Source organism: Pinus tabuliformis, chromosome 4_2 (genome assembly GCF_031772625.1).
Source record: "Pinus tabuliformis cultivar Carrire ecotype Pingquan chromosome 4_2, CPIR1, whole genome shotgun sequence".
Taxonomy (NCBI): Eukaryota; Viridiplantae; Streptophyta; class Pinopsida; order Pinales; family Pinaceae; genus Pinus; species Pinus tabuliformis.
Window position 1 is genome coordinate 606,047,945 of NC_142304.1, and position 144,179 is coordinate 606,192,123.

Below are 144,179 nucleotides of genomic sequence, written 5' to 3' on the forward strand. Positions count from 1 at the left end.
AATGATTTTTATATATTTTGATGCATATATGTCAAAAAAAGCATGTAGAATAATGAATTAGTCATAAAAAACATAAAACCATGGATTAAACCATATAACATCAATAATATAGTAGTTAATATCTTCATCAACCACAAGTCCAAAAGTTACAAGTTTTCATTTATATAGCATGTAAGGGTGCACATAACCAAATAGCATCGAGTGCAATCCATCTTTAAACCGAAAATGCATCAAAAAATAAGGTGTAGATGGTCTCTAGAATCCAAAAAATCATGCTACAAAAAATACCTACATATCATCAAAACCATTGCATATCTTGGGATATTTGTTATTAATATCACCGTCTAAGCATTAGCATAAGATAGAAAAAACATAGCATCTCAAGTCAAGATTTTGTTGGAATGATGGGTACATTTTTAATAGGTTCATGATAAAGGAGTTAGATAACAAACGTCACTAACATATACTTATATTGATCCAGGTGGAAATTGGTGGCCACCTACCAATGCCACTTGGACACCCACCATTGTTTCTTTTAGTTTTTCAGTTTCCTTATTTGTAGCACAATTTACTATTTTTGGCAGTTTTTCAGGTCCTGAAATTCTGGAGTCATTTTGAGGCCCTTCATCCCAAAGTTTTAGTCCTCAGATAGGTATTTCTAATGAGTTATTGTGCGCTTAAAACGAATATTGTATGTCAAAGTTATGACCCCACGAAGTTGATGTACCAATTTACCCAAAACGGGGCCCATAGTTTGGCGTTTCATATCCTAAGGTTAGGGTTTTGGATGTTTAGGGTTTTCCATTGTTTCTCAAAAATAAATAGGCCTTCAAGCCTCATTGTAACATAGTTCAGAGGCATGTAGCCGCCACATCTCTCCTCAGAGATAAGCTACCATCACCCAAGCTAGTTTATTTCCATTTCTTTTTGTAAGCATATTTCAGTATTTTACATTAATGAAATGAAGTATTATTCTGTTGTATCTCTGTATTTATGGTTATCTCTATAATTTGTTGCATTCCTTTTTAAATCTGGATCACTGGTATCGAAGGGGTCTTCTCTTTCTCTGTTTTTCATTGCATGTCCCCAACAAGGTCAGGATATAAGGAGTTAGGCCTTGAACTGGTCAAACCTTTACAAGACCAGCCTCGCAAATCCTGACGGCCTCCCATGGTGACTGAAAAGAATGAGAGAGGGTATGAGGTCCTATCAAAATCTTGCTTGAAGAGGCTCTCGAGTGACAAGGGAACATGATGATGCACAACTTTGCCCAGATCATTCAGCGGCTACCCAGGGGCGACGCATCTACTTCTAGCAGTTACTCTACAAGTGCCACACCCTTTAAGGTACAAGTTAACTTTGACATTCCCATATTTGAGGGTCGGATAGATGCAGACTTTGTAGATAAATGGTTAAATCTGCTAGAAGGGTATTTTTTTGTTCATGATTTTTCTGGCCAAGAAAATATTACTTTCGCTCTTCTGAAAGTCGCCCCCCACGTCAAGGACTAGTGGGAAACCTACTGCGAGTAGAAGGATGAAAGTACGACCTCACTGTTTTCAGCTGCACCCACTTGGAATTCATTCCGGAATGCCATAAAGGAATAGTACTACCCTATTAGAAGCTATGAGGATAAATACATAAAGTGGACCATGCTGCGGCAGGGAAGGGACCAAGACATGTTGGAGTTTACCAATATTTTTCTTACCCTTCGCACAAAGTTGGGTATCAAGGATTCTGAGCTACATTTGGTACTCAAATACTGCAGCTACCTACACAAGTACATCCAGGATGAGATGGAGTTCCTAGACATCTCCTCGCTCGGCATGGTGTACTGATACGCTGTCAAGATCGAGCAAAATGTTTAAACAGAAGAAGCCAGACTTTTGATCTGCAAATCTGAAGCAAGGGAAGGGTGCCCCCAAACCATTGAACAAAGGAAAAATCCAAGTCGGGGTGGCCCAGGACAACCCGCCAAAGCTGCAAGAAATGAACAACACCACAAAGCCAAAGAAGGACACAGGAAAGTGGTGTGAGTTCCATAAGAGCTCCACTCACAACATAAGTGAGTGTTGGGCCAAGTAGTCACTGGTGGCCAAGCTAAAGTCTTCAGAATCAAATGCATGTTCAGACTCTGAGTCAAAACCTGATAAGGGGAATGACAAAGGGAAGAATATTACCAATGTGGTGGCAATGCCACCGTTGCCACCACGAAGATCTAGAAGGAGGAACCCAAAGATCCAGAGGAGGAGGAGCGCCTCTTCCACTCCCAGATGTGGGTAAAGGGCTCCCTGCTATAGTTCATTATGGAAAGTCGGAGCCAAAAGAAACTCATTTCGGTAGAGGTCATGAAACAACTAGGCTTACCAACCACATCACATCCACAATTATACACCATTGGGTGGCTTCACTAAGGACGGGATATTCGCGTGAGCCAGCAATGTCACCTTCCATACAACATCAAGCCCTTCACAAATGAGGTATTGTGTGACGTTGCTCCCCTTGATGTTTGTGATGTATTATTAGGCCAACCATACTTGTCGAAGCAACATGTTGTATATGAGTCAAGGCCTCATGTTGTTATTGTTACTTTGGGAAATAAGTTGTATAGGATATCGAAGGTAGCACCGCCTACCTCCATCTCTTTGGTTACTCCAAAACAATGCAGTAAGCTTATTTCCAAAACCGGGAAATTTGTTTTCCTAATTATACACCCTCAGGGAAAGAGGAAGACGGTGGCCACAGCCTCCAGATAGGGCCCCTCCACACGACAACTATAGATGTACAAGGTCATGGAGGAGTACGAGGACATCTTCACCTCCCCCATAGGGGTTCCTCTTCACTGTCAGGTCAAGCACTCCATCAATCTGACCCCAGGTGTGCCACTGCCCAATGGACCAATCTATTGGCGCTCCGTTCTGGAGAACTATGAAATTAAGAGGTAGATTCATGAGCTGCTACAAAAAGGTCACATCCGACCAAGTTCATCACCCTATGGGAACTGATCGTGTTGGTACAGAAGAAGGATGGGACTTGGAGACTCTGTATTGACTATCCAGCGCTGAACAACATCACTGTCCAAAATAAGTACCCGATCCCACGGATCGATGACCTTCTAGACCAACTGAAGGGGGAAATATTTCAGCAAGATCGATTCGAAGTCAGGATATCACCAGGTACAAATCAAACCCTCTGATGTGTGGAAGACTGCCTGCAAAGCCAAGCAGGGCCTTTTCAAATGGTTGGTTATGCCTTTCAGGTTGACGAATGCTCCTGCAACCTTCATGATGCTAATGCATGACATCTTGTGTCCATTCACCAACTCATTTGTAGTGGTATACTTGGATGACATCCTAATCTTCAACCAACATTGGGAAGAGCACCTCCACCACATCCGACAGGTTCTCCAAACACTGCGGAAACACAAGTTATGTGCCAATTTGGAGAAATGAACTTTTGTCATGACCCAAGTTCAGTATCTGGGACACATTATTGATGAAAACGGGGTGAATATGGATCCAGGCAAGATCCAAGTCATTCAGGATTGGCCATCTCCAACCACTCTGATAGAGCTCTGTAGCTTTCTAGGTTTTACCAACTTCTACCACAGGTTCGTGTTGGGATTTTCTCATATCACTTGGCCCTTGATTCAAATCACCAAGGGAGGAGCGAAAGAAAAATTCTTTTGGTTTGAATCTCAACAAAAGGCATTCACAAAGTTGAAACATCGCCTCTGCTCGGCACCAGTGCTCGTACTACCAGACTTGCAACAACCATTTGAGATCGAGACAGATGCCTCTGACTATGCTATTGGGGTAGTCCTTACTCAACGTGGGCATCCAATGGCATATCATAGTGATAAACTTTCAGACACAGTACGAAAGTATCCCACTTATGACAAAGAGATGTATTCCATTGTGCAGGCATGCCAACAATGGAAGCATTACATTTTGGGGAAGGAAACGGTCATCCACATAGACCACCAGTCCCTACAGTTCATACAGATGCAAGGGAAGTTGCAAAATGATCGCCATCAGAAGTGGTCCACATACCTGCAACAGTTCCATTTGAATGTCAAGTATAAGAAGGGTAGCACCAATAATGTTGCAGATTGCCTCAGTCGACCACCGATCATGGCGTTAACTACCATGCTCAACTCTTGTGGGAACGAGACTTCTGATTGGCCACTTCTCTACAAAAACGGCCCAAAATTCGGCCACACATAACAAACACTCTTGGAGGGTCAGAATGTTCTAGATTTTCGCCTCCAGGATGCCCTGTTATGCCACCTAGGTCACCTTTGTGTTCCTTCTAGTGAGCATGCCAAGATGATTTGGGAAGCACACTACAGTCAGATTGCTGGGAATTTCAGGGTCGAGAAAATGGTGGTAGTATTGTAGAAGTATTTATATTGGTCGAATCTTCGACGGGATGTCTGGAAGTACATCAGATCCTCCACTGCCTGCGTCATTACCAAACCAACCATCAAGAAGCAAGGCATGTATACTTCGTTGCCTACCCCTAGTCAACCTTGGGAATCCATCTCCATGGATTACATGTTGGGACTTCCTTCTACTAAGCATGGAAATGACTGTGTTTTTGTGGTCATGGACAGGTTCTCAAAGATGGCCATTATGGCGCCCTGCAAGAAGAATATCACAGTAGAAACCACTGCTAAACTCTTCTTTTAATAAGTATGGATACACTTTGGGATCCCACAATCTATCATCTCAGATCGAGACATCAGGTTCCTTAGTACATTTTGGTCCAGTATTTGGTTGATGCTGGACACCAAAATCACGAAGTCCATAGCCTTCCATCCCCAAACTGATGGCCAGACAGAGGTTCTCAACAGGACAATCGTACACATTCTACGCATTAAGAACTCAAAGCATCCACGCACATGGGATGAGGGCCTCCCCTATGTTCAACATAGCTATAATCGGGCTCTCCACAGCTCGACTGGCCACAACCCTTTTAAGGTGGGCTTGGGATTCCAGCAACTATGTCCCATTGATGTGGCCATGCCATTTGCAGCTACTCGAGCTGGTTCGGCTCATGTCCAGTCTGAAATAGATAAGGAAAACAAATTCATTGAGAACATCCAACATATCCGCCAACAAGTCCATGAAATTTTGGAGAAATCAAATGCCAAGTACAAGTAGCGACATGATCAACATCGAGTTGCACACAAGTTTCTGGTGGGCAACAAAGTCTGGTTGCATTTGCAAAAGGAACGCCTTACTGAAGCCTATCAGAAACTCATACCACTCCAATATGGTCCTTACACCATTACCAAGGTTGTGGGAGACGATGCATTTGAGCTCAACATTCCCCCATTCCTTGGCGTGCACCCAGTGTTCAATGTGGACCGCTTTCGGCCATACTTTCTACCATTACTAGACACATCCGACATTACAAAACAACTCACACCAACATAGTTAAATCCAGATTGCATGGAACAAGCTGCAACTAATTAAATCATGGACACATAGATCAAGTACACTCGCCAGCAAAAGATCCAACTATATCGAGTTGGCAAAGCAAGCCAACTCCTCCACCAGGGACCAAGTTCAATAGAAGTTTCCTCATCTCATGGAGGAACTCAACACAATGGGGACCATTGCTTCCTAAGGGGGGAGGAATTATCCAGGTGGATATTGTTGGCCACCTGCCAATTCCACTTGAACCCCCACCATTGTTCCTTTCAGTTTTTTAGTTTCCTTAATTGTAACAACAATTTACTATCTTTGGGAAAACTAGGAGCAACATGGGTCCATGGACCACTATTTTTCATCCGACAGTTGTAGTCCTCAGATAGATCTTTCTAACAAGGTATTGTGCGTGTTAAACAGAGATCGTATGCTAAAGTTACAACCCCAGGAAGTTGATGTACCAATTTACCCAAAACGGGGCACATTGTTTTGCATTGCATCTCCTAGTGTTAGGGTTTTGGATGTTTAGGGTTTTCCATTGTTTCTCAACAATAAATAGGCATTTGAGCCTCATTGTATCACAGTTTAGAGGCATGTAGTAGTCACATCTCTCCTTAGAGATAAGCTACCATCGCCCGAGCTAGTTTATTTCCATTTCTGTTTGTAAGCATATTTCAGTATTTTACATTAATGAAATGAAGTATTATTTCTATTGTATCTCTATATTTATGGTTATCTTTGTAATTTGTTGTGTTCCTGTTAAATCCAGATCATATATAGATGGATTGGTGCTCTTGATTAAATACGACTTGCATACTTTAGTACATGACAAAATGCAAAATGCAATGGAAACATTGCAATCCCCCCAATCCTGAAAAAAATGATAAGTTTGTAGGATTTTTGAGTGAGATCTAAAATTTTACTTTCTCCATATGAAATCCAATGAGGTGGGAACCACTCTCAAACATCATGACCCATTTCATTGTAATGTTAAAAATTCAAGTAAAAGGATGAAAATTAAAGATAAAGAAGAATGTCACTTTTACTTTAAGAATTAACATTACCATACTAGGGCCATAAGCTTGATCATTAGGCTGCATTACTAAAAAAATCATGTTTCCTTGAAAAAAAATTATGTTTGGAATGTGTTTGAAAAAAAAATTGTGAAAAGAAACTAGGGAGTGGAATTTTTTTTAAGGAGCACACTCCTGTCACACTTCAGAATCAGACTCAAGTGGGTGGGGCATTCCCTCGGAACCTTGGTTGTGTTAGTGGATCAAAGGTGGAAATGTGTTCTAAGTTCGAAGGTAGAGCCACTTCTAGGTGGTGTTGTGAGAAGACATCCTCTTGAGAGATCTTTCTCGACTAATTTGGATTTGTCTTGTCACTCCTTGCACCTTCCTCAGGCTTGGCTCATTAGAGTATCTCACTCCACCTCTTGAGGCTAGGGTTAAATCCCTAACCTTAATCTCAAAATGTTCATTTCTTTTGAAGCACTTTTGCAATTCTTCACTTTAATTTGAATTTTACTGTTTAAAGTGACAAATTCAAAGTGAATTCTTTCCATTGTTCTTTTTGTGTTACTTGCATTGAGATTTATATTGTAGTAAAAGATTTGTTGAGTAATAAATATTAATTGATTGAATTTCTTTTCCTAATCTACTTGTAAACCCTTCATTCTATTCATTCTTTTTTTTTCTCATTGAGGTTCATATTGTACCAAAAGGTATGTCTACTATTAAATTTTAATTGATCAAATTTCCTTTCTTAATCTGCTTGTAAAAACCCAAGTTATATTAAGTTAAAGCGCTTATTGTTAAGGAAATCTTAAAATACCAATTAACCTAATGCATTTATTTTTCTAATTAAAATGCTAGTTGGTTGTAATATATTGAATTAATACTCCATTTTAACAAATTCTTAAAATCAAAGCCAACTAGTTATTGTGTATCCATTAAGATCTTAATTAGTCTAAATCATTCATCTATTAAATTAAGATTATTGTTTACCTATACATTCATAATAAACTAAATACTATCATTTCCAAATATTAAATTATTAATTATTTAACTATAACTTCATAATCTTGTAATTAATTTCAAATAATTAAAAAAATCAGCGATGCTACTCTTTAAGAATCACTAAAGAATTAATGTTAAAATTAGTTTCTTTAGGCTATATTGAAAATAATAGTATAACAAATTGCTTAAAAATGCTTCTAATCAATAACAATATATGAACATTAACATACTATTTTAAACTATCAAATTACAATATCTATATACTATTTTAAACTATCAAATTACAATATCTATGAACCTTACCACACTGTTTTAAACTATCAAACTACAATATCTATATTTTAACATATTATTTTGGAAATGTTGACTGAGGCTATTGTCACGAGGCTAAAACGGTTATAAACTATCAAATTACAATATCTATATACTATTTTAAACTATCAAATTACAATATCTATGAACCTTACCACACTGTTTTAAACTATCAAACTACAATATCTATATTTTAACATATTATTTTGGAAATGTTGACTGAGGCTATTGTCACGAGGCTAAAACGGTTAAAAGTAGTTACATTCTTGGCAAAAAATAACTTAAAAATGCTTCCAGTCCATAACAATACATGAACCTTAACATACTATTTTAAATTATCAAATTACAATATCTATGAACCTTATCACACTGTTTTAAATTATCAAATTACAATATTTATAGGTTAACATACTATTTTGGAAATGTTCATTGAGGTTAATTGTCACGAAGGTTAAAAGTGGTAAGAATCTTGACAAAAAAAAATAAAAGATTTTGTGTGAGCAATGTTTGAATCATATTTTATCATATTTTTTTTATGGTGGAAATGGATTCAGCACTATCAAAAATTTTTAGGACACCTAAAAACTTGAAAATTAAAAGCTATAACCTAGATTTACAAAAATACTTACCAAATTTTTATCAAAATCTTATTAAAATTTTCATAATTTAAAAAAAAAAACAAATAAAAAATAAATTACGGTGACTAAATTACCATTATAATGGAAAAGTGGCTAGGATTTATAAATCTTTCATGATTCTATATTAATATGAATTTAAAATCGGTACCAAGTTCCCATAATTGTGTAATAACATAAAATTCAGAATATTGAAGATACGTGTATCTCCGCTACTGATACTTTAGAGCCGCTTCAATTCGTAATAGATAGAGTGAATTCCAAAGTTTTAAGGGAACGAGTTACGCAAATATTGCAGGCTTCATTTCGATGAAAGGAAATCGCGAACTCGTCCCCAACTGATGCAAAACCATATTCATTCATTGAGGATCCAGGAAACCACGGCCCCCTCAGGAACTCTCATAAGTTTGTTGAGAATTTTATCAACTCTCTGATTCGGTAAAGCTGCTTACGACAACAAACTCCTCCCTGTAGCCATCGTAAAAATCTAATATTCATTAGATCAATCTCGCCATCGAAAAAATAAAGTATTTTTATAACGGTCTCTCGACACTCTGCAACCAAATCCAGCAACCAAGAGAGCGAATCGTGCTATGGCTCCGCTTCCAGTCCGATTCGCCGTTCACAGAACGGGGAGATTGTAACAGTAGAAAATAAATCAATGTCCCACATCGATCACCCACTTCATTCATAGCTTTTATAATCCTGACTGCAATCTTTCACGAAGCCTAGAGCACCATAGATCTGCGGTTGCCGTGTTGCAAGTTCCCCTGATCAACGGTCCAGATCTTGCTGTTGTGGCACTACCAGGTGTCGCCCGATCGACAGCCCAGATCTACAGGTGTTGTGCTGACAGGTGTCGCAGATATGGGCTCTGTTGATGCCAACTGTCTCCTAGCAACAGCCCAGATGTACGGCTCTGGTGATGCCAACTGTTCCCTAATCAGCGGCCCAGATCTGCAGCTTTTGGTGCTTCCAAGTGTCGCCCGGTCAAAGGCCCAGATCTCCACCTTTGGTGCTTCCAACTGTCAACTATTCAACAGCCTAGATCTGCGGCCCTGGTGCTGCCTAGTGTCACCTAGTTAATAGCCCAGCGCTGCACTTGTGGTGATGCCACGTGTCGCTTTACCAATGGCCCAGCTCTGTGTCTCTAGTGCTGCCAAGTGTCACTTTGTCAATGAAGATCTGTGGTTGCTGTGTTGCCAAGTTCCCCTGATCAACGGTCCAAAGCTTGTTGTTGTGGCGCTACCAGGTGTCGCCTAATTGATAGCCAATATCTGCAGGTGTTGTGCTGCCAGGTGTCGCAGATATGCGGCTTTGTTGATGCCAACTATCTCCTAGCAATAGCCCAGATGTACGGCTCTAGTGATGCCAACTGTTCCCTAATCAGCAGCCCAGATCTGCAGCTTTTGGTGCTTCCAAGTGTCGCCCGGTCAAAGCCCCAGATCTCCACCTTTGGTGCTGCCAACTGTCGACTATTCAACAGCCCAGATTCGTGGCCCTGGTGCTGTCTAGTGTCACCTAGTTAATAGCCTAGCATTGCGCTTGTGGTGATGCCACGTGTCGCTTTACCAATGGCCCAGATCTGCGTCTCTGGTGCTGCCAAGTGTCGCTTTGTCAATGGCCCATATATGCGGTTGTGGTGCTGCCAGGTGTCAATTTGTCAATGGCCCAATTCTGTGGCTTTGGTCCTCGACCAAAATTTGTGGTTGTCGTGTTGCCACGTGTTACTTTGTCAATGGCCCAAATCTGCAGCTCTGGAGCTGCCAAGTGCTACCAGATAATCAGCCCAGCTCTGTGGTTGTGGTGCTGCCATGTGTCAATTTGTCAATGGCCCAAATTTGCGGCTCTGGTGCTGCCAAGTGTTGCCAGATCCTTGGCCCAGATCTGTGGTTGTGGTGCTGCCACGTGTTCAAGATCCTCGGCCGAGATGCACGGCTACGGTGTTGCCACGTGTCACAAGATCCGTTTTGTGGTGTTGCCACATGTCTTCAGATCCACGGCCGAGATGTAGGGATGTGGTGTTGGCACGTGTCACCAGATCCACAGCGGAGATGTAGGGCAGTGGGGCTGCTAGGTGTCGCCATATCCACAACAAAGATGTGGAGCTGTGGTGTTGCCCGATGTCGCCAGATCTACGGTCGAGATGTGCAGTTGTGGCTCTGTTGGGTGTTGTAAGGCCCACGTTTGAGATGTACGGTTCCAATTCTGCCAGGTGTCGCAAGTTCTACTGTCGAAATCTAGGGTTGTGGTGCTGCCAAGTGTCCCCAGATTCACAACCAAGATTTAGGGCTCTGATGCTGCCATGTGTCGCAAGATCCACGACATAGATTTGTCGTTGTGACACTGCGAATTGTTGCCAGATCCATGGCTCAGATGTAGGGCTCAAGTGCTGCCAAGTGTCAAAAGTGTTGCCAGATCCATGGCTCAGATGTAGGGCTCAAGTGCTGCCAAGTGTCAAAAGTGTTGCCAGATCCATGGCTCAGATGTAGGGTTCAAGTGTTGCCAAGTGTCAAAAGATCACTGGCAAGATGTAGGGATCCATTGCTACCAAGTGTCAAAATATCCACAGCCGAGATGTAAGGATCTAGTGCTGCCAAGCGTTTCCAGTTGAACGACCAAGACCTAGTGATATGCTGTTGTCAAGTGATGCAATATAGAGGACCGAGATCTGGGGCTGCGCTACAAGTGTCGGACCAAGTGCCGCTAGATCTGGCCCTGTTGTTCATGTCATCTGTCATTCAAACAAAAAGCAGACAATTACAAGTGTTCTGCAGAATCAATTACAGGGAGTATGAGCAGGTGATCATGTAACAGTGAAGTAAGAACCAAGCAAAGGATACGAACTCATTGTTAATTAATTTTAAATCTCAAAGAAATTAGGCTAGTGGAGTAGGTTAAGAAGTTAACTTATTGTTAATTAATTTGAAACCTCAATTTAGTAATGAATAGTGGATGGCAATAATCCTATTACAACTAATTATTAACAATTTCAAATTTCAATTTGGTAACTAGTAGTGGATGGAAACAATCCTAGTACAACCAACACATAGTTAATCAATTTCAAACTTTAATTTGGGAACTAGTAGTGGATAGCAACAATCCTAATACTTGGGTTTTCTAAATTTTGTAAATGTGACTTAATAAAGTTCTTCTTGTTGAGGTATTTAGTTTATATGGAATGTCACTCATAAGATATTATTGCCCAAATTGATCTACAACTTCTACCATGTAAATATATTTTTAATGTTGTAGCTTCAATTTGTCTCATTTTTATATATATAAAAATGAAAGTTGTTAAGTCATATTGCAAAATTGCAGGGTCCCATTGCAAAAGCCCAAAATGAAACATCCTTCATCAATGTTTTACTTTATCTTCATTACCTAAACCCAATGAGTGTCTCCCTTTCAAAAAAACATTAATATGTGAAATTCCTTTTTTACTTAATAAAAGGCCAAATATTTGTAACACCATGAGATTTCTTAGTGCTTTAGCTACATATAAATATTTTTTTTTTACTTAATAAAAAGAGAAATCTTGTAACACAATGAAATATTCATGCTTTGGTGAAGTTCTTGATATTTACAATAAATATAGTTGAAGCAATATTTGATGAATCAATGTTAATACAAATATAGTTGAGACAAAATCTCATGAATCAATCCCATTTTTTTTTATGTAAATGAAAATTTATTTATATTTTTTTTATTCCATATGTTAATTAATTCATAGTGGAAAGTTCATTTATATTTCTTTTTTTTATTCCATGTGCTAATTAATTCATAGTGATTAAAAAAATCATTTATATTTCTTTTCTATATTCCATAGGTTAATTAATTCATAGTGATCTATTAAAAAAATAAGGAATTTATCAAAATTAATCGAGATTTTAGAAAAAAACGACTTATGATTTATAAAAGTGGGAGACTTCCATAATCTATTCATAAGTTTATTAAAATGCATCATATTTTTAAGAACAACATACTACATTAACTTATTTTATGTATTTAAAATGTTCTCTATCTACTATTAAGAGAGGGCAAAAATTAAAGTAAACTAAATAACTACATGCATATTGCTTTCTAAAATTATCTTTCATATTTCATATTTCTATAAATGGAATATACTTGTCTTATTAAACTTTAATGAAGCAAGCATGTAAACTTGCTTTGTTATTAACCAACCTAAATCCATCCTAATTAGGGAACTACCAAGTACTAAAAGATCAGATTATTTTTCACTCTAAAAAAATTTGCACTCAATGTAATAGATCTTGACTTAAGATAAACTCTACCCTAATTTAATTTCCTTTCAAATTATACTGACAAAATATTAAAAAAAAAACTCAAATTTAAAAATAAGAAAAATCTTTTACAAAATACTTAGAACTGTAATCCTCAAAGAATACACAGATGATTTACAAAAATATTTACAAACAATAATCATTTTCAAATAAAAAAACAATAATAATATATTACACATGCAAAAATCATTTTCAAATAAAAAAGCGACAATAATATATTACACATGTTGCATATATATACAGAATGACAAAAATAATGTCATGCATAGAGATAGACGAACCAAAAAAGTATGAATGATAGATATTTAAGAATCCTCTTCAAGGGTCGGGATTGCACCGAGATCTGCAGCCTTCAGTATGATAGAGCTTCATACAGATATTGCATTTAACTCCGTTGAAACGTTTCAATATATTTAGTTGGACTATTTAATTCTATTATAGTTTTCAGAGAGTTAGATCTAAGACTTTTACGAAGAAAGTTTTTAGTATTAATCATATAGTTAGGATTTGATCAAAGTTTCGAATCAATTAATGTAGTTCATTTTCAGGACAAAGTGAAGATAATCACTTTGTCCTGAAAATAAACCAGATTAATTAATTTGAAAAGTGACCAAATTCCAACTATCTAATTAATCCGAAAAACTTCCTTCTAAATTCTCAGAGTTTTAAGATGTTTTAATGCTAAATGTTTATAATATTGATAATATGGACCATTCAAATTCCAACCAACTGCTGTATGTGCATTGCTGAATTAAATTGCATCCAATAACTGACTGCAGTATATACATTAAAATATATAACACAATATTAAAATATATACATTCTTGAACTGAATTAAATTATTTCCCATGCCTGTGAATATAACATACTATTAAAATATATACATTGTTGAACTGAATTAAATTATTTCCCATGCCTGTCAATATTCAGGGAAGTTGTGTCCAACCACAGACTCCCACTCGACGCCCCGGGCCTGCGGGAGGACGATCGGCCGGTCATCCAGGACGACAGAGAGCTCATTGCGGGCATCGTCCCACTCGGCAACCTTGTTGGCACCCAGGTAAAGCTTGTGGGAATCGAACAGCATACCGACGAACTGCACCCAGGTGAAAGCGCGCTTCAGACCCTCCTTCTTGCTCTTGCCAATGAAATGCCCATTGATATGTAAATTGGTCTCAGAGACAAGGCAGAAATCCCGGTCCTTCTTGCCATGAAAGAACAACATAATGCCGTCCCCGTCAAGGGAGCAGAGCATTTTTCATTGTAAAGGCTCATTGTAGAGGCAGAAAGGGAGGAAATGGTTCGAATGCTTCCAAACAACATCATCTGCAACCTGACTAGCTTCCTCATACATCGCCTCGAATATGACCCTTTCTATTGTATTGACATCCCAAAATGATTAAAGCTATTTAGGAAAGGTAGAATCCTCCTGTAGAATACAGTTGAGAGTCCGATTTGTATTAAACCATGAATCACAATTTAAAAAATTGTCCAATTATACATATTCTAATATGATGTATAAACCGTGTCTAGCAATATGCAGTCTGTACACTTTTCAGAGCCAAGGACATTCCTAACCTTTGCATCAGCGGAAAAACCCTACAGGAACTTCACTGGAACTCAACCTTAAAGACCTGGCAGATGCAGGAGAGCTAATATCAAAAGTGCCAACTTCTACTTTGCTGAAATCTACAACAATACAAGCTGTGATTGTTGAGATATTCTGAACAAGTGACAAACCATCTCCCACTGTACAACGCACTGTCGCGGCATCTGTTGATAATCTTGCACCTATTGCACAAATTTGGAGTTTGGATAATCACCAATATGATATACCTAATGTCTAACCAAGGAGAATACAAAACAATCTTGTTAAATGTCGATGATCGGATAGGTCGCACAAGCCTGTCACCAGCAACAGCAAAACAGTAGATCTGTGTTGGTCCCCTGAGGAGGCATGTTGCTTGCAAAAGTGCCCATAATCTGGCATCTTTTGGAAGCTTATGTGGAAGTTCGTAAAAACTGGCAATAACAATTGGAAACATGAGACTAAAAATAGGAAATGTAACCCCATGAACAACTGCTGCAATGGATCCCAGTATGAACACTAGAGTCTCTGCCTTGTTGAGAGATGCTAGGCGTGAAACAACATTTTTTCCATGTTTTAACTGACCATCCTCAACATCTCCCTGATTTTTGGACGAAAACCAATTCATGAAGCCCTTCTTTGGCTTACTTTTGCCCACTTGAACATTTTCCTGGAGACCAACTCCACCAGGCAACGAAAATGAAAAAGAAACAGAGTTACAACTACCACCAATTCCCAATGATCCACTGCTTATAGATCGTCTAAGAGATGTGTTTCCTGCAAACGTATAAGCTGGGAGAATGGCCCAGATGGGTTCATGATGAGCTGGGAGTGTGAACCTGAAATTAACATTTCTCATATCCATTAATAGCTCTGCATGAGTAATAAGTAACGAAGAAGAGTCACCTCACTAAGCCTGTTGCAAACTATCAAATAATTTTTGTTGTTTGAACAATATTTGTTAATAATGGAATGGAGAAGAATTGTTTTTATAAGCAAGCGGATGTTAGATTGTCGATATCTGTGTTGTTTGTTAATAAAGATTAAAAACTAAAGCATTGCAAAAATTTACCCTTTTCAACAATACAGCCACGCTGGACGACAGCGATCATATCAGCATTTCTGACAGTAGCCAGACGATCTGCAACAATAACTGTTGTTCTATTTATCATAATTCTATCAAGAGCTTCTTGAACCACTCTTTCAGACTCTGCATCCAAGGCACTGGTAGCTTCATCGACGAGGAGAATTCGGGGATCTTTTAAAATAGCCCACGCAATTGCAATCCTTTGCTTTTGAGCTCCAGATAATTGGGTACCATGCTCTCCGAATTGGGTATCAAACCCCTGAAAAGAGCAACCATGACTGTCAGCATACACAAAATGTTGTGCAAAAGAAACACATTTCCACAAGGAGGAACATACCAATCACCAATAATGAAGATCTATTTCTACAAACCTGAGGCATGTTACTAATAAATTTTGCCGCATTAGCAAGCTCTGCAGCAGCCTGTATTTCCTCTGGTGTTGCCCCATCTTTACCATATGCAATATTCTCCTTAATAGTGGTTGCAAAGAGAGCAGGTTCCTGGCTTACAAGTCCAATATTTTGCCTTGTCCATTAAATTGATTGATATTGACACTATCTATAAGCACTTCACCAGCTTCACCAGCTTGTGGATCATAGAATCTATCTATAGGACTTATAATTGTAGACTTCCCACTTCCACTCTCTCCAACTATAGCCGTAGTGATACCTCTATAGCTGCAATGGTACCTCTGGCTATTTCCAGTGAGAACCAGAAAATATGTGAACATCAGGCCGCGCTGGGTAACCCATGTGTACATCTTTAAGCTCAATATCACCCTGAATATCCTCAAGTACCAATCCATTTGTATCATATACATCAATCTCTGGCTTTCTATAAATTGTCTCAAACATTTTGTAAGTTACAGCTTGTCTAGCTCCAAAGGCATTTAACCATCGTGACGCCTCCAGTCAAAACTGCAATGATGACATTAATCACACTCGTGCCAGAATATCCTTCATGAATAATTAACCGTTATCCATATCAAAGAGCCAATGCAAAGGTGGAGAACAAAATAAAATGTAAAGACCCAACGCCCAAACTAGCTGCCAACCATTGATGAGCAGTAGCCTTGTAAGCAATCGTAAGGGACTTTTCATAGTCAGTCACAACATTCTTCTCCCCAGTAAAAGCAGCAACCTGAAATGTAACTAAAATGTGTTATTAATCTGAATAGATTATATACAATAGAACTGGTGCACATATGAAGACACGGTAACCCTCAATTGTCTGCTCCACAACATTGCCCGCTTCTACATATGCTTGCTGGCCTCAGCTTGACATCTTTGATATTATCATAGCCATAGCACTGCCCGCCAGTGCAAGAAGGGGAATCGTACATAGCATTACTAGGGTAAGTTTCCATCCTTTGATGAAGGAGGGAACAAAACCTTGTGGACAACAAAACCTTGTGGACATGAGCTGGATGAATTTCCCAACCTGAACAAACAACGACAAATATAAAAATATGAGAAAGGTTATTATACATTCTTATGAGGAAAATGCAAAATAAAACTATAAACATATGATAAAGGTTATTGTACAATCTTCCATTAGAGTAATATAATTACACTGTTAATTTGCACTTCAATTACAATTTTCACCAGTTACATTGTTAATTTGCACTTCAATTACAATCTTCACCAGCTACATAGTTAATGATCAGCTATACCATTGTGACTTATATCAAGAATATAGAAGACATGTTGATGCTGTGGGAATTTAAGTATCGATTTGCATTTCATTTTGTTATTGGGCATTTACTTGTGGCTGCAGCCATAGTCACTGTTCCGATTAACATATTGATATATTGACATCGGAGCCAGAAAGGACGTGATCTGTATCCATGTGTGTGCAGTATATGAAAGTGCAGCATAGGAGAGTTGTTGTCATAGGTCACCGCTGCTTTATGAGGAATGCCTCCGGAACTTTAAACCTAAGTTCCACTTGAAGGAGGCAAACTAGGTAAGGAAGATGTTGCAGTAAAGATAGGATTCCAATAAGAAAGTTGTAATATTTGCTTGAACTAGAGGCCCAATTCCAATAAAGAAGACCCAACGCGAGGCAAGTTGTAATATTTGAGTGAACAAGAGGATCGACTGTTTGCAACAAAATATTTTATTTTGGACAGAAGCTTAGGAGAACAAAGCCACCATTACAGCCCAGTTATTGCACCACTGAAAATAGAAATTTAAAGTTGGAATGATCACCAATATGATATATCTAATGTAATGTATTCAGAACTATTTGATAATCTTGCACTTATTGCAAGACTGAAAATAGAAATTTGAAGTTAGAATGATCACCAATATGATATATCTAATGTAATGTATACAGAGGAAAATGCAAATTTAGTATTTAATACAAATTTGGTATTTGCCCTTGGAGTGTTTTACTCCTATTACCAAAACAGTAAGAGGTTTGTCCATCCACTGACCTTGAATTTTCACTATTATCAAACCATCCAAATTGGTCCTGCCTCTTGTAACTGCAATTACAAATGTTCTCTGCAAAATTAAAAAAGAAATTACAAGCTTGATAAATATGGACATGGCATGTAATTTGTTAAGGATACCAGAAATTGATAATATGATCATACACACACCAATTTTAATAAGTTGTTGGGGAAATATTTCTTAATCTCCCTCTGATTGTTTTGTTGTCTTTGTGGAGCCTTTTTAATTGCAGACTTTATAATTATATCGTTGTCTTTGTGGAGCCTTTTTAAATGTGAACTTTATATCTCAATAAAGTAATGCACAATCATACTAACACTGCATGCAATTAAGCTAACATCTATAATTCAAATCAATAATACCGTTTATTGGATAACTTCCTAGTACCATTGTTATTGGGTAACTTTCTAGTACCATTGTTAGATGGACTTTTGGATTGAAGAAAAACTGATGAAAACCGCCAAAATGAGCCATAACATCCAAATTTTGACCCTGTAAAGGTTTTAGCTAAAGTTAAAAAATATAAAGAGTGCTTGTTACATTCTTATGCATTCAATAAAAAAGAGGGAAAATATGTTGAGCAAAATGAGCAAATGTTAAAAAGAAAAGTAGGATTAAAAATAAAGGGAATTAGCTAAACTTAAATATTTAAGATGGACTTGTTTTAACTTATTTGGTACCATCTGATTATTTATTCTAACTTCATTATAATTATCAAGTACACAAGTGAATGAGCCATAACATCCAAATTTTGACCTGGTAAGGTTTTAGGTAAAGTCAAAAACACATAAAAAGAGTGCTTGTTACATTGTTATGCATTCAATAAAAGGTAAAAAGTTGTTCAGCAAAAATGAGCAAATCTTAAAAGGAAAGTTGCGTGGATTAAAAATAAACATTTAAGATGGACTTGTCTTAACTTTGTTAGTACCATTTGATTATTGGTTCTAACCTTATTTTAATTATCAAGTACATAAGTGATGGACTTTGTTGGTACCATTTGATTCTTTGTTCTGAATCCATAAAGCTTAGTTACAAGAAAAAAGCAAATTTAAGGACCTATTTGAAATTTGTTGGTGTCATTTGATTATTTGTTTAATTTCATATAATCTAATATGTTAGTGTTGTTGGACACAGATTGTCATTGATGTCAATATGGCAATATTCGAGGAGCACACGGAGCCTAGAGGAGCATAACAGAGGCATGAGGAACAAAGTACAGGAGAAAACAGAGCAAACAGAGGACAGAGACAACCATTGGAGCAACAAAGGAACAAGCAGAGCTATAAGGAAGCATATAGAGCCATTAGAGGAGCAATGGGTGCATTTATATTATCAGGAGCTATCGGGCCACAAAAAGAGGTATATGCATGCAAGCACAGGCGGAGGAGCATATATTATATATATGTGTGCTTTTACACTATCGGGGAGAAAACCATATATATATATATATATATATATATATATATATATATAACGCAAACGGAGACCAAAAACCCATCCATATATATATATATATATATATATATATATATATATATATATATATATATATATATATATGCTCTAACACTATCGGCGGCCAAAACCTATGCATATATGGCATATACACTATCGAAGGCAGAAAGACTGAGTTGTAAGGCAAATACACTATCGGCGCAGAATCCTGGCAAATATATTATCAGAGGAGTAGAGCTATCACATATGCCAAGAGTAAGGTGCATAAGCGAAGCAATATATATATATATATATATATATATATATATATATATATATATATATATATATATATATATATATATATATATATATATATATATATAAACAAAGTGAAAACAATGGAGCAATATATATATCGCAAAGTTCAAAAGGGTTGTCACCCCCGAAACCCTCCGATTGCGATAATATATGCGTGGACCCATGGGACCATTGCAATATGTTGCAATTTAATATCGCGTATGCTACATCAGGATTATGCATCGCAAGTGGTTAAGGCCCTACCACATTAAAACCACCGATTGCAATATACAATTGCAGACCCGATGGTCCTATTATATCACGCCTATTGTAATATCGTGTCTGTCACTATATCGCAAGCCGTAAAGCCTTACCACATGAAAGCACCAATTGTGATAAGGCTGCGGACTCGAAAGGGCATATTAACTATGGTTTAATACCATATCACATCCGGTCCATCAAAGCAGGGAATCGGCCATCGACCATCAGCTATGCAATAGGGCATGACTTATTAAAGACCTTCAGGAATGCACTGATTGCGATTTCACTGTGGATCCGATACAGGAATAGGTGCGGGTGTAATATTTCCTAAAGTCTGCCCTTTAGTCTTTTTGACTGGTTTTCTTCTCATATACTCTATGTAATGAAATATTTGGCTTACGCGGGGTGTTTTAGGCCAAAAGGGTTACGATAGTTGTTACGATGGTTCAGTAGGTTGAACGTCAGTTAAATGGGGTGATTTATGGCGAGTGTGATTGCGATTGGGACACGACATCTCCATTAAACTGAAAAAACCATGTGTATGTCCATAATGATTGAAAAATGAACATTGTTACGGTGTAATGCATTACAATGATTTCTCTAAGTTTTCCTTGGACTTCTCTTATGAAGTTACATGTCCATGGAGTATCAGTGAACTTGAGCAGCTCAAAGGAAGCCACAACCATTGTGGAGGGAATTGAAAGATCAAGTGAGGCAAAGGAATCTACAGTGATGGAGGAGGAAGCGAAAGAGGCAGTGGAAAGTGGAAACGATCAGCCAGAGGTGTATGAAACACATAAAAACAGAAAAACAGGGGGAATTATTGTTGATGAATGCATAATTTGTAAGAGAGGAAGCCGAAGAATAGGCAAGAGGTAGGAGAGACCAAAGAAGCAGGAGAACTGGAGAAAGGCAGAAGCTCAGCAGTGTTGGGTGCAAAAAACTGCAACAAAACAGTTAATACCAGGTTTGGGTTGGAGCCCAAGAGGTTGGAGCCTCTGAACTAAACAGGATTGAAATCCTTGGGAGTTTGCGCTCCTAAGTGCAGAACTATTACAAGATAGAGTTGGTGCTCTAGAGGTTGGAGCCTCACTGAAGTCCAAGTTGGAGCTTGGCAACTAATTGCAACCAGTTATATATATATAGATAGATAGATAAATATTGTATTTATTTCATTGCACTGTTTTTGTGTTAATAAAAACATTAATTCCAACTATCTATTTCTGTGTTTCATATATATATATATATGTGTGTGTGTGTGTGTGTGTGTGTGTGTGTGTGTGTGTGTCTGTGTGTCTGTGTGCTTTTGGTAACAACAAGAACAAAAAAAAAAAAAAAACTGATTCACCCCCCCCCCCCCCCCTCAGTATTTCCAACAATTGGTATCAAAGCAGGCTTCTTCATACTAGCCTAATAGCTTGAAGAAGGATCTGCAACCATGATGAGAAATCACGAAGAATCAGGAAGACCTCCTCTATTCGATGGCACTATCTTTGGTTTCTGGAAAAAAAAGAATGACTACTAATTAATGTCCCTTGGACCTGAAGTCTGGCATTTTTTCAAAATGAATACCAAATGACTACCACTCTTCCAACAGATCAAGGCAAGAGGAAAGCCTACATCGCAAATGCAAAGGCCTTGAACTCCATCACTAGTGGAATCATTGATTCCGAGTTTACGAAAGTCATGCACTGTACCTCTGCCAAAGAAATGTGGGAGAAGCTAGTTGGCTTATACGATGGAGACTGAAAAGTCAAGAAGGCAAAGATTCAAACTCACAGAAGACAATTTGAAAGTCTAAGGATGGAAGATGAAGAAGATATTGAAGCATACCTCCTCCGAGTAGCTGAAATGGTTAACTCCCCTAAAGGATTAGATGAAAAAATTGAAGAAAGTACCATTGTTCAAAAGGTATTAAGATCTCTTCCAGACAGATTTGACTCCAAAATAAGTGCCATAGAAGAAGCAAAGGATCTAGATACCCTCAAGATGGATGAACTCCATGGAATCCTCACTGCCTATGAGATGAGGAAAGGTGGCCCAAGCTCCAAAGATTCAGCATTCAAGGATTCAAAGTCAAAGAAGGGGAAAAAATGGAATAACTGTAGCAATGAGTCTGATGTGGAATCCAAATTGGCTCAATTTGTATGAAAGCTAAAGAAAGGATCTAAGCTTAAAGGAAAGTACCCTCTTATCTATTTTAAGTGTGGAAAAATAGGTCATTATGCAGCAAAATGCCCTCATAAACATGATAGTGATGATGAAGGAAATTCTAAAAGAATGGCACACAAAAGGGAAGGGTTCAATAAGAAGAAATTCCTCTCTAAGCAAGATGAGTCTGATGAGGATGAGTTTATGGTCATCAAAAAGAAATCAGATGAGGAAAGTGACCATGATGAAAGCCAAGAAACATTATTCATGGCATTCACAAATGATGATGACTCGGGGCTGCAAGGAAATGTAGATGAACTATTAATAAGTGCCATTGAAGAAAACGAGAAACTACGAAATAAAATCATTTCTCTCAAAGTGGAAAACGAGGAAACAAGGAGAGAATATCTCTTGGAAGCAAAGCTAAAAGAAAAAGAAGAGACTTGCGAAGAATGTGAGACTGAAATAGTGTCTCTGAGAAAGGAGTTGGAGCAAATTAAAAAGGGCTGTAAAAGCTTTCAAATACTTGAGACTATTCTAAAAAATCAAAAACGTCAACATGACAAGTCTAGAATAGGTTTCAAAGGAGAATCCTCAAGCACTAAGAATAGTGCGAAAAGCTATGCCGATGAACTTTCCTGCAATCCAAAAGAGGAAAAGGTATGTTATCAAAAGTGCATCCCAGATCCAAAGAATGAAGAGAGAATTACTCCAAAGAAGAATGTGGAGTCGAATCATGGATACTGCAACAAATACAAACCTGTACTCAACCAAGGGCCCATCTCAAATCCAAATAATGGTGCACGAGTAATTCCTAGGAAGGAAATCGACTGAAACCGTGGCTGCTTCAACAAGTACAAAACCATCTTTCTTGGACACTGTTTTCATTGTAAAAACTTCGGTCATCAAGCCAAACATTGCATGGCTCGCAGAAGTGAAACACCAAAGCTAAGGACCAAATAATCAATTCATATCCCCCCAAAAGAAAGGGACAAATCAAAACCTTCAATTCATTTGCCCCCTTGACCAAATTTGATATGATTTTCTCATTCTGCTACAATAATGGACACTATGAACAAAATTGCCCACTCAAAGGAAGAAAGACGAGTAGTAAGAATTCCAACATGGATAAATGTGGCCTGGCTCTATATGCTCAAAATAATGGAAATCATTGGTTTGTGGATAGTGGGTGCTCCAGACACATGACAGGAGACAAAAGGAAGTTTGTCTCATTGAGCAAAAAGGAAGGGAATGTGTCCTTTGGAAGTGGATCTGGCAGAATTGTGGGAAAAGGAACTGTTACTCTGATCAATGGAAAAGGAAAAGCTCAAGATGCTCTGCTAGTAGACAGGCTCAAACACAATCTCCTGAGTGTCAGCCAAATCTGTGATCAAGGACATAAGGTTGTCTTCAACACCAAAGACTGTGAAATAAGGAACTCTTCCTCAGGGGAACTTGTGGCGAAAGGGGTTAGAACACCAGAAAAAATTTACATTCTGAACAAGATTCAAGAGAATAAATGCTACCTGAGTTAGATAGATGAAAGTTGGCTGTGGCATAAGCGACTTGGACATACAAGCTTCGAAAATCTGATCAATATCAACAATATTAGAGTTGTACGAGACATCCCAAGACTGTTCAAACCAAATCAAGGAGTATGTGGTCCATGTCAACATGGAAAGAAAACCAAAACCAGCCAAAAGACAAAGGATCTCTCTACATCAAGGCCCTTGGAGATCATCCATGCTGATTTGTGTGGACCAACTAGAAATCAGGCACTCCAAGGAGAAAGGTGCTTTGTGTTATTTGTTGATGACTATACTAGAATGATGTGGATTTATTTTATAAAGTATAAATCTAAAACTTTTGGGTGTTTTAAGAATCTAAAAGCCCGTGTAGAAAATGAAAAATATTCAAAAATCAAGTGCCTTAGAACAGACAGAGGGGGAGAATTCACATCGAACGAGTTTAGTGAGTTATGTAATATTCATGGAATTAAAAGGGAATTCTCTGCTACTAGAACACCTCAGCAAAATGGGGTGGTTAAAAGAAGAAATCGAAGATTCCAAGAAATGGCAAGAACAATGTTATTAGTAGCAGACTCACAACCAAAATTTTGGAGAGAAGCAGTAGGGACAGTGGTCTATACATTGAATCGAACTCAATTAAGACCAAACTATGAAAAAACTCCTTATGAGTTATGGAAAGGAAAACCTGCTTCAGTGAAGTACTTCAAGATCTTTGGAAGCAAGTGCTTCATAAAAATCAAGGATGGCTCACCAAGAAAGTTTGATTCTCGGGTTGATGAAGGGATATTTCTTAGATACTCTACACGGAGTAAGGCTTACAAGTGCTACAATTTTCGACTAAAGAAAATAGTGGAAAGAATTGATGTAAAGGTTGATGAAGACCTTCCAGAAAAAGAAATTGAAAAACATGAAGATGATCTTCTCATTGAAGAAGAACCTAAAGAAGAAGAACCTGAAGAAGAAGAAATAGATGAGGAAGAAGAAGAAGAGGAGAAAGAACCACCTCATACCCCTTCAAAGATGAAGTTTATCCAGAAATATCATCCAGAAGAGCAAATTATTGGCAACAGAGATGAAGGGATGCAAACCCAAAGAAGGGTGACCATTACACCAAAGAGAAACATTATTGCTCTGCTATCTATGATAGAACTAGAAACATTTGTAGAAGCAAGTAAGGATCCTCATTGGGTAAAAGCCATGGAAGAAGAAATGTCCCAAATTGAGAAGAACAAGACATGGGAGCTGGTACCTCATCCAAAGGACAAAAACATAATAGGAACCAAATGGGTGTTCAAAAATAAAATGAATGAGGAAGGACAGGTTATCAGAAACAAGGCAAGGCTTGTCTGCAAAGGCTATTCACAAATTGAAGGAATTGACTTTGAAGAGACATTTGCACTAGTAGCTCGTATGGAAGCTATCAGGATGTTCTTGGCATTTGCTTGCTCAAAATGATTCAAAATCTATCAAATGGATGTGAAATCAGCATTTCTAAATGGGGAACTCAAGGAAGAAGTCCACATGGAGAAACCAGAAGGGTTTGATCTAACAGAAGGAACGAACTTAGTCTTTAAGTTGAAAAAGGCTTTATATGGGTTGAAACAAGATCCTGGAGCTTGGTATGCAAGATTGGATCACTATCTACAACAACAAGGCTTCAAAAAGGGAGTGGCTGGAAGTAATCTATACATAAAGACAAATGAAGGTAAGTTACTAGTTAGTCCTGTTTATGTCGATGATATGATTTTTTCCAGCAATAATGATGAAATGAGCCATGAATTTTCTCAAAACATCTCAAAAGAGTTTGAGATGTCAATGATAGGAGAGCTGTCTCACTTCCTTGGACTTCAAGTATCTTAAACCAAAGCAGGATTGTGTATATCTCAAACCAAATATCTAAAAGGCATGCTCAAAAGATATGGAATGGAGGACTGTCCACCCATGAGCACACCTATGACCACAAACTGCAAATTGAGCAAAGATGATGACTCCCCTCCAGTACATGCAACTCATTACAGGTCAATAATTGGAGCCCTTCTATACTTAACAGCTACAAGACCAAACATAATGCAGGGAGTAGGAATGGTGGGAAGATTTCAATTGGCTCCCAAACAATCCCATTTATTAGTTGTAAAAGGAATTCTCAGATATCTAAAAGGAACTCCTGATTTCGGTCTTTAGTCCCCAAGGAGCTCAACACTAACTGTAACTGCATACACTGATGTTGATTGGGCTGGAAGTATAGATGATCGGAAAAGTACTAGTGGAAATGTGTTCTTCCTAGGAGACTATTTAGTATCTTGGCTCAACAAAAAATAGTCATCCATATCATTATCCACAGCCGAAGATGAGTATATTGTTGCAGCAGACTATTGTACTCAGGTACTATGGATGAAGGAAGCTCTAAAAGATGTCAACATATGTATAGATCAACCGATTACCATCTATTGTGACAACACAAGTGCTATCAGTCTCAGTAAAAATCTAGTGATGAACTCAAGGACCAAAGACATACTAATCAAGTATCATTTCCTCCATGAGCAAGTAGCTAAACAAAACATCATCCTGGAATATATCAGTACTAAGGAGCAGATAGCTGATATTTTCACAAAACCTCTTCTTCGAGAAGCATTCGAACATCTGCGTCAAAATATGGGGGTTATCTCTTTATCATCACTCAAGTTCAGTCATCAAGATGCAGCAGGACAGGGGGAGTAGTTTGACAGGGGAAGTCCGTATGCATTCCTTTGCCATTGATGACAAAGGGAGAGAGCAGAAGAATATTGCCATCAATAACAAAGGGGGAGATTATTGGACACAGATTTTCATTGATGTCAATATGGCAATATTTGAGGAGCAGACAAATCCAAGAGGAGCAAAACAGAGGCATGAGGAACAAAGTACAGGAGCAAATAGAGCAAACAGAGGACGCCGAAAGCCATCGGAGCAACAGAGGAACAAGCAGAGTTATAAGGAAGCAGATAGAGACATTAGAGGAGCAATGGGTGCATTTATATTATCAGGAGCTATCGGGCCACAAAAAGCGGTATATGCGTGCAAACACAGGCAGAGGAGCATATATTATATATATGTGTGCTTTTACACTATTGGAGGAGAAAACCATATATATATGCATTTAACGCAAATGGAGGCCAAAAACCCATATATATATGCTCTAACACTATCGACGGCCAAAAACTATGCATATATGGCATATACACTATCGGAGGAAGGAAGACTTAGGTATATGGCGTTTACACTATCGGAGGCAGAAAGACTGAGTTATAAGGAAAATACACTATCGGTGTGGAATCCCAGCAAATATATTATCGGAGGAGTAGAGCTATCGCATATGCCAAGAGTAAGGTGCATAAGCGGAGCAATATATATAGAAAACAGCAGAGCAATATCATATATATATATATATATATATATCGCAAAGTTCAAAAGGGTTGTCGACCCTGAAACCCTCTGATTGCGGTGATATATGAGCGGACCCATGGGACCATTGCAATACGTTGCAATTTAATATCACGTCCGCTGTGTCGGGATTATGCATCGCAAGTGGTTAAGGCCCTGCCACATTAAAACCGCCGATTGCGATATACAATTGCGGACCCAATGGTCCTATTATATCACACCTATTGTAATATCGCGTCCATCGTTATATCGCAAGCCGTAAAGGCTTGCCACATGAAAGCACCGATTGCGATAAGGCTACGGACCCAACTAGCATATTAACTATGGTTTAATACCATATCGCATCCGGTCCATCAGAGCAGGGGAATCGGCCATTGGTCATCGGCTATGCAATAAGGCATGAGTTATTAAAGACCTTCAGGAACGTGTCGATTACGATTTCATTGCAGATCCAATACAGGAATAGGTGCGGGTGTAATATTTCCTGAAGTTCACCATTTAGTCTTTTTGACCGGTTTTTTCTCATACACTTTGTGTAATGAAATATTTGGCTTACGCGGGGTGTTTTAGACCGAAATATTTACGATAGCTATTCTGATGGTTCAGAAGGTTGAACGTTAGTTAAATGGGGTGATTTATGGTGAGTGTGATTGCGATTGGGACACGACATCTCCGTTAAACTGAAAAAACCATGTGTATGTCCATAATGATTGAAAAATGAACGATGTTACGGTGTAATGCGTTACAATGATTTCTCTAAGTTTTCCTTAGACTTCTCTTATGAAGTTATGTGTCATGGAGTATCAGTGAACTCGAACAACTCAGAGGAAGCCACAGTGATTGCAGAGGGAAGCCAAAAGATCAAGTGAGGCAGAGGAATCTACAGTGATGGAGGAGGAAGCCAAAGAGGTAGTGGAAAGTGGAAACGATCAGTCAGAGGTGCATGAAACACATAAAAACAGAAAAAAAATGGGAAGTATTGTTGATGAATGCATAATCTATAAGAGAGGAAGCCAAAGAAGAGGCAAGAGGCAGCAGAGACCAGAGAAGCAGGAGAACTAGAGAAAGGCAAAAGCTCAGCAGTGTTGGGTGCAAAAAACTGTAGCAAAACAGTTGATACCAAGTTTGGGTTGGAGCCCAAGAGGTTGGAGCCTCTAAACTAAACAGGATTGAAATCCTTTGGAGTTGGTGCTCCTAAGTGCAGAACTATTGCAAGATAGAGTTGGTGCTCTCGAGGTTGGAGCCTCACTGAAGTCCAAGTTGGAGCTTGGCAACTAATTGCAACCAGTTTTATATGTGTGTGTGTGTGTGTGTGTGCTTTTGGTAACAACAAACAACAAAAGAAATACTGATTCACCCCCCAATATTTCCAACAGGTGTCATGAATTATTTTTCTTTTGCAAATGATTTTTCATTAAAGTGCATAAACTTTGTTATCTCTTGTAACAAGGACTAGGATTATATGACTAGTATTGATTTCTTTTACTGAAAGAAACTCCTGAACCACAAGGATAAAGAAATCAACCTATTATGCACCTTTTTATCTCTTGGAACAAGGAGTACGATTCCATGACTAGCATTGATTTCATTTACTGAAAGAAACTCCTGAACCACAAGGATAAAGCAAGCAACCTATTAATTCGGAGGCATGAATTTAAAATTCTCTTTAGATAAAATCCATTTATTTGGGAAAAAATGGATTAGCTTAAATGAAAAATTTGTAGTGTGTTTTGTTGGGCAAAGAATTATGACAAAAAGCGAAAAGAGTTTAAAATGACCAAAAAGGATAGTATCAAAAATAGAACCACAATCTCATTTTCAAAATGGTGTATAATTTTCTTAGCCTTTCCGTGTGTTTGTTTTTGCTTTAACTCTACAAGTTTTCCAACATGGAGAAGAAGGAGGAGAGAGAATCTGGAATCCATATCCTTATACTTACCCAACTTCTCAGCTGAGAATTCTCCCTCAAATTCTTTTTCAAAGTGACCTACATGATGTTCTAATTTAGTATCTTGGAAGAAGAGAATCCCTTCTTTCACACTAATCAACAAGAAGCCCATTAACAATGATCTAAAGAAGGGGATACTTAAATCTTAGAAACTATTCTACCCATTTCTTGATTAAAGATATCATGACATCCACAAAACATGTCTGATAGAAAGTGTGATTTGAATGGAAACATGTAAATAAAAAAAAAGATAGGGGGCACCTACAATGGCATTCATTAGATCATTGTCCTATTGCTTCTCCATCATTGTCGTCCACTAGCTACATTTCTGAGCACGTTACTAAGTTCCTCCTTTCTCAAATGGCTCTTGAGAATCCACTAGCTACATCATTGAGCACATTACTAAGTTCCTCCTTTCTCAAATGGCTCTTGAGAATCCACTAGATGCATTTCTGAGCACGTTATTAAGTTCCTCCTTTCTCAAATGGCTCTTGAGAAACTTTTCATTCAAAGAGTTCCTGCTCATTATAATTATCAAGTACATAAGTGAATGATCCATAACATCCAAATTTTGACACTATAAGGTTTTAGCTAAAGTCAAAAAACGCATACAAAGAGTGCTTGACACATTGTTATACATTCAATAAAAGATAAAAATGGTTGAGTGGAATGAACAAATCTTAAAAAGAAAGTTGCCAGACTTTAAAAATAAACGGAATTAGCTAAACCTAAACATTTAAGATGGACTTGTTTTCAATTTGTTGGTACCATCTCATTATTTTACCTAACTTTATTATAATTATCACTTAGGAAACAAGTACATACATGATGGACTTGTTTTAACTTTGTTGGTACTGTTATCACCCCAAGAAACTCACCTAGGTTGTATATCAGTGATGCTCGGGAACATTACAAACTCAACAAAATGTTGGAAAAATGGTGGATGAATGAAGAAAATGCTGCATATTCAAGCCAGATAACCACTCCTACTATGCTTAACCCCAGACATGGGTGAACACCCCCAGACTACAAGGCTTTTAACCACCAATTACTCATAGTTTTAGAGACAATGTGATGATGGAGAACACTGATCACACCAGCAGATGCACAGGACCCTGTGATGGCCAGCTGCAACTAGTTTAAAGGTCTGTAAAGCTGTTTTCTAATACACAGAGAGGATGACAGCTCTCTGGCATTAAAACAACAGAAACCTACAAACAAATTCACTGATTCATGCTAAATCCTAACACAAAGGTGGGATGACAACCCCTCTAATGCTAAAATTAACATCACATGAAATAATACAAAACAAGCACAACCTGGAACAAAGAAAAAGAAGTGGAAAGTGAGCAATCAACAGCAAAAGAAGCTTGTATTAGCTGGAAATGAAGACCAGAAGCTGCAGGTCTCATAATAGTTATAATCTCCAAAAGTTGAAATTTACACCAGAATTACATTCATCCAACACTCATCAACCTATTACATTTGTCTTCTAGATATATATAGAGGTTGGTTTACAAAATATCTCTACTACTAAGTGTGGAGGAGTTAATAAATGATCACCAACCACATTTACATTTAGAAATGGGCTCTGATACAGTTTGTTGATTTTAATGGACAAAATCGGCCTCTTCTGATATTCTGAAGTCCTTCTCTAGTAGCTGGAATGAATTATGGATCAATTTCCATGCCTGATAAATGCTTTTCACTGCTCGAGGTCATCCTATTTGTCCTTCGTCCATGCACTTCTTTAAATGCAGGTAGTTAGAGCTTTATTGTGCAGGGTTCTAAATTGCGGTCTCCTTCCTCCTTCGGAAACACAAAACAAGTTAATGGAGAAACTACAAAATGGCGGAGGCATGGGCGAAAGGAGCAAGATCAATCGTCAGATCGCGTGGATGGACAGCAGTGAATGCATCGCAAGGCCTATCGGGAGAACCAGGTGAACGAAACACGAGCCATTGGATCGCATAAACCAACGGTTGAGATTGCGCAGGAGAAGCTATTGGGAGGTACGAGGATGGGTGATCATGGGTCGTCGGATTGCAAGGATGAACGGCAGAGACTAAATACTAGAGGCTATCGGGAGGTAAACGATCGGAAGAATGAGGACCGTCGAATCAGGATGCACCAGATCCGACGGTGATCGCTATCGGAAAGCGCGCACAGGTTAACGACCTGGGAATCGTACTAGAGGTAGCGCAAATGGAGACACGTGGGCTGTCGGATCGCTGTCGTGTAGATCCAACAGCTATTGGGCAGCAGAGTTGATCGATGGTTAACGAGCAGGAGACGTATGAACAAGCAGGAAGCGGAATGAATGAGGGTCGTCAGATCACGGGATGGGCGATCAGATGGTGATCACACATAGAAATGCGTGAAGTTTAAACAGCGGGAGAGCGGTTTTTGGGGGCGGGCGATATTCCTCGCACCGCCTATCGGCCATCAGCGGTTTAAGTACACGGAGGAGCGATCCTGTTAAAATCCGCCACGTGGCTGACGAGACGGCGGGGAAACCGCTTTCCCTGCTGACTAACGGACGCGTGGTTTATGGGAGCGGGGGCAGCGAACATCATTGGATCATACGGGGAGCGCAATCGGACAGCGGATAATTAACATGTGTCTTGATTGATATGACCATAGAAAATTTTAGGGGCGAATGTTCGCCCTTTGGCGAAATTAAGGAGTTTTAAATTTTTAGTGGGAAAATATTTTGTATCATAGTACTTTTTTACAAATCACCTCAAATAGCCCACCTTATTTTAAGGGAGAGGGTAAAAAAGGTAAATTTAGCCCTTGAATTTAGGAGTTACAACCTTCCATTTGCCCATTTTCAAGAATAGGTTTTATTTAAGTGAATCCATTTGCCCATTTTCAAGAATAGGTTTTATTTAAGTGAATCCTATGGGCCAAAGGCCCAAATACCATATTTATAAAAAAGTTATGGTAAATTAATAAAAATATAAATAAATGAGAGGTATGGTAAATAAATAAAACATTTTTTATATTTACTCCATAAGTCACCTTATATACATGCAAGGGTGTAAACAAATAAAAATATAAGTAAAGTGGAGGTATGGTAAATAAATAAAACGTCTTTTTATACTTACTCAAAAGGTATGGTAAATGAATAAAAATATAAATAAACTAGACGCATGGTAAATAAATAAAACCTCTTTTTATATTTAGTCCATAACCCTCATTCTATTTATGAAGGCTCAAGAAAGAGGTTTTATTTAAGTGAATCCTATGGGCCAAATACCATATTTGTAAAAGACGTATGGTAAATTAATAAAAATATAAATAAACGAGAGGTATGGTAAACAAATAAAACATTTTTTTATATTTACTCCATAAGTCACCTTATATTTACGAACACTCAAAAAATGCGTTATATTTAGGTGAAACCTATGGGCAAAATACTATGGGACAAATACCATGGACTAGATTGTTATTAATACCATGCAAAAAAACATTACTAACCCTAGTATTCGTGTTAATAAAAATAAAAATGGCACATGGTATTGACCCATGGTATTCACCAAAATGGCACATGGTATTGACCCATGGTATTCACTTGGAATGTAGCCTATTTAAATGGGGGAATTAAACCAGCATAGATCCATCTTTACTCTGGATCTACTAACCCCTGAGAGGTATCAAATATCGTGATATGCAAACTAGCATAGAGTGAAAAAATATTTGATCCGATCAAGAGTAAAAATGGATGTTGTAATTTAATGTATGTTAAACATTTTAGCTTGGTTAAAATAAAAAATAAAATAAAAATCAACTATTAATTTTATTAATTTTTATAAATTACTAATAGTAATTTTTAAGCTCCAGGTTTATGATAACCCATGGTATTGACCCATGGTAATACCATGGTATTCATGTGAGCATAGACTATTTAAAGGGGAAATTCTATCATCTTAGATCCATCTTAATTCTGGGACTACCAAGTGCTCAGAGGGATAAATAAATTTCATCCCCCTAAGAGTGGTAGATGTGGAGTTAAGATGGATATAGGTTGGTTTTTATGATAATGAAGATATTAAATAGACTTAGGAAATTATATTGTAAAAACATCTTAAGGTGAATGGTTAAAGCATAGACATTGGACAAGTATATTTGTATACTTCTGTTTTAAACTGAAACAAATCCAAGGCTAAAAGGAATGGATTGATTGCACTAGTCATCCTTCTATAACTTTCCAACATATGCTAGAGTAAAGAGATTGTAATTTGGGTAATTTTTTTAATTGCAAACAGGAACATACTTGTGTATTGGCAGGGTGGTTACGAGGTCCCTAGAAGTGATGAATTTGAATTTTTCTTGGTTTATATATAGTATTAGGTTTTTTCTCATGCTTTGTGTGAATGGCACGGGTGAATTTTATCCTACACCCACTAGGTTATCGATATGTAATTTCGGTAATTTTGATTTCAAAAGATATTTTAAAGAAATTCAATGATTTCATTTGTGTATTCAATAAACACAAGATTTTATAATTGAGTAAAATATTCGCCATGCATGGTGAGAGATTTGCCAAAAAATTATATATACATATCATATTATTGATAAAATCACCTTCCATTTTTCCTATATACCATGGAGATTCGCCCATTTATTATACATGTAAATTTACGGGGGGTTCTTAAAATTTTCCCTGACAGGTGATGTGACAGGTAAGGGGCGCGGGTTATAACAATTTTTTATATATGCGCGGGTTATATGATTAAAACGATAGTGCCGGGAATGAACAAATAAAAGGTTTATATAATTTTAAACGAATTAAAACAAAAAATGCCCAAAAGCCGTAAAAAAGGTTTATGCGGGTTTTTTGTAGTATTTGGACAAAAACACGCGGGGGGTTAAGAAATATGAGCGGGGTAAAAAGGGAAAGGCAAGTAATGGTGTGAGGACACATTGTCGGGGTTTAACATGAAATGAAAGAAATTTATGGATAAAACAGATATAATAGGGATTATGGGAGTGTAAAAGAGATGGAGGAGAAAACGGGGTAAAAGCAACAAAGAGGACAGGGTTATAGGGCTTGAAGAAACTGACAGAGAAGGAGGAGAACGAGTGTAGCAAGCTCCTTTAAAGCATAATGCAACATGGCAAAGTTGTCACTGACCTTCAACTGTTCAAATTTGTAGCAGAGCTAACATTGGTTCCTTCCAGGGATGAGATCCTCCCTGTGAGGTCTCAAGAACCTGCAGACCAGTGCCTTCATGCAAAATCAGCTTGAAAAACATTTGCCTAGTATCCATTGGGCATGGAGTCAACTAAGCATACAATAGAAACCTATAAAAGAACTTGATTACAATCATTAAAGCCTGAAAACTTAAACTTCAAAAATTGCCCATTTGCTAGGCCATCAAAACTGTTGCCTGTCATCTAGTTCATCATATCTCAGCAAGACAAGGTTTATTTGATCCTCCACCTCAAACAGTTTAGGACATTTGAGCTTGACAGGCAGATATGGATCAATTTTCATTTCCCTTCTGTATATTTTCCTCCTTGGATGTTTTTCATGGGAGCACTTGTACACCTGCTGGATAACCATGAATGTTGTGTATTTGTCCATGTCTATTATAGTCTGCATAACTAATATGAAAGATGCACCATTGAATTTTTGTGCAGGGGACATAGAAACAACCTCTGCTCCTGAACCTTTCTTTGAAAAATCCTCATCCAAGGAGGCATCTCATAACTGTACATTTTCTTCCTCTGTCATCTGATAAGCTGCCCTTTCATTCTGTGTGGAGGCCACCTGAGCAAGTTTCAAAATATCAAGATTGAGATGATCAGCTTCAGCCTTGAGCATTGAATTGTGTTCTACCTCAGTGTTCAAGGGGCAACTGTGAGGGATTATTATTTGATCAGACAGAGAAACAAAAGATGATGGGGAGCTTTCTTCTACCTTCTTCATCATTAGACTGGGGACAAAATTAGGCTGTAAAATTGGCAGATCTGCATAGCCATGGGAAGATGTGCAGGCTTCAAGCTCAGATTCTTGGAGGATGAAGGTGCCTTCCGCTGATTGCTACTGCTGATAAGCTTGTTGTTCTGCAGGCACAACAAATTGACAAGCAGTGCCTCTTGATAATGCTTCTTCATATGCAGCTCTTGTTAGGAAAGGTGCACCTTCCAAAACATAGACCTCCTCCTCTTCATCAGGATGCTCTTCCTCCATAACTATATTTTGGCAAAGGGTCTTCACCCTTTGATCTTCGTTTGCATCATTATTTCTCTGCAAAATTTGCAAATGCTCATTTGCTCCTTTACGTGGATATGGAGTTGGTAAAGAAAAGGAAAAATGAGTTCCTGCTTCTTCAAAATGCGGCTCAGCCTTTAGCTTGGAAACTTCAGAGGTCAATATCTCTATCATCCTAGCCAATTCATCTATCTCATGCTCTGAGGATGATGAGGATTCACCTCCCTGGCTTCTGTTTTCATCATCACCTTCAAGACTTTCTGTAGCAATAATGTTTGCTTCTACTTCAAAGGCTGCAGCTTGCATATCAGCCAAAGAAGTGCATCTTCTTTCTCTTAACAGCAGGCAAAATAGAGAATCGAAGGCATTAGCATAAATAAGCATGGCAAAAGCAAGGGTTGGTCTTATTTCAACTGGAATTTTGCTATACATATGATTGAATCTGATGTTGAAATCAAATAGCAGCTCACCATCTTCTCTCTGCAAGTTCCCAAATTCATCATGATAAAAGAGCAGATCTTTATTATTTCCCCAGTGCTTTAAAAATACATCATCTAAAGCATCAATGTCTGCAATAGACCTAGGGGGTAAATTTTTGAACCATTTTCTAGCCTCCCCATCTAGGCTTTGAACAAAAACCCTCATCCAGACATCCTCTTCATTGATATCCAGGTTATCAGCATAGTTATAAAAGGACTCAAGGTGCTCTTCAGCTAATATTTCTTCTGAACCAGTAAATTTTGGCATAAATTCTTGATAATCTCCTGTAGGCATGGCATTCAAAGGGGAAGGCAAGACCAAGTGTCCATACCTAGCAGCAACTATTCTTTCTATCTTTGTAAGAGCTTGTTGGCCTGCCATGACTGAGGTATACAAAAAGGATACTGGTGGACTAAGTAGAATGAATCAATGAAAAGAATAGCAAAACAGAGGAATATGATTGACAACAAGGAATGTTTCTTTCAACTGAGATCTGAAAGGGAAATGAATAACTAAGGAGCTGAATGAATCTCTGAAGGTATTTCTACACTAACAGAGATACATGTAACCTTTAAGGCTTACCTGATCATGGTGCTCCTTACTGCAATATTTTGCTCTGCTGAACGATCTTCTCAGGATCAGGCACTGATTCAGCTGGTGATTTCTAAAGATATCTCCGAACATGCCTCACCAACTGCACCAGAACTGCAATGTGGAGTCACCAAAGGATGGTCTTCCACCAGTCGAGTCACCAGATAGATGATTACAACCAAAACCTATGTTCAAACCTTGTCTATCGTCAAAGTTTGAAGCTGTGTCATTCTCCCAGGGAAGCTGAGCTTCGATTCTCCTCTCCCTGGCAATGGTGCCATTTAATGTTATTGCCCCAAGAAACTCTCCAAGGTTGTATATCAGTGATGCTCGTGAACATTACAAACTCAACAAAATGTTGGAAAAATGGTGGATGAATGAAGCAAATGCTGCATATTCAAGCCAGATAACCACTCCTACTATGCTTAACCCCAGACATGGGTGAACACTGCCAGACTACAAGGCTTTTAACCACCAATTACTCACAGTTTTAGAGACAATGTGATGATGGAGAACACTGATCACACCAGCAGATGCACAGGACCCTGTGATGGCCAGCTGCAACCAGTTTAAAGGTCTGTAAATCTATTTTCTAATACACAGACAGGATGAAATCTCTCTGGTATTAAAACAACAAAAACCTGCAAACAAATTCAATGATGCATGCTAAATCCTAACACAGAGGTGGGATGACAGCCCCTCTAATGCTAAAATTAACAGAACATGAAATAATGCAAAACAAGCACAGCCTGGAACAAAGAAAAAGAAGTGGAAAGTGAGAAATCAACAGCAAAAGAAGCTTGTATTAGCTGGAAATGAAGACCATAAGCTACAGGTCTCATAATAGTTACAGTCTCCAGAAGTTTAAATTTACACGAGAATTACATTCATCCAACACTCATCAACCTATTACATTTATCTTTTGGATATATATAGAGGTTGGTTTACAAAATATCTCTGCTACTAAGTGTGGAGGTGTCAATAAATGATCACCAACCAGATTTACATTTAGAAATGGGCTCTGATACAGTTTTCTAATTTTAATGGACAAAATCGGCCTTTTCTGATATTCTGAAATCCTTCTCTGGCAGTTGGAATGAATTATGGATCAATTTCCATGCCTGATAAATGCTTTTCACTGCTCGAGGTCGTCCTGTTTGTCCTTCGGCCATGCTCTTCTTTAAATGTAGGTAGTTGGAGCTTTATTGCGCAGGGTTCTGAATTGCGGTCTCCTTCCTCCTTCGGAAGCACAAAACAGGTTAAGGGAGAAACTACAGAATGGCGGAGGCATGGGCGAAAGGAGCAAGATCAATCATCAGATCGCGTGGATCAACGGCAGAGAATGCATTACAGGGGCTATCGGGAGAACCGGGTGAATGGAACGCGAGCCGTCAGATCGCATAAACCAACGGTTGAGATTGCACAGGAGAAGCTATCAGGAGGTACAAGGATGGGCAATCATGGGCCATCGAATCGCGAGGATGAATAGTAGAGATTAGATCCTAGAGGCTATCGGGAGGTAAACGATCAGAAGAACAAGGACCATTGAATCAAGATGCACCAGATCTGACGGTGATTGCTATCGGAAGGCGCACACAGGTTAACAGTCGGGGAATTGTATGGGAGGCAGCATGAATGGAGACACGTGGGCCGTTGGATCACTATCGGGCAGATCCGATGGCTATTGGACAGTGGAGTTGATCGATGGTTAACGAGCGGGAGATGTACGAACAGGTGGGAAGCGGAATAAATGAGGTCCATCGGATCTCAAGATGGGTGATCGGACGGTGATTGCATGAAGAAGATGCACGAAGTTTAAATGTGGGAGAGTGGTTTTTGGGGGTGGGCGGTATTACCCGCACCACGTATCAGCCATCGGCGGTTTAAGTACACGGAGGAGCAATCCTATTAAAATGCGCCACGTGGCCAACAGGATGGTGGGGAAACAGCTTTCCCCACTGACTAACGGACGTGCGGTTTATGGGAGTGGGGGCAGCGAACATCGTTGGATCATACGAGGAGCGCAATCGGACGGCGGAGAATTAACATGTGTTTTGATTGATATGACAGGTGATGTGACAGGTAAGGGGCACGGGTTATAACAATTTTTTATATATGTGCATGTTATATGATTAAAACGATAGTGTTGGGAATGAACAAAAAAAGGTTTATATAAGTTTAAATGAATTAAAACAAAAAATTCCCAAAAGCCGCAAAAAAAGGCTTATGCGGGATTTTTTGTGGTATTTGGACAAAAACATGCAGGGGGTTAAGAAATATGAGCGGGGAAAAAAGGGAAAGGCAAGTAATGGTGTGAGGACGAAGACACATTGTCGGGGTTTAACATGAAATGAAAGAAATTTATGGATAAAACGGATATAACAGGGATTATGGCAGTGTAAAAGAGATGGAGGAGAAAACGGGGTAAAAGCAACAAAGAGGACAGGGTTATAGGGCTCGAGGAAACTGACAGAGAAGGAGGAGAACGAGTGCAGCAAGCTCCTTTAAAGCATAATGCAACATGGCAAAGTTGTCACTGACCTTCAACTGTTCAAATTTGTAGCAGAGCTAATAGGTACCATCTGATTATTCGCTCTAACTTCATTATAATTATTAAGTACATAAATGAATCCATAAATCTCATTTACAAGAAACAAACGAATTTAAGGACCTATTCGAAATTTTGTTGGTGCCATTTGTTATCACTCAGGTTTTCCCAAAAGTTGTAAGAAAGGGAAGGATGCCAAGGTAGCCACAGACCAATATTTTAAATACAGAATCTAGCCAATCTGTATCTAGAGAGGGCTCTCTCTTTATGATTTAGCTTTGTTTTTAAAGGTATTAGGCTAGTTATGAATTTTAAGGGTTTGGTTTGAGTTTGGGTGGTGAGATTCAATAGAACAGAGAGGTAAGACATAGTAGTTCAGTCCATTGGGCTAATGGAGTCAAAGGAGATGGCTTTCTGGATTTGGTTTCTAACAGAGGATGGTTTCACAGAGCAAGGTAGTGAAACAGGGAACAAATAAAGACTTGAAACAGATGGAATGGGCTCAAAATGGGTGAAGGGCTGTTAAGAATCCTTCAACCTTTTGAAAGAGGGAAATTGAATGATTACTGATAAGGAGCAGTGAAGTATTCTTTAACAAATAATCAACCTGAAAGAATTAGGAAACAGGAGAAATTAAGATTTTGCTGCTTATTCTAATTCTGAAGAAAACATAGAGAACAATAAAGACTGAAAATAGAGTGCAATCAAGCATATTCTGAAATTAACCTTTTCTTTATCATTCAGATTATGAAACACAGATGATATAATAAACAAGAAATCTGTAAAACACAAGATATAGAGGACTTATTAATCCAGTGGTTGATTCAAGAAACCTGTGACAAGTCCTCCGCTTCAATTATTCATCCAGTAGGCCATACAACAATTGAGTCCAACAACTTTTTATTCCAAAAATCGATATTACAGCAAAGTCTAGGAATCCCCACACACCACTCAATACTCTAATGGAGGGGGTATTTATGCAATGAATTTGTACAACAAATATCGCATAACAGCTGTGAGATAATATCTAGGGTAAATAATAGTTTACAAAAAATAGAAACAGCTAGTCTTCTTCAGTAACTCTGCATTGGCTGCCTGTTTTAACTGATACTCTTTAATTCTGATATGCTTCATTTAATTATGATCTGCTTCATTTAATTCTGCTCTGATACACTTTAATGTTGTTCTGATACCCATTAATTCTAATGTGATATTCTTTAATGCTGATGTTGATCCCTGTTCGTCTCCATCTGATATTTTTCCCCAAAATTTCCCTTTTTCCAAGGGTAACAGCGCAGCTATGGATAAACACCTGTTGTTGGGACACTAGAGGTTGTTCTACGCCTTCCAATTATTTTCCTTTATACCTTTCTATGGCTGGTATGCTAACTCCTTGCGAAGATTGCTGAGAATTCCTGGCGATTGATGCACTGATAGCCATTTATTGAGAAAGTTAAAAGGTACCTGTGCCAAAAAAAGAGGAGGAAACTGTAAAATGGCAGGTTGGTTGAGTATACAAGCTTGTCGATGTAGCCTTTCTGGTTGGAAACTGGAAATGCGACCTCAGTCGTTGTTATGCCCGGAGCACAGTTTGCAACGAAACTACAACAAAAATGATATTTTATCCTTTTTATTTGACAAAATGAAGTTTTGGCGGGAATTTTTGAGTTGATTGGGCGGATGATGTGAGCAGTACGGATGACGTTAGGGAGAGTACGGGGGCAGATGATGTGGCGGAGGACATGGCGGGTGACAACAACAAGTGGTAAGCGGTTTTGCCCACACCGCTTTTGGGGCCAAGTGGTTTCGGGCGGAGGGCGAGCGAGCAGGATGACGGAGTGACGTGTGTCTTCGGTATGGCGACAAAACCACCGGCTGATCGCGCATTAACGTTTGGCTGTTAGGGGGTCGCGAAATTGATCGTCGACCATTGGATGGTGGAGCAGGGATCAGACGGCGGGTGCTCTTTGGAGAGGGTGGGAAGTTAATGTAGCGGGCCCAGTTATAATAAACCATGTTTTAAATGTATCGGGGCTGATTTTATTGGTTCGGGGTAGTTTGGTTATTAATTAACCCAGGTGGTTAAATAACCCTTGATTGCGCGGCGGGAAGGTTATTAGCGGGTTCCAAATAACCTGGTAATCCCTGCTTATATAGTGTTTTATGGTCGTAATCGACTGGGGTGGGGATATGTATTATTTGGGGATTTTTAATATATTCACATAATACAGGGAAGGGTATTAATTTACATGGGATTTATATAATAAAGGTTAATGCTTAATATGAAAAAATGTAAATGAAAGCGCTAAGTTATAAACTTAGGCTTAGGGTGAAAAAGGGTTCTTATGAGGAACTTTTTTCAATTTCCTAAGTAAAATAGGGTTTTACTTAAGCAATGTTTATGAAATGAGATGAGTGATTTATGAAGGATATTAAGAACAGATCTTAATACTTAGGGGGAATTAGTGAATGATTAGGGAAAACTATGAAGAGGAGTTAGTTATTCAACCTTGCCTCGCTTGAGCTGCATCAAGTATAATGTCCGCTATGCATTTGTGATAGAAGTGAAAGTTAACACATTTTTAGAAACATAATCCATCACAAGTATCATTCTGCAACACCATCTACCTACCCTGCCTACTTGGCCTAGCATTTTTTCTTTCTTTCTTTTGGGTGCACTTGGACTAGCAAACCCTCATCAACTTTTCTTTTCTTTGCATAGTAAGCCTACCTAAGTTTGCACTTATAACATCCAAGGGCTTAGATTTAACTGTTGAGCTCCTTTTTATTTACTCTACCTATCTACTTATCTGCCAAGATTAAACAGTTTGGTCAGATTTTATTCTCTATCTCTAAAACATGAAATTCAAACATGAACTAGCCAAGATTAAGTTGTTTGGCCATTCATCAATTGTGGCATAAATTAACAAGCTACACACAATGCTTATTACAGGAAATGGAAAAGTAGTGACATTTTTTACTTGCACACTTTCCTGGTCTTTCTTCTTTGGGGTTCATTTCTTTCACTTTTTTTTTTTACCATTTTATTCTTTTTACCCTTTGATTTTTCTTTTAGGGCATACCCTCTTTGTATTTTTTACATTTTTTGATTTTTTGATAATATGGAAAACCTTTGCAACAAGGAAAGGGATGAACATATTACAGAGCTCATCAAGTCAATCATGAAATATGACACCTATTGATATAGGAGTATAACAGTGGCTCCACTTGGGGATGGCTTTCCCTGGTGGAAAGTCAAGAACAGTAGGTCAAATGGCATTCTGAATAACTCTAACTTTGCTCTGAAATTTCCTTCTGCCGGTTGCTTTATTGTGTGTATGACAATAAGGTCTTTGGGGCTTAGGGCCTTCACTTCGGGCTTCAACTACAGCAAATTACTATCCAATCCAAACTGTGACATTATTAAGGATATATTATGTACATGTTAGAGTCAGAATACATTTAAAAAACGAGATCAAAGTAATGTTTCAACATTCGACCATTCACTGGTCCTTCTTCTGTTTCTGTGCCATCCAAGCTCTTCAGAAAGTAAGTATTGTTCCCTTGCAATGCCTGGATGATGAATGGTCCTTTCCACAGAAAATCAAACTTCCCATGTTTTCCTTTTTCTTCTCTCCTAGAATCCCACCTTAGAACTTTGTCTCCAAGGTAGAAGTCTTCTGCTTTGGTCCTTTTATCAAATATCTTCTTGAGTTTTTCTTGTAACACTTGGGATCTTTGATGCACTTCTTCTCTGGTCTGCTACAAATGGATGGTCTGATTTATTCTCCTTTGAATGTCATTGGGTTCCATGTGAGCTTCTTGCAGTAATTTCATTACAGGAACTCCTAAAGATGAAGGAAACACAGCCTCCATGCCATAGACTAACTCATAAGGGCTAGTTCCAATAGATCTCTTTGTAGTAAGTCTGTCTGCCCATAGTGCATTTGTAAGTTTCTTGTGCCAGTTTTTCTTGTTCTCTTCCAACAATTTCTTAATAATATTAATCAGGCTTTTATTGGAAGATTCAGCTAGACCATTACCTTGAGGGTAATAGGCTGTGGAATGGCCTAAAGTGATATGGTATTTGTTACAGAAATTTATCATTTTCTTGGACTTGAAGGCAACAACATTATCGGTTATGATCTTTTCAGGACAGCCAAATCTAGACAATATGTTGGTTTCTAAGAATCCTATAATCACTGTATCATTGGCTTGTCTAGAAGGAATGACTTCTATCCATTTGGTGAAATAGTCTGTGGCAGTGAGGATCCACTTATGCTGGCCAGAAGAGGGAGGGCGTATTTCTCCAATGAAGTCCAAACCCCATTGTTGAAAGGGATTTTCAGTGGAAATTGGTCTCAAGGGTAAGGGTAACAGTTTCCTTTTGCCTTCAAAAATTTGGCATTTGTGGCAAGTAGTGACAAACTTCTTTACATCAGCGAACAAGGTTGGCCAGTAAAATCTAGCCCTTAGGATTTTGTCTGCAGTTGATTTCCAGTAAAGGTGTCCATCACAGTCCCCTGCATGAAATTCTTTGAGAACTTTGTCAGCTTCTTCTTTTATTAAACAATTCAATAGAATACCTTCATGATTTTTCCAAAAAAGAGCATTATCTAAAATACAGAATTTTGAAGCTTTCATCTTTAAAAAACTTTTCTTTGTTCTGGATAACCCTGGAGGAGCCTGCAGGTTTAGTAATACATGAGTTATATCAGCATACCAAGGTGATTCTAAGAAGGTCTGGCTGATTTGTGGAGTCACCATCTCCTGTTCATTATCCAGTTCATTAATATCCAGGGCTTGAAAGTTTGTTTCAGTCATGAGTTTAGCCAATCCCTGTCCTGTTATAAGATTTGTAGGTTTTATTTCAATATCATACTCCAATATATTAGCTATCCATTTACCTTGTTTGCCTTCAATTCCATCCTGAGTCAGGATGTCTTTGACAACAACATTTGGCACATAAGCTATTATATGGGAGTACAGTATATAGACTCTGAAGTCTTTAATAGCTTTCACAAGTGCAAAAGCCTGTTTGTCCATGATTTTGTAATTTAGAGGTGCATCTCTAAGTGCTTTACTAAAAAAGGCTATGGGTTTTTCACATCCTTGATTATTTTTTTGCAGTAAAACAGCTGCTATAGTGTGTTCTGATGCAAATGAGAAAATTATGAAGTCTCTATCGAACTTTGGACTTGTAAGGACTGGTGTTCTGGTCAAAGCCATTTTAATTTCTTCAAATGCTTGTTTGGCTTCTACTGTCCATTTAACCTTTGAATCCTTTTTTAACATATTGTTCAGCAATCTAATTAATTCAGCCAAATTAGATATGAATCTTCTCAAAAAGTTAATCTTTCCTAGGAAAGCTTGAAGTTCTTTGACATTTTTGGGGTGGGGTATTTGCAGAATAGCTTCTATTCTAGCAAGATCAATTCTGATGCCATCTTTGGAGATGATATGGCCTAACAATTTGCCTTCTTCTAGACCAAACAAAGACTTTTTAGGATTTAATGAAATACCATACTTTCTGCATTTTAAAAACACTTGTCTCAAATGATCTAAATGTTGCTGATCTGATCTAGAAAACACAGTGAGGTCATCTAGATATACAACCAGAAAATCGTGAATCTCTTTTGCAAAAGCTATGTCCATTGCTCGTTGAAAGGTTGCCCCTACATTCTTAAGTCCGAATGGCATTTTAACATATTTGAATGTACCCCATGGTGTTGTAAATGCAGTGTTTTCTTGGTCATCGGGATGAACCAGAATTTGATTATAACCTAAAAACCCATCCAAAAGTGAAATCCTAGAAGCACCTACTACTCTTTGTAAAATATGATCCATTTTAGGTAAAGGGTAATTGTCTTTCAAAAAACCTTGTTTACATTTCTTAAGTCAACACATAATCTGATTTCTCCTGTTTTCTTCCTGGTAGACACTAAATTAGACACTCACTCTGAAAACCTGATTGGAGCAATTATCCCTGCATCATGCATTCGTCTTATTTCTTTTTCAATTAAAGGAAGCAGTATAGGGTTGATTCTTCTGAGCTTTTGCTTGAATGGTTTTTTATTTTCCTTGAGGGGTATTGTATGTTGAATTACAGAGGAGTCATAAGATATCAGGTCTTCATAGCTCTAGGCAAAAACATCCTGAAATTCTTTTATCAGTTCAACATACTTAAGTTTTTGATCAAGGAGCAAAGAGTTGGATAATTTTACCATCTTTGGACTCTCTTTAGTTCCTATGTTGTAGTCTTCAATGTCTGCTTTTAGAGGTTCCATCTTGGATTTCTTTGGAATATCGTTGGAATTAAAGAGATCTTCCAATGGAGTTAATCCTTTGGGCCAATGATTGTCTTTCCAATTGATAATTTCAGATTCCCCTTCAATAATTTCATCAACATCTATTTCTTTAAGATCCTGTATTTTCTTTTTGGTAAATTTCGTTGGATGAAGCATTTGAGTTGCATTTTCTGTTGAAATGACTGTTTCTATCCGATTTGTTGGATCAAACTCACTAACTATATCTACATCTACGTTAGTGCTAGAAAATTCTTCTTCTAGGGTTAAAAAATTGTTGATCTGATTATCAATGTCAAATACTTTCCAGTTCTTTACATTATCAGGTATGGCTGGCCTGTGTCTAATTTCAACTGTGAATTAATGATTTGGTTCAAATGGTAATTTACAGGTGCTGGCAAACATTGCTAGGCTATGAGCTTGCAAGTTATGTTTTCTCGGGATTTTGGCAAGCTGAGTTTCTAGAAATGTATTGAGGATCTCTATAGTTGTTCCTTTGTACTCTTTTAATCTGGGATCATTTGTTAAGAACTTTGCTTTTATCTGTTGAATGATTAAATCAGAATCTCCTAGGACTGACACTCTATTCGCTCCCAATTTCTTGACCAATTTAAGACCTAGCAATAGAGCTTCATATTCAGCCATATTATTAGTGCACCTAAAGTTTAACATGTAGGCATGGCCTTCAGCATGATTGTTTTCAAGATTGTGCACTCAGACTCCTGCTCCTGCTCCTAATTTGTTCACAGAACCATCAAATTCTAAGTACCAAATGATTTCATGTTCATAATTAGTATCTGGAGTTTCAGGGATCTGTTTAATAGGGAGATCTGGTTTTTCAGTTTTTTCTGGTTTGTCTGATGTTTCATGATTTTCAGAAATTTCTTGGATTCAGACACTAGACCTTTCATTTGCAATTTTTTCTGTTTCATCTGCTAGAACTTTTATTTCATGTGGGGGATCAATTTCAGCATTATAAAGGATAAAAGAATCCATATCTGAATGTACTGAGTAGATAGGGAAATTTTGAGGTTTCTCTTGACTACTTACTACATACTTCATTAAGGTTTCTCTGTATAGTCTCTTGGGTTGACCAAACACTGAAATAGTAACGTAAGACATGTCTAACTGTAGAGATCCTTGAAGCTTTGCACCCCAAGATCTAGACAATAACATGCCATACTTTGGTGGAATATCAGCTACTACTATGTCCATTAAGATGGTTTTGGCAGGATATTGGACTAGTGACACACATAAGTCTTTGATTAAACCCAAACATTTGACCTGACTTGAATCAAAAGAGAAAAGGTCTTTATATGGCCTGGTGATGTCAAGGTCTAACCTCTCCATTACATATTTAGGCATTAAGTTATGGGAAGCACCAGAATCAAACATGGCATTATGGAGTATTTTATCATGTATGTTTAAACCTACATAGAAATGAGGAACTTCTCCCTCTACTGTTTTTCCATTTACTCCAGGGCCAAATATCAATTTAGGCTAGTCATCAAAAACATTTACTGAATCTTCATTCACAAAAATTTTGAGTGATCTGCTGATTTGACTTCTGTAGACATCATGTTTAGCTAATTCTAATAATGGAACAACTATCTTTAGTTTGCCTACTTCTATCTCAATATTGAAAGGTTTTTCGGTCTGAGTTCTTGTATTTTGGACAGTTGGATTTTCTACGTTTCTCTCCTCTTCACGAGTGGGATTATGGGCTGAAGTTGTTTCCAAATCAAGTTCTAGAGGCTCTTCTACGTTTCCTTTAGAAGGAATAGAAGTGGAAGGTTGTCTGTTAGGTGGTTGATTATCTGATACATCTTCAACAATTGGGTTATTAGGGTTAGGATCTGTTTTAGAAAGAATATGTACAGGGGGGGCATTGATCTTACCTTTGTTAGGATACTTGGTTTCTTTCTGTTTACTGGTTTCAGGGACACCTATTCTTCTGCTCCTCAGATTGCATTGTTTTTGGATTTCATAAATGGTTGTATCATATCCCTCCCTAAAGTCAAATGTTTCACCTAACTGAGTTTGGAATTGTTTAAGAATGTGAGATTCTTGATCCTCTTGGGTCAAGAAAACTTGTTGTTCATTGTTGAGTCCCATCAAATTAATTTGAGTTTCTTCTGTTGGTTCATCAGAAGTTGAGGCTTCAGCATAATTTTCTTGAAATGGGGGCCTAATATTTTGGTAAGGCCCTGTCTTTCCAGTGTTAGGATTTTGGTTCTTCCTGAAATTTGGATTTCTCCCAGTATTGCTTGGTTGACCATCCCAAGGGATTTTTTCTCGATTGTTTCTACTTTGTCTCCAAGTCTATCCATTCCTTTAATAATTGCATCTAATTTCTGTTCAAAGGCAGAAGGTTCTTCTTTGAAAGGTGTCCTCCTTTCAGCTCTAGCTCTAGATCGTTTAGATATCAGGTTGGCCTCAACACTGACAGCTATACTCTGCATCTCTTCTAAGTTTCGAGGAGCTCTTTCCCTAATTTGGTATGCCATATCAGAATCAAATGCATCAGGGAATTTGATCAAGGCCAAATCTGGAGGAGGTCTGAGATTTTGAACAATAGTATTGTAGACATTATTGAATCCGGTACAGTAATCTTGAACAGTTTCTTGTGTCCCTCTTCTTAGGTTTTCATACTCTGATAAAATGTGGAGAGGATCTTTCTTCTTTTCCCATTTGTTCAAGAAATTCTGATAAAGAGCTTGTGGGTCATTGATACTGTTTGCAGGGAGGGCTCTAAACCAGGTTCTAATATCTCTAGCTAAACTTTGAACAAACACTTTCATTCTAACATCATCATCATCAACCTCATATCTTTCAAAATAGTCGGTCATTTTATTGGTATGTTGTTGAGCTGTGTAAGTGCCAATACCTTCAAAGGAAGGGATTTTACTTTGATAGTCTTAGGGCATAGCCCCTCGATTGGCAGGTAAGTGTAGGGGAGTATATCGGTTTGCCATGGTTGCAGAAATGGGTGTGACAACTGGAGGAGTAGGGATAACAATGGGAATGTGTGTTGTGGATGGAGGAGTGGAAAGGGTAGTTTGAGGTGCTGATGGTGAGCTTGGAGAAGCTGTAGTAATCACAAAAAGGTTTGGTGTTCTTTCATAGGTAAGCTCAGATTGAATGGAGTTCTGCAAATGTCTGTCAAGGTGTGAAGTAACAACTTCAATCTGCAAATTTTCAATGAATATTGGATTTTGAACTGTGTGGGTTAACCCAGATTCTGAAAAGGTCTCAAATAAAGAGTTTTCAAAATACTTATCAAAAGGTTCGTCCTCAGGGTAGATCCACCTCACAGGACAGGATCTTGATCTGTATAGAGGCCGAGAACTAGCAGAATTTTCTTGGCTCTCTTGTCTTCTAAGAATCCTAGGAATCAGATTAGGATTTTCAAACACAGGTGGGGGATTAGGATCAGGATTTGATCTGGTGTAATGAATCTTTTCTGAGGCCAGTTTTCTAGGTGTGTTTTTGGTTTTTTCTTGAAATAGATTTGAAAATACAACTTTAACAGTCTCTTCTAGGAGGTTTTAGATGTGGGAGTTTTGAACTTTCCTAAAGACTTTTTTCGAAAAGAGGAACTGATCAAGTATTTGAAACCAACTATCCAATCTATAAGCTAGACCAGAGATAGACTGAAGTAGCATTCATTTACTTTTCAATTGCAAAGCAAAAGCATTTCAAAGGCTACCTGGCTAACTTCAGGCTCCGTCTGTAGCTTATACAGAAAACAGTAGTAACAAAAAATTATTCAGGTCCCCATTGGAGTCGCCAATGATGTTATCACTCAGGTTTTCCCAAAAGTTGTAATAATGGGAAGGATGCCGAGGTAACCACAGACCAATCTTTTAGATATAGAATCTAGCCAATCTGTATCCAGAGAGGGCTCTCTCTTTATGATTTAGCTTTGTTTTTAAAGGTGTTAGGCTAGTTATGAAGTTTAAGGGTTTGGTTTGAGTTTGGGTGGTGAGATTCAATAGAACAGAGAGGTAAGATAGAGTAGTTCAGTCCATTGGGCTAATGGAGTCAAAAGAGATGGCTTTCTGGATTTGGTTTCTAACAGAGGATGGTTTCACAGAGCAAGGTAGTCAAACAGGGAACAAATAAAGACTTGAAATAGATGGAATGGGCTCAAAATGGGTGAAGGGCAATTAAGAATCCTTCAACCTTTTGAAAGAGGGAAATTGGATGATTACTAATAAGGAGTAGTGAAATATTCTTTAACAAATAATCAACCTGAAAGAATTAGGAAACAAGAGCAATTAAGATTTTGCTACTTATTCTAATTCTGAAGAAAACACAGAGAACAATAAAGACTGAAAACAGAGTGCAATCAAGCATATTCTGAAATTAACGTTTTCTTTTTCATTCAGATTATGAAACACAGATGATATAATAAACAAGAAAATTGTAAAACACAAGATATAGAGGACTTATTGATCCAATGGTTAATTCAAGAAATCTGTGACAAGTCCTTTGCTTCAATTCTTCATCCAGTAGGCCATACAACAGTTGAGTCCAACAGATTTTTATTCTAAAAATCGATATTACAGCAAAGTCTAGGAATCCCCACACACCACTCAATACTCTAATGGAGAGGGTATTTATGCAACAAATTTGTACAACAAATATCTCATAACAGCTGTGAGATAATATCTAGGGTAAATAAAGCTTACAAAAAATAGAAATAGCTAGTCTTCTTCAGTAACTCTGCGCTGGCTGCCAGTTTTAACTAATACTCTTTAATTCTGATCTGCTTCATTTAATTCTACTCTGACACACTTTAATGTTGTTCTGATACCCAGTAATGCTGATGTGATATTCTTTAATGCTGATGTTGATCCCTGTTCATCTCCGTCTGATATTTTGCCCCAAAATTTCCCTTTTTCCAAGGGTAACAGCGTAGCTATGGATAAACACTTGTTGTTGGGACACTGGAGGTTGTTCTACACCTTCCAATTCCTTTCCTTTAGACCTTTCTGTGGTTGGTATGCTAACTCCTTGCGGAGATTGCTGAGAATTCCTGGCGATTGATGCACTGATATCCATTTATTGAGAAAGTTAAAAGGTACCTGTGCCAAAACAAGAGGAGGAAACTATAAAATGGCAGGTCGTTTGAGTCTGCGAGCTCGTTGATGTAGCCTTTCTAGTCAGAAACTGGAAATGCGACCTCAATCGTTGTTATGCCTGGAGCAAAGTTTGTAGCGAAAATACAGCGAAAAATGACATTTTATCCTTTTTATTTGACAAAATGAAGTTTTGGCAAGAATTTTTGAGTTGATTAGGCAGATGACGTGAGCAGTACGGATGACGTCAGCAGGAGCACAGGGGCAGATGAGTGGCGAAGGACGTGGCGGGTGACGTCAGCAAGTGGTAAGCGGTTTTGCCCACACCGCTTTTGGGGCCAAGTGGTTTCGGGAAGAGGGCGAGCGAGCAGGCTGACGGAGTGATGCGTGTCCTTGGTATGGCGGCAAAACCACCTACCAATCGTGCGTTAACATTTGGCGGTTAGGGGGTCGTGAAATTGATCGTCGACCGTTGGATGGTCGAGCGGGGATCAGACGACGGGTTTGCTTTGGAAAGGGCGGGAGGTTAATGTAGCGGGCCCGGTTATAATAAACCGTGTTTTAAATGTATAGGGGCTGATTTATTGGTTTGGGGTAGTTTGGTTATTAATTAAGCCAGGTGGTTAATTAATCCTTGATTGCGCAACAAGAAGGTTATTAACGGGTTCCAAATAAACCTGGTAATCCCTGCGTATACAGTGTTTTATGATTGTAATCGACCGGGGCAGGGATATGTATTATTTGGGGATTTTTAATATATTCACATAATACAGGGAAGGGTATTAATTTACATGGGATTTATATAATAAAGGTTAATGGTTAATATGAAAAAATGTAAATGAAAGCGCTAAGTTATAAACTTAGGCTTAGGATGAAAAAGGGTTCTTATGAGGAACTTTTGCCAATTTCCTAAGTAAAATAGGGTTTTAATTGGGCAATGTTTATGAAATGAGATGAGTGATTTATGAAGGATATTAAGATCAGATCTTAATACTTAGGGGGAATTAGTGAATGATTAGGGAAAACTATGAAGGGGGTTTAGTTATTCAACCTTGCCTCGCTTGAGCTGCATCAAGTATATTGTCCGCTATGCAATTGTGATAGAAGTGAAATTTAACACATTTTTAGAAACATAATCCATCACAAGTATCATGATGCAACACCATCTACCTACCCTGCCTACTTGGCCTAGCTTTTTTCTTTCTTTCTTTTGGGTGCACTTGGACTAGCAAACCCTTGTCAACTTTTCTTTTCTTTGCATAGTAAACCTACCTAAGTCTGCACTTATAACATCCAAGGGCTCAGATTTAACTGTTGAGCTCCTTTTTATTTACTCTACGTATCTAATTATCTGCCAAGATTAAACAGTTTGGTAAGATTTTATTCTCTATCTCTAAAACATGAAATTCAAACATGAACTAGCCAAGATTAAGTTGTTTGGCCATTCATCAATTGTGGCATAAATTAACAAGCTGCACACAATGCTTATTACAGAAAATGGAAAAGTAGCAACATTTTGGACTTGCACACTTTCCTGGTCTTTCTTCTTTGGGGTTCATTTCTTTCACATTTATTTTTTACCATTTTATTCTTTTTACCCTTTGATTTTTCTTTTAGGGCATACCCTCTTTACATTTTTTACATTTTTTTATTTTTTGATAATATGGAAAACCTTTCCAACAAGGAAATGGATGAAAATATTACAGAGCTCATCAAGTCAATCATGAAATATGACACCTATTGGTATAGGAGTATAACACCATTCACAGAAAGAAACTCCTGAACCACAAGGATAAAGCAAGAAACCGATTAATTCAGAGGGATGCATTTGAAATTAGCTTAAAGGAAAAATTAGTAGTGTGTTTTGTAGGGAAGGGAAGTATGACAAAAATTGAAAATAGTTTAAAATGAATAGGAAGGACAATACCAAAAATAGAACCACAATCTCATTTTCAAAATGGTGTATAATTTTTTAGCCTTTCCATGTGTGTGTTTTTGCATGGACTCTACAAGGTTGCCAACATGGACGAGAAAGAGAAAAGAGACTCTGGTACCCATATCCTTATACTTACCCAACTTCTCAGCTAAGACTTCTCCCTCAAATTCCTTTTCAAAGTCAAAGTGACCCACATGATGTTGTAATAATTTAATATCATGCGTAATCCAAAAATAAAAAATTGTCTTGGAAGAAGAGAATCCCTTGTTTCACACTAATCAATGAGAATCCCATTAACAATGATCTAGAGAAGGGGACATTTAAATCCTAGAAATTATTCTACCCATTGTACATCCATAGAACATGTATGATAGAAAGTTTGATTTGAATGGAAACATGTAAATAACAAAGAATATAGGGGTCACATACAATGGAATTCATTAGATCATTGTCCTTCTACTTCTCCATCATTTCCTTCAACTAGCTACATTATTGAGCATGTTACTAAGTTCCACCTTTCTCAAATGGCTCTTGAAATTTTGTGAGCCCTTGGAGCTAGAGTGAATCTTTTTACTCAGAGAGTTCCTACTTGAGTCAAGATGTTTTAGCTTCATGAGACCCCAAATTTCTTTGGGAATGCTACTAACCAGAAGATTGTTGGTTATATTCAAAAGCTCCAAATCCTTCATACTTCGGAGTTCTCAAAAAATGGAGGCTTGCGGTTCTATATGTACAAGAGAGAGAAATATTACGAAGTCTCTCCTGCAACTCACATGCAGGGCAATGAGTGATTCTTCTAGTTTGTAAGTCCATCAGGGAAGAAAATTATTTTCTTGAATACTAACAATGCATCAAAATCAGAGCTTTCAACACGGCTTACTGCTAATAATGTCCCTACCATACACACCACCTTCATCAGAAATATATTCACGAAGATCAACTTGGAAAATGCTATGACTCCATAACAAAAAATCCTCAATTACGCAGATAATTGAAGAAAATGTATAAGCCAAACTTTGATCACTGAATACATAAACACATCAATGTTGAAACATCAAGTCTCTAGTACAATCAAACCAAAAATGTAAATATACATATCAGTGGTTCTTATTCCTGATACTTGTTCCATGATCAAATCTTCGATAAATAAGTACCATGACATTACTTCTATCAGATGATAGAAACTAGGCCAGTAGGATGTACTGAACATTTGGACATTTATGGAAGTAGATCAAACTCACTAACTATATCTACATCTACGTTAGTGCTAGAAAATTCTTCTTCTAGGGTTAAAAAATTGTTGATCTGATTATCAATGTCAAATACTTTCCAGTTCTTTACATTATCAGGTATGGCTGGCCTGTGTCTAATTTCAACTGTGAATTGATGATTTGGTTCAAATGGTAATTTACAGGTGCTGGCAAACATTGCTAGGCTATGAGCTTGCAAGTTATGTTTTCTCGGGATTTTGGCAAGCTGAGTTTCTAGAAATGTATTGAGGATCTCTATAGTTGTTCCTTTGTACTCTTTTAATCTGGGATCATTTGTTAAGAACTTTGCTTTTATCTGTTGAATGATTAAATCAGAATCTCCTAGGACTGACACTCTATTCGCTCCCAATTTCTTGACCAGTTTAAGACCTAGCAATAAAGCTTCATATTCAGCCATATTATTAGTGCACCTAAAGTTTAACATGTAGGCATGGCCTTCAGCATGATTGTTTTCAAGATTGTGCACCCAGACTCCTGCTCCTGCTCCTAATTTGTTCACAGAACCATCAAATTCTAAGTACCAAATGATTTCATGTTCATAATTAATATCTGGAGTTTCAGGGATCTGTTTAATAGGGAGATCTGGTTTTTCAGTTTTTTCTGGTTTGTCTTATGTTTCATGATTTTCAGAAATTTCTTGGATCCAGACACTAGACCTTTCATTTGCAATTTTTTATGTTTCATCTGCTAGAGCTTTTATTTCATGTGGGGGATCAATTTCAGCATTATAAAGGATAAAAGAATCCATATCTGAATGTACTGAGTAGATATGGAAATTTTGAGGTTTCTCTTGACTACTTACTACATACTTCATTAAGGTTTATCTGTATAGTCTCTTGGGTTGACCAAACACTGAAATAGTAACGTAAGACATGTCTAACTGTAGAGATCCTTGAAGCTTTGCACCCCAAGATCTAGACAATAACATGCCATGCTTTGGTGGAATATCAGCTACTACTATGTCCATTAAGATGGTTTTGGCAGGATATTGGACTAGTGACACACATAAGTCTTTGATTAAACCCAAACATTTGACCTGACTTGAATCAAAAGAGAAAAGGTCTTTATATGGCCTGGTGATGTCAAGGTCTAACCTCTCCATTACATATTTAGGCATTAAGTTATGGGAAGCACCAGAATCAAACATGGCATTGTGGAGTATTTTATCATGTATGTTTAAACCTACATAGAAATGAGGAACTTCTCCCTCTACTGTTTTTCCATTTACTCCAGGGCCAAAAATCAATTTAGGCTAGTCATCAAAAACATTTACTAAATCTTCATTCACAAGAATTTTGAGTGATCTGCTGATTTGACTTCTGTAGACATCATGTTTAGCTAATTCTAATAATGGAACAACTATCTTTAGTTTGCCTACTTCTATCTCAATATTGAAAGGTTTTTCGGTCTGAGTTCTTGTATTTTGGACAGTTGGATTTTCTACGTTTCTCTCCTCTTCAGGAGTGGGATTATGGGCTGAAGTTGTTTCCAAATCAAGTTCTAGAGGCTCTTCTACGTTTCCTTTAGAAGGAATAGAAGTGGAAGGTTGTCTGTTAGGTGGTTGATTATCTGATACATCTTCAACAATTGGGTTATTAGGGTTAGGATCTGTTTTAGAAAGAATATGTACAGGGGGGGCATTGATCTTACCTTTGTTAGGCTACTTGGTTTCTTTCTGTTTACTGGTTTCAGGGACACCTATTCTTCTGCTCCTCAGATTGCATTGTTTTTGGATTTCATAAATGATTGTATCATATCCCTCCCTAAAGTCAAATGTTTCACCTAACTGAGTTTGGAATTGTTTAAGAATGTGAGATTCTTGATCCTCTTGGGTCAAGAAAACTTGTTGTTCATTGTTGAGTCCCATCAAATTAATTTGAGTTTCTTCTGTTGGTTCATCAGAAGTTGAGGCTTCAGCATAATTTTCTTGAAATGGGGGCCTAATATTTTGGTCAGGCCCTGTCTTTCCAGTGTTAGGATTTTGGTTCTTCCTGAAATTTGGATTTCTCCCAGTATTGCTTGGTTGACCATCCCAAGGGATTTTTTCTCGATTGTTTCTACTTTGTCTCCAAGTCTATCCATTCCTTTAATAATTGCATCTAATTTCTGTTCAAAGGCAGAAGGTTCTTCTTTGAAAGGTGTCCTCCTTTCAGCTCTAGCTCTAGATCGTTTAGATATCAGGTTGGCCTCAACACTGACAGCTATACTCTGCATCTCTTCTAAGTTTCGAGGAGCTCTTTCCCTAAGTTGGTATGCCATATCAGAATCAAATGCATCAGGGAATTTGATCAAGGCCAAATCTGGAGGAGGTCTGAGATTTTGAAGAATAGTATTGTAGACATTATTGAATCCGGTACAGTAATCTTGAACAGTTTCTTGTGTCCCTCTTCTTAGGTTTTCATACTCTGATAAAATGTGGAGAGGATCTTTCTTCTTTTCCCATTTGTTCAAGAAATTCTGATAAAGAGCTTGTGGGTCATTGATACTGTTTGCAGGGAGGGCTCTAAACCAGGTTCTAATATCTCTAGCTAAACTTTGAACAAACACTTTCATTCTAACATCATCATCATCAACCTCATATCTTTCAAAATAGTCGGTCATTTTATTGGTATGTTGTTGAGCTGTGTAAGTGCCAATACCTTCAAAGGAAGGGATTTTACTTTGATAGTCTTAGGGCATAGCCCCTCGATTGGCAGGTAAGTGTAGGGGAGTATATCGGTTTGCCATGGTTGCAGAAATGGGTGTGACAACTGGAGGAGTAGGGATAACAATGGGAATGTGTGTTGTGGATGGAGGAGTGGAAAGGGTAGTTTGAGGTGCTGATGGTGAGCTTGGAGAAGCTGTAGTAATCACAAAAAGGTTTGGTGTTCTTTCATAGGTAAGCTCAGATTGAATGGAGTTCTGCAAATGTCTGTCAAGGTGTGAAGTAACAACTTCAATCTGCAAATTTTCAATGAATATTGGATTTTGAACTGTGTGGGTTAACCCAGATTCTGAAAAGGTCTCAAATAAAGAGTTTTCAAAATACTTATCAAAAGGTTCGTCCTCAGGGTAGATCCACCTCACAGGACAGGATCTTGATCTGTATAGAGGCCGAGAACTAGCAGAATTTTCTTGGCTCTCTTGTCTTCTAAGAATCCTAGGAATCAGATTAGGATTTTCAAACACAGGTGGGGGATTAGGATCAGGATTTGATCTTATGTAATGAATCTTTTCTGAGGCCATTTTTCTAGGAGTGTTTTTGGTTTTTTCTTGAAAAAGGTTTGAAAATACAACTTTAACAGTCTCTTCTAGGAGGTTTTAGATGTGGGAGTTTTGAACTTTCCTAAAGACTTTTTTCGAAAAGAGGAACTGATCAAGTATTTGAAACCAACTATCCAATCTATAAGCTAGACCAGAGATAGACTGAAGTAGCATTCATTTACTTTTCAATTGCAAAGCAAAAGCATTTCAAAGGCTACCTGGCTAACTTCAGGCTCCGTCTGTAGCTTATACAGAAAACAGTAGTAACAAAAAATTATTCAGGTCCCCATTGGAGTCGCCAATGATGTTATCACTCAGGTTTTCCCAAAAGTTGTAATAATGGGAAGGATGCCGAGGTAACCACAGACCAATCTTTTAGATATAGAATCTAGCCAATCTGTATCCAGAGAGGGCTCTCTCTTTATGATTTAGCTTTGTTTTTAAAGGTGTTAGGCTAGTTATGCAGTTTAAGGGTTTGGTTTGAGTTTGGGTGGTGAGATTCAATAGAACAGAGAGGTAAGACAGAGTAGTTCAGTCCATTGGGCTAATGGAGTCAAAAGAGATGGCTTTCTGGATTTGGTTTCTAACAGAGGATGGTTTCACAGAGCAAGGTAGTCAAATAGGGAACAAATAAAGACTTGAAATAGATGGAATGGGCTCAAAATGGGTGAAGGGCAATTAAGAATCCTTCAACCTTTTGAAAGAGGGAAATTGGATGATTACTAATAAGGAGTAGTGAAGTATTCTTTAACAAATAATCAACCTGAAAGAATTAGGAAACAAGAGCAATTAAGATTTTGCTACTTATTCTAATTCTGAAGAAAACACAGAGAACAATAAAGACTGAAAACAGAGTGCAATCAAGCATATTCTGAAATTAACGTTTTCTTTTTCATTCAGATTATGAAACACATATGATATAATAAACAAGAAAATTGTAAAACACAAGATATAGAGGACTTATTGATCCAATGGTTAATTCAAGAAATCTGTGACAAGTCCTTTGCTTCAATTCTTCATCCAGTAGGCCATACAACAGTTGAGTCCAACAGATTTTTATTCTAAAAATCGATATTACAGCAAAGTCTAGGAATCCCCACACACCACTCAATACTCTAATGGAGAGGGTATTTATGCAACAAATTTGTACAACAAATATCTCATAACAGCTGTGAGATAATATCTAGGGTAAATAAAGCTTACAAAAAATAGAAATAGCTAGTCTTCTTCAGTAACTCTGCGCTGGCTGCCAGTTTTAACTAATACTCTTTAATTCTGATCTACTTCATTTAATTCTACTTTGACACACTTTAATGTTGTTCTGATACCCAGTAATGCTGATGTGATATTCTTTAATGCTGATGTTGATCCCTGTTCATCTCCGTCTGATATTTTGCCCCAAAATTTCCCTTTTTCCAAGGGTAACAGCGTAGCTATGGATAAACACTTGTTGTTGGGACACTGGAGGTTGTTCTACACCTTCCAATTCCTTTCCTTTAGACCTTTCTGTGGTTGGTATGCTAACTCCTTGCGGAGATTGCTGAGAATTCCTGGCGATTGATGCACTAATATCCATTTATTGAGAAAGTTAAAAGGTACCTGTGCCAAAACAAGAGGAGGAAACTATAAAATGGCAGGTTGGTTGAGTCGGCGAGCTCGTTGATGTAGCCTTTCTAGTCAGAAACTGGAAATGCGACCTCAATCGTTGTTATGCCTGGAGCACAGTTTGCAGTGAAAATACAGCGAAAAATGACATTTTATCCTTTTTATTTGACAAAATGAAGTTTTGGCAAGAATTTTTGAGTTGATTAGGCAGATGACGTGAGCAGTACGGATGACGTCAGCAGGAGCACAGGGGCAGATGAGTGGCGAAGGACGTGGCGGGTGACGTCCGCAAGTGGTAAGCGGTTTTGCCCACACCGCTTTTGGGGCCAAGTGGTTTCGGGAAGAGGGCGAGTGAGCAGGCTGACGGAGTGATGCGTGTCCTTGGTATGGCGGCAAAACCACCTACCAATCGTGCGTTAACATTTGGCGGTTAGGGGGTCGTGAAATTGATCGTCGACCATTGGATGGTCGAGCGGGGATTAGACGACGGGTTTGCTTTGGAAAGGGCGGGAGGTTAATGTAGCGGGCCCGGTTATAATAAACCGTGTTTTAAATGTATAGGGGCTGATTTATTGGTTTGGGGTAGTTTGGTTATTAATTAAGCTAGGTGGTTAATTAATCCTTGATTGCGCAACAAGAAGGTTATTAACGGGTTCCAAATAAACCTGGTAATCCCTGCGTATACAGTGTTTTATGATTGTAATCGACCGGGGCAGGGATATGTATTATTTGGGGATTTTTAATATATTCACATAATACAGGGAAGGGTATTAATTTACATGGGATTTATATAATAAAGGTTAATGGTTGATATGAAAAAATGTAAATGAAAGCGCTAAGTTATAAACTTAGGCTTAGGATGAAAAAGGGTTCTTATGAGGAACTTTTGCCAATTTCCTAAGTAAAATAGGGTTTTAATTGGGCAATGTTTATGAAATGAGATGAGTGATTTATGAAGGATATTAAGATCAGATCTTAATACTTAGGGGGAATTAGTGAATGATTAGGGAAAACTATGAAGGGGGTTTAGTTATTCAACCTTGCCTCGCTTGAGCTGCATCAAGTATAATGTCCGCTATGCAATTGTGATAGAAGTGAAATTTAACACATTTTTAGAAACATAATCCATCACAAGTATCATTATACAACACCATCTACCTACCCTGCCTACTTGGCCTAGCTTTTTTCTTTCTTTCTTTTGGGTGCACTTGGACTAGCAAACCCTTGTCAACTTTTCTTTTCTTTGCATAGTAAACCTACCTAAGTCTGCACTTATAACATCCAAGGGCTCAGATTTAACTGTTGAGCTCCTTTTTATTTACTCTACGTATCTAATTATCTGCCAAGATTAAACAGTTTGGTAAGATTTTATTCTCTATCTCTAAAACATGAAATTCAAACATGAACTAGCCAAGATTAAGTTGTTTGGCCATTCATCAATTGTGGCATAAATTAACAAGCTGTACACAATGCTTATTACAGAAAATGGAAAAGTAGCAGCATTTTGGACTTGCACACTTTCCTGGTCTTTCTTCTTTGGGGTTCATTTCTTTCACATTTATTTTTTACCATTTTATTCTTTTTACCCTTTGATTTTTCTTTTAGGGCATACCCTCTTTACATTTTTTACATTTTTTTATTTTTTGATAATATGGAAAACCTTTCCAACAAGGAAATGGATGAAAATATTACAGAGCTCATCAAGTCAATCATGAAATATGACACCTATTGGTATAGGAGTATAACACCATTCACAGAAAGAAACTCCTGAACCACAAGGATAAAGCAAGAAACCGATTAATTCAGAGGGATGCATTTGAAATTAGCTTAAAGGAAAAATTAGTAGTGTGTTTTGTAGGGAAGGGAAGTATGACAAAAATTGAAAATAGTTTAAAATGAATAGGAAGGACAATACCAAAAATAGAACCACAATATCATTTTCAAAATGGTGTATAATTTTTTTAGCCTTTCCATGTGTGTGTTTTTGCATGGACTCTACAAGGTTGCCAACATGGACGAGAAAGAGAAAAGAGACTCTGGTACCCATATCCTTATACTTACCCAACTTCTCAGCTAAGACTTCTCCCTCAAATTCCTTTTCAAAGTCAAAGTGACCCACATGATGTTGTAATAATTTAATATCATGCGTAATCCAAAAATAAAAAATTGTCTTGGAAGAAGAGAATCCCTTGTTTCACACTAATCAATGAGAATCCCATTAACAATGATCTAGAGAAGGGGACATTTAAATCCTAGAAATTATTCTACCCATTGTACATCCATAGAACATGTATGATAGAAAGTTTGATTTGAATGGAAACATGTAAATAACAAAGAATATAGGGGTCACATACAATGGAATTCATTAGATCATTGTCCTTCTACTTCTCCATCATTTCCTTCAACTAGCTACATTATTGAGCATGTTACTAAGTTCCACCTTTCTCAAATGGCTCTTGAAATTTTGTGAGCCCTTGGAGCTAGAGTGAATCTTTTCACTCAGAGAGTTCCTACTTGAGTCAAGATGTTTTAGCTTCATGAGACCCCAAATTTCTTTGGGAATGCTACTAACCAGAAGATTGTTGGTTATATTCAAAAGCTCCAAATCCTTCATACTTCGGAGTTCTCAAAAAATGGAGGCTTGCGGTTCTATATGTACAAGAGAGAGAAATATTACGAAGTCTCTCCTGCAACTCACATGCAGGGCAATGAGTGATTCTTCTAGTTTGTAAGTCCATCAGGGAAGAAAATTATTTTCTTGAATACTAACAATGCATCAAAATCAGAGCTTTCAACACGGCTTACTGCTAATAATGTCCCTACCATACACACCACCTTCATCAGAAATATATTCACGAAGATCAACTTGGAAAATGCTATGACTCCATAACAAAAAATCCTCAATTACGCAGATAATTGAAGGAAATGTATAAGCCAAACTTTGATCACTGAATACATAAACACATCAATGTTGAAACATCAAGTCTCTAGTACAATCAAACCAAAAATGTAAATATACATATCAGTGGTTCTTATTCCTGATACTTGTTCCATGATCAAATCTTCGATAAATAAGTACCATGACATTACTTCTATCAGATGATAGAAACTAGGCAAGTAGGATGTACTGAACATTTGGACATTTATGGAAGTAGATAAAGGCAAGTAACAAATCCAAGCAACAATGAAGGTAGAAATTTCTACTCAGACCTTGTAGCGAATAGAAACAAAGGGTGAGTCCCTAAGTGAGTTTGGATAATATCATCAATTGTGTCATAAAAAAGCACATGGACAAAGACCACCTTCCTAGATAGCATTTGTTGAAACTTGGAAGTATGTATATCCTGCTCCAATGTAAGCAGTCAAAGGATGACCATGTATTGACAGATCCGTTGAATCAGGGTAGTCCAAGTTTATGGAATTGTGAACTAAACCTGATCTAGTTTTCTTTTGGATTTGGAACTACAACTAAACATGTTTATTAAAATTCTACGTTTCTCTTGAAATAATAACATTGTTTAACACAACAATTTGTGCTCTGTAAAGATCATCATCAAGAAAAGGAAGTTGAGAAGTGTGCTAACATCTGCATCTCAACCTGCACATTAATTGGAGACAAAATACAATCATTGCCTATATGACTTGACTAGCTTCCTTTCATCAGTCTCTATTACACAGGTAGAGTTGTTTCACTACCACAAATGTTAATTTTGAAGAACTTTGAAACTCTTTCAAAGATATATGAAAGTAGAGGAATCATAATCAAGTATGCAGATGGCCCAAATGGGGGTAATGCACCACTTCAAATTTGCATTTTTAAAACATTCTTCATAAAACTTGGAGAAAACAATGTCTATGGATGTTGATCCACCTTTAATAGGGAATAGATGTGGCAATTATGTAGTCTATTCAACAGTTAGAGGAGTTGGAGTATGCATTGATACATGAAAAGGATTCAAAATTAACCCCATCACACAAAGCTAATAGGTGTACTCAACCCCAAGGAATTGTATTGTTGTTAGAGGGAGTGTAGATTTATCTTGTTCTTGCTTTGTTGATAGTTGGGAGTTTCTTTGTGAATCCAATAGTCATTGAAGAGGGCTTTGAGCAGATGCTTGTGAAATTCCTGAACCAGAGACAACCTTGGTCTAACAATTATATATCGATGGAAAAACAAAAATGCAAAACGTTGATTAGAGTGAAAAGAATTACCTATTGGACAAATAGATGGCTCTTTCCCAAAGGATTATTTTTACTTGTCCAACTCCAACTCCAATTGGTGCCATAGTTAATTTATCACATTCTAAACTATAAATAATTTCAATATCAAAAACTTCCTTAGAAGCCCACAACTAATATCTTCCGCAGCCAAGATTGGTTTGCAACTTTGCATCTTGTTTTGAGGATTGTGATAGATCCTTGCAAGCACAATTGGATTCCCTAATGATGGGTAGGGTGTTCACTCTAAAAATTGGGAATGTTTCTAAATATTTATAACGTAGTTTAAAAACCCAAGAATTGTACTTGAATCATCTCACGGGATATTTTTAAATTATATGAGAGACGAAGAGATGTAATAAAAAAATGTTTAACAAGAAGAAAGCAAAATATATAACATGGACTCAAAAAAACATCCACTTACATATTTCACTATGTAGAGGTTCATAGTTTGTCAAAGTTCAACTAGAATTTTTGGCTTTTTAAAAAGTGGAGTATACCCATCATCAAGGGATCCAATTGAAGCTTTGAAACTTTGAAGGTGACCAAATATTTAATTGGATTCCCTAATGATGGGTAGGTTGTCCTTTCAAACCATGCACTTGACAATGATGAATCTTAACCCAAAGAGAAGGTTAAACAATTGTTTCACCCTTAGAAGCAAGAATTAGCTGCTACACGTCTCCTTATCATGTGGAGTGGCTTGATGGATGAACCCATATAAAATTTTAGGGGTGAATCTTAGCCCAAGGGTGAAATTTAGGGGGTTTTATATTTTGGAGGGGAAGATTTTTTATAATACACCCATTTTCTATATTTAGCCCAACATTTATTTAAGAAGTAATTATGCATTACATTTTATCCATAAGAAAAAGGCGGATAAATAATGCAAAGCTCGATTTGCCTGGTTTGGGAGGTTGGATTTGTTGCAATCGCCCGATTTCTTGGGTTGGAGGCTGGATTTGGTTGCAATCGCCCTGATTTCTTGGTTTTCAAATCAAGGGTAGGGTTGAATTCGACGCATTTTCCTATATAAATTTTATTGTCTCCATTTGTGAGTTTTCTAAGGTCCTAATTCATTGAGAAAGAGACTTAGACTCCATTGTTGCAAGTCGTGCCCTAGAACTATAGCTGATGTAGTTGCAAAGGCAGAGGAAGTGCCAGTAATCACAGAGGCAGAGGTTCCACCAATAGTACTAGGGTAGTGGGGCTATCATGTCTCTATTCATGCAAGTTGTGACTCATTTTCAAGTCTTCATTGAAGCACCAATAACTATGATTCATTAGTCAATCTAGTGCCAGTAGTTGTAGAGGCAAAGGCTTCACCAATAACACCAGGGTAGTGGGTTATGATTATGATTTTCTCTTGCATTAGGCGGGATCAGGCTTGTGCATTAGAGTGAGCAGATTCATTGTTGTGGTAGGTTGCTTGCTACACTATTTCCTTATGGTTTTCGTGTCACTTTCACCCAAATTACCAATATCAATCTCCATTCGTGAAGGTATTTCCTAGCCCTTTGTTAGGTCCCTATACTACTAGTGTAGCCCCTTATTATTATTAGTGCAACCCCTTTGTTGTATTGTTGTGCCCATGTAGTCCCCATATTATTATTATTGTACCCCATAGAAGCCCACTATTGTTATTATTGTGCCCTTAAAATATTATTCTTATGTAGGCTCTAATTATATTGTGACCCCTTAGACTCTTATATATAGAAAGGATGTTTCCTCATTTGCATCATCGAAGAATTTTTCATTTCTGTAATGTAAAGGAGGTTTCCCCCTCAAAGAGGCTTATTTTGAGGTTGTTGATCTATCTCTTCTTTTATTTTGTGAGTTGGTTGCATAACATTTGGTATCAGAGGCAAGCTAAGAAGGATAATAAATTATCACCAAAGAACTATGGTCTTTACAAGGTGTTGCAAAAGATTGGTATTATGGCATACAAATTGGAGCTTCCTGCATCTTCCTGAGTGCACCCAGTTTTCCATGTTTCATACTTAAAGAAGGTTATACGTGACAAGTTCCCAGTTCAAACAATATTTTGGAACTTGACGAGGAAGGAAAAAACATATTGGAACCTGAAGCGGTCATGGAAATAAGAACCTCACAACTACAAAATCGATCAATTTTAGAGTATCTCATCAAGTGTAAGAACTTAACCGCTGAACATTTTGCATGGGAGGATGAGAATTTTATACATAAACATCCAGAACTACTCAAGCATTGAGAACAACATTTTTTTAATGGAGAGGGGCATGTTAGGTCCTTATACTACTAGTGTAGCCCCTTATTGTTATTAGGGCAACCCCCTTATTGTATTGTTGTGCCCATGTAGTCCCCATATTGTTATTACTGTGCCCCATAGAAACCCACTATTGTTATTATTGTGCCCTTACAATATTATTTTTATGTAGGCTCTGATTATATTTTGACCCCTTAGACTCCTATATATAGAAAGGAGGTCTTGTCATTTGTATCATCCAAGAATTGTTCATTTGTGTAATGTAAAGGAGGTTTCCCCCTCGAAGAGGCTTATTTTGAAGTCGTTGATCTATCTCTTCTTCTATTTTGTGAGATGGTTGCATAACACCCTTGTACTAGGTTAATTTTTTGTGGAAAAGATTCATTTTTTTGTAATTAGTATTGACTAATCAGGCTAGGAGATGAGTGGTAGTACCCCGAGTGAGGGAAGTCGTAATTATTATTTTTAATTTAAGAAAAAAAATATATTTTTAAATAAATAAGCTTGAAATCGTAAGCCTATAGTATCATGTGGGGGTCTGTTGGTAGAAGAGAATAGAAATGCGTCCCTTTTTCCCTGTAATTTACTCACCAAAAGTTAAAACCCATAGGATTTGCATTTTGTTCTGCCTCACCCATGGTCATGATCACTTGTTGGCCTTTGATGTTGATGTCGAAACGTGGGATTTGGTTGAGATTATCATGCCCCCTGTGGTTTGCCCGCATATACTGGAGCATGAGGGGTTTGATCCTTATGAGTCTTCTCTTTGCTTATTTAAGAACTAACTGAAATGGCTTCATAGAAGACATGCTTACTACTTTGAGCAAACAAGCTTCAGTATTTTGATTTATAGATAAATGTGGATGTTAAGAAATATACATGTGCTTTTACCATTTTCCATACTGCTAGTTTAGCAACCCAGTTATATAACCCAGGTCTTCAACAAATCCTAACACACATCATTTATCTGAGAAAGTCTGCTCAAATCATATTAACCTGTCATCAAATATAGACCCTGAGATATATTAATTGCTCAACAAATTTTTAATCTCAATAATAGATTTTATTCAAGGTCCACTATGCGAGGTGAAGGTATTGTACTCCTGGAAAACTGAAGCCCATACATCATCAAGATGTTCCCTGACTATCATACATAATCATACTAATAATAATAGATTCTGACTTCCTAAGATATCAAAGAAACTGCTTTAATATTCTATACATATGTAGACATATGGAAAATACTTTGAAAACCTTGGTAGCTTTTCTTAAGCTATCAAGAAAGCCTTCGAATTTCTGATCAGCAAGTCTTCCATATTTCATCTTCTTCCACATGCATCTTACCATATGAGTTATCAACATTGTAAATCAACTATACAGAATTTTGACAAATCTTGCTCAAAGTCAAATCCTAGGCAGCACCAAGAACATCAACTCTCAACCTTGATGTGCATTATACTACCCTACAATCATTATTTCACAACTATGTATTCAGTAGTACTGACTCATGTATAGTGATTATGATATATCTCAATGCCAAGTCTTCCACAATTCCCAGCCTTTGCAGAAGGCATACAACACCGACTCTCAACAAATATAACTATCTGAAAGTGTTATCAATAGAATATCTGGAGAAGCAATTGAAGTGACATTTCAAGTTATTGCTTTCTAGAGTGACTTGATATTTTATTCTCTAGAAGGGATATAGCAAGATTCAATAGTATTACGCCACCAATCATTTATGGATGATCAAGTGAACAATGTAATCACCATAGTGTTCTAAGGGTGATCTCCTCAAGATGAAAATCTTTTGATAGACTGCCTCAACTTACACGCTTCAGATTTGAGCTACAAAGGTATTTCAACTAATAGAATTAGATCTTCAAAGATTGACACAATGTAAGGGTGTGATCAACTTAAACCTTATATGATTCTATTAACACTTCTGTAGTTTATCATGACCCTCAGGATTGTGCCAATTATATTTACATCATATACCAGCAGCTACAAGGTTTATTGTGCTAAAGTCTTAACCTTGTCAAAGTTACATCTATGGAAGGTTCTTATCAGATTATAACCCATATCTAGGAGATATATCACAACTATTGATTTCAAGACATTGTGATAAGGTCATATTACAAGAGAACGTTGTCTCTAACTAGATTATAGTTCATACTGCTTCAAATAATAATTACAGGTGTGAGCTTGATTAGTACTAAGTTAATGACATCTGAATTATGTTATATTATGATGTTACATCAGTACAAATAGGTTATAGTTCATAATTATAGTCACTGTCATGGGATTTGCAGAGTATCACTGTCCATGTGTCATATCTTATGCATCATATCATGGCCAATATGGAGTTTGAACAGACTATTTTACATATCAAGCTGTTGTGTAGACATAATGAGTCACTATCATGCCACTGGAGAGATCTGTAGAGATGCCTATGAACACCAAGCGGGCTAGAGCTTATAGAATGTGAATCATAAAATGTGAGTCATAGGAACATGCAAGTCGAGGATATTAGAGGGAGAAAACACTTATGTAGTGATGAATGGAGACAATGGTAGTTATTGAAAACTAACGGATATGATGAGAAAATATATGTATATATGGTGCGAGGATCAATCATTATACTGGGATCACTGTATATGTGATGCTACCATACATCATACTGAAATAACAATGTTGGAATTATACTATCGATACTATAGAGGAGACTTAAATGAAGTGAAGCCATATAAAGACTATAACTCAATAACATAGATATCATATATATATCCTAAAAGCATCTGAGAGACAGAGAGTGGTCCTTAAAAGTCTACAAAAGAGTAGAGTCAAGAAAATGTAGATCTACAATGACTGCAAAGGAGTATAGTCCATACAAGGATTCCAGATCACTCTGAGCTATTGAAATATTCTATTAGCTTAGAGATGGAAACTTATATTTTGAGCCCAATGTTGCGAGTTTCTGAACAAAAAACTTGGCTTTGTGTGGGCTATTGAACAACCCTTCGGTTTTCTAGATTAGGGTTTGAATGCCCCTGTAAAGTCTTCATTTCCCTTTGATAATATTTAAGCCTAGTCTGCCCAGAATTTGACAGAGTGCTCGATCTTAGAACCGCGGTGTTCTTCTTTCCCTGCTAGAGCATAATTGTCACCAATCCTTTTAGTGATTTCTTTTACTCTTTCTTGGGTTTGACCTCTCCTGAGCTCCGATATCATGTTAATTTTGAGTTAACATGTTCTTTGCCTAGGTGAGCTACTTCAATATTCCATATTAGCCCATTCATTATTTCCATTAGCAAACACAAGAGTCATTATTATATTGACCTGAAAATGCAGAATAATATCGTCTTCTTCACAAGTGCAAGATTAAAATTGGTTCTTTTAATCAAATGACTTAGTTTAACTGAGCTATTAACCAAGGTTGCATGTATGTGAATGCAAGAGGAAAATTAAGTTGTCATTATGCTTTAAACATCAAACTAAAATGATGAATAAACAACAATAATAAAAATGCAAACTCAGTAAACATTTGATGACGGAGTTCGTCCCTCCTAGACTACGTCTCCGGGTCTGCTTCAAATGTGCAACCGTTTTATTAGGAATGATTCAAAGAGTTTCTTTACATGAGATTTCACCAACTAATCTATGTTCGCAAGCACTTTTGGTTATTGTAGAAAGAAAGGCTTATGTCACAACTTTCCAACACATGTTTCTATTCCTGAAAAGGATTAAGGATGGCCAAGAAATGCTCAAAAGAGCATCTGCAGGCATATACCAAAACTCTGACTCTGAAGCTCCATTCAACTCCTGTCGCTCAAAACTGAAGCACAACTTCTGCCCTGGATTTGCTTGCCTCCTTCCTGAAAGGTTTTACCTCTGACTTTGAAAAGGATTTGATAGGCTTTGGAATGCCTCTCACCTTCTCCTTGACAAGGCTGGATTACCACCACCTCTCTACAAGGCTGTCATTTCCTTTTCCTCTATGCTTCTTCACTCGATGCATTTATAAGGTGGAACTAGGCTAAGTTTAGGAATTTGTTTTAACAAATTATATGGTGGCCAAATGAAATGGCTCAATGTTTTAATACATAACCAATATAGTTTCAAAACTATATAACAAATTATTTTAAAGTGCATTAGCTCTAAAACTATTTCCTATAGTTTCATTGGCCAAAAGCGCCATTATCAAATGAGGTCTCGGCACTTCTATGTTTAAACAACCATAAACATTAATGTCATACCTAGGCACATGAAATATTCATGCATACCATAGTTGGTATATGGTTTAAAACCCCGCACATATATCTATCCAAATGTGGCGCATAACCAAAGTTTTAAACCTTGAACCATAACTCTGACGGTTTCGGCATTAACTTTGGAGCTTGAACCTATCGACATGTGACATGGTAGCTTCCAACGGTTAGGCTTGTTGTGGTCCAGTGTCTGGCAGTCAACACAACACATCCACTACTCTGTTGGCAAACCTGCTCCTCGGTGGCTTAACACATCTCACTGATGGTTAACACATCGCATTCGACGCATATCCTCTGTGGCTTGTTGGCATATTTCTCAGACGGTTTACACAACACATCTAGTGGTCGACTCCACCATAGTAAGTTGGCACACTACTGGTTGATGCCATAACTCCAATGGCATGTTGGCATGTTTCTCCGACGGTTTTCACAACACATCCTTTGTGGCACACTACTAGTTGATGCCATAACTCTGATGGCTTGCAATCCTACTGACTGGACCACATGTGGCCCTTGCCATCAGACCCACAACTGCAATGTGTTCATGCTACCTCTAAATGTTCACAATTGAACATTGACTGAGTGGTACTGAACCAACACTCCTCCTCTGACGACTCGTTGACATCCACCCTCATGCCAATTGGACCCTTTTCAATGGAACTGCAACTCCACCTACATTTCTTGTACCAAGGGTTTATTACATAAGTTTTGCACCATGGTCATTTGTTGTTGAGAGTTTTAATTAGTGATTAAATCTCTTGAAATTTAATTGTCAACTAGGACTCATAAGCACAATTTGTACTACTTTTTTGGTTCAAGATTAAATTTAGAGTATGTAATTTTCTTTTAATCCTTAAGTACATAATGATGGAAAAGAAACAATGCTAATTAAAAAAACTAGCACTCATCTTATTCTTAGAAAACATAAGCAATCTGAAAGAAACCTACTTAACTTAATCCACTCTATTGCTTATTCTAAATCTCTGCAATCGAAAGACAATCTTACTAACACCAAAGGTGTAATGAAATTCACTCCAACTACAAATATTAAGCGAGGATTTAAACTTCTAACTATTAAAGAGACCAAGCATCTATTCACTTGTAAGAAAATGTGGTAAGGAGGCTAAACTATAATTCTAAGATCAAATCCTAATATGTTATCTTCAATCCATTCAAACCAAACTACTTTTACTGGGAAATGAAACACCTTCCAAACTTCACTTTGAATTACTACAGAGACTGACTCTACGAAAATGAAATCTTTGACAAAGTTATCTAAAATTGTTGCTATAAAATAAAATCCTATGCTACTATATTTAAAATGGAAATCTAATTTATCATAGAAGTAACTATCTTCAAACAACTCAAAGCAATGCGAAGAATCAAATCATACTAGGAATATAAACCACACAGTTCAATGCTTGAAACCAATCTTTATACTACAGTATTGGAAATGAAAATCAATCGTATTCTATTATGCGAGAATGGATCTAAATTATCCTATGATAGTTTAAGAACTCAAATCAATGCTCTTAAAGGGAATGCTTTAAAATAAACCACAATGTGAAAACTAAATCATAATTCCTTAAATGAATCAAACAATTCAAATTGTGGAAATGGAAAACACAATACCTATTACTACTAAACTTGAATTTGTTGAAAACACAATCAAAACCTCATACCATAAATCAATCTCTCAATTATACACAAGGAAATCCACATTCACACTCATGCCATTCATCAAAAACTTCATTAAAGAGACAAACACACCGAAATAGACACACAAAGATCGTGTTATATAGCTTCAAGAATCAATTGACTTTCCTATCATGGATAATCTGATTATAAAAAAAAAATTGTGATTGTAAATGAAAGAACAGAGCATGGCTCTGTATTGAAATATAAACTCGGGTTATATAATGAATCGAAGCCCTTTAACACAGGAAACAATCTTTAAATGGTGTAATATGTAAAGGAATGAACCACACATATCATGAAATCATATATCAATGTTCATAACTGTAACACACAGGATTCAAACTATGAAATTATACACACAATCTATATGTCAAATGGAAGTCTATGCACTCAGAATTATTGATCGTGTTATATATCAATGAATGCGAGGTTGTAACGATTATGATCAATCCAGAATCAAATGGAATATCTCAGACATTTGCACAAAAAAACCTTAGTGAATTCACACAATAACTTGATAGAAAACGAATGTAATGAGCTATCACACAATGATACACCTATGAACTAAGATTGAAGTTTGTTCCTGGATGATGGTGGGCCCTGCCACACCTTAGTAAGCTTTAAATGACTTGTCAAAAAATAAAGATTTAAAACATTCAAATTAAGGACTCACAATAAACCATAACTCAGAAAGATTTGGCTCAAAGCATAGCCATGGTATTAACCGGAATAGAGTCTTCAATTAAAAATAACGATGTCTGAATAATAACTTGATAACTTAATAGATTGCACCAAAAATTTTGTTCTAATTCATTACAATGCTGGCCTTTATAGGCAATGATTCACATTCAGAATGGTAATAAACCCATACATGGAAAACTCAGCAAATTTACTAAATCAAACTTGAGATCTGATTTCTTTAACGATTTTTCTCTCCTTAGCACAACGGGTTCCAACAAATTCCAACATTAGCATGGTCTTGTTTCGATGAGGATATGGAGAATCTTCGATGTGGAAAACATCGAGCTTAGGCTCAGTTAAAATCTTCAGCTGTGGTGTTCAAGCCTCTACAAGTATGAAGTCATGGAAAGAGTCTACTAGGCCTCAATAATTTTGAGTATAAATCATAGACTGAGTTGTTGTGCACATAAATAACAAAGCAAGACTTTTGACAAGCATTCCCTCCATCTTTAGTTGACTTGTCCATACCGCTGCAAATCTTCACACTTAACCCATAATGAGTAGTCAACTTATTAGGAATATAACTCAAACTTACTCAAACTTAACCAAAAATAGAAAAGTGATTCTAATGTAATGCATTTACCTCATGTCAGGGTTTTATTAGGGTTTAGGATAGTGATGGTGATGGAAAGGTAGGTGGAGGGGTACTTCCTTTGACAAAAGTGGGCAAAGATGGAGGTGATAAGTGGTAAAATTGGGGACAAAACGAGGCACCAACATCCCCCCATGCCGATTTGGATGCATGTCCTCATGCATCTGCTACAGTCCACCAAAAATAAGAGGTTTCAAAATAAGAAAATGAATTCGGTTCAAAGACTAATAGTCTTGACTAGAACTTCTATTCCATGATTAACTGGAGTAGAACACTTCTTAAACTGTAGAGCCAGTCCTTGTGCACTTAACTTCTTAGTGGGCCTGAACCTTAAGGCCTTCCAACGCAATAATTGTCTATTTTTCCTCTTTAGGTCATCATTATGGGAAAACAGTCGAAGATTAGTGTCCCTAACCTGATTATTGACTTCCCTTACATAATGGAACAAGACCTTGTATTTGTTGGCTTCTTCTTGGAGCTTACTGATTTTCTTATGCGGATTGACTAGTCGCATATTAAGGTTCTCCTCCTCATCAAGAGTTGGAGTCTTTGCAAGTGTTGTTGATTGTTGAGACACACTACCTCCATGTGCCTTACTGATGCTTTTCCTTGGTGAAGAAACGTGTTGGTTTTCTTTAGTAACACTTCTACTTAACGAAGGCCGAAAAGGGGACAATGTTTCCAGGTCATGTGAAATATCCACAGGGATTTCCGCTTCAGACATGGGCATAGGTTCCTTTTCAGAGGACAATTCTAACTTCTTAGCATTGGAATCACGAGGTGATGGAATATCAACATGTTCAAAACTTGCAACCTTGGATATGGTATGTTTAGTTCTTGTCACACTGCGGGTTCTACGACGACCTTCAGCAGAGGTTTCCACTGTGGAAATTGAGGGCTTGTGGGTAGCAGAGAGAATTCTCCTGCACTTTTGTTTTGGCTTGGCACCATCATGAGATTTTGGGGCCTTCGACTAGGGTTCTACACCTTTTTCTTCCACCATAGGGCTCGACTCAGGTTAGTCTATCTCAGCACTATTCCTTTTACCTTTTTGCTTCTTTCCTACTTAGTTATTCAAATAAATCTCAACTTCCTCATGTTTCGAAGAAGGGCCTTCTTCCTGAGGGGTTTCATAGTTAGGGGCGGTAGAATCAGTAGGAGAGGTAGGGGTTAATTGGGAGTTAGGCACAGGGGTTGCGCTCTTCTATCTCAGGGAGCGGCCCACTGATTGTTGTCACCCTTTAACCTGAGTTTCTTCCCCAAGGAAGTTCTCCACCAAGAAATCCTCCCACAATATCTTACGCCTTTAAAGTTCAACAGCCACTATAATATTGATGAGATTGTGATGATACAAAGCCGTTTCGGGCTTTCTACTTTCAGACTGTACACCTCTTGCCATCTTGAGTAAGCTCAACCTTAGGAAATGCAGAAAGTTTACTTGGCTATCTTCAGTGAAATAGGTCAACAAATGAATATCGTAAAGAAATACAATTGCATACCTCCCTTCACAAGTAAGGAAGCGCTGCAACATCGTGATCAAAGGGTGCCACTGCTCTTCTATACAGCTCTGCAATACACCTTTTTCCCAACTAAGTGATCGGTATGCTGGCTTCAAGAACATGGTGCAATTTGGAATATTTAGCTTCCCACCTTTGAAGAATGGTTCACCCTCTGAGGGAAACCCTATAGCTCTGCTCAATGATTCTTCAGTGACTTTGAAACTTAAATTCCCAATCTTGACATGTTCCCCATCAAAGTTTTGGGCAAACGACAGAGAAACCTTATCGTTATAGCCCTGAAATTTTTGTAAAAATGTCATCCATCCCCGCTCCTCCAAAACTCTTTTACACCGTTGACATTCGAGACTGCGTGCAAACTGGCCGAATGTAGGTTCATGGTGGTCGACCCCCATGTCGATTGGCACCATGATTAAGTTACAAATGCACCCTTGCAATACTGAAATGAAATTTGCTTCTCTGTTAATCAACAATTCCTCACTCTATGTTTAAATCGCTCCCAACATCTCAAAACTTGGCTGAATTACAACATGGAGTCAATCATTACATATTAAGGGAAGAATGGGATTTGATATGCAATGATATAAATGACCCATATGTAAACAATGTGGAGTGATGGTGTTGAGGCCGAGTGAAAGTTTTCATGAGCCATCATGATTGATCTGAGATACTATGAGATGGTAGTGGGCATAGGACGAAGGAGTATATCATTATACAAGATGGAAGGGAATATAGGATTAAACGATTATAGGAGTTTAGTAGGAATATAGGATTAAAGGATTATAGGAGTATAGTAGGAATATAGGATTAAAGGATTATAGGAGTATAGTAGGAATATAGGATGATAGTAGGAAAGGAAGATGGGGTTATGATCATAATTTAGGAGGAGGGATTGTTAGAGGTACATAACATATAGCATACATTTCAACTACTCATGATCAAATTCAAGCAACTTTAAGCACATACCTCAGCCAACTTATAATGATATAGGGTAATAATTTTGTGGAGATCACCCAGCTCGGTAATAGAAGCAAGGTACTGAACATAAAATAATGCTGATAAGAATGACACTTAGGCTGCAAATGTGCTCTGTAAACACTGTTCTAGAAATGTAACTTTAATGGCAGAACTTAATTTTACACAGTTAAGTAAAAAATTAGAGTATAGAACCTGTAAATTTCTCTTTGCATAGTGCCATATAGGATACTGAGTTGTAGACATGACCATCCTTGGTTTATAGTAGAAATGGACACTGGTTATGAAGCGATCCTCATGCAAATGAAACATAACACCAAACATGCTCTAAAAATAAATGTTGTTCTCAGAATACATCCATAATAGTAGACTGTAATTTTACATAGTATAGTACAGAAAGCTGCCAAGTACAGAGTGTAGAATATAGAATCTGGAAATTTCTTTGCTCAATGCCATGTAATGTGATGATTGTTGCCTTTTAGAAGATAAGTAAAACCTGTTTATCACCCCATGGATTTTAACTAGGCCTAGGATGATGAATGCCTGGTTAAAATCCTTTGCAAATATTTTTTTTTTGTAATCTTGGTAGGACTCTCCAATTTTCGTGTTTACATGTCCATTATTCATCCCGCTACAGGGGGAGGGGAGCCCAAGATTTGAATCCAAGACTTCCAGTTCGGTGAGACTTCATGTCCACGGCCATTGCAACTTGAGCTAACCCATGCAGACTATCCTTTGGAAATATTAGATTGTTAGTTGTTTATCAAAAAATTCATAATAAACTAGATCCCCATATGCAACCCTTTGCATCATTCACAAATAATTGAACTAGATGCTACCCTTTGTGAATTAAATTTAGATTAAAATTAGTTTCTTGAGGGCATTATTGAAAATAATGGATCGTACGTGGGAATCTAACAAATCGCTTAAAAATGCTTCCTTTTGAAGATGTCTTTTATAGTGAATAACAATACATGAACCTTAACATACTATTTTCAGCTATCAAATTACAATATATATAGCTTAACATACTATTTTTAACTATTAAATTACAATGGGAAAGTGGCTAGGATTTGTACGATCCTTCATAATTCTATTTTAACATGAATTTAAAATCGATACCAACTTCCCATAATTTTATAATAACATAAATTGGTAATATTGAAGATACATGAATCTCCTCCGCTGATACTTTTCAAAAGCTCCTTGGTCGGGAGTGAATTAGGAGGAAATTTTATATAATATATATTTTTATATATATTGATGCATATATGTCAATAAAACCATGTAGAATAATTAATTAGTTATAAAAAACATAAAAACATGGATTAAACCATATAACATCAATCATCTAGTAGTTACAATCTTCATCAACCACAAATCCAAAAGTTACAAGTTTTCATTTATATAGCATGTAAGGGTTCAAACCAAATATCATCGAGTGCAATCCATCTCTAATCGAAAATGCATCAACAAACAGGGTGTAGATGGTCTCTAGCATCCAAAAAAACCATGCTACAACAAATACCTACATATCATCAAAATCATTGCCTATCTTAGGATGTTTGTTATTAATATCACCCTCTAAGCATTAACATAAGCTAGAAAAACATAGCATGTCAGGTCAATATTTTGTTTGAATGACGGGTACATTTTTAGTAGGGTCATGATAGACGAGTTTGACAACCAATGTCACTAACATCAAAGTATATAGAGGGATTGGTGTTCTTGATTAAATACAAGTTCCATACCCTAGTACATGACAAAATGTAATGGAAACATTGCAATCCCCCCAAACCTGAAAAATTGATAAGTCTGCTGGATTTTGAGTGAAATCTAAAATTTTACTTTCTCCATATGAAATCCAATGAGGTGGGAACCGCTATCAAACATAATGAGTCATGTCAGTGTAATGTTAAAAATTTAAACAAAACGATGAAAATGAAAGGTAAAGAGGAATGTCACTTTTACTTTAAGAATTTAACATTACCATACTAGGGCCATAGGCTTGATCAATAGGCTGCCTCACTCAAAAATTCTTGTTTCTTCGAAAAAAATTATGTTTGGAACATGTTTGAAAAAAAAAGAATTTGTGAAAAAAACTAAGGAACGATTTGTTTTTTAGGGAGTGTGCTCTTGTCACGCTTTAGAAGTAGATTCGAGTGGGGTCGGTAGGGGGGGGGAGCGAAGGCGCTCCCCTGGAACCCTGGTTGTGTTAGTCGATCAAAGGTGGAATTGTGTTCTAAGTTCGAAGGTAGAGCCACTTTTAGGTGGTATTGTGAGAAGACATCTCCTTGAGAGATCTTTCTCGACTATCCTGGATGTGTCTCATGGCTCCTTTCACCTTCCTTAGGCTTGACTCATTAGAGTATCACACTCCACCTCTTGAGGCTAGTGTTAAATATCTAACCCTAATCTCAAAATGTTCATTTCTTTTGAAGCACTATTGCAATTCTTCACTTTAGTTTGAATTTCATTGTTTAAAGTGACAAATTCAAGTGAATTCTTTCGATTCTTCTTTTTGTGTTACTTGCATTGAGATTTATAGTGTAGTAAAAGATTTGTCGAGTAATAATTCTTAATTGATTGAATTTATTTTCCTAATCTACTTGTAAACCATGCATTCTCTCCATTCCTTTTTTTGTCATTGAGGTTTATATTGTACCAAAAGATATGTCTACTAGTAAATTTTAATTGATTGAATTTCCTTTCTTAATCTGCTTGTAAAACTCAATTTATACTAAGTTAAAGCACTTATTATTAACAAAATCTTAAAATCCCAATTAATCTAACTTCATTCAATCATTAAGATCCCAATTAACCTAATACATTTATTTTGCAAATTAAAATGCTACTTATTTGTAGTATATTGAGTTAATACTCAATTTTAACAAAATCTTAAAATCTAAAAAGCTTACTATTTATTGATTAAAATTTTAATTAGTCTAAAACATTCATCTGTCAAATTAGAATTGTTATTTACCTATCCCTTCATAATAAATGAGATACTATCCCTTACAAATATTAAATTATTAATTATTTAACTATGACTTCATAATTTTTTTTCAAATAATTAAAAAAATCACTCGATGCTACTCTTTAAGGATCACTAGAGGATCACTAGAGAATTAAGGTCAAAATTAGTTGCTTTTAGGCTATATTGAAAATAATAATTTGTACCCGAGAATGTAACAAATTTCAATAATAATTTGTACCCGAGACTGTAACAAATTGCTTAAAAATGCTTTGAGTCCATAACAATACATGAACCTTAACATACTATATTAAATTATCAAATTTTTAAATTATCAAATTACAATATCTATGAACATTAGCACACTGTTTAAACTACCAAATTATAGACAACTCCATATTTATATGTTACATATTATTTTGGAAATGTCAAATTGGTCAAAAGGGGTTGGAATTTTGTATATAAACCAAAAAAAAAATTGTATCATCAATATTTGAATCATGTTTTTTTGGTAAAAATAGATTCAACACTATCAAAAAAATTTAAGACATCCAAAATTTTGAAATTTGACAACTGTAACTTAAATATACAAAAAAATCTATGCCTAAATTTTATCAAAATCTTATTAAAATTTCCATAATTTTCGAAACAAAAAAATAAATAAAAACGAAATTACAATGGAAAAGTGGCTAGGATTTATACATCTTTCATGATTCTATATTAATATGAATTTAAAATCGCTACCAAGTTCCCATAATTTTGTAATAACATAAAATTCAGAATATTGAAGATACGTGTATCTCCGCCGCTGATACTTTAGAGCCGCTTCACTTCGTAATAGAGAGAGTGAATTCCAAAGTTTTAAGAGAACGAGTTACGCAAATATTGCAGGCTTCAATTCGATGAAAGGAAATCGCGAACTCGTCCAACTGATGCAAAACCATATTCATTCATTAAGGATCCGGGAAACCACGGACCCCTAAGGAACTCTCATAAGTTTGTTGAGAGTTTTATCAACTCTCTGATTCGGTAAAGCTGCCGACGACAGCAAACTCCCCCTATCTGCGGCTCTGGTGCTGCCAAGTGTTGGCAGGTCCTCGGTCCAGATCTGTGGCTCTGGTACTGCCAAGTGCTGGCAAGTCCTCGGCCCAGATTTGTGGTTGTTGTGCTGCCACGTGTCGCAAAGTTCTTGGCTGAGATCTGCAGCTGCGGTGTTGCCACGTGGCATCGATCCACAGCCAAGTTGAAGGGCTGTGCTGTTGCCACGTGCCGTTAGATCCACAGTGAAGTAAGAACCAAGCAAAGGATACCAGTGCGGAAGGACGCGAAGTTTTGAGACAATTCGAAGGTTTGAGACATTTCGAAACGATTATGATTATTCTGTATGCGTGTATTTGTTGAAATTTGTTGAACAAGACAAATAGAAAGGGAATCTTTGTTTGAGGCAGAGTAGATGGCGAATTCGTAATTGGGAATTTAAAAGGATCTTTGATGCGAAATCGCCAATCCGGTATTAGTTACGGGTAATGGTAAATTCATTTTATTTCTGGACAGTGTGGCAATTGTGATCCAACGTTGAATGTGTAAATATCAGATTTCCGAACTTAACTTAAATATCCAAGGTTAAGTGAGCTTTCCCAATTTATAACGAACACTAATGGTTAAAAATCTAGTGGAGTAGTTATAGGTAATAGTAAATTCATTTTATTTCTGGACAGTGTGGCCATTGTGATCCAATGTTGAATGTGTAATTATCAGATTTCCGAACTTAAATATCCAATGTTAAGTGAGCTTTCCGAATTTATAACGAACACTATGGTTAAAAAGCTACTGGAGTACTTGAACCAGCCAATTCATTGTTATTTAATTTTAAATCTCAAAGAAATTGTGCTACTGGAGTAGATTAAGAAGTTAATTTATTGTTAATTAATTTGAAACCTCAATTAAGTAATGAATAGTGGATGAAAATAATCTTATTACAATTAATTTATTAACAATTTCAAATTTCAATTTGGTAATTGGTAGTGGATGGAAACAATCCTGGTACAACCAACACATACACATGGTTAATCAATTTCAAACCTTAATTTGGGAACTAGTAGTGGATAGCAACAATCCTAGTGCCTGGGTTTTCTAAATTTGTTGGATTTGTTTGTTGTAGCCTATGTTTTAAGATGGTTGGTCTATTTATGATTTAGTTTCTCTAGTTAAAAGGGTTAAGGTTCAAATTAAATTAAACTAAATTAAAATTAAAGTGCCAACATAATTCATCTCTAAATATCTCAATTTTATGTATTTTATTATAGTGATTTGGATTTATTTTTTTAATTGGAATGAGAATTTCAGGAGAATTCATAACTTTGAAATATCAGTTGCCACTATTACACCCAGATACCACTATTTCATAAATGGTTTTTGGAGAGTTCACCAAACCACTAGAGCTAAGATTTGACTATAGTGATTTGGAATATAACTAATAACTTTTTATAAATTGGCACATAGATAAATTTAATAATTTTTTTGGAGTTTTTGAATGGAATATTTAATTTTTTTATCAACATAAATTAAGATAGTGAAGAGTATGTAGCATTGAAAATTAGCTATGCTCTCAAGGATTTGTGAATGCAACTTAATAAAGTTCTTCTTGTTGAGGTATTTAGTTTATATGGAATGCCACTCATTAGATATTATTGCCCAAATTGAATATATTTTTAATGTTATAACTTCAGTTTGTCTCATTTTTATATATATATATATATATATAAAAAAAAATGAAAGTTGTTAAGTCATATTGCAAAATTGTAGGGTCCCATTGCAAAAGCCCAAAATGAAATATCCCTCATCAATGTTTTACTTTATCTTCATTACCTAAACCTAGTGAGTGTCTCCTTGTCAAAAAAACATTAGTATGTGAAATTCCTTTTTTACTTAATAAAAGGTCAAATCTTTGTAACACGGTGAGATCTCTTAGTGCTTTAGCTACATACAATTAATTTTTTTTTACTTAATAAAAGAGAATTTTTTTTTACTTAATAAAAAGAGAAATCTTGTAACACAATAAGATGTTCATACTTTGGTGAAGATCTTGATATTTGCAATAAATATAGTTGAAACAATATTTGATGAATCAATGTTAATATAAATATAGTTAAGACAAAATCTGATGAATCAATCCCTTTTTTTTTAATGTAAATGAAAGTTTATTTATATTTTATTCCACATGTTAATTAATTCATAGTGGACAGCTCATTTATATTTCTTTTTGATATTCCATGTGTTAATTAATTCATAAAGATTAAAAAAAAATCATTTATATTTCTTTTTTATATTCCATATGTTAATTAATTCATAGTGATATATTAAGAAAAAAAGGGAATTTTACCAAGATTAATAGAAATTTTAGAAAAGGAATGATTTATGATTTATAAAACTAGGAAACTTCCATAATCTATTCATAAGTTTATTAAAATGCATCATATTTTTAAAAACAACATACTACATAATTTATCTTATGTATTCAAAAGATTCTCTATCTACCATTAAGAGAGAGCCCTAAAAAAAAACTAAATAACTACATGCATAATGTTTTCTAAAATTATATTTCATCTTTCATATTTTTATAAATGGAGTATACTTGTCTTATTAAATTTTAATGAAGAAAGCATGTAAACTTGCTTTGTTATTAACTAACCTAGATCCATCCTAACTCAGGAACTACAGAGAGATTAGATATCTTTTCACTCTAAAAGAAGTTTGCACTCAACTTAGTAAATCCTAAATTAAGATAAATTCTACCCTATTTTTAACTTCCTTTCAAATTATATCTACACAATAACAAAAAATACTCAAATTTAAAAATAAAATAAAAATCTTTTACAAAATACTTGACATTTAATCCTCAAAGAATACACACATTATTTACACGGATATTTACAAACAATAATCATTTTCAAATAAAAAAGCAATAATAATATAGGGGAGAGATTCCTAATGTTGTGCAGTGACTAGTAATTGATAAAGTACTGGTCCCACCAAACCACAAACAATAATCATTTTCAAATAAAAAAACAATAATAATATAGGGGAGAGATTCCTAATGTTGTGCAGTGACTAGTAATTGATAAAGTACTGGTCCCACCAAACCACCATAAATTGAGACTTTTGCAACCAATATTTAAACAAACATAAGTAACATTAAGTATAAATAAGTATTAATTTATGTCCAAAATTTCCCCATACATTGACTGGGCCCACAACTGTCCATAAATAGTATCTTAATACTTAAGAGTGCAAACCATATTGACCCAATTAGAAAACAGCTAAAACCATAAATGCTTCCAAAATGGTCTATTCCAGAAGTACAAAGTAGCAGTCACTTCAACCCCCACTCATCAGAACTGAAGCTTTGTATCCCAAATAAATATCCATACTTGCACATAATAAAAGGGAATGTATGTCAGCCATAACTATTGTGTTGTTCAACAACTAAACCCCCTATGTTCAATAAATGACACCCAACCCAATAACATTTAAACCCACTTTGTTCAATAAATGACACCCAAACCCAATAACTGCAATAAATGACACCCAACTCACTCTATTTCTCATTAAAATAGATCAAAGCACATGGATCAACAAATAACAAATTCCCAACCATTAGATCACATCAAATTAAATCCAGACCACACATTCAAAATGAAGCCATTGCAATCCATGTCCATCCATGTCCACCAATTAAATTCAAGTGCCAAAAACTATAAAAGAAGTTCACCCACTGTTGAAGTTGCATCTTATGCTTTCAAACTATTCAGCAAACTTGAAGACAACATCACAAAACAGTTGCCAATATATCCAGGTTAGTTATATCAATTACAACACATTCTTCTTACAATTTTGTTTTCATTTATCAGAGTTCTTACAGTTTCAGTTCTTACAGATTCAGTTTCACTTTCATGAAAATCAACACACAGCCTACAGTTCTATTTCACAATTCACCTTCTTACAGATTCAGTTTCACTTTCATGAAAATAAACACACAGCCTACAGTTCTATTTCACAATTCACCTTATTGAAAAGCATAATCAAATGACTACTACTTAAGAAGAGCCGACATATAACCAGGAGGATCAGACGAAAACAGACTGTAAGGGAAATACTGTTAAGGAGCACTGAGATATAACCATAAGGATATTACAAAAATAGACAGTAACAAAAAGACTGTTAAGGGGAACTGAGTTATAAGATGAAAACATACAGTAAGGAAAATACTATTGTCCATTTAGATGGAAAATATTGTTGTCCATTTAGATGAAAACATACAGTAAGGAAAACATATAGTAAGGAAAATAGAGTACTTAGATTTCATAAAACAACATTAAAGACTTTGCAATACGTCAATTTCTCCATGGAGAATTTATCTTTTCCTCTCTATACTCCTTTACTTCTCTTGGTTTGATGGTTACATGATCTGTCTGGCCATAAATGCTAAAAGGATAGCTGGATGGTTTCACAAACAGCCATTGAATAAAAAGTAGGTTCTAAATATAACTATTTAGAAAAGTTAAAACCATTCCTTAAAAAAAAAAAAATGAATGCCTTCAACATACTTAATTTTTTCAGTTCAATTTTTTAAAACTTTTTATGACTGATAATAAAAATTGGAAACCACATAACCACACAACTGCTTTTTATAGAGTTTTTATAGAGTTTCTTATTTCAAACTCTAATTTCTCCATTCAATGAGATAAATGTTTTAAAAACCTAATATCTTTTCTCACGCATCTTCAGTTAAGTTTTCTTTGTCCAAAACGGGAATCTTGATTTATATGAAAGTCTATTGTAATGGGAATGAACAAAATTCTGAATGAAAGAATCACCGAGATCTCTCATGGCTTTCAAGCATCCTAGACTTACTGTGATTATGACAGGCATAACACTCTTCTGGAGCATATGACCATATTTTGTTTGAGTTTCCAAACTAATTACTATGCCTGGAATGGTGGCCATGGACTGCAATGGAGAAGTTGGCATACTGAGACATTTTTGGCAATGCCAAACAACAAAAATATGGAAAATGATATTTGAAGCATTAAATTTCCATTTAGAATATTTTTGCGTAACATTTCTCATTCCAAAATGGTCTTGAATTCAAATTGTTTTCCTTGGCTTTTTGTCCTTCTTATTCCTAGCTTTCTGCCCATCTTCTGAGGCAAAAGAAAGTTGTAATTTGCAATGAGAGACTATGAAGTAATACAATTCGATTTTTTGGAAGTCAAATATATGAAATATTATAATTGAGAAGATTTCTTGGAAACATGATCCAAATTTTCCTTTATTTCAGTTACCCCATTATCGAGCATTTCTTTCTCTACATGATGAAAGCATGGATTCAAGGCTTTTTATGCCCATAACTACCGATAATCAAAACATCACAAGTTGTGATCAATAGAGTAACTGAATGTGAAGGAACTTATTCCTTGGCCATAGCCATGGTTCTAATGATGCTAGCATGTGCAATATCACTAGAAAATGATACGAGGCAGAGTGAAACAAAATATATGTGCACATTTCTCTTGCTTATGCCTTAGCTAAAGCACTGTATAAATAGTTGAACAAAGGTCAATGGAGAGACTCAGAATGTAATAATCAAAATCGACTAAGCTAGAAACTCAAGATAATTTGGCTTTTGGTTGCCTATCCTCCAAATGACCTAGGACAAGATTTTACTTTAATCTTGATCTATCACCTGGAAACCAATGTTGTGTGTGTCATGAAAATTATGGGTGCTAACTATCGGTTTGCTTTTGTTCTACATGGATAAAGTTTGTCTAGATTTGGATATTTTCACTTTTTGGTCACAGGCCTTCCTCTTTTCCTTGGCTTTTTGTCCTGCTTATTCCTAGATTTCTGCCCATCTTCTAAGGCAAAAGAAAGTTTTAATTTGAAATGAGAGACTACGAAGTAATGCAATTTGATTTTTTGGAAGTCAAATCTATGAAATATTATAATTGAGAAGATTTCTTGGAAACATGATCCAACTTTTCCTTTATTTCAGTTACCCCATTATCGAGCATTTCTTTCTCTACATGATGAAAGCATGGATTCCAGGATTTTTATGCACATAACTACCGATAACCAAAACATCACAAGTTGTGATAAATAGAGTAACTGAATGTGAAGAACTTCTTCCTTGGCCATAGCTATGGTTCTAATGATGTTAGCATGTGCAATATCACTAGCAAATGATACGAGACAGAGTGAAACAAAATATATGTGCACATTTCTCTTGCTTATGCCTTAGCTAAAACACTGTGTAAATAGGTGAACAAAGGTCAATGGAGAGACTCAAAATGTAATAATCAAAATCAACTAAGTTAGAAACTCAAGATAATTTGGCTTTTGGTTGCCTATTTGGCTGTTACTAAAAATCTAAGTTTTCTTCCATTTCCATCCAGTTACATCACTGCAGTGGAAACATAGGGATGTGGTCAAAGGACAGGTTTGGAGAAAGGGATGCTAAGGCATGAACTCTATTTGTAATCTTCGACTTCTTTAATAATACATATTCCAATGTTAGCCAATCACTTACAGAAAACAACAAAACAACAAAAAAACAACAAACAACAAAACAACAAAAAAACAACAAACAACAAAACAATATTTTTAGTAGTCAAACCGAACAAGAGCTCTGTTGGGAAATGCATAACAAAACCAATCAATACAATCATGGTATTTTAAGTGTAAAGACAGGTTATCAAAAAAAAAATCACTGATAATTTTGAAGACATACAACAAAATGATTCTGTATATTTGATTTTTCAAGGATACTAACATACATGTTGATAATTTCTTGCAATAAAGCAGAAGTATTTTTGCCTTGTATGAAAGCATAATTTAAAAATATTCTAATGTCTAAATGCATGCAATAATTTTACAGGTTGTTGCATCTATGGAAAAAGGAAGTTATGTTTCTCGTACAAGGAGAAGTGGCAGGAGAGTGACAAGGGGTGTGCAGCTGCGATGCACATCGTCTGATGAGGACATGATAGCTGATGTTGATGTCAACAATGCACCAGGGAACATTGTTGAGGATGACCATGTGACGGAAAATGATGTTAACACACCATAATCCACAGAACCACCATCAACAATAGTCCTAGGGGCAAGTTCAACTAAAAAGATCAGTGTTATAAGAGGATGGACAAAAGAACAAATGTTAGTTGCAATTGACGACATAGAGTTTAATGGATACTCAGTTCATGCATCTACAAACAAAAATGGTATTCCTCCCTCATCAATACATTATTGGATAAATGGACTGACTCATACAAAACGTAGAGGGCCTCTTATAGTTATGACTGAGGAGGAGGAGGCCGAGGTGGTTGAATGGTGTAAAGAGATGGCCCAATTGGGATATGGGCTAGAGTTGATACAACTCAAATCCACAGTTGCTCAAATCTTTCAAGGGAGGCCAAACCCATTCAAAGATGGGTTTCCTAGTAAATCATGGTGGTTTGGGTTTAAAAAAAGGCATCCAAAACTTGTATTGCGTACTATTGAGGGCCTTGACAGAGATAGAGCATTAAATTTGCTCCCTGCGGTTGTGCAAAAGTTCTATGACATGCTTTCTAGTGATTAAGATAAACATTCTTATGGAGCAGACCATATACGAAACTGTGATGAACAGGTTTACAGGTAGGGAGGAATTGTGGCATGCGGGTAATTGCCAAGAGAGGGAGCCAAAATGTGCCAAAGATTTTTCCTAAGAGCAGGGAGTGGATAACTATTTTATGTTGTGTCAATGCAATTGGTACTTCAATCCCAATATTTTATCTATTCAAAGGTAAAAATCAACTGAAAAGCTATATACAAAACTGTGAACCAGGTGCATGCATGGCTGCACATCCCCATGCATGGATGACTAAAGAACTATTTCTAAGTTGGCTTTTTCACTTTGCTGCATTGGTACCAGGTGGCGTCTCACCTAATAACAGACACCTATTAATATTAGATGGCCATGGGAGCCACATGGATGTACAAACAATTGAGGAAGAAAATAATTTAGGCATCGACCTGTTGACATTGCCCGCTCATACCACTCACAGATTGCAACCCCTTGATGTTAGTGTGTTTGTCCCTTTCAAGAACTATTTCAGGTCGGAGCGCGCTACATGGATGGCAAATAATCCAAGGGTTGAGGTGAAAAGGTTTGAGCTAGCAGAGCTTGCAAGTAAAGCTTTTAAAAGGGCTTTAACACCATCAAATATCAAGGCTGGATTTAGGAGGACAGGAATCTGGCCACTAAACTATGATGCTCTTATGCATGATACTGGTTGTAGCCAAGTGTTTCATGTGGATGGTTAGGAAGAAGGGAATGCCCAAACAGGTGTTGAAGTGCAAGAAGTAGATGACCAAGATGATGTTGTTGCAGCTGGTAATATGATTTCCCTATCTCAAGGACACTTATATGCTGAAGATGATGAAACTGTATGTGAAACACAATATAACCATGAACAAATTCGCAGTAACATGGAGATCGTTCCACCAACTCAAGAACATGAAACTCCTGTTGTTGATATTGTTAATGACATTGTTGAACATGTAGTTGACAATGACCAATTGACATTGCCAAGCCAAGTAACCCCACCTTCATGGCTAGCAGAAGCAATGATTAATATGAATGCACATAGTGTCTCAGCAACCAATGAAGAAAGCATGAACATGCCCTCACAACCAGCAGAATTGAATAGTGAAATTGTTCATTTTTTTGTGGACAATAGATCAATGGAAGAAGATGAAGCACATAATGAGGCATCAAATGAAGATAATGATATAGTTCAATCAGTTCCATCAAATACTGAAAGGGAAGTACCAAGAAATGACATGCAGGTGGGAGGGGTGGAGAAGACACTTGGCCGATTCCTAAAGCTACCAGTAGAGAGAGTATCAATGAAAAAAAGCAAGGTGCACTGGGTAGTATTCGTCTGGGCCGAAGCTCATAGTTACTCACCTAAGAGGACTATATAAATCTGTTAGTTGAGTCTGAAAAAAAATAAATTTTAAATGCAAGAATTAAAAAAAAAAAGGATCTAGTCAAGGAGAAGAAGGCAGCAAGGATTGTTGCAGCGCAATGTCGAGCAGATTAAAGGATTGAAAGAGATAAAGCAAGGCAAGTTAAGGACCAACAAAAACAACTGGGAAGACAGGAAAAGGAAAAACAAAAGGCACAACAAATTCTTGAAAAGGAACAAGGGATGATCAATGATACAAGAATAGCTGATGAAACCAGGATTATTTCAAACTCATTGGACTCCATTGCAGATAATACACCATTATTCTAAGATCTCATAAACATTCAAGTGCCTCACTATCAAACTGAGGGTTTACCCACTTTCCTTATTCCTACCAGAGTTGGTGTCAATTCTATGTATGCTCATTACACACCTCCACTTAATGCAGGGGTTAGTAGTGCAAATGTGAGGTATGGGTACTCAATACCTCCATGGTTGGAAGCTGCAAATTGGAGTCAATCATATCGCAGCAATCAACCATTTCCTAATCAACCCTTGATTGGTAGGCCAACCTACCTGGCTCAAGAAGGTAACTCGGGGAGTTTTTGCACTCAAGATTCTCAGGGCCATAAAGAATAGGGGTGTCATATATTTTTGGTTGTAACCACATTATGATGTGGATTTTGGATGGATTGTATCTTTTTCTTTTCACATAAACATTTTGGCTTACAACCTAGGTTGTTTTATTTCATAATGTGTGCGACATTGTAGCCAAAATCCATTTTAGAAGGAACATCTATAGTCTATTATAATGTAGAAATCTTACAAGATTCTCAGGGTCATAAGGAATAGGGGTGTCATATGTTTTTGGTTGTAACCACATTATGATGTTGATTTTGGAAGGATTTTTGCATATATATATATATATATATATATATATATATATATATATATATATATATATATATATATATATATATATATATATATATATATATATATATATATATAATCTAGAAAGAAAAAATCTTTATATTTTAGAAAGAGAAATGTACATGTTACATCCTCTGCAGTGAATTGGAAGTGGCTCACAGTGCTTTTCTGTAAACTTGAATCATACACCAATCCTGCTGATATGTTGGTGTTCATAAGTCCTGCAAAATACTTATCACGGTTTGTGTCACTTGTCTTTTGAGCATCCCTCCTATTTGAAGCCCTGAATCAACTTGATTGCCTATTGTTCAAGGCTATGTAGCTAATCTACCCTCCTCCCAGATTATCAAACTAGATTGAGACCAAAACATATCCAACAGTAAGCAGTTAACTATTAGAGCACAAATATTAACTCAATAGAGCCAAAGGGTATACTAGGTTGATTTCTTTGTAATATTTTTGAAATGTTAATAAAATTAAATTTCCATGTTTTGCCTTGAGTTGCATTATGATTCTTTTGAGAAATTAGCATTTCATTTGAGCCAATACAAGTGTGATCGAAGCAGTGGACACATAAGAGCCATAGAATTTTCAAATAAGTGGTACACTAGACATTCCACACTCCAGGACATTGTAAAGTCCAACAAAACCATGTAAAATTCCATAGTCACTAGTAATTCCAAGTACACACATTTCATTAGAGTGCCATAGATTTCCTCACTGTGAAGTAAACATAATAGTAGTGTGGTGGAATTTAATCAAAATGGAAAACCAGTGTCGTGATGTTTCTAGTTTCCTTTGGGTTTGGGGAAGAAAATCATATTAATAAACAAAACATTTGTGTGATCTTGATTAAATAACTCCCCTTCACATTAATCATGGAAGTTGTCCTTTTTAGACAGGTTGTGAGTTGTGACTGAAAATGTTCAAAGGAATGCTTTTACTGCACACCAACACATGCTAACTTTCGATTCAACAAACTCATTTGTTGGAGAAAAATAAGTCAACGCTAAATAAAGCACCTCCCATAATCCCTATAAATATCTCAAATCTAAGAACTACCATATGGTTTGAGGAATGTGCGTGAAAATAAGAAATTGTGAATCAACTTTCTTTCAATTTGAGCGAAATACAGATACATGCTGATAAAATGAAAATGAAAATTCATGTTATGTCTCCACAGTATATAAGATGTGGAGGTATAGTTCCAGAGTCTGCTTAGAGCATAAACTATTAGAATGAACTGCATCTTATCTAAAAAAACTAATATTTGGCCAAGGCATGATATATTTTATTATTAAACAATTGAAATATCAATAGTGCTTCATATGGGACCAAAGTATGGTCATGCTAGGTAACTAACATGTCTTCTATGTAGCTAATCTACCCCCTCCCAGATTATCAAACTAGATTGAGACCAAAACATATCCAACAGTAAGCAGTTAACTGTTAGAGCACAAAGATTAACTTAATAGAGCCAAAGGGTATACTAGGTTGATTTCTCTGTAATATTTTTGAGCCAATACAAGTGTGATCGAAGCAGTGGACACATAAGAGCCAAAGAAGTTGCAAATAAGTGGTACACTGGGTATTCCACACTCCAAGACATTGTGAAGGCCAATAGAGCCATGCAAAAGTCCATAGTCACTAGTAATTCCAAGCACCTCCCATAATCACTATAAATATCTCAAATCTAAGAACTACCATATGGAAATATAGATTTGAGTGAAATACAGATATGGAAATAACTACCATATGGAAATACAGATTTGAGCTAAATCTAAGAACTACCATATGGAAATAAATATTTCAATTTGAGCAAAATACAGATACATGCTGATAAAATGAAAATGAAAATTCATGTTATGTCTCCACAGTATATAAGATGTGGAGGTATAGTTCAGAGTCTGCTTAGAGTCTGAATTTTTGGCCAAGGCAATCTACCCTCCTCCCAGATTATCAAACTAGATCGAGACCAAAACATATCCAACAGTAAGTAGTTAATTGTTAGAGCACAAAGATTAACTCAATAGAGCCAAAGGGTATACTAGGTTGATTTCTCTGTAATATTTTTGAGCCAATACAAGTGTGATTGAAGCAGTGGACACATAAGAGCCAGAGAAGTTGCAAATAAGCGGTACACTGGGCATTCCACACTCCAGGACATTGTAAAGCCTAACAAAGCCATGTAAAAGTCCAAACAGAAAAACACGGTGAACTCAAAAAGGTTTCACTCAATGCTAGCTTCTCCATAGATCACAATACTAATATTACTTATCCAAATCTAATGTAACACGATTTCAGTCTAAAAAAAACAACAAAACAAGGAAAACTGAATATCTGTAGGTTTTTAACTCATACAAACCCCTTTGAGGCCTAAGACACAAACATTACTATCAAAATATCAGAGCTAAGCAGATATCGTTATGCTTTGTGACAATTGCAAATGTTAATTTTAAACAAAAAAACATAGTACTTGAGTAAATTTTCAATATTAACTCAAAAAGACCTCTTTGTAGCTAAATACGAGAATATTCCTAGTAGAAACTGAATTTAAACATTTCCGGCTTCAAATTTCCACAAAGAAAATATATACCAGGGTGACTTCAATAAAGTTCAAAATTTTCAATAAAAATGATCCTCTGTTACATTTATTCCTATGATAACCTAAAATAGAGGTTTCTGGCTTCAAAAAAGAAGAAAATCAAGGCAATTAAATTTACAAATTTTCACTCAATGGACCTCTCTGTAGCTAAAGCATGCAAACTTTCCTACTAGAGCCTGAGTTTAGTGATGTCCAGCATCTGAACTTCACCTGTTTGGCTTAGAGGAAAGAAAATGATAAGGTGATCCAATAAATTTACAGCCTTTCACTCAAAATCAACCTTTAAATACGCAAATATCCCTATAAGAACCTAAATTTATAGATTTTCAAATTCATAGAGAATATATCAAAGCGACTTAAATAATTTTACAAATCCTCAATCAAAATGAACCTTTATGTAGGTAAACATGCAAACAGTCCTACTACAGCCTGAATTTAGAGACCAAAGAAAGAACAAAACCCTAAATAGCTAAGTATGCATTTAAATCTAAATTCAGAGACCAAATTCTCACAATGCTGTCGAACAACTAAAATTGATCAAACTCTCCTGAACACATGATATCAATTATTAACTACCAGACTCTGTTGTACACACAATTTTAGAAAAATTATCTTAATGATAAATGCGCACTCACCAAGTTTTCCACAACAGAAAAAGATAATAAATATCAAACTATTTTAGGTCGGAAACATCGTAAGCCACTATGTAGGTAAACATGCAAACAGTCCTACTACAACCTGAATTTAGAGACCAAAGAAAGAAGAAAACCCTAAATAGCTAAGTATGCATTTAAATATAAATTTAGAGACCAAAGAAAGAACAAAATAAGTTAAATACACTAAACCCTAAACCCCTAACCTGCAAAACCCTAAACCCTCAAAACCTGCCATGCAAAGTTAACAAAAATTCCAATAAGGTGTTTTGTGTTGAAAAACACATAGAAATAGCTGGTAGGATTAAAATCCTACCGGATAGAAGCCATGGATGGTTGCCACACCTTCACCAGACCTTCTCCGGAGCTCGCCACACCTACAACGAGTTGGAAATTAGCAATTGGACAACAAAAACACCAAAAAAAACCAAACAAAAAACACAAAAACCTGCAATTACCTGTAAATGAAACCTTTGACCTCGAACTGGCTGAAACTGCTACTGGCTCCTCCCCAAACAACAAAAACCGCGAATTAAACCACAACCAAGGAAACCCTAAACCACTGGTGGTCCAAAGTGACCAACAATTGCAGGCGGAAAACTACAAGAAAGATAGAAACCCTGTTCCAACCATGGACGTGTATCAGCAAACAATGGCGGACATCAACTCAACAATGGCGGACGAAGTGTGCAGGTACTGAAGCCATCCCACGCCATCATTGGTAGAGGGCTTCGCCCAACAACTGGACCTGAACAAAAAAACAAGAGGGAAACAACACATCGCAGAAATGAGGCGGAAACAACCCTAATCACAACACGGAAGAGTGTTTTATTACCTTCACACGGTGCCCAACATGTGGCAGTCCACAACGGACACCTGTCGTACCAAATGCATGCAGATCACGTGGCGGTAGACGAGGTGGAGGGGAGGTAATGGCGTCCCTCCCCTAATACACATATAAAAATCATTTTCAAATAAAAGAACAACAATAATATATTACACATATTGCATATATTTGGAATCACAAAAATAACATGTCATGCACAGAGATACATGAACTAAAAAAGTATGAATGATAGATATTTAATTCAAAATATGTCATGCACAGAGATATACGAACCAAAGTATGAATGATAGATATTTAAGAATCCTCTTCAAGGGTTGGGATTGCACTGAGATTTGCAAGGGTCGGGATTGCACTGAGATCTGCAACCTTCAGTATCATAGAGCTTCCACAGAGATTGCATTGAACTCTGCAGGCTTTAGGGCACGTCTCAATATATCCAACTGGACTACCCAACTCCATTACCAGTTCTCTGGATTACCCAACACCATTACCAGTTCTCAGAGTTTTAAGACTAAATGTTTTATAATATTGATAGTCTGGACAATTCAAATTCCATCCAACTGTTGTATATGCATTGCTGAATTAAACTACATCCAATCACTGACTGCAGTATATACATTAAAATATATTACAGAGTATTAAAATATATACATTCTTGAACTGAATTAAATTATTTCCCATGCCCGTTAATATTCAGGGAAGTTGTGTCCAACCAACTCCCACTCGGTTCCCCGTGTCAACGGGAGGACGATCGGTTGGTCATCCAGGAAGAGAGAGAGCTCATTTCGGGCATCATCCCACTCGGCAACCTTGTTGGCGCCCAGGTAAAGCTTGTGGGAATCAAACAACATACCGATGCACTGCACGACTGCACCTAGGTGAAAGCGCGCTTCGGACCCTCCTTGCTCTTGCCAATGAAATTCCCATTGATATGTAAATTGGTCTCAGAGACAAGGCAGAAATCTCGGTCCTTCTTGCCATGAAAGAACAACATAATGCCGTCCCCATCAAGGGATCAGAGCATTTGTCATTGCATTAGCTCATTGTAGAGGCATAAAGGGAGGAAATGGTTCGAATGCTTCCAACAACATCATTTGCAACATGTCTAGCTTCCTCATACATCACCTGGAATATGATCCCTTTATATAGTATTAACGTCCAAAAATGGTTAAAGCTCTTTAGGAAAGGGAGAATCCTCTGTAGAATACGGTTGAGATTCTGATTTGTATTAAACCATGAATCACAATTGAAAGACTTGTCCAATTATACATACATATTCTAATAAGATTTATAAACCATGTCTAGCAATATGCAGTCTGTACACTCTTTTCAGAGCCAATGACATTCCTAACCTTTGCATCAGCAGAAAAACCCTACAAGAACTTCACTGGAACTCAACCTTAAAGACCTAGCAGATGTAGGAGAGCTAATATCAAAAGTGCCAACTTCTAGTTTGCTGAAAAAGCTATAACAATACCAGCAGTGATTGTTGAAATATTCTAAACAAGTGACAAACCAGCTCCCACCATACAACGCACTGTCGCAACATCTATTGATAATCTTGCACATATTGCACAAATTTGGAGTTTGGATAATTACCAATATGATATATCTAATGTCTACCCAAGGAGAATACAAAACAGTCTTGTAAGATGTCGATGATCATATAGGTCGCACAAGCCTACCACTAGCAACAGAAAAACAGTAGATCTGTGTTAGTCCCATGAGGAGGCATGTTGCTTCCAAAAGTGCCCATAATCTGCCATCTTTTCTAAGCTTATGTGGAAGTTCATAAAAACTGGCAATAACAATTGGAAGCAAGAGACTAAAAATAGGAAATGTAACCCCATGAACAACTACTGCAATGGATCCTAGTATGAACACTAGAGTCTCTGCCTTGTTGAAAGATCTGAGGCATGAAACAACTTTTTTTTTCCATGTTTTAACTGACCATCCTCAACATCTCCCGGATTTTTGGACGAAAGCCAATTAATGAAGCCCTTCTTTGGCTTGATTTTTCCCACTTGAACATTTTCTTGGAGACCAAATCCACCTGGCAACGAAAATAAAAAGAAATAGAGTTACAACTACCACTAATTCCCAATGATCCACTACTTATATATCGTCTAAGAGATGTGTTTCCTAGAGACGTATAAGCTGGGAGAATGGCCCAGATTGGTTCATGATGAGGTGGGAGTGTGAACCTGAAATTAACATTTCTCATATCCATTAATAGCTTTGCATGAGTAATGAGTAACGAAGACGAGTCACCTCACGAAGCCTATTGCAAAATATCATATAATTTTTGTTGTTTGAGCAATATTTGTAAATAATGGGACAGAGAAGAATTGTTTCTCTTCTATTGATCACACAAAATATGATGATTACAATGAACCCGGTGAAGGGTATTTAAACCTTTTCGACTAGCTAACTGCCTAAAATATCTTGACATGCAACTACATGCAATCACACACTCAAAGTCATTTATCACTTAACTTGACTTGACTCAACACTCAAACACTCAATCATGCAATCACTCAGTTAACTGACTCTCTATTTTTAGCTAACTCCTCATGCAAGAGTAATTATCTTATTTTAACACTCCCCCTTAATTACGACTGCTAAACTAAAACATGACTCATGACAACTCAAACATGCCTGTTGGTCTATGTCTAAGTTAGGCTTACAACACCCAAGTTTCTTCTATGAAACTCAAACACATCTTGTGCTAATGACTTAGTAAATATATCAGCAAATTGATCACTGTATTTACAAGGCTTCAAGTGAAATTTTCCATTGCTCATAAGTTCTCAAATAAAGTGATATTTACTATCAATATGCTTGCTCTTCTGATGAAACACACTATTCTTGGATAGTGCAATCACTGAGGTGTTGTCACAATATATTGTTGCTGATCCTTGTTGTTTCTACTTGAGTCCATCAAGTACTCTTCTTAACCACACTGCTTGACATGTTGCTGATGTTGCTGCTACATATTCTACTTCTGCTGACAAAAGTGTCACAATGGGCTGCTTCTTAGATGCCCATGAAATCACACCTGAACCAAGGTGGAACACAAAACCAGAAGTGCTCTTCCTATCATCCAAATTTCCTGCAAAATTGCTATCTGTGTATCCAAACAAATTCTTCTTTTCTGTGCTTGCATACATTCAATCTCTAGTCCCCGCTATGTATCTCAAAATTTGTTTTCCTGCACTCCAATGTGTGCCTTTTGGAGTCTCCATAAATCTGGAAATCAAACTCACTCCTTGCACGATATCTGGTCTTGTAGCTGTGAGATACATAAGGCTGCCAACCAATCTTTTGAATAAAGTTGGATTGACATCTGATCCTTTATCATCCTTGCTTAACTTTGTACCTGTTGCAACTGGTGTAGGGACAGGTTTGCAATTTTCCATCCTGAAACTTTTCAACAAATCTTTGGAATATTTATTTTGACAAATAAAATTCCTTTTTCAGATTGCTCAACTTCTATGCCAAGAAAATATTTCATGAGACCAAGATCTATCATCTCAAATTCTTTCATCATGGCTGTTTTAAATTCATCTATGTCAAAATCACCTATAAAAATCATGTTATCAACATATAAGAAAACAATCAAAATCTGTCCATGCTTATTTGCCTTTGTGTGTACAAGGTAGGCTCAATGTTGTTTCTGCAAAATCCATTCTTAATCATGTAGTTATCGATTCTGGTATACCAAGGTCTAGGCGCTTGCTTCAGTCCATAGAGCACTTTCTTCAACCTGTAAACTTTGTATTCATTACTTTCAACTTCATATCCTGGAGGTTGCTGCACATAAATTTCTTCTTCTAGAATTCCATTCAAGAAGGCTGATTTCAAATCCCTCTGATATACTTTCCACTTGTTCTGAGTTGTTGTGGCTAGAACTGCTCTTACAGTATCCAATCTGGCTACAGGAGAAAACGTTTTTCCAAAGTCTATTCCCGATTACTGCGAGAATCCTTTTGCTACAAGTATTGCTTTAAATATGTCAATTTCACCTTTTTCATTCAACTTTGTCTTGTACACCCACTTCACACCAATGAGATTTTTGTCCTTTGGTAAATCAACCAAATCCCTTGTGTCATTCTTTTCAATAGCTTCAATTTTTTCATCCATGACTTGCACCCAATTTTCATCTTTGATTGCTTCTTCAATCGAAGAAGGTTGGAATGACAACAATGCAAAATTTGAACTAACATCCAAATCATCATAAATATCTTTCAAACTTCTCATCTTTCTCTTACCATTGATTGATTCATCACCTGATTGATAGCTGGGAGAATCTTGATCTATTGATTTGCTTGAGGATTCATGTTGCTCTAAAAATCTTCGAGTCCTTGTTGGTGTGTCTCTGTTTGGTGTCTTCACTTGTGATTCTTGCTGCTCTTTTTCTACTACATCATCTTCTTCCATCAGTGGCACTTGTGCATCAATTGTTTTGTCTACAGTTCCATTCCATGACTCTTGTTCCTTGAACACAACATCTCTGCTAATTATGGTCTTTTTTGTGACAGGGTTATACAATTTGTAAGCTTTTGGTTGCTCACTATAACCAATGAATATGCATTTTTCACTTTTATCATCCAATTTTCCTCTTCTCTCCTTAGGCACATGTGCATAAGCTACACATCCAAATACTCTAAGATGAGATATGTTGCAATACATACCTGACCATGTTTGTTCTGGTACTCTGTTCATCACACTCTTTGTAGGAGATCCGTTGATCAAATAAATAGCATTTGCAACTGCTTCTACCCAATACTCATAAGACAAGTTTCTTCCTTTCAACATGCTTCTTACCATGTTCATAATTGTCCTGTTCTTTCTCTTTGCCACAACATTCTGTTGTGGTGTGTACCTAGTTGTAAATTGTCTTTTGATCCCATGTTGTTTATAGTAATCATGGAATGCCTTTGAGTCATATTCTCCACCACGATCTGACCTCAATACCTTGATCTGTCGATCACTTTGGTTCTCTGTTAAGGCTTTGAATTCTTTGAACTTTGCAAAAGTTTCAGACTTCTGCTTCAAAAAGTAAACCCAATTCCTTTTGCTGTAGTCATCAATGAAAGTGAGGAAGTAGCAACTTCCACCAATCGACTGTGTCCTCATAGCTCCACACAAGTCTGTATGCACTAACTCAAGAGGTTGTTTTGCTCTATATGCAACTCCCTTTGGAAAACTTTCATGGTGTTGCTTTCCTACAACACTCACAAGTACTAGCAGGCTCTTTGATGGGAGGTAATCCTCTAACCATCTGTTTCTACTGTAGCAATCTTAAACCAAAAAAGTGCAAGTGTCCAAATCAAAAGTGCCATAATTAATAATCATGAGAACATGCGACTGTAAAAGAACTCACTTGACCACTGTAATTCAAAATTAGAGGAAATAGTATGTTCCTTGTCATCTGCACCTTTGCTACCAGCTGCTTGCTTGGGGCTTGTCATATATAACAACTTCTTGACCTTGAAAGATAATTCTGTATCCTTTCTGTGTCAATTGACCAACACATAACAAATTATGTTTGAGACTAGGAACATAATATACCTCTGATATTGTCTTTAGCACCCCCTGCTTGGTCAGAATGTTGACCACTCCTTTGCCATCTACTTCCATAGTCGTGTCAGTGCCCAACTTTACCTCTGTTTTCACAAATTGATCAAAATTTGCAACCAAATCATTGTTGCATGTCATGTGATTACTGCAACCACTATCTAACAGCCACACACTAGCAGAAGGTTCATGCATGGTATGGAAAGCTAGGAATATGGAGTTAGTACTCTTTGTAGTAGCATTAGCTTTCTGGTTCCTTTGATCAACTATTTTCTTCCTGCAATCACGAGCATAATGACCAAATTTATTGCAGTAATAACATCTCACCTTTGATTTTTCAACTCTTTGATTATTGTTGAAGCTTTTGTAGTTGCTTCCACTTGCATGTTCATGCTCTTCTCGGTCATCTCTCTGACCACCATATCTTCTGCTTCGTCCTTTGCCTCTCGTTCTACTTCTGCCTCGACCTCTGTCTCTTGAAATAGAAACTTGACTTTTGAAAGCAGTCTCTAAAGTGGAATCCTTATTTCTGTCTATCCTTGCCTCATGCGATAGAAGTGATCCCATCAGCTCATCAACTGTCAATGATGCCAAATCCTTGGCTTCTTCTATGGCTGCTACCACAACATCAAATTTGGTAGACAAGGATCGGAGGACCTTTTCAACCACTCTTTGATCGTTTATGTCTTCACTATAAATCTTTCACAGATTTACGACAGTTATGACCCGATTCATGAAAGAATCGATGTCTTCTGTCTCTTTCATCTGCAGACTTTCAAAATCTCTCCTAGTATTCTGCAACTTAACAATATTGACTTTGGCTATATCTTTATAGTTTGTCACCAAAGTATCTCATGCTACTTTTGTTGAAGACGTGGTCATAATCTTCTGGAACACTGCTAGGTCCACTCCCTGCTGAATAAGCTGCAATGCATGTGTATTTTTCTTCTTGTCTTTCTTCCATTGTTCCCTGTCTGTATTAGTGAGAGCTTGTTCTTCTTCTTCGTTCTTAAATTCTGAAAACCAAAATTTGACATAATCCTCGATCACCATTTTAATAGCCCACACATCATAATCTTTCAATATAAACAATAAAAACTGGGTGGAAATTTGAGAAAGTCATCTTTCTCTAAAAAAAAAAATTTATCTTTAAAAAACTTTTTATTATTTTTTAATATAAAAAATCTTTTATATAAAAAATATTTATATAAAAAAATACTATTTATAATCACTCCCTCAAAATTCACAATTCACTATGTCATAAAACCTTTTAAAACCATACCATTCACCATATACCTTTTAATAAAAACTTTAATAAACTCTTTCCACAAAAATAAACCTCACTTCACATATTCCACCCTCGCGTTTATGTGAAATCTCTTGAAAATAAAATCGAAACCTTTTGTAACTTTGACTTTCCTAACGCCCCGTGAAAGGCAGTTACAGAGTGTGATAACACTGTCCGCGGTGATTACGACACGCGTTAGCGTCCTAACCTTCTCGGCGGAGCCAAAAAAACCTGCAGGCTGCTATTCACTTCTTCGATAGCATGGGCGATGGGTGTTTATAGCAGCTGCGGCTGCTTTTTCAAAACACGAGTTTTCTACGCTGTCTGCGGACTAAACGGGCTCGGCCACAGAGAAACTTTCGATTTTCTTATAAATCACACAATGCGGCTCTTAGCTGCGGAATTCTTTTTTGTGTCAAACTTTGCTCTTATACCAGTTTGTTCGAAAGGTATATGAGACAAAGCACAAATAATTCACGCATAAAGCATTAGCGGTTGCTCTTCTATTGATCACATAAAATATGATGATCACAATAAATTTGATTAAATGTATTTAATCATTTTTGATTAATTAATAGTCTAAAATATCTTCACATGCAATTACACACTCAAAATAGTTTATTACTTAACTTGAGTTGACTCAATATTCAAACACTGAATCATGCAATCACTCACTTAACTTACTCTCTATTTTTATTTTTAACTAACTTCTCATGAATAACTAATTATCTTATTTTTAACTAACTTCTCATGACTGAGTAATTATCTTATTTTAAGAATAGGATGTCAGATTGTCAATATATGTGTTGTTCGTTAATAAAGATTAAAAACTGAAGCATTGCAAAAAATTACCATTTCCAACAATACAGCCACGTTGGATGACAGCGATCATATTGTTTGTTAATAAATATTAAAAACTGAAGCATTGCAAAAAATTGCCATTTTCAACAATACAGCCACGTTGGATGACAACGATCATATTAGCATTTTTTACAGTAGTCAACAGTGATCAAATTTGAAGGGTAGGTCTTAATTTCATTTAGAAGGGCACACATTTAGGTCGCACTTCTAGAATGAAAAGCATAACAAAAAAAAGCAATTCAATTGACAATAGTAAATTATTTTCAAATTTCTTTTTATTTTTTCACAAACAAAAAGATACTACTATGTCTTAGTAAATGAATTACTCTTACACGTGTGATTGAGAAATGTAACCACATAAGATCATATTTCACAGGCCTTGAACTCAGCCACAATTGAACCAACTATAGGGACAAAATCATAGTTGGGAAACTGCATATGAGTACAAAAAATAAACATATATACATAATTACATCTTAATGAAATTGAAATAAAAATAAAAATACGAAGAAACATAAATACTTATATTAAAAGTATATGGAAGGTCTCATTTATAAAATTAAAAATAAATTCTAGCTTATGTGTAATTCTAGCTTATAAATTTCAAACTTGACCAAATCACTATTCTATTGTCTATTAGGACTCTTTTGGAAAGCTGAGACTTCCAATATTTGAACATCTCAAATTATTGGAACTATAGTCCCTATACTTGGCCGCAAAATTGATCTAAGATAGCTTTTTCTTTCAGTTATAGAACTTTTACAGTTGTGGTCCTCCAGCTTAACATATCTTGTGCAATATCCTGCAATGATTACATTCAATATGTGTTAGAAAAACTTCACATACAAACTTGAAAAATATGGTTATGCTTTCATTTACAAAAGACAAATGGTATAAAACTAAAAAAATTCACTTACCAAAATGGTTCATTCAAGTGCTCGATAGAGTAAGACAATGATGGTAATAAACACTGAAACTTACTAGTTCTTTCAATCTATTTTCATAGTGGAAGAGGTTTTCGAGTTTTCATCTCTTTCCATTCATCATAAATAGCATTCCTATCTACCTCATTTAGAGCATGAGGTGCACTGAGAGAGATAAACATTAACATATCCAATGTTTTTAAGGAAAGCCTTGACCTATCCTCATTTTTTATCCGATTTAATTTTGAAAAACCTCTTTCACAAACTACTGTACTAGCCGGAATAACAAGAATTGCTTGCCATAGCTGCATTAAGCATGGAAACCCTTCAAACCATTCAATTTCACCTCCACATAGATCCCATGCTCCAAACATATGCTTCTTTGGGTAAGATTTATACATAGTACATATAAATTCATCCATTTCACCCATACATTTAATGTTGTCCACAAAAAGCAAGCCTCCAGCACTAAATTTTTCACATAAACATGTCAACCATCTTCTTGTTTGAGAGTCTCTATCATCCATATCCTCATAATAATTACGAGGACTAAAAAACTTAGCTGCATTAAAAATAGGTAAATCTGTGAACCTTGCATTTAGAGAGTCAATCACCTTCATTACAAAAGCCTTTCCCAATGCAGTCATCTAGTGTCCCTGATCTTTGTGACTTTGGCAAACTCTCAAACCTTAATTCATGTATATGTACTATACCTGTGCAATCTGCAAACTCAAGAGTTCCCTGTTGTGTTTTATTTAAGAAGGATGATGTATGCATTGCACCTGCCCCAAATGTGCCTTTTAGAAATCGCTTATGAAGCAAGCTAATAGTGATATCCAAAGTTGTTCCAATAGATGTAATGTCAACATGATCCTCTTGAAACTTTTGATTCAGCTTATTTAATTCAATAAGCACATCTGCAAGTAAGTGGATGCAAAATTGAACTTGAAATATTGTAGCCATCTCATACATTTTTTTCTCCACTAACTCCCAGTCCCTTAAAAAAGTAGGCATGAGCTTAACGTGTCTTTCCATGACATTTCCTATAGAAAGCCATCTAATATGATGAATTTGTAACACTTCTAGCCTTGTGATTTGAAATGACTCCATTAGCTCTTTCAATTCTCCATGTCTTTTAGTAGATTTCCCTAACCATGAATAGATCTTGTTTGCAAACTTATCAATAGCTTGCAACTCTTCAAAATAAGATGAAGCATCATTAGCTGCTAATGCTTCTCGATGAGCTATACAGTGGATATCTACTAAATGAGGGGCATGTCGACGAAGCTTAGTAGATAAACCTTCACGAATACCCCTCATGGATGATGCTCCATCAGATCCAAATCCAACTAACTTTGTCATGGATAGATTCATGTCTGCTAAAAGAGATGTCACAGCATCATACATAGACCGTGATGTCCCATCCCTAATTTGTAGCAATTGTATGAATTTTGTAGCACATGGACCTCTTCCTTAATTGGTCAAATATGTAATATAAATAATCAAATGTTGCACCATAGTCCGATCAGTGCTTTCATCAACTAAAAGTGAGTAATATGGGCTTTGGAAAATCTCATCTTTTAATTTTTTCCAATATACCTCCTTAGCAGCTTCTAGAAAGTCTTTTCCAGATGTTGTATTTGTATATGCTGAGTATTCATCTGTTAGAGGCATGTGAGGAGTGTTTTTATACCTATTCAAGTCACAAATTGGCTTATATACTTCCAAAGGTAAATCATGTATTGCAACAAAATACATGTTCTCAATAACTGATATAATTCTCTATTTCTGAGCATCAACCATTAGTTCTACATGTTTTGTAATTGGAAGAGTACTCCGTTTACTTTCTCCCTCTACAAGTTGCAAAGAAAATTTATGAGCCTCTGATGTTGCATGGATGTTTAAAGCACTAACTTGAAGGGTTGTGCTTCCATCTTTAGCAAATGGAGTTTCCCTTTTAAATTTTACACACCATGAACATTTTATCCTTTCAACACCATTAAAATCTTTTACAGCATAAGCCCATGGAAATCTCAACTTCCATTTGGACTTGAATGTTCTTTTGTACCTCTTGGATGTTGGTTCCTCTTCAAGAAGTTCTGCACTATCTAATTCATGGTCCTCATCCACATGATCATATACTTCATTTTCAGAAATATGTGGTTGATTAGAACATTGAGAGATACCAAATGCATCGGAAAGTGAAAGTTGTTTCAGATCCTTTTTGGGGCGACCAAGAGGTGGCATTTTATACCTATAGTCAACAAAACAAGAAATATAAAAATATAAATTAATATAAAAAAACATATTTTTATTTGAAAATAAGACAATATACAACAAAATTCATATGAAAACTAATGAAAAGCAACAAATAGATCTCACACACATAGGTCTGTTGATCACTGAAAATTAAAATTAACATTGATCTTCATGGAAGGTTATGCACATTGCTATCACCAAAATGAAATTTCTTCTATAACAAGGAATATCTCAAATAGTTTTTTAGTAATTGTAATGTAGAAGGCATCATGATTCACAAGGACAACAATCACAAAAAAGAGGATGCACAAAGCACACCAGCAGTTGGCAGTTTGAGTGGGGAAAGTCTATGCAGCATGTGTCATGTATGGATACTTCTTGAGAAGAGTTCACAAACACTTCCAACTAGAGAAGAGCATTAAGATGTTTCCTTTTGTCTCAAATGAAGAAAGTGGTTTGAGTGGGGAAAGTCTATGCAGCATGTGTCATGTATGGATACTTCTTGAGAAGAGTTCACAAACACTTCCAACTAGAGAAGAGCATTAAGATGTTTCCTTTTGTCTCAAATGAAGAAAGTGATTCTCAGCAGTTGAATTACACCCACCCAGAATTAGAAGGTAGAAATTAGCAAGAAAATTCAGCTGTACAAGGTGGTGTGGCTGGATAATAAATAATGAATAAAAATCGTACACGATTATCTCCAAACACTGCTAACACCAGATGATTAGGATAGCCATGAATATTAACATGCATGGTTCCATGATTGTTATGTATGTTAACAACTACACATGGTTGAGAGTGGAGGTGGGCAACTAGAAGTCCAAATTTCAATGCTCAACAACTGTACATTTCAATGTTATGGTTCTAATTACATCACACATAAAATTATAGACATGCATGTGTGTACATTTCAATTTTATGGTTCTAATTACATCTCAAATAAAATTACAAACATGAAAGAGTGCGCATTTCAATTGTTTCAAATACTCTTATTGTGTGTTTTGCTTTAGGAAAATAAAAACAACAAATGCCTCTATCTCTCTCTCTAAGTTGTTACATGCCTTTATTAGTGGAATATTTTTCTTCATCTATTTATCCTTCTTTTATACAGTAAAAAAAATACATTGAACAATGTACATATGTTTCAAATCATTCCATTGCATCTCAAGTCAACTTGTTATAATGAACATAATATTGACTAGCCAACACATATAAACATATTATCACATGAAATTGTAAAGCCATCACTCATTCTATCTTATTAATTATTATTGTCCTATATGGATTTATATCTATTGTTTTTTGTATGTTGGATTTCTCTATAATAAATTAACATTATTCATTTCACTATTGCAAACATGTGATATTAGACGTCTCTAGGATTAAAATATAGGTAGATATACTTTGATCAATGTCATTATTTTATAGGGATTTAAACAATACTTTGATTGATTGAATAACTTCCAATTTTTTTATCCTTCAAAATGCTTGTTTATATTTTTGTAAAAATAAATAAAGTGAATGAACAATAATCAATTCACTTATGAGTGTGAGTTTTTTCTAGTGTAATTAAATTGCTTTGTATATCATGACCAAAAACTTGTGTTTCTACTCTAAAATATAGCATTTTAAATTTCTTTGTTTAATTTAAAAAGATATAAAAAAATTATTTTCTTACATCTTGATTTATAAAATTCAAATCCATATTACATTTGGTAAAAAAGATGATTGACATATTGAAAAATAAAAATAAAAAAAACAAAAAAAATTGTTGTTAAATCTTTTCCACTTACATCTTATTATTCTCTTTTTACTCATTATTCTTCTATGTTCATTTCATTAACTAAACTTTTATGTTCAAAATAAGTTATTATGAGAGACAATTGATTGTAAATTACTTTACCCTTAACTTTATTGGCAATGAAATTGATAATCTTTCAATTTTTGTTCCCCTTAAATATCTTATATTCTGCTATTATTAAATCAATCTATGTATCACTTTGGTCTAGCTTCATGAATTAGAGTTCGGGATACATAATTCATTTGGGATACAATGTTAATGAAATTGATAATCTTTCAATGTTTGGTCCCTTTAAATCTTTTATATTGTGCTATTATTAAATCAATCAATGTATCGCTTTGGTCCTTGTTCACCAATTAGACTTTAGGATATTTGTTTTAGAGCATACATTCATAGTCAACACAAATATATGAGCAAAATTAATGGCCACTCATTTGAAATTATTATTAATTCTTATAAACTGAATAAATTAAGCTTAATTGCAACTAGGATAGTTATTCAGACGTATAAAAATGATAACAAAGCGCGAACGCAAGAGAAGTTTTGAGGAATCGAAGAAGGGTGTTGTATTTTATAGAAGACAATGGATTAAAAAACAGTGGGTTGTATTAATAAGCGGATTTGGAAAACTGTGGGCTGTATTTCTAATTTTTATAATTGATGAGGCCGTTTCGTGTTTGGCATGGGATAGTTTGATAGGTTTATGTGTGGGTAAGGGTTTTCAATCAAAATATTAAATTAAAGTATTGATAAAATATTCATATTACCAATTCAGATTGATTTTAATTTTGGATCTAAAAATGCCATGAAGCATTAAATTTATTTTCTTTTATAAGTGTTAAAAGAGACATCAATTTTTTTCCTATTATAAACGGAATAACGCAAGAGAAGCTCTGAAGAATCGAAGAAGGGTGTTGTATTTTATAGAAGACAAGGGATTAAAAAACAGTGGGTTGTATTCATAAGTGAGGCGGATTTGGAAAACTGTGAGCTGTATTTCTAATTTTTATAATTGATGAGGCGGTTTCGTGTTTGGCATGGGATAGTTTGATAGATTTATGTGTGGGTAAGGGTTTTCAATCAAAATATTAAATTAAAGTATTGATAAAATATTCATATTACCAATTTAGATTGATTTTAATTTTGGATCTAAAAATGCCATGAAACATTAAATTTAATTTTTTTATAAGTGTTAAAAGAGACATCAATTTTTTTTCTATTATAAACTGAATAACGCAAGAGAAGCTCTGAGGAATCGAAGAAGGGTGTTGTATTTTATAGAAGACAAGGGATTAAAAAACAGTGGGTTGTATTCATAAGCTAGGCGGATTTGGAAAACTGTGGGCTGTATTTCTAATTTTTATAATTGATGAAGCCGTTTCGTGTTTAGCATGGGATAGTTTGATAGATTTATGTGTGGGTAAGGGTTTTCAATCAAAATAATAAATTAAAGTATTGATAAAATATTCATATTACCAATTTAAATTGATTTTAATTTTGGATCTAAAAATGCCATAAAACATTAAATTTATTTTCTTTTATAAGTGTTAAAGAGACATCATTTTTTTTCTATTATAAACTGAATAACGCAAGAGAAGCTCTGAGGAATCGAAGAAGAGTGTTGTATTTTATAGAAGACAAGGGATTAAAAAACAGTGGGTTGTATTCATAAGTGAGGCGGATTTGGAAAACTGTGGGCTGTATTTCTAATTTTTATAATTGATGAGGCAGTTTCGTGTTTAGTATGTGATAGTTTGATAGATTTATGTGTGGGTAAGGGTTTTCAATCAAAATATTAAATTAAAGTATTGATAAAATATTCATATTACCAATTTAGATTGATTTCAATTTTGAATCTAAAAATGCCATAAAATATTAAATTTATTTTCTTTTATAAGTGTTAAAAGAGACATCAATTTTTTTTCTATTATAAACTGAATAATGCAAGAGAAGCTCTGAGGAATCGAAGAAGGGTGTTGTATTTTATAGAAGACAAGGGATTAAAAAACAGTGGGCTGTATTCATAAGCGAGGCGGATTTGGAAAACTGTGGGCTGTATTTCTAATTTTTATAATTGATGAGGCGGTTTCGTGTTTGGCATGGGATAGTTTGATAGATTTATGTGTGGGTAAGGGTTTTCAATCAAAATATTAAATTAAAATAGTGATAAAATATTCATATTACCAATTTAGATTGATTTTAATTTTGGATCTAAAAATGCCATGTAGTATTAAATTTATTTTCTTTTATAAGTGTTAAAAGAGACATCAATTTTTTTTCTATTATAAACTGAATAACGCAAGAGAAGCTCTGAGGAATCGAAGAAGGGTGTTGTTTTTTATAGAAGACAAGGGATTAAAAAACAGTGGGTTGTATCCATAAGCGAGGCGGATTTGGAAAACTGTGGGCTGTATTTCTAATTTTTATAATTGATGAGGCGGTTTCGTGTTTGGCATGGGATAGTTTGATAGATTTATGTGTGGGTAAGGGTTTTCAATTAAAATATTAAATTAAAATATTGATAAAATATTCATATTACCAATTTAGATTGATTTTAATTTTGGATCTAAAAATGCCATGAAGCATTAAATTTATTTTCTTTTATAAGTGTTAAAAGAAACATCAATTTTTTTCCTATTATAAACTGAATAAATTAAGCTTAATAAATTAACCTTAATTGCAACTAGGATAGCTTATTCAGTGCACACAAACTCTGAATTCAGATGACAGCTTTTATACATAAGTTTCATCTGAAGGCGTCGTCAATCAATTGAATTGAAAGTGAAAGACACAGTGAAAATGAGAAGGACGATTCATTTTCATGTTGGCTGACACATGTTCATCACAAATACATTTAGATGCCAACCCTTATTTCATATAATTAATCTGAAGCAGGTCATTACTTGAGAGTGGGGTAAGTCTCTAAAGCTTCAACTTTGTTTTTACCCGGCAATTTTAATGAGATTGCGACTGAATAAGTAGGGAAATGATTGAGACAACATATGTACATTATTCTCTCTAAAAATTATATGCTTTTGAAAGAAACCATATATGTACATTATTCTCTCTGAAAATTATATGCTTTTGAAAGAAACCAATCCCCACGTCACTGCTCCATGGACAGAGGATAGTCTTTCAGGGTGAAGCTGATGAAGCACCGGACACTGTAACTGGGGACATTGTTTTTGTATTGCAGTTGAAAGATCATAATAAGTTCAACCGAAAGGGTGATGATGAAATGGACCATCCTATTGAATATTGATATTGAAATTTAATGGAGAAATAATATGATATTGATTTATTAAAAATGAGTACATGTTTATTTACAGATGACAGAGAATTGCCTGCTATACCGATCTGGACTAATCTTGTTATGTTATGACATGCATTTCCTCAACAAAACTGTCAATACTCATCAACCAGAAACCGAATAATTTCTTCAAACTCTATAAGGGACTAAAACAAGATTGTTCCCTTTCTCCATTACTATTTATTTTAGTTATTGATGGTCTGAGCAAAGGCATTCAGTTGGCTAGAGAAAATGGACTAATTGCTAGATGCTGGGTAATAAGAACCACTGGTATTTCACATTTCATGTTTGTGGATGACCTGTTGTTTTCTAGAAAAATAAAGTAAGCAAACTACAAGCATTCCACAACATATTTTCCAGATTTGAGGTGGCATCTATAATTATTATGAACAAAGATAAATCTGTTCTCTGATTACTAGTATCTTGCCTCCAAGTCACTACCACATTTACTAACACTGATACAAGTAACTCATTTAGAAATTGGGAATCTGCAAACAAATAAAATCCAGTAAGAAATTGGGAATATGAAAACATACCAGGAATTGGGAATCTGCAAACCAGTATGTTAGGAAGCATGTGGAAGCATGTGGAATGCGCTCCTCTCCAGCTTAAATCGTTGTCAAACCTAGTGGTTCTCAATTGAAACTACCAAATGAAATGGTATGAAAGGGTAATTGTTAAATAATAATTAATAAGAACTTGGATCATATGTACAATTAGAAAAAACAACTCAAAAAGAAACTGTTGTTTTTTAAATGGAAGCAACTTAGAAACTGTCAAATGTAATGGTATGAAAAGGTAATTTTGGCATAATAAGTAATAAAAATTTGCATCATATGCACAATTAGGAAAAACAACTAAAAAAGAAACTGTTGTTTTTGAAATGGGAGTTTCTCAAATGGGATTTAAGTTTTAACATGAAAGGAAATTCCCAAATTCAATATTCTTAAAATTTTAATTTTAGAAAAAATGAAATTTAAAAAAAGGGTTGAAAATTTAACAGCCCTTCTTAAAAAATTTTAAGATATTATTCCAATTTTTTTTTTAAATGACAAAAATCATATTTAAATTTTTTTTTGGCGTGTAAAAATTTCCCCTTACTTCTCTGACGTGCTAGAGGCCCTTTGAAGGGCTCTGACTGTTCAATTTTGAACGCTAGTGTTGCCTCTTGTAACTGCAATTACAAATGTTCTCTACCAAATTAAAAAAGCAATTATAAGCTTGATAAATATAAGAGGTTTGTCCATCCACTGACCTTGAATTTTCACTATTACCAAAGCACCCAAATTGGTGTTGCCTCTTGTAACTGCAATTACAAATGTTCTCTACCAAATTAAAAAAGCAATTATAAGCTTGATAAATATTTTCATGGCATATAATTTGTTAAGGATTCCACCAATTGATAATTTGATCATATACACACACAATTTTAATAAGTTGTTGGGGAAATATTTCTTAATCCCCTCTGATCGTGTGGAGCCTTTTTAATTGCATACTTTATCATTATATCGTTGTCTTTGTGGAGCCTTTTTAATTGTGAACTTTATATCCCAATAAAGTAATGCACAATTATACTAACATTGCATGCAATTAATCTAACATCTATAATTCAAATCAATAATACCTTCCTTGGTGGCTTATTGGGTAACTTCCTAGTACCGTTGTTATTGGGTAGCTTCTTAGTACCATTGTTAGATGGACTTTTGGATTGAAGAAAAACTGATGGAAACCCGCCAAAATGAGCCATAACATCCAAATTTTGACCCTGTAAGGTTTTAGCTAAAGTAAAAAAAATTGACCCTGTAAGGTTTTAGCTAAAGTAAAAAAACACAGAGTATTTGCTACATGGTTATGCATTCAATAAAAGGAAAGCATGTTGAGCAGAATGAGCAAATCTTAAAAGGAAAAGTTGTCAGGCTTAAAAATAAGCAAAAATAGCTACACTTAAATATTTAAGATGGACTATTTGTTCTAACTTCATTATAAGTACACACGTGAATGAGCCAAGCAACCAAATTTTGATCTCGTAAGGTTTTAGCTAAAGTAAAAAAACACATACAAAGGGGGCTTGTTACATTGTTATGTATTCAACAAAAGGTAAAAATTGTTGAGAAAAAATGAGCAAATCTAAAAAAGAAAGTTATCAGTATTAAAAATGAACAGAATTACCTAAACCTAAACATTTAAGATGGACTACTAAAGTAAAAAAACACATAAAAAAAGGGCTTGTTACATTGTTATGTATTCAACAAAAGGTAAAAATTGTTGAGATAAAATGAGCAAATCTAAAAAAAAAAGTTATCAGTATTAAAAGTAAATAGAATTAGCTAAACCTAAACATTTACGCTGGACTTGTCTTAATTTTGTTGGTACCATTTGATTATTGGTTCTAACCTTATTTTAATTATCAAGTACATAAGTGATGGACTTGTTTTAAGTTTGTTGGTACAATCCATAAAACTCAGTTACAAGAAACAAACAAATTTAAGGACCTATTCGAAATTTGTTGGTGCCATTTGATTATTTGTTTAATTTCATTTAATTTAATTTGTTGGTGTCAAGAATTATTTTTCTTTTGCAAATGATTTTTCATTAAAGTGCATAAACTTCATTATCTCTTGGAACAAGGACTAGGATTATATGACTAGTATTGATTTCATTTACTCAAAGAAACTCCTGGACCATAAGGGTAAAGCAATCAACCTATTATGCACCTCGTTATCTGTTGGAACAAGGACCAAGATTACATGACTAGCATTGATTTCATTTACTAAAAGAAACTCCTTAACCACAAGGATAAAGCAAGCAACCTATTAATTCAGAGGGATGAATTTAAAATTCTCTTCATAAAGTCCATTTGTTTGGGAAAAATGGATTAGCTTAAAGGAAAAATTTGTATTGTGTTTTGTAGGGAAGAGAATTATGACAAAAAGCAAAAAGATTTTAAAATGACCAGAAAGGACAATATCAAAAATAGAACCACAATCTCATTTTCAAAATGGTGTATAATTTTTTTAGCCTTTTCGTGTGTGTGTTTTTGCTTGAACTCTACAAGGTTTCCAACATGGAGGAGAAAGAGAAAAAAGAATCTGGCACCCATATCCTTATACTTACCCAATTTCTCAGCTGAGACTTCTCCCTCAAATTCCTTTTCAAATTGACCCACATGATGTTGTAATTTAATATCTTGGAAGAAGAGAATCCCGTCTTTTACACTAAGCAACAAGAAGCCCATTAACAATGATCTAAAGAAGGGGATACTTAAATCCTAGAAACTATTCTATCCATTGTTTTATTAAAGATATCATGACATCCACAGAACAGAAAGTGTGATTTGAATGGAAACATGTAAATAGAAAGGAAGATAGGGGGCACCTACAATGGCATTCATTAGATTGATGTCCTATTGCTTCTCCATCATTTTCATACACTAGCTACATTACTAAGCACGTTACTAAGTTCCTCCTTTCTCAAATGGCTCTTGAGAATCCACTAGATACATTGTTGAGCACGTTACTAAGTTCCTCCTTTCTCAAATGGCTCTTGAGAATCCACTAGCTACATTGTTGAGCACGTTACTAAGTTCCTACTTTCTCAAATGGTTTTTGAGGACCTTTTCACTAAAAGAGTTCCTGCTCATTATAATTATCAATTACATAAGTGAATGAACCATAACATCCAAATTTTGACCCTATAAGGTTTTAGCTAAAGTTAAAAAGCACATGAAAAGAGTGCTTGTCACATTTTTATGCATTCAATATAAGGTAAAAATGGTTGAGCAGAATGACCAAATCTTAAAAAAAAGGTTGTTAGAGTTTAAAAATAAATGGAATTAGCTAAACGTAAACATTTAAGATGGACTTGTTTTGACTTTGTTGGTACCATCTGAATATTTGTCCTAACTTCATTATAATTATCACTTATGAATCAAGTACATAAGTGATGGACTTGTTTTAACTTTGTTGGTACCATTGGATTATTTGCTCTAACTTCATTATATTTATTAAGTACACAAGTGAATCCATAAAGCTCAGTTACAAGAAACAAACAAATTTAAGGACCTATTCGAAATTTTGTTGGTGCCATTTATAGAAAGAAACTCCTGAACCACAAGGATAAAACAAGAAACTGATTAATTCAGAGGGATGAATTTGAAATTAGCTTAAAGGAAATTAGTAGTGTGTTTTGTAGGGTAGGGAAGTATGACAAAAAGTGAAAAGAGTTTAAAATGGCCAGAAAGGACAGTATCAAAAATAGAACCACAATCTCATTTTCAAAATGGTGTATAAATTTTTTAGCCTTTCCATGTGTGTGTTTTTGCGTGGAATCTACAAGGTTGCCAACATGGAGGAGAAAGAGGAAAGAGACTCTATAACCCATATCCTTATAATTACCCTACTTCTCAGCTGAGACTTCTCCCTCAAATTCCTTTCAAAGTCAAAGTGACCCACATGATGTTGTAACAATTTAATATCTTAAGTAATCGAAAATAAAAATATGTCTTGGAAGAAGAGAATCCCTTCTTTCACACTAATCAACAAGAAGCCCATTGACAATGATCTAAAGAAGGGGATATTTAAATCCTAGAACTTATTCTACCCATTGTACATCCATAGAACATGCAAGATAGAAAGTTTGATTTGAATTACAACACGTAAATAAGAAAGAAGATAGGGGTCACACACAATGGCATTCATTAGATCGTTTTCCTATTGCTTCTCCATCATTGCCTTCCACTAGCTACATTACTGAGCACATTACTTAGTTCCTCCTTTCTCAAATGGCTCTTGAAAGTTTGTGTGCCCTTGGAGCTAGAGTGAATCTTTTCACTTAGAGAGTTCCTGCTCGAGTCGAGATGTTTTAGCTTGATGAGCCCCCAAATTTCTTTGGGAATGTCACTATCCAGAAGATTTTTGGTTATATTCAAAAGCTCCAAATCCTTCATATTCTCGAGTTCTCAAGAAATGGAGGCTTGCGGTTCCATATGTACAAGAGAGAAATATTACGAAGTCTCTCCTGCAACTCACATGCAGGGCAATGAGTGATTCTTCTAGTTTGCAAGTCCATCAGGGAAGAAAATTATTTTCTTGAATACTGACAATGCATCAAAATCAGAGCTTTCAACATGGCTTATTTCCAATAATGTCACTACCGTACACACCACCTTCATTAGAAAAAATTCACGAAGATCAACTTGGAAAATGCTATGACTCCATAACACAAAATCCTCAAATATGCAAATAATTGAAGGCAATGTATAAGCCAAACTTCTATCACCGAATACACAAACATATGAATGTTGACACACGAAGTCTCTAGTAGAATCAAACCAAAAATGTAAATATACATATCAATGGATTTGAATCCTAATACTTGTGCCATGATCAAATCTTAGATAAATAAGTACCATGACATTACTATTGACAGATCCGTTGAATCAAGGTAGTCCAAGTTTATGGAATTGTGAACTAAACTTGATATAGTTTTCTTTTGGATTTGGAACTACAACTAAACACATTTATTAAAATTGTATTCTGATCTTCAAATAATAACACTATTTAACACAACAATTTTTGCTCCGTAATGATCATCATCGATAAAAGGAAATTGAGAAGTGTGCTAATATCTACATCACAGCCTGCACATTAATTGGATACAAAATACAATCATTACCTATATGACTTGACTAGCTTCCTTTCACCAGTGTCTATTGCATAGGTAGAGTTGTTTGACTATGAAAAATGTTAATTTTGAATAAATTTGAAACTCTTTCAAAGATATACGAAAGTAGAGGAATCACAATCAAGTATGCAAGTGGCTCAAATGGGGGTAATGCACCACTTCAAATTTTCATTTTATAACATATTCTTCATAAAAAATGGAGAAAACAATGTCTATGGATGTTGGTCCACCTTTAATAGGGTATAGATGTGGAAATTTCGTAGTCTATTAATTAGTTAGAGGGGTTGGAGTAGGCATTGATAAATGAAAATGATTCAAAATTAACCCCATCACACAAATTTAATAGGTGTACTCAACCCCAAGGAATTGTGTTGTTGTAAGAGGGAGTGTAGATTTATCTTGTTCTTGCTTTGTTATAGTTGGTAGTTTCTTTGAGAATCCACTAGTCATTGAAGAGGGCTTTGAGCATATGCTTGTGGAATTCCTAAAGTAGAGACAACCTTGGTCTAACAATTATATATAGATGGAAAAACGAAAATGCAAAATGTTGATTAGAGTGAAAAGAATTACCTATTGGACCAATAGATGGATATTTCCCAAAGGATTCTTTTTACTTTTCCAACTCAAACTCCAATTGTTGCCATAGTTAATTTATCACCTTCTAAACTATAAATAATTTCAATATCAAAAACTTCCTTAGAAGCCCACAACCAATATCTTTCACAGTCGAGATTGCTTTGCAACTTTGCATCTTATTTTGAGGATTGTGATAGATTCTTGCAAGAACAATTTGATTCCCTAATGATGGGCAGGATTTCCACTCTAAACATTAGGAATGTTTCTAAATTATAACACAGTTGAAAAACCCAAGAATTCTACTTGAATCATCTCACAAGATATTTTTCAATTATATGAGAGATGAAGAGATGTAATGAAAATTGTTTAACAAGAAGAAGCCCGAATCTATAACATGTACTTACAAAAACATCAACTTACATATTTCACTATGTAGAGGTTCATAGTTTGTCAATGTTTAACTAGAATTTTTGGCTTTTAAAAAAGTGGAGTATACCCATCATCAGGGGATCCAATTGAAGCTTTGAAACTTTGAAGGTGACCAAATATTCAATTGGATTCCCTAATGATAGGTAGGGTGTCCTTTCAAACCATGCACTTAACAATGATGAATCCTAACCCGAAGAGAAGGATAAAAAATTGTTTCACCCTTAGAAGCAAGAATTAGCTGCTCGAAGATCATTATCACGTGTAATGCGTAGATGGATGAACCCATAGAAAATTTTAGGAGCGAATCTTAGCCCGAGGGCGAAATTTAAGGGGTTTTATATTTTGGAGGGATGATTTTTTATAATACACCCGTTTTCTATAGTTAGCCCAACACTTATTTAAAAAATAATTATTTATTACATTTTAGCCATAAAAAAAGGCGGATAAACAATGCAAAGCCCGATTTGCCTAGTTTGGGAGGTTCAATTTTCTTGCAATCACCTGATTTCTTAGGTTGGAGGTTGGATTTGGTTGCAATCGCCTTGATTTCTTGGTTTGCAAATCGAGGGTAGGTTTGAATTCGACACATTCACATGTATAAATTTTATAGTCTCCATTCGTGAGATTCACAAGGTCGTAACACATTGAGAAAGAGACTCAGACTCCATCGTTGCAAGTCATGACTCATTTTCAAGCCTTCGTTCTAGCACCAATAGATATAGTTGATGTAGTTGTAGAGGCAGAGGAAGTGCCAGTAGTCACAGAGGCAGAGGGTCCACCAATAGCACCAGTGTAGTGGGGATATCACGTCTCCATTCGTGCAGGCCGCGACTCATTTACGAGTCTTCGTTGTAGCACTAATAGATATGATTCATCAATCAATCTAGTGCTAGTAGTCACGGAGGTAGAGGCTTCACCAATAGCACCAGGGTAGTGGGTTATGCTTATGATTTTCTCTTGTGTTAGGTGGGATTGGGGTTGTTCATAAGAGTGAGCGGATTCATTGTTGTGGCAGGTTGCTTGCTACGCTATTTCCTTCCGGTTTGCTTATCACTTTCACCCAACTTACCAATATCAATCTCCATTCTTGTAGGTATTTCCTAGCCCTTTTTTAGGTCCCTATACTACTAGTATAGCCCCTTACTGTTATTAGTGAAACCCCCTTATTATATTCTTGTGCCCATGTAGTCCCCATATTGTTATTATTGTGCCACATAGAAGCCCACTATTGTTATTATTGTGCCCTTACAATATTATTGTTATGTAGGCTCTAATTATATTGTGACCCCTTAGACTCCTATATATAGAAAGGAGGTCTTGTCATTTGTATCATCCAAGAATTATTCATTTGTGTAATGTAAAGGAGGTTTCCCCCTCAAATATACTTATTTTGATGTCATTGATCTATCTCTTCTTTTATTTTGTGAGCTGGTTGCATAACATTTGGTATCAGAGGCAAGCTAAGAAGGATAATAAATTATCACCAAAGTAGCATGGTCCTTACAACGCGTTGAAAAAATATTGGTACTTTGGCATACAAATTGGAGCTTCCTGCATCTTCCCAAGTGCACCTAGTTTTCCATGTTTCATGCTTAACGAAGGTTATACGTGACAAGTTCCCAGTTCAAATAATATTGCAGAACTTGATGAGGAAGGAAAAATCATATTGGAACCTGAAGAGGTCACGGAAATAAGAACTCGATAGCTATGAAATCAATCAATTTCAAAGTATCTCATCAAGTGGAAGAAATTAACCGTTGAAGATTCTGCATGGGAGGATGAGAATTTTATACCGAAGCATTCAAAACTACTCAAGTGTTGAGGACAACTTATTTTTGGAGGAGGGGTGCGTGTTAGTTCCCTATACTACTAGTGTAGCCCCTTATTGTTATTAGTGCAACCCCTTTATTGTATTTTTGTGCCCATGTAGTCCCCATTTTGTTATTATTGTGCCCCATAGAAGCCCACTGTTGTTATTATTGTGCCCTTACAATATTATTGTTATGTAGGCTCTCATTATATTGTGACCCCTTAAACTCCTATATATAGAAAGGATGTCTTGTCATTTGTATCATCCAAGTATTATTCATTTGTGTAATGTAAAGGATGATTCCCCCTCGAAGAGGCTTATTTTGAAGTCGTTGATCCATCTCTTCTACTATTTTGTGATCTGGTTGCATAACACCCTTGTACTGGGTTAATTTTTTGTGGAAAAGATTTATTTTGTTGTAATTAGTATTGACTAATAAGTTAGGAGATGAGCGGGAGTACCCCCAGTGAGGGAAGTTGTAATTATTGTGTTTAATTTCGGAACAAAATATATTTTAAATAAATAAGCCTACAATCGTAAGCCTATATTCTTAGGTGGGGGTTTGTTGGTAGAAGAGAATGGAAATGTGTCCCTTCTTGCCAGTAATTTATTCACCAAAAGTTAAAACTCATAGGATTTTTCATTTTGTTCTACCTCACCCATGGTCCTGATCACTTGTTGGCCTTTAATGTTGATGTCAGAACTTTGGATTTGGTTGAGGTTACCATGCCCCCTGTGGTTTGCCCACATATACTGGAGCACAAGGGGTCCAGTCCCTATGAGTCTCCTCTTTTCTTACTGAAGAACGAACTGAAATGGCTTCACATAAGATATGCTTACAACTTTGAGCAAACAAGCTTCAGTCTTTTGTTTTATAGATAAAGGTGGACCTTAAGAAATATAGATGTGCTTTTACCATTATCCATACCGTTAGTTAAAAAACCCAATTATATAACCCAAGTCTTCCAAAAATCCTAGCACACATCATTTATCTTAGTAGGTCTGCTCAAATCATATTAACCTGTCATCAAATATAGACCCACAGATATATTGATTGCTCAATAGATTCTGAATCTCACTAATAGATTTTATTCAAGGTTCAATATGTCAAATGAAGGTATTGTACTCTTCGAAAACTGAAGCACATACATCATCAAGATGTACGCTAACTTTCATACATAATCATACTAATAATAACATATTTTGACTTCCCAGGATATCAAAGAAACTACTTTAATATTCTATACAGATGTAGACATATGGAAAATAATTTGAAAACCTTGGTAGCTTTTCTTAAGCTATCAAGCAAGCCTTCGAACTTCTAATCAACAAGTCTTCCATCTTTCATCTTCTGCCACATGCATCTTTCCATATGAATTATCAACATTATAAATCAACTATACAAAATTTTGACAAATCTTGCTCAAAGTCAAATCCTAGGTAGCACCAAGAACATCGACTCTCAACCTTGATGTGCATTATACTACCCTGCAATCATTATTTCACAACTGTGTATTCAGTAGTACTGAATCATGTATAGTGATTCTGATATATCTCAATGTCAAGTCTTCCACAATTCCCAGCCTTTACAAAAGGCATACAACACCTACTCTCAACAAATGTAACTATCTGAAAGTGTTGTCAATAGAATATCTGGAGAAGCAATTGAAGTGACCTTTCGAGCTATTGCTTTATAGAGTGACTTGATATTTTAATCTCTAGAAGGGTTATATTAATATTCAATAGTAGTAAGCCACCAATCAATTATGGATGATCAAGTGAACAATGTAATCATCATAGTGTTCCAAGGGTGATCTCCACAAGATGAAAATATTTTGACAAACTGCCTCAACTTACATTCTTTAGATTTGAGCCACAAAGGTATTTCAACTAATAGAATTAGATCTTCAAATATTGACACAATGCAAGGGTGTGATCAACTTAAACCCTATATGATTTTATGAACACTTCTGTCATTTATCATCACCCTCAGGATTGTGCCATTTATATTTACATCATATACCAGTAGCTACAGGGTTTACTGTGCTAAAGACTTAACCTTGTCAACGTTACTTCTATGCAAGGTTCTTGTCAGATTATAACCCAGATCTAGGAGATATATCACAACTACTGATTTCAGGGCACTGTGATAAGGCCGTATTACAGGAGAAAGTTGTCTCTGACTAGATTATAGTTCATACTACTTCAAATAATAATCACAGGTGTGAGCTTGATTAGTACTAAGTTAATGACATCTGAATTATGTTATACTACGAGGTTAGAGTAGTACAAATAGTTACTTAGGCTATCGAAGAAGAGACCGCGCAGGGCAGTTGGAAAGTGACCGTTATGGTCACTGTTCATGACTTACCAGTGGGAAAATGGCCAAATGGAGTGGGGGGGCAGAAATTAAGTCAGAATTTAAGGGAAAGATCTTTGAAAATCTACAACCACAATCACATTTATGAACCAATTTTGGGGGGAATGGTCAGATTCAAATTCAAAATTTCTTATAAATTACAGATGGCCAACAAACAAAAAACACTTTGCATTTTTAAAATTGAGGTGTTGAGCTATCAGGCACGAAAGAACCTTAATTATTTCGAAGCTTTCGTAGTGAGTTAAGTGTTTGAGAAATTGCTAAAGGAATCTTAGGAGCTTTTAACTGGCATTATGTCAGCACCCGTGGAGACTGCAAGTGTTGGAAAAGCAATGGCATTTGAGGGAGATTCTCTGGAGGTAGTGAGTGTAGAGGTACATACAGAAGTACCCAAATCACCAAGGTCCCCCAAGCCGAGGCCTACGCTGCCCAAAGTAGGTCCCAAGATTAAGAAGGATAAGAAGAAAGCAACACAACTGGTTCGTGAGTTGCCAAAGAAACACCCAAAGAAAGAAAAGCCTACTGCAAAGGAGAAGGCCAAGGTACTAGACCTGGAACCTGATGAGGACATCGGTGTGGACACAGAAGATGTTGACATGGGGGAAGAAGATGTTGATGTTAAGGGGAAGACCATATCTCCAAGTTGCCTCCATATGTCCCTTCATATCGAGGCAAGGCGAAGTTACCAAAGGACATCGATGAGAACAAAATAACACTTTTCACCCCGTTGCTGCCAGAAAAAATCAAATTCGAAGGACCACGCTTGGTGCATATCCCCTTTTGAAGTTGGAGGACTGGGATTTGGCAGATATAGAGCACTTTCCCCACTTGGTGACTGATACATTCATGCAATGTGTCTTCTATAAAAAATCTAGTGCGACCATGCTAGAGCCAAGAAAGTGGATAAAAGGAGCGGATAAGGCAGGACTCTTGAACCTGCTATGGGTGTCGCATTACAATCGTGCGCCCATAGCTTTGATAATGATAAAGAAGTTGTTATACTTGGTGCACGATGGGTGCCTATGGCTAGGAGATCTAATACCAATCACTGACATGCTAATCCACAGGATCACCTTGCTCCCACATTCAGGCTTGAATCCGGCCATGGAGTTTGGTGGAAATTTGGTTGAGTGCAACCTCCCCGAAAGAATGAAGGACAAGTTCAATCTTTCGAAGAAGTCATGCAGCTACTCCATCTCCAACATAGCCGATCCTGCAGTTAAAGTATCCACTCAAATTTTGGTAGGGAAAATTATGAGGAAGCGTCGAGCAAATGAAGTGCTAGCACCGGGGGTATCTTTAGTGGCCCAGTGCACGAAGGGTGTACAATTTAATTGGGTGCGTTGCCTCTGAAGTGAGTTCCTCTTAAACTGCAGAGAAGTGCAAGATCAAAGAAAAAATTTCCACTATGCATGGGTGCTTCTGTCGATTGTATTGGTTGCGTGGGACTTGCTAGAGGACAACAAGTTTCCTCCGATTGCACCGGAGCTGCTAGAAGTAGTGAAGTTCGCTTCGCTCTGGGCCATGAAGGACGCCCAAAGGATAAAGGACATCAAGATCATCTAGATTCTCATGGAATCAAGCATTTGTGCTGCCATCAACCACAAGCCATGACTCTCACCAACTGTCTTTGAGTAGTTGTCCGAGTATGTGGAGTTCAAGGTGAACTTCCACTGTGTGTCCATCAGAGCACAGAAGGACCTCACACAAAAATGGTATAATATTTCATACCTGGTGACGGATGATGAAAACACTGTGATTCTGGAGAGTTGGCCTGTAGAGTGGTGCAAGGCCTCAGACTTATCAGCTGGGACTAGTAAGTCTGTAGCGAAGTAGAAAAAGGAAGAGGCCAAGTTAAATATGGAATAGTTGGCTAAAAAACGAAGGAAGGAAGCTGAGGACAAAGCCCAAGCAGAGCATGCGACCAAAACAAAAGGAGAGAGGGAGGAGGAAGAGGATGACCGCGACTCTGATAGGAGTCAGAAGTTGCCTTCTCCAAAGACAGTTGAGGAGGAGTAGCGCTCAGAGTAGGGAGGAGTGGACCCAATACTAATCCATTCCAGGTTAAGTGCACATGGGAGTAGGAGAAAGTAGGACTGCGGAAGAAGTCCAAGGTTAGAAAATCATCCCTTGACCCAATCACCTTGATAGAGGGTGATTTGAATGATATTGGTGATATAGTGAGGGACGCGACCATGGAACTGCTGCAACAGTTCGAGAAGCAACAGAAACAGGCCTTGGTCGCCATTCAAATGGGTCTGCGCGAGCTGCAGATCCAGGCGACTCAAGTGCATACCACTGTAGGGCAGGTCAGCACAACGTCGAACAGTTGGCACTGGGAACCTTAGACACAACAGAGATGGTCCGTACAATGGATCCCCAAGCTGTCGTGTTGTTGGATGGAGTATTGACCGCAGAAGCAGAGGCTGATATGGCCACTATGAGTGCCATCAAGAAAGTTGGGTTAAACTTGGCCATGATTCCAAGTGAAGCCCTTCACACCCTACTCGATGGTGTGATTGTGGAAATACAGGCTCAGGAATGGTGTGCCTTGAACGTTATGAGTGAGTAGAAGGTGAACAATGCACAAATGTTCACTAAAAAATCAACCGCGATTGATCTTCTTAAGAAGATCACAGAAAATAATGAGCACACAACAACTCTGGTGGCTCAAAGATGCACCAATCGACACAAGGATCTGGAAGCTCACTGCAGGTGTTCACGAGGCACGAATAGTGCTGGCTAAGGTTCGGTTTGAACTAAGCCTTAAGGTCATGAAACTTGAGTTGAGGGCTCAGCATTCGACTCCACCAGAAGTCAGAGAGAAGTGCATGACCACTGTAAAATATGACGTCGTAGCTATTGACACTGCTGTGAAGGATTGAGTTACTCTCTTCGAGCAGGCACTCGAACTAGTGACCAATCTGTAAGAAGTTCCCAACTTGCAAAGACTAGAAACTGAGGCACGGGAGCTGTAGCAGAAGTATGTTCAAGTCAAAGAGATGGAGTGCATCGTCGCTATCACACAGAGGTTGGGAAAGATGCAGCAAGCGAAGGCATTAAAGGAACAGGTGGATGCAGCTTAGCGTAAGGAGGTAGCACTAAAGGCCAGATTGGGGCCTTGGCTAGAGGAAGCCTATGTACTCACTACCTCCATTGAAGGGAAATTGGCCAGTCTGTAGGCGACACAACAGAAAATATAGGCAGAGAGCACAAAACTAGTGACAGAGCAGTTGGTCAAGCAAGTTAAGCAGGCGGCGATGCAGTGTACCGTTGAGGTTGTAGTCGTACAGGTGGAGCTGGAAGGTCTTCACGATAAGATCTCTGCACCGGCCGAGTGACTCGGGGCGAGTCAACAAATTTGTGTTGGGGGCCTATTGGGAACAGGTCCCCTGGAGTCAATTTTCAGGTTAAAAGCCCATGTTTTGTATAAAGAATGTAAAGTCTTTGCATTTTGTGGTCACAGAGCATGAAGATGTAAATAGTAAAAAAGGGCTTCTTCCCTTAGTTTAGATATCTTGTGTCAGCTTGATGAGATTTGCCCTTGGTCCGTGGGCCATGGGAATGTATAAAAACGGAGTCTTAGAAGAGTCTAAGGTAGTTCGTAGATCAATTCTAAGTAAGTTTTTGGGTCTATGAGAGCTAAGAACGAAGAGTCTTAGCATAGGAAGAGGCTTTGTAGCTAAATGCACAGAGGCCCAAGGTAGAAGTCAGTAGCTGAGTGCATGGACCCTTGCAGCTGTGTGCGGAGGGCAGTTACTTTGGACCATCAAAGTAACCATCAGTAAAGAGAATTACTTTGGAAATATCTATGTATGAGCTATTTTAAACCTGTTATGAATGTTTGCAGTTATGTTATTTTGAATACTAGATTTACGATTGAATGCTATATTGATGTGTGATTCTATGTGTTTTACTTTGTCATATGAATGCAATTAAGAATATATGTTTACCCGAAGATAATCATAATGCATGTTGAAGTTAACCAATACTTAAGCTAATCTGGGTAGACACAGAAGTAAGGGTAATTACAGAGGCACGTAAGCATCTGAAATGACTATTTGAGGTCCGGGAAGGACGATCGGAGACCTTCGCGAAGGTGTTAAAGCTAGATAAGAGAAGTACATTGATAAGCCCTAAAGGGATTATAGGTCTGTGCGAAGGAAAGGTTAGGGTACAAAACAACATCACAACTATCTCAGGGTGCAGAAACTTGGTTCCTGCATTCCCCCATACTGCTTTGGGTGAGACATCAGTCTGCTCTCTACGGATTGATGCTGAAAGGGCCAGCAGTGTAGGGATTTGCTTGGCTAAATAATGCTGAACCTGGGTCAAGGCCCATCAAGCCAACAGTCGCTAAGGAAAAACTAGCGCAGAATTGTGCTCTGTCAGCAAACAAAAACAACACAGGGGTGAAAAAAATAAAGAAAAAATAAAAAATTCAAAAAATCAACCACACATATCTAAAAGGTCATTAATTTATAAAGACTCAGGCTTGGATAATTCAGAAGAATCAGAAAGAAATACTAAGGAAAGAGATGAGAACAAAGACGTTCCCCAGTATGGTCACCAATTTTTTAGGTGGATAAATCCATCTTGCTGACAAGAGTGATCTCCCTATATCCTAAAAGGAAAATATAAACAAACAAACAATCAAGATAATTCCTTACCTGAATTTATCTTTCCTTGAATCATAAACTAACAAGGTGAGAAAATGAAATTCTTACCTTATTACGACATGCATGATGAAGATCCTCCTTTGTGCTTCAGTTCAACTCCTCCATGCTTGAATCTATACCTGCACACATGGAAACAACAAAGGATCAAAGGCATATGTAGCATAAATGATTCAATAATTCAAACTAGTGATCAAGGAAACTAGTAAAAAACATAATTCTAATGGACAAATATAAATAACCTAAACCATCCATGAAATTGATCAATTAATCCACTAAAAAATGAGCTAAGAAGAAATGCTTATTGGTATTAATTTTAGAAACATAAAGGAGCTACAAAACATGTGCCTTGATGTTTTGAAGCTCCTCCCATTGAACTCAATCCTCTCCAAGAATAATAATCTCTCCAACCTAATTACTCCAGCATAAAATTACTCTCAGTAGTCTCCCTCAGTGATCTAGGAGGATCCTGGAGGATTGATCCAAGAGGATCCTAGAGGACTAATCCAGGTGGATCTTCAAAAAGTACCAGTGGCATGGTAAAAGGCTCAAAACTCAAAGTGGCAGAATCTAGATAAACTTAGCATCGTATCAAAGTGCTCATCATCCTGATTCCAATGGTGTGAATGACACTCAAATTCGAGTTCATATGAAGAAGTTAGAGTAAGTCAAAGTTGATGTTTGACTTGTCCAGGTGGCAGGAGGAGTGCCATGGTAGACACTCTTAGCAAATGGGGAAGTGAAAAGTGGCAAGCTACCATTGGTCCCACATTTTTCTTATCGTGGAAAAATAGGTCACAACTTCAGGAGAATCAGCCCTGGCAGGATCCCAACTGTGATTGCGATATAGCATATCGTAGGTCGGAAGAGGAACGAGCACTTAAGAATCAGCCCCTGGTGAAGCTAGGTTGTGATGTGATATAATCACATATCGCACAAGTACCACACCGATATACATGTTACCGATGGACTTCGCCGATTGCGATTTGTGGGGAGGATCCAGATGCGATATTTTATAAACTGCATTCTATTATCCCAGTGGGTCTGTGATCATCACAAAGCATGTGCCTTCTACCAATTGCGATTGCAATGGGGTCCCTTGGATGTGATATGTTATATATCATGTTTTATATTCCCGGCGGATCCTCTATATTGCAGAGTGCTTGTTTTTTGGGCCTGGGACTGTTCGCCGATGGTTGGAAAGGCCGGTAGTCTTGCTGTCAGTTTAAACAAATAGTTAAAAGAATTTTACCATGTTTGTAAGGATTTTTTCCACATACTATTGAGGGGCCCGAGGGCCTCTATGGAATCTACCTGCTTACTTAACTTATTCCATTGTTTGAACTACCCAGGTATTGAGGTATTGTCACCATGCTTATAAAAGGCCATTTTTATGTCAAAAGAAGGTAGAGAGGATCAAAAGAATATTTTAGAAGTATTGTACAATAGAACCTAACCCTGGCAATAGGCCGGGACCTTGGCTTGAGCAGCAGGGAGGTTTCGAGAAGTTACAAAAGTCCGGATTATCCAAATTGGGTGTTTGGATAGGCCTTTTTACACGAATTTTCATTAGGAGTTCAGTGGTTTTGTCTGTTTTTGAAGCTGGGCTCTCCATTCTTTGTCCATCTTCTAGCTTCGAGGTATAAGGATTGTAAATAATGTTTCCTGTAATTTTATCTCTTTTTATGCCACTTAATGAATAAAGGCCTCCCCACTATTGAGCAGGGCCCAGAGACGTAGTCCAAATTGGATGAACTCCGTAATCAAATCATTGTGTCATGGTTTTTTTGTTCTTCTGATTATTTCCACATTGTTTACATGCTTTTAAGTTCCATGGTTAATTAACTCTTTTACATGAAATTATGATGCCTCTGTAGGTAAAAGATCTTGGATCAAGTTTGGTATTAAAGTAGGTATTTGTAGATGCTAATTGCATGAGTTTATGCTAAGTCGAAACAAGCTGCGAAAAGGAGAATGAATTCTTAAGTCCTTTGATCCTGAAGTAGGATGTGCACATCAAAGAAGAAATATGGCCAATGAAGAAGCTCGTTTGGAAGAGGAACAAATTTTTTGAAAGGTATTCTACAATATGGCAGGAAAAGTGGACAAGTTGTTCGACAAGTCTGAGAAAGAACTTGGGCATGAGAAGAAGGACGTCGATGATCATGGATCGAAAAATTAGGAAGGTGGTGGAGAAGAGCCCCCTCCCTCTCCTTCTTCAACTAATGGTTCTCATCACTCTCATCGAAATTCCAAGCAGACATCTAAGAAACCATTCCTCAAGTTAGACGTAAAGTTTGACCTGCCCATGCACAATGGAGAGTGTAGTGCAGAAAAACTTAATAATTGGATAAGACAGATGGAGGTTTATTTCTGGATCGAGTAGATCAAAGAAGATGAGGCGAAAGTCCAGTTAACATCTCTTCAGTTGAGTGGCACTGCTCTCATTTGGTGGGAGAGAAAGTTGCATAAGGGAAGCACAAAGTTAGGTAACCTTCTGTCCTCTTGGTCTAGTTTTATTTCTACGTTCAAAGACCAATTCTACCCTATGGGTTATAAGCAAAGGGCACTTATGGACTAGAAATATCTAAGGCAACGTAAGGGCCAGAATGTGCAAAAGCTTCACTAAAGAATTTTAGAAACAAGCACTAAATCTGGGCATCTCATTAGATGCACTTGAGATTGTAACTAAGTATATAGGTGTGCTACATAGTTACATTAGACACTCATTATTACTATTCCAACTTACTACAATTGATGCGGCTAGCATAAAGGCTATTCATCTTGAAAGTCGAGGTAATAATTATTGATATGGTCAAGCCAAAAAGGCACCATTCAAACCTCAACATGGCAAATTCCAGAAGAAAGGAAAAGGGAAGGATAGGAAGACTGTTGCAACCAAGAAAGGCGATGGAGCAACACCATCTTGCAGTCATTGCAAGAAAGATGGTCATGATGAGGACCACTACTAGAAGCTTTATTTGAAGTTGAGACCGAAGAGATTTGGTGGAAATGGGAAGCAAAATGTAGTAGCAACAACAAAGGACCTTGGAACAGATTCCGACGATGAGACATTGATCATAGCTGTGGGCACAAGAGGTACTCTTTCTATTAATGATAGTTCTGATTTGATTGCACGTACTAGTTATTTGGATGATCCTGTAAGTAATGAGTGGAAGAGAGTTGAGTTATTCCACACTAGATTTTCATAAAAAATACAAAGGTGGAAACTCTGTTTGATTCAGGTTCCCAAGCAAACTTAATCTCAGATTCCTTTGTGAAAAAGTTAGGCCTTGAAACTAAGCCTCATTTGAGTCCATACCCACTTGGTTGGGTAAGCGATAAAGCCAAATTGTAGGTCACCAAGAAGTGTAGGGACATATTTGTTATTTCTTCTAAATTAGTTGATGAGGTAGAGTTAGATGTAGTGCCTTTGGACATCTGTGGAATGATCTTGGGAAGCCCATATCTATATGACAGAAAGGTCATTTTCTTTCAGCATGAAAACAAATACCACCTCACAAAGGATGGGGTATAGTCAGAGCTCATCATACAAAAGTTAATGCTAGTCTTGTAAGGGTGGGATAGATTAAATGACTAGTTAATTCCAGCAAAGGGTGCATGCTCATGATAGTGAGAGCGAAAGAGGCTGAGATGGTTGACGCTTTCAAAGGTTGTAATCCTAACCATAAGAAAGAATTATTTTAATTTTTTTCTGAATATGATGGATTGTTTCAAGAAATAAGAGGATTACCCCCTCAACGGGAAATCCAACATGAGATCCATTTACAATAGGATGCTCCTTTACTGAATGTTGGCCTGTATAGGATGGCTTCTATCGAGATGGAGGAGATCAAAAAACAGGTGTAGGAACTATTAAATCAGGGAGTCATCAAACTGCGTTCTTCTCCTTGTGGCTCACCGATCGTGTTGGTGACCAATAAAGACAGCAGATGGAGAATGTGCGTAGATTATGGGGTGTTGAACAAGATCACGGTGAAGAATCGATACCCTCTCCCTTTCATTGATGAATTGTTAGATCAGTTGAAAAATGATGTTTATTTTACAAATCTGGATTTGAGTAGTGGTTATCACCAGGTTAGAATTGCAGAGCAGGGCGTTTGGAAGACTGCATTAAAAACCAAATAGGGTTTGTTCGAATGGATGGTGATGCCAGTCGGACTGTGCAACGCTCCAGCCATGTTTATGAGGGTAATGAATGATTTATTTAGGTCCTTTCTTGATCATTTTTTTTATTGTATATCTGGATGATATTCTTGTGTATAGTAGGACAGGGGATGAACATGTGTGGCATCTAAAGAAAGTGCTTGATGTTTTAAAAAGTGAAAACTTGTATTTGAAACTGTCAAAGTGTGAGTTTGGGAAGACTTCTCTGATTTATTTAGGCCATATTGTTGGCAATCGACAATTGAAGATAGATTCGTCTGAAGTGGAGGCAATTATGAATTAGCCTGAGCCAGGGAATGTTATAGAGGTTTGAAGTTTTCCGAGTGCAGTACAGTATTTGAGAAGGTTCATTGTGAACTTCTCTGTTATCACAACCCCCTTGCACGCCTTGACTATTGTGAAGCAGGCCTTTCTGTGGGGAGAAAACAGAAGAAATCCTTTGACACACTAAAAGAGAATATCAGCACAACACCAGTGCTAGCCTTACGAGATCTTTAGAAACCTTTTGAAATTGAAACAAATGCTAGCGGATATGCCAAGGGCACTATATTGATGCAACAAAGAAATCCTATATGTTACCATTCAGAGACTTTCTCCTAGGCCATTGTGAATTATTCCACATATGACATGGAGTTGTATGCCTTGGTCCAGAGTGTAAATAAGTGGAAACACTATCTGATCGGTAAGGAGACCATCATCCATATAGATCATCAATCCTTGAAGTATCATTAGTCATATAGTAAGCTTCAACAAGCCCATCACTTAAGATGGATGGGATTCCTCCAACAGTTTCATTTGGTGATAAGATACAAGAAGGGCGCCAGCAACAAAGTAGCAGATATGATTTCTCACCCTCCTATTTTTGCATCTGTAGTTTTTCAAAATGTTTCTTTACCATTAGAAAGTTATGCTAAATAGTATGCTAACGATAGTGATTTTATAGAAATCTATGCAACAATTATTACTTGCAGGGAAATCTATTGTACCACCTTGGCAAATTGTGCATACCTAGTGATGAAAGGGTTCATGTAATTAGAGAGGCTCATACCTCTCTGGTGTCTAGTCATTTTGGAATTGAGAAAAATTTATGTCATTTGCAGAGGTTTTGTTTTTGGCCTCACATGAAAAACATTGTGGCTCAATTTGTAAAGGGTTGTGTGTTGTGTTTTGTTTCAAAGCCTTTTAATAGAAAACTTGGGCTCTACACACCACTCCCTATTCCGAGTCGACCATGGGAAAGTGTTTCCTTGGACTTTGTAGGAGATTTTCCTATGTCTAAGAAAGGTCACAACTATTTGTATGTCATTGTGGATTGGTTTAGTAAAATGTGTATTTTAATGCCTTTTAAAAAGTAGGCCACTGCTGCACAGAATGATTTTCTTTTCTTTCAACATTTTTGGGTCCATTTTGGGTTACCCACATCTATTGTGTCAGATTGAGATTTTCGCATTCTTGGGGAGTTTTGGAGCAGCTTGTGGAGAATGATGGACACTAAGTTGAAAAGAAGTGCAACATGCATACAGTTGAGCAACACATTCATCTAAAAAGAGCTCAATGTTTGAGACATGTTTTGGCTATCTACCTAGATATCCCTTGGAAATGGTCCTTGGGAAAGAGGAGGATAGCAATGGACGAGATGATAGGGAGAAGGCACAAAAGTTCATTTAGAGGATATAGGTGATTCATCAGGTAGTGTAGAAGTATTTGGAGAAGAGTCAAGCTCAATATAAATCTTGACATGATAAGCATCGAGTTGACCATCAGTTTCAAGTTGGGGACAAGGTATGGCTCCATATCAACAAGGATAGAATGAAGGGAGAAGGGAAGAAGTTGAGACCCATATGATATGGTCCCTTCACCATATTGGTAGATATTGGCGACAATTCCTTTTGTCTTGATTTGTCTTCTTATATGCAGATGTACTCAGTGGTGAATGTAGGCAACATGAAGCTTTATGAACCTCCATTGATTATGGATACCAAGGAGGTTGCACAGATTCCTACAGTGGATGATTTTGCACTAGAGTATTTAGATAACTTGCCGAATATATCATATTTGAATGGAAAACTAGAAATTCACTACGAGGAGATGTGTAGTATGTTTGTGTTGGCTTCTATTAGCTCTGCTACATGTTTGAGCATTTTTTAGGGTCAAGGACAGCTCGACTGTGGTGTTTTCTACAAGGACAGGCTAGCAGCAGTTCATTTAGTCTTTCCCCCTTCATTTGTTTCATATCCTTATAACTCCCACCACCTTGTTTCCTCTGTTTTGCCTCTAAAACCCCTTTAAACCCTTTTTACCAACTTCCGGGTCATATTATGTTTTAACACTATTAAAACCCCACTTACCCATTTTAGACCCCATTACCATTTATTAAAAACCCGATAAGTTGATAAACTCCGCATAAACCTTTATTTGTTTAATTCCCCGACATTAACCGCTTAAGCCATTATAGCTGCGCATACAAAGGAAATCATAACCTGGAGGTCATTTTACTTGTCACATCACCGGTCACAAAAATCCAAAGCGCGATTTTAAAGCTCGACCATCCGATCATCCCGCCTCATCATCCAACGGTGTTCACAAGCCTTCACCCCATAAACTGCTCGTTCATTAGCCCGTGGGAAAGTGGTTTTCCCCACCTACCTATGTGCCACGTGTCATCATATTACTGCATCACACTACCCTATACGTAAACCACCATAGCCCGAAAGTAGTGCAGGGAATACCGCCCGCCCGCAAACCGCTTGTCCCCCGCTCATTAATGCGCTCACATCTCTGCCTTCCATCAGCCATTGGATCATTCCCGCCGTGATCCAATGGCCATCGTTTGCCCATCCTCGTTTACGCCCGATAGTGCCCTCCGATCCAATATGCACCATTTGTTTTCGTGATCTAACGGCTGCTATTGATCCCTACACCTTTGTGTCATCCATCGCCACCCGATAGCTCCTTAGATCCAATCTCCGCTGTCCATTTTGTCAGATCCACAACAAATATTCAATCGCGCTCCTGTTTTCTCCCAATGCTACCTGCCAAGTGATCTCGGTCGTCCATCTGAACTATCCATCGGACAATATTCATTTGTAGGTCATCATCCAGTTTCATCCAATTTTTGGTGTTTTCGGCTTCTCTTGTGTGCAGAGAAGGAAGGAAGCCACGATACAGTGACCTGTGCATTAAAGCCCTCAACTACTGCATTCAACATAGTGTACCTCCAAAGGACAAGAAGGACCACCTTAAGCAGATAAATGACTACGACAATTATGGATATTTATTCATGAAACATTCCCCCTGTTCAAGGAGTACACCAGAGTACAGAAAGAGCCATTTTGTTCATTAAAAACAATCAAACTGTTATGAGAGACCCATATTTGATTGTAAATGCGGTTGGTGGTCAGTTATGGCCCCTCCATGCATGAGTTATGCAAATAAATTTTATATTCAACCTCCATATATACCTAGAAAACCGATGTAATCAGGTTGATGAGTGTTATTCTGTTGTAAGCTTCAAATTCTGGAGACTGTAACTACTGTGTAACTTGCAGCTTCTGGTCTTCATTTCCAGCTAATGCAAGCTTTTTTTACTTTTAATAGCTCACTGTCCACTTCTTCTTCTTGTTCCAGGTTTTGCTTGTTTTACAATTATTCATGTGTTGTTAATGTTTAGCATTAGAGGGGCTGTCATCCCACCTCTGTGTTAGGATTGAGCATGTATCATTGAATTTGTTTGCAAGTTTCTGTTGTTTTAATGCCAGAGAGATGTCATCATGTCTGTGTATTAGAAAACAGATTTACAGACCTTTAAACTGGTTGCAGTTGGCTATCACAGGGTCCTGTGCATCTGCTGGTGTGATCAGTGTTCTCCATCATCACATTTTCTTTAAAACTGTGAGTAATTGGTGATTAAAAGCCTTGTAGTCTAGGGGTGTTCACCCATGTCTGGGGCCAAACATAGTAGAAGTGGTTATCTGGCTTGAATATGCAGCATTTCTTTCATTCATCCACTATTTATCCAACATTTTGTTGAGTTTGTAATGTTCCTGAGCATCTATGATATACAACCTAGGAGAGTTTCTTGGGATGATAACATTAATTGGCGCCGTTGCCGAGGAGAGGAGAATTGAAGCTCAGCTTCCCTGGGAGAACAACACAGCTTCAAGCTTTGATGACAGACAAGGTTTGAACATGGTTTCTGGTTGTAATCATCTGTCTGGCGACTCCATTGGAGGCAGACCATCCTTTGGCGACTCCACATTGAATTTTTGGCTTAATTTGTGAGACATACTTGAAGAAATCCTCAGAAATCACCTGCTGAATCAGTGTCTGAACCTAACAGGACTGTAAAATTGAAGAAAGCATCATGGAAAGGGGCATCAAGACTAGATAAGCCTAAGAAGTCTTATTCATCTCTGAAAGATAAAGTTATTGCCAAAGATTTACAGTTTGAAGATTTAGAAACCAACATTGTTAATAAGGAAAAACCTTCAAATATTAGTTCAGCCCCTTGTGCAGTTAGTTCCCCTTTGAATCTCAGTCCAAAGAAAGCATCCCATTTAGTCCAAAACATCCCTTTATCTCTGCCACCCATCACATTACTCCCTACCATTCAATCTGCTACTATTCTTCCACATATTCCAATCATGGCAAGACAACGAGCACCTACGAGGATAGAAAGAATTGTAGCTGCCAAATATGGACCATTGGTGTTGCCCGTGCCTTTAAATCCTATTCCTGTTGGAGAATATAAAAAATATACGCCTAAATTTATTGGAACAGAGGGAGTGACAGCAGAAGAACACCTTGAAGCTTTTTACAGTTATGCTGATAATTTAGATATAAGTGAAAATGATGTATGGATGAGAGTTTTTGTCCAGAGCCTTGATGGAGAGGCTAGGAAGTGGTTCAGAGAATTACCACAGAGATCTATAACTGATATTGAAGCATTAAATGATGCATTCTTGAAGCAATGGGGAGATAAAAAGGACTTGTTGTATTACCATACTGAGTTTGGTAGTCTGAAGAGGGAAAATGGGGAATCAATACCTGATTTCAATAAAAGATTCAATCGAATGTATAGCAAGATACTAGCTGAGGTAAAGCCTATTCCTACCTCTGCAAAACTCACTTATGCCAATGCTTTTGACTCTGATTCCTGCTTGTTATTGAGAGAAAGAAGATGTGCTACTCTAGCTGATATGCAGGATGCAGCACTAGAAGTAGAGTCTAATATCATGGCTGTAGAGAAGCTAAAAAGTCAAGCTGACAGAAGGAGCTAGAGAGGTTAGGCTTCCACTTCTTCTGCATCATCTTCAGAGCCTAAATTAGATAAAATGACGAAGATGATAGAGTCATTGGTTGCTGAAATTTATAAGCTAAAAGTTGAATAAAATTCAGGGAAAACAAGGCAGCAAAACTCATTTGCTCTAAGAAATCCAAATCCTTTCAGAAGAGCAAATGAGTAGTTACAAATTATGCAGATGGGTGAAGAATCAATAGAAGATCAGAAAGTTAAAGCTCCTTTCCAAAATGTAGTCATGGAGGAGTAACAATTTGAAGATGAGGATGACATTCACTGCATGGAAGATAAAGGCAGCACTGCATTTTTGACATTCGCTGAGTATGAACAATCATTGCTGCAGGAACAACACTGTCAAGAATGGGAAAGAGGAGTTGTTCTACAATATGGTGAATAGCATCAAAGATATAACCCGAGGTCGAATGCAAAGAATGTCAAAGAAAATTCTACTTAAAGAGCTGTTGTCCAAGCAGAACCACAAAAGATCAAGTAGAGAAAACCAGCAGTTGATCCAGTCATCCTCAAAGCTCCAGTTCAAGATGTAAAAGGTCTTGATAAATTATCTTCTGCTTTCAGCTTTGAGTCAGAAGTTTAGAAATTGAAAATATATGTGCCTCTGGTTGAGTTGGTGAAGAGTGAAGTATTTAGAAAGCCCATCTATGAAGCCCTTGAACTAGAAACCAAACAAGCCTCCACTGACTCTGTTAATTTGCAAGATGACAAGCCTGCCATTGTGCTCAGCCCTATGATTGAACCTGCTGACAATAATTCTCCATCCTTTGATGTCTCATTGACTATTCATGACAAAATCTTCCACAATTTCCTGCTAGACACAGGGGCCAGCCACAATCTAATGCCTAAAGCTGTCATGGAAGAGTTAGGCCTTGATATCACTAGACCCTATCATGATTTATTTTCTTTTGATTCAAGGAAGGTGAAATGTCTTGGATTGATTAAGGATCTGGCCATTACCTTAACCCAACTTCCCATGAAGAGTATGATGATGGATATTATGGTAGCAGATGTCCCTTCTAAGTTTGGCATGCTATTGTCCAGAGTGTGACATTACAAAATGATCTATCTTATGCCACTGTCCCAGTGTTTGGAGGAGAAAGCAGGAGATTGTACAGAGAAGCACAGTTGGCATACATCATTAGTGATGAGAAGAATCCTACAAATCATCCTATATATGCAGTGGACACTGATTTTGGAGCATGTATTCTCCAAATAGAAGAATCTCAGAAGGCCAAAATGCAGCTCAGGAAACCAATAATTCAGGCCGAGGAAGAGCAAGGAATTCAAGTTTGGGATATGTTTTTTGATGGAGCATGTTCTAGAGAGACTGCAGGAGCAGGGGTTGTGCTGATATCTCCATAAAAATAAAGCATTCAACTGTCTTTTAAGCTGGTTTTCCAAGTCACAAACAATATAGCAGAGTATGAAGCCTTGTTTGTGGGCCTTAATGCAACAAAAGATAGATGAATCAAGAATTTGAAGGTGTTTGGAGATTCTGATGTAATAATATAGCAAGTGAATAAAACATTTCAGGCAAAGCACCCAAGGTTGAAAGAATACAGAGATGAGGTATGGAGAATCAGAGATTCTTTTGATTTTTCCTATATTTCATACATTCCTAGAGCCCAAAATCAGCTTGCTGATTCCCTTGCTGTTTCTGCTAGTATATTTATTCCTCCCATGCCTCCCAAATTAGTTTATGAAGTGTAAATGAAGTACAGACCATCCTTGACTGACAATGTCCACCATTGCAAAGTTTTTGAAGATGGCAATGAGTTGAATAGGTTCCTTCAAGTCAGTGATGAATTTTCTGAAATGCAAACTGACCAAGAGAATGATGCCTTGAAAGAAAACCCCCAATTCCAGCTTAGAAACAAGATTGGTAAAGACAGCATAGTCTAGCTTCCTAGTAACCATATTCCTAAGGGTCTAATTCCTCTTGAAAGACTATTTGACAAAAATGATATGCCTTGCAAGGCTACTCAAAAAGAAGACCAATTTGCAGTCTGTAAGCATCAAAGGGAAGTCTAGGTCAGCCTAGGTATGTGAATTTGTCCAGTCATTTATCTGCTGATCAAAGTGCTGAATACTGCAATCTAATGAGGCAATTTGCTGATGTGTTTGCCTGGGAGTATAGTGATCTGAAAACTTATGATAAGAATATAATTCAGCATAAATTCCCTATGGAAAAAGACACAATACCTTTCAAACAGAATTTGAGACCAATAAATCCTTTGCTTCTTCCACTAATTGAAAAAGAAATTAAAAAGTTGTTGGCTGCCAAGATCATAGTACCTCTCAGATATTCAAAATGGGTAGCCAATCTAGTGGTGGTGAGGAAGAAAAGTGGTGAAATCAGACTGTGTGTTGATTTCATAAATTTGAACAAATGCTCAAAGAAAGACAACTATCCTCTGCCAAAAATGGAGCACTTGCTGCAAAAGGTCTTAGGAGCCAAAGTGATGTCATTTTTGGATGGATTTTCAGGTTTTAATCAGATTGCCGTGCACCCTGATGACCAAGAAAAGACTGCATTCGCTGCTCCTTGTGGCACCTTTATGTATGCCAAAATGCCATTTGGATTGATGAATGATAGAGCCACCTTTAAAAGAGCTATGGATATAGCATTTGTGGGAGAGAAAGAAAAATTTGTGCTTATCTACCTTGATGATATAACTGTTTACTCCAGCAACCATCAAAATCATTTGCAGCATTTGGAAAAAGTATCCTTGAAGTGCAGGAGCTTTGGAATATCAGTCAATCCCAAAAAATCTCAATTTTCTTTGAATGAAGGCAACCTGTTAGGACATGTTGTATCTGCTGCAGGTGTCCGAATTGACCCAGAAAGAGTCAAAGCCATTCATACTTTGTCTGTCCCAAGATCAAAGAAAGATATCCAATCCTTCTTGGGAAAAATTAATTTTGTCAGGAAGTTTATTCCAAACTTTGCTGAATTGGTTAAGCATGTGACCTCCACGTTGAAGAAAGGATCAGAGGTTAAGTGGACAGATGCAACAGGAAAATCATTTGATTCCATCAAAAAAAGCTATTATGGAGGCTCCCACACTGAGTAGCCCTGATTACAGCAAGGAGTTCCATATATTTTCTTTTGCCTCTGAAGACACCATTGCAACAGTTTTATTGTAGGCAGATGATGAAGGTTCAGAACATCTGGTGGCATTTTTCAGCAAGAATTTGAGGGATGCTGAACTGAGGTATGATATTATAGAAAAACAGGCATATGCTCTTATTAAATCCTTAAAGGCTTTCAGAGTTTATATCTTGCATTCAAAAATAATTGCATATGTGCCTTTTTCCGCAATAAAAGATGTCTTGACACAACCTTACACTGATGGAAGGAGGGCAAAATGGATTGGAAAAAAGATAGAATTTAATATAGAGCTAAAGCCCACTAAGCTGGTCAGAGGTCAGGGGCTTGCCAAGTTATTGGCTGAAGAAAATTGTAGGTCTTTGGACATTGATTTCCTATATGCAAATGCAAAAGATGGTCAAGCAGAAGAGGAAAAGAGAGCCGAAACGGAGAAAAAATAGTCAGTGGCCGAGAATCTAGCTTCGCGTGGTTGGTATTCTGCAATAATTAATTTCTTGTTGAAGCTAGAAATCCCTTCAGGATTTACTCAAAGTCAAGCTAGAACTTTAAAGCTTAGGGCAGCAAAATATTGTATCGATGAAAATCTGCTCTATTGGAGGGATCCATCTGGAGTGTTGTTAAGGTGTCTGGACAAAGAACAGTCAAAAGAGGTTATGTAGTAGTTTCATAACAGCATGTCTGGAGGGCACCATTATTGGAAGACTACAACCCATAAAATTCTCAGAGTTGGGTACTATTGGCCCACTTTATTTTCTGATGTGTTTGCTTTTGTTAAATCTTGTGACATGTGCCAAAGATTTGAAGGAAAACATCAGTTCAAGTCCCTGCCCCTAAAACCAATTCAGGCAAAAGGACCTTTTCAGCAGTGGGGCTTGGATTTTATTGGAGAAATCAATCCACATTCCAGTGGCCAGCACAGGTGGATATTAGTAGCCACTGATTATTTCACCAAGTGGATTGAAGCAGCCCCTACTAGGAAGGCTGATCATAATGTGGTCATGAAGTTTTTGATAGAGAATATCTTCAGCAAATTTGGTTGTCCACATAAACTAATAACAGATAATGCAGCAGCTTTCAGGGCAAAAGAACTGGTGGATATGTGTGATTCAATGGGCATTAAACTGATTCATTCCACCTCATATTATCCTCAAGGCAATGGTTTGGCAGAATCCTCTAACAAAAGTCTGATCAGGATAATAAAAAAGTTGTTAGAGGAAAATAAAAAGAATTGGGATTCGAAGCTCAAGTATGCACTGTGGGCTGACAGGGTGACCATTAAAAAATCCAAAGGCAATTCTCCTTTCAAGCTGGTATATGGCACTGAGGCTGTATTTCCAATTCAGCTAACTCTCCCTGTGGCAAAATTCCTTCAAGAAGAGCAGGATGAGGAAAAAGACATGGCAAAGAGGATCACTGATCTAACAAAGATATATCAGATTAGAGAAAAACTGGTTGAAAAGGCTGCAAGACATCAGAGAAAGGTCAAGGAAGCTTTTGACAAAGGGACAAAAGTAGATACTTTTTAGATTGGAGACTTGGTTCTGAAATGGGATGCACTAAAGAAAAAGAAAGGCAATCATGGGAAATTTGATGCTTTCTGGACAGGGCCTTTCATCATTTCACAAATTCAAGGGAACAACACCTTCATACTGAAAAGTATGGGAGGAGAAGCAGTTTTTGATGGCCCAGTTAATGGGTGTTTTCTGAAAATTTATATGATTTAAGGTCTTTGGCCTTAAAAGTTGTAAATATTTGATTTTATCAATTTTAGTGTAGGTTCAGCTAGACTCCATGCCCAATGGAGCACTATGAATTTTAGCTAATGTGTTTTAGCTGGAAAGGCATTGATCTACAGGTTCTTGAGACCTCACAGGGAGGATCTCATCCCCAGAAGGAGCCAAATGTTAGTTCTGCTACATGTTTGAGCATTTTTTAAGGTTAAGGACAGCTCGGCCATGGTTTTTTCTACAAGGAGGGGCTACCAGTAGTTCATTTAGTCTTTCCCCCTTTATTTGTTTTATATCCTTATAACTCCTGCCACATTGTTTTCCTCTGTTTTGCCTCCAAAACCCCTTTAAACCCTTTTTACCTACTCCTGGGTCATATTGTGTTTTAATACTATTAAAACCCCGCTTACCCTTTTTAGACCCCGTTACCATTTATTAAAAACCCGATAACCCGATAAACTCCGCATAAACCTTTATTTTTTTAATTCCCCGACATTAACCACTTAAGCCATTATAGTCGCGCATATAAAGGAAATCATAACCTGATGGGCCTTTTACCTGTCACATCACCAGTCACATCAATCCAAAGCACGCTTTTAAAGCTCGGCCGTCCGATCATCCCACCTCATCATCCGACGGTATTCGCAAGCCTTCACCCCGTAAAATGCTCATTCATTAGCCCATGGGAAAGTGGTTTTCCCCACCGGCCTACCTGCCACGCGTCATCATATTACTCCATGGCACTGCCCTATACGTAAACCACCATAGCCCGAAAGTGGTGCAGGGAATACCGCCCACCCACAAAACCGCTTGTCCCCTGCTCATTAACGCGCTTGCATCTCCACCTCTCATCAGCCATTGGATCATTCCCATAGTGAGCCAACAGCCATCATTCACCCATCCTCGTTTACACCCAATAGCGCCCTCCGATCCAATATGTACCATTCGTTTTCGTGATCCTGACGGCTGCTATTGATCCCTGTGCTCCTGTGTCATCCATCGTCGCACGATAGCTCCTTAGATCCAATCTCTACTGTTCATTTTGTCATATCCATAGCCACTATTCAATCGCGCTCCTATTTTCTCCGAATGTTTCTCGCTAGGTGATCTTGGCCGTCCATCTGAACTATCCATCGGACAATATTCATTTGCAGGTCATCGTCCAGTCTCATCCAATTTTCGGTGTTTTCGGCCTGTCTTATGTGCAAAGAAGGAAGGAAGCCATGATCCAGTGACCTGCGCATTAAAGCCCTCAGCTACTGCATTAACACAGTGTCCCTCTGAAGGACAAGAAGGACCACCTTGAGCAGATAAATGACTGCGGCAGTTATGGACATTTATTCATGAAAAATTCCACCTGTTCAAGGAGTACACTAGAGTACAGAAAGAGCCATTTTGTTCATTAAAAACAATCAAACTATTATCAGAGACCCATATCTAATTGTAAATGCGGTTGGTGGTCAGTTATGACCCCTCCATGCATGAGTTATGTAGAGCAATTTTGTATTCAACCTCCATATATACCCATAAAACCGATGTAATCAGGTTGATGAGTGTTATTCTGTTGTAAGCTTCAACTTCTGGAGACTGTAACTACTGTGTAACCTATAGCTTCTGGTCTTCATTTCCAGCTAATGCAAGCTTCTTTTGCTCTTTAATAGCTCACTATCCACTTCTTCTTCTTGTTCTAGGCTGTGCCTGTTTTACTATTATTCATGTGCTGTTAATGTTTAGCATTAGAGGGGCTATCATCCCACCTCTGTATTAGGATTGAGCATGTATCATTGAATTTGTTTGCAGGTTTTTGTTGTTTTAATGCCAGAGAGTTGTCATCCTGTCTGTGTATTAGAAAACAGATTTACATACCTTTAAACTGGTTGTAGCTTGCCATCACAGGGTCTTGTGCATTTGCTGGTGTGATCAGTGTTCTCCATCATCACATTTTCTTTAAAGCTGTGAGTAATTGGTTGTTAAAAGCCTTGTAGTTTGGGGGTGTTAACCCATGTCTGGGGTCAAACATAGTAGAAGTGGTTATCTGGCTTGAATATGTAGCATTTCTTTCATTCATCCACCATTTATCCAACATTTTGTTGAGTTTGTAATGTTCCCGAGCATCTCTGATATACAACCTAGGAGAGTTTCTTGGGGCGATAACAGCTTCAAAGGAATGCATCCAAGAAAAGCTCGATGGATGGAGAATGAAAAAGTGAGGGAGAAATTTCCTCACTTTCCAATTGACTAAAAAGTCTTTTGGTGGTCCCAAATCTCTTAGTAGGGAGGATTGATCCAGGAGGATCCTAGAGGATTGATCGAGGTGGATCTTCAAAAAATACTAGTGGCATGGTAAAAGGCTCAAAAATTAAAGTGACAAAATTTGGATAAAGGTAGCATCGGATCAGAGTGCTCATCATCCTAATTCCAATGGTGAAAATGACACTCAAATTCAAGTTCATATGAAGAAGTTAGAGTAAGTAAAAGTTGATGTTTGACTTGTTGAGGTGGCAGGAGGAGTGACGTGGCAGACACTCTCAGTGAAAGGGGAAGTGCCAAGTGGCAAGCTTCCATTGGTACTGCATTTTGCTTATTAGAGAGAAAGAGGTCGTGGCTTAAGGAGAATCATGCCTGGAAGGATCTCAGCTATGATTACGATATTGCATATCGCAGGTCGGAGGAGGAATGAGTGCTTTAGAATCGACCCCCGGTAAAGTCAGTTTGCAATGCGATATAATCATGATCACATATCGCATAAGTACCACGTCAATATAAATTTCACTGATGGACTCTATCGATTGTGATTTTTGGGGAGGATCCAGATGTGATATTTTATAAGCTGCAATCTATTATCCCGACAGGTCTACGATCATCAAAGAGCATGGGTCTTCTACCGATTATGATTGTGATGGGGTTCCTCAGATGCAATATGTTATATATCATGTTTTATATTCCTGGAGGGTCCACTATATCACAGAGTGCCTTTTGTTTGGGCCTGGGACTGTTCGCTGATGGTTGGAAACACCGATAGTCTTGTTGCTAGTTTAAACGCACAATCAAAAGATTTTTTACATGTTTGTAAGGGTTGTTGCCACATACCATTTAGGGCCTGAGAACCTCTATGTAATACTCCCTCTCACTTAACTTGGTCTATTGTTTTAACTTCTCAGGTATTGAGGGATTTCCACCATGCTTATGAAAGGCCATTTTTGTGTTAGAAGAAGGTAGAGAGTATTAGAAGAATAGTTTAGAAGTATTGTACAATAGACCCTGACCCTGGAAATAGGTCAATACCTCAGCTTGAGTAGCAGGGAGGTTCCGAGAAGTTACAGAAGGCCTGATTATCCAAATTAGGTGTTTGGATAGGCACTTATGCATGACGTTTCGCTAGGATTTCAGTGGTTTTGTCTATTTCTGAAGTTGGGCTCTCCATTCTTTGTCCATCTTCCAGCTTGGAGGTATAAAGATTGTAAAGAATGTTTCTTGTAATTTTTTCTCTTTTTATGCCACCTAATGAATGAAGGCCTCCCAACTATTGAGCAAGGCTCGGAGACATAATCTAAATTGGACGAACTCCGTAATCAAATCAACTACACATGTGCGTTTTTTGTTCAGAAAAATAGCAAAGATGCTCAAAAGTAGGGTTTTGTACCAAGAGATCCAAAAATTCCACCTTATTTAAGGTATATAAGTTGTTGACTTGCAAGGGAGTGCTCCATGACACTTGGATGGATGGTGAGATATCCAATTGTGATGATTATTTGTTATCGTGAAAAAATGAAATGTAAGAGTTACTTCTCAACTTTTCATAGTAGGACTATCAACCGAATATTTGACAGAATATTCTTCATTCATAGACATTCCTTTCCTACTTCACATGCAACAACATATTCTTCAATCAGATCCTTCAACATATTTAGTCCTTCACTGAGTTTCTTGTCAATGCCCTATCCAATCCGCATCATCCTCAAACTTGTTATCCACCCAATCCATCTTGCAGTGGTGCAAGATGATCTAAGAGGAGGACCATCATGGGAGATTCCAGAAGCATCAGATGGAGTTGGCAAGTCCTGGGCTTTGGAACCAGGATAATATCGCTTGAGAATTAGTAGCAAAGTGATGATGGCAGGGTGAATCCTAGAATATATTAGGGTTGCAGGGGTTCCTCAAGGTGAATTGTCAAAGAGTGTTGTTTCTTCAAAGCTCCAGCTATTGAAGGACTAGGTCCAGGTATGATGAACTTACCTTTGTTGTTGTTATGTATAACGATGGTCTTGGTTGGATGGTAAAGCAAGGGTGTTTCATACCCCATGAATGTTTAAATCCCTAATAAACATGTTCAAAACTCTTAAGAGTTTCATTTCAATTCCAGAAACAGAAGGTTGTAGCCAAGTTAATTCCAAATATTCCAAATATTAAAATTAGTTTGATATGGGCCAACATGAATACATGCATACATCTATATACACACTGGATATATGGCACAATTATTCTACTACACTCTACACATAATTATGGGCATCATGGGAAGAAGACACAACCTCCCTGAAGGTGAAGGTTTGTGGGGCATCATTAATATGTTTCTTCATGATATAATTGTGAAAAGTAATAGATATGTACTGCTGAAGTTTCACTTAGATAGGCATGTAATACTCAAAGGAACATCAGGTGAAATTGAGCTTTGTGCTAACTGATGCTCCATTTAATCATATTATTCAGCCCACTGCATGTGAAAATCTTGTCTTTGGCTATTGCCTCATATCGATCATGCTAACCATTGGGGTTTTGATATTGGCAGGCAGGGCCTTGCAATTTTGTAATAAAAATATTCATTTATTAGTATTGTAAGAGTTTTAGAGGTACTAACCTCCCAAGACACACACTGAGAAATATGTTCCTCATGGGTTTTCATTTGAGCCCTGAGCTTTACCAATTCTAAGATAAAAAAATATTGTGAAGATTATTTGCATATGCTATTATATATATTCTTGGTTGGTTCTCAACATGATCCTTTACTGGTAATTTAATTGTAAAGTTTGATACCCTATCCCGATTTTGGAAATTGGCTTTCCTCCCTAGTACATTTCGTTCAACTCCTTCAATTTGAGATGTTTTTTTTTTACATGGAATTTTCTTCTCAACGCACTAAACAAATATGGCCCATCAGAGATGTTTTATTTGTGAAAAGTGATTTTTGTTTTTTTGATATCAAACACTATTTCATGCTTATTAGGTACCCACATTCTCACTGTGGCTTAAGATGTCTGCACCAAACAAACTGACATATATGACAAAAGAGAGATTGGATTCATCAACATTGGGGTGAATACTGGGCATTTACACTAGACTGAATGATTATTACAATTGTGGTTAGGAGTGGGTGATTCTACTTTTTTGTAATTAGATCATATATATTTGTTGAATGCTTACTACATAACCTATATTGCATGTGTGTTTAGTGATTATTGGGAAACTCATTACCTTGTTTGGGATATGATTCTTGCTAATTACTCAACCCAATTTAGTCCATCTATGCTTCTTAGATATTCATATTCAACTTGATCTCCAAATTTATGCATGGAGAAATGGTGTATGGTACCCAAATTACCTCCTTTATGTGGCCACTGAAGGTGGACAACAGATGGAATTTAGTCTATTATGCAGATAAACTGAAGTTAACCACAAAGGAGAAACTATCTAGATTAATAAATCAAGCAATCTCCTCAAATAAAATTGTTGCCTTTATTTTCCACCTCTTGTAGACAACTAGAGATAGTCACTAGTCCAATTTATATTGGTTTGAAATTTTGAATTAGTTCACTCCCACCA

General features: G+C 36.8%; 1 pseudogene; it reads right to left on the bottom strand.

The window, feature by feature from the left end:
• Positions 1 to 15,045: 15,045 nt before the first annotated feature.
• On the bottom strand, positions 15,046 to 102,502 carry LOC149170745 (ABC transporter B family member 11-like; annotated as a pseudogene).
• Between the last annotated feature and the right edge of the window lie 41,677 nt (positions 102,503 to 144,179).